Genomic DNA, 144,179 nt, shown 5'->3' with positions numbered 1-144,179 from the left:
TAGAACAATTTGGAGCGCTCCTGCATTGTGCGTTAAAAAAGGCCTCCCAGTGCCGAGAGACAAACAATAAACAAAGTCAATGAGGTAGGAAAAGCAAACAGAGCTTGCGAAGGGAAGGAACGTGCGTGTGTGTGTGTGATGTCGGTCTTCGAGCAGAAGTTTCAGTAATGATGACTTCCATCTGCTGAGATGGGCATTGCAGGAGTAATGAACAAGCCAATCTGGTCACCGACATATAATTGAGGAGCTTGATTTCATCTGCTGTTTGTGTGTTTGTTTGTTTCCCCCCTTTTTATTTGCTAAATTCTCAGCTGGTGTTAATTGCGATCAAATTACTATCAAAAGTTGGAAGAAGATCAACTGGGGGAAAATGAGCTAGGTTTCCTATAGCTTTCAGTCAGGAGGTTTTAGTCCTAATGGTAAGAAAGAGTATATCGCTCCGATAGCCAATTTCACATAATCTTAATATATCGCTTTAACTCCTCATTAAAATGTTAGGTTGTAACTGTATAAATAAAAGATGCTTCCCTCCGCCTCTTCTTCTTCTTCTTCTCCCTGTGTGGGAATGACATCACCCTCTGGCAGAAGCATCGCTGCTATTTACGCCACTAATTAAATATCGTTCAAGTTTATATGAGATCCTTCATCAGAACAGTTTCAACGAGAGCCGTAATTAAATGCAGTTTATTACAGCTATTCAGACTCTAAACTGAAGCAGGACTTGTCCATATTTGAGCAGGCATCTTTAAGATATAGCCTATAAATATACTGTATATTCAAAATAGCTGTTTTCTATTTTAATACATTTTAACATTTTTTTTATCCTGTGATGTAAAGCTGAATTTCCTTATTTCTCCAGTCTTCAGTGTCACATGATCCTTCAGAAATCATTCTAATATGATGATTTGCTGCTCAAGAAACATTTTGTACTATTATCAATGTTGACAACAGTTGTGCTGCTTAATATTTTTGTGGAAACAGTGATACTTTCTTTCAAGATTGTTTGATGTTTTCAACAGTGATAATAATAAATGTTTCTTGAGCATCAAATCATCATATTAGTCTGATTTCTGAAGGATCATGCGACACTGAAGACTGGAGTAGTGATGCTGAAAAGGCAGCTTTGATCACAGGAATAAATTACATTTGACAATATATATAGCGGCTATTTTGAATAGTAATAATATTTCAGAATTGTATGTTTGGTCAAATAAACGCAGTTTTGGAGAGCAGACGAGACTTCTTTCAAAAACGTTAAAAAGGCTGTCAATTAGCACTGCATTATTCATATACTTCATTGTCAATAAATCCCTTGAGATGGCTTGAAAAACACACATAAACCATATATTGTCGCAATCGTGTGTTTATTGCCTTCACGTTTCATCAGTCAAAGCGTTTCTGCTTTTTACTCAGCTGCTGCTACAGCGAATAGCTGGATGCCTTTGTCCATATGAAGGATTTCCTGGAACGTCATAAGTTATCACTTCTACGAATCCGTTTTGGACTTTCTGAGAGAGAGCGCCCTCCGGCTTCGAGTATCGCCTCATTTTGGATAAGAATAAAATGACGGGTCATGCATAGACTATTGTCTCTTTGAATTTAAACCTAGATTTATTCACATTGGCCTCAACGTGAACACATTTGCCCGAAAAAAGAAATAACCCACACTACCTAGAAGTATTTGGCCGGGATTTGCATTTGATGCTCGTCTGCTCTCACATCCATACACTGTAAAAAATGATCGTGATTTTAACGGTAAAAGACTGTAAAAATGCTACAGTGCAAAACTGTTAATTGGTTAACAGAAAGTTTCCTTACTATATACGGTAAATAAATGTGATAGATCTAACGGTACATTTAATGTAATTTTACTGTAAAATACCGTTAAATTTACAGTTTTTGAAAGTGAAAAGAACAACTCATTGTATAATTTACAGTGAAAAAACGTAAATTGACATTCCCACAATTCCCTGCATGACACTTAACATTTAATTTATTTTTGTTTGTTGAAATAACAATGTTTTCTTCTTAGTTTTCTTAGTTCTTTTCTAATCATTTATGTACATTAGGGTTTTATGTTACATTTAATGTTGTTAAATTAATGTTTATTGCATTTTTAAAATGTCATGTGTGTTACCATGATGGTGTTTAATGTTAGTGCGAATAACACTGTGCAGCTTCAATATAATAGTATTAACTTTCTTGTGGAAGATTGCTTGTGATGAGCTTTGATTTATCTTGTGACTCTCATCACTGTTGTGTTGGTTGTCAGTGTATTACAATGGTACAAAACAGATATTAATACTTCAATAGGTTGGTAAATTATCATTATATCAGATAATGAATTACGGTTTATTACTGTAAATTTTAAGTTAAGTCTGTAAAACCAAAAACGTTGATACCGTATTTTTGACGGTAAAGTTCTGGTAACCACAGCTGCCAGTTTTTTTTCCGTAAAAACAACGGGATTTTTTTTTACAGTGTACTGTAACTTTTATCACCTGCACCAGCACTCTTGAGAGCCTAATGTCCAGTGTTACTCATACGTGATGTCTAACGTGACTTGTATTACAACATGTCACATCACTCATACAACTAAACCCTGAAGACAGGCGTTTGGATCTTCTGATCATTGGTGGCCGGCAGTGATAATGAGTTTGTAGAGACACAGCTGCTTAAGGAGGAGTCATATTAAATGAATATCTGTGGCTGGTATGAAGCAGAACATGACAGTGGAGATGACAGGATCTTGTGGTCAGAAGGCCTCCACCCTACATTTATCAGGTGCTCTTCTGCACTCTACAGCACACGGAGAAACAAGACCAAGTCTTGTAGGCTGAAGTACGGTCAGCCCGGCTTTAATGGACGTGTCTGACAGCTTATCCTTCTCTACATGATGATTGATTCATGTAGACAGTGTTGAATGACACTTTTGTTAATTTGTCGGCTCAGACAAGAAACGGTGCGAATTTAAGCATTATTTTCAAACCACTGATTTTGCTTTCCAGTTTGTGAACATTTTGATTGTTGTTTAGCCGAGGAAAAGTAGGGCAAAGAATGTGATGTAGCTGTAGTTTTCACTAAATGTTGTTTCCAACAGTTAATGCCAGCACTTATAAAACATCTTACTTGCCGAACTAGGTTGCTTTTTGTACAACTTCCTTCGAGCATTATTAAAGGCAATAGTGCAGAATGAGAATTTAATCCTACAACTAATATTACAATTATATATAGAAAATTGAGTGGGTTTACAGTCACCTCGACACATGTAAAATGTTTTGGACAATAACCACTGTGCATATAAAACCAAATCATTTGGCAAAAATGTTGGATTCGAAAATTTGAGATCTTCGTAATATACAAGGTGTTTTAGAACAAATAAAAGATCATTTAAGTCTAATAAATTGATGTGCCTAATGGACTTATTGTATTTATTTAAAGCTGCAGTCCGTAACTTTTTTTGTGTTGAAAATTTACAAAAATTATATAATGAGCGAGTACATCATGAATCCATTTTTCCAAAGCATGTTTTTGTCTAATCCTGACGCCTATAATAAGTGTTTATATTATATATCAGTCAATCTTTTATATTTAATTAATTTCCTCTTCATTTAGAATACCATTTCTGTCATGAAGCTTACAAACAACTTACTCTCAAGTAAATGTCATTTTAGCAAATCTCAGAACAAAAATCTATTTTTTTATTCTATACATATTATAATATTGCGATGTCTAACTTGTATCATTAAAATATATATATATATATATATATATTTTATTTAGACAAAAATACAGAATTTTGATATCGGACATTTATTGGCTACTTGCTAAAAATGAATTATAATATTTATCAGCTTATAAAAGCGATATGATATCTGTATCAGTCAGAATTTGAATAATCACTGCACCCATAAAATACACTAAACACAGGTATTGTTATTGTTAACTAAAAAAACGGAAACCAAACTAAAATGAATTTAAATAAATCTGAAATAAAATTAAATATCAATGTTAGTTGAAAAACAAACACAATTGTAAACATAACAAAATTACAAGAAAATATAAAATTAAAAGATGCTAAAGATATAATAAATGCTATATAAATAATACTGAACTAATCAAAACCAACATGGATTTTAGTTTGATGTTGCTTTTAAAACCGAAGACATTTAGTGTCTGGGTCTGAAAGGGTTAAAGTCGAATCCCATTCAATACTTTTCTGCAGTACATGAATGATCTGCCATCTGCAACAGCAATGAAACACTCGCAAAGGGCCCTGACATGATATCATCTTCATATGCATGCGAGTAAATGATATTTCATGCCGAAGCCTTTGCTTTCATGGGTAACGGCACACTGCACTGTCACCATATGGGGAGAAGCAAGCCAAAAGCTCAATCCCAGTTCACCCATGCAATGTTCCAGCCCAGCCACAGCAGCGGGATATAATTAGATTGGAAATTACAGAAAGTTACAGGGAGCTAAATCCCCCATGGATTGCATGACTATAAATGTCTTGCAAAAGCCAGTGGATGTATCACCATAGCAACAACCCTCTTCTGTATGCTATTTTGAGGGAAGGAGGAGAATGGTGGAGTGGAGGGGGAAAAACGCAAACATAGCTTTTTCAGCGTTGAAAATGATACATTTTTCAAATGCCAAAAAAAAAAAAACTAAAAAAAAACTTTTCAAAGGAGACCCACTGCGAAATTCTTATGCATGGTTTGACTTGGCTTCACAAGGACAACATAAGGTCAAAGCAATACGGTTGTTTATCTCATTTCATATTTGAAGTAATACTGGTAATGAATGTCACCATGAGTCTTTGAATTTTGAATGATGTTGTGAATTAAACTCAACTGGATATTCCAGCCATTCAAAGGTCAATAATGTTGTTGCAATATAATGTTCCATTCCAGTTGCAATCAACCGCTTTTTTTTTCCGCTCTGATTTTGTGTTTTGTTTCAGTTACTATAATGAATAATAAAAAATGTGTGCATAAACTCACCGCCATGATATTATGGGGTACTGGATGGTTTCCATGGGAAAGAAAAATAGCCAAAAGATTTAAGGTGACATTAATTTGTGTAACTCCTACCAGAATTTTTTTTTTTTTCTGTTTTTGTTCAAATCATAAGAATGAGCAACAGCAATACTCTTGCTGACCTCAGAAAGAAAAAAAAAATAGTATATCTTTCTCTCAGATTATCCCAATAAGGATCCGCCATCTTAACGGCCACCTAAACAACAAAAAGTAGCATAGGCCTATGTACTGTATGACAGAGAACATCAGATAACACTGTCCAGATCAAACTGAGCAAAGGACAGGCATAGTAGAGCACACGGTCTGGTCATCTGAGGACCTGCACATCCTGACTGAGCGTGAGTGCGATCTGTGCGATCTGATCTTATATTACAATAATAAGGAGGCAGAAGCTCCCATAATCCTTTACACAGTATTAAAATTTACTTTTGCTAGGCTGTGTCACTAGTGCAAAAATATTTTATAGAATATTTTAATATAACACTTAGAGTTAGTTGAGTGGCTGGCTTGGCTAAAATTTTTCCAACTTTGGTAGGCTATATACACTCCACTAAAAAAAAAAGAAGAAAAAAAAAGTCACTAACTTAAATGCACTATGTAACTTTTGGCCCTCTAGAGGTTAAAAAACAAAACTGCATGCATTTTGCGGAAGAACTTTGTTTTGTTTGTGCTTCGGCTCTGCGTGGCTGTGTGGATGAATATGGTTATCCTACTGCTCATAAAACACTCACAACTAGGCTTAATTAAGAGATATAACCAGTTTAGATGGAAAGGATCTGACTAGCTAAAGACGTTACTAGTTTTACCCATTAACAGACACAGTACTTCCTTTCCAGCACAGCGCTCCAGCAACCCATAATGAAATGACCCTTCACAATAGATAATGCTTTACAATGAACTCTGTTAGAGAGCTACTACCAATGCCAATTTATCTGTTCAATAAAATACCTTACTTACCTGTTGAGAAAACGTCATCTCCACATCGTTTTTTACACCATTCAAACCCGTCAGTTCTCATCATCTCTACAGCCAAGCCACTGATGATTCTCATTTTATTAGGAGCTCTGTCAAGTTCTCTTTATGCCAGCAGACTCTCTTCTGTTTTTTTGTTGTTTTTTTAAACGTGTGATTCCCTGGAGTTTGGAGATTTAGCTGCTCAATGTCAACCTTACTAGTTGTAACAACTAACATATGCCACTCCCACCATACACACGTCAAAGTATCCGGAGCAACTTTTCTCTATTTACGGATCTGACGAGACACACATGGGCGAGTGACGCAGGTACACAATTCCCCTCAAAAACCACCCTGCAAGGTCTAAAATATAAACACTTATAATAATAAGTTATTAATATTAAATATTATATACAAATGATACGTATATTAATAATTATGTAAATGTTAAAATATATACAATTTAATAATTGCACATATTACACCCCATACACAAATGTATCAAGTCTATAGTGTGATGATAATGCAGAAAATGCACATTAATAATTAATAATAATTAATAATGCCCATTATTAATCATTATCACATTCATCAGAGTATTGTTCGTGTACAAATGGTTATAGATTTGGTTATAGGTTATAGATGTGCTGTGTAAAATTTGAAAGGTCATTTATTTTCCCTCCTCTGGTCTTTGCGCAGCAATAATTATCAATAATTGAAGTTGAAGTAAGAGAAAAAAAAATTCAAAACTATAATGATGTGACTAGCGTGTGACATAAGAGCTGTTGGGTCATGAAGAACCTGGTTTGAGTCTTCTCCTTATCCCATCCCCCCCCCCCTCTCTCCCTCCTTCAAGTGTCCTGTCACTTCAAATAAGAGCATTGTTTGCCTTTTAGTGCAAATAACGATTCATTTCAAGATGAGTCAGTCAAAAGACATCACGAGAGACTCCATTATAGTAGAATGAAAGTCTTTCCATAAATTTGACAAATAGAAAAGAGAAGAGTTTCCAGTAAATTCTGAACATGAATCATGCAGGAAAATGAATCTACACAAAATGAGAGCTAGAGGCCAACAAGAAAAAGAGGAAGGAGATGTCAGATAGAATATAGAGCAATGGTTTTTACTGGTTAGTTAATTAGCTCCTTTCAGCTCTTTTCTATCTACTGCAGCGTCCTGTGAGGTTTATCACTGTCCTTCTTAATGCTCTACAGAAGAGCCCAAGTAAGATCTCCATTCATTGGCGACAGGGCAGTTCATTTGCAGTTGTAATTCCATAATTATGGCAATTAAACTGCTGGGGTACACGGGAGACACAGCCGGCCTCAGTTCGCTACAAATTATCATCTCTCAGAAAGCAGACAATTGTGGTTCAATTGGTTCAGTGAAAACAGTAATTGGTGAAATGGGCCATTGAGAAGCACCGCTGTGGGAACTGCTCTGTGGAGGAGGGAGGATGGAAAGGCCAGTCGCTTACGGATGGTACGGGGCCGGCCTGCGTTTAACAGGGGATACAGCTGTTTGGTGGACTGAAGATGCCATACCAGTACAGTTAATGGGAATGCAGATGGAGGCATGCGGGGGTGTTTCTCCTTCATTCCTGAGAGAGCTGACAAAAATATATATCAGTCAGATGGCCTGTGGTGATGACATCATCACTCACTTGGGACTTTGATGGATCGGCCACCCTAACTGATGCCTCAAGGTCTCTAGGAGAAACTATGCTGATTTAAATGGATAGATGGATGTCCAGGCCTTTGAGCTGCATTATTATGGACAGCAACGGGCACTCTGGACATCTAAATGCATGCATACACAGAGCGTGAAGGACGTCGACGTAGATGGTCACCATCACTGTTTTCTTCAATATATAAAGCACTATATTTTAGTAAACCCACATTAGAGGTGCAATGAGGGATTTATGCTTTAGAGACGGAGCGCAGCGCGTCATAACCTGAAGACCACGCCCACCGGGGGGTTTGGGTTAGGACAATCCAGCCGTCTCCATTGACTTTGCATTGCGAGAGGGTGCCTCCTTGTCATTTATGACTTATAACAAAAAACAGAAAAATGCCTAAAAGCTGCTGTGTGACAAGGTGTACAGCAAACAAGCTAAAAAACCCAGATATACATTTTTATAAGCTTCCGAACTGTAAAAGCCAGCCTTTAAGGAGACAAAAGTGGATGCAAGCAATAAGACGTGAAGCATCAGCAGGAAGAATGGGTAAATTGTGGGATCCTGACACTCGGTATGTCTAAAAATACATTTAATGTCATACACTTCCTTTCTTTTTACAACAAACCATCGTTCAAAATAATAGCATTTATCTGACAGAAAGCTTTTGGACGAATACCAATTGGCCCAAGCTGCTATGCACACATAGCTAATATATATAGCTAATATAGCTTTCTAATAGCTAACTTGTCCCATTATTTTAGTAACAGTGTGTGTTTTGATCGTAGGTGAAATGATGCTGTTACCTTGTGATTCGATCAAATAGTTGTAGATATCAGGGTATTTCACGGTGGGCCAATCAGTCGGATCATTTTTCCAAAAAAAAGGAAGGTAAGGAAAGATGCACTGACATAGACCAAAAAAATGTAACTTAATTTATCTCCTCCTCTCAGGACAGGTTCACATTGGGTGGTGAAATAAGCAATCGAAATGGTTAAAATTATGAATGTTTTTTTTTTTTTCAATATCATGTCGCGTTCCAGTGGGCGTAGTTCTCAATTGATCCACTTTTATGTCCTGAACCATTTTTTTGGGGTCGACAGCTTATAAAAAAATGATTTCTCGTAAAAAGTTATTTAGCTTGTTTGCTGTACACCTTGTCACATAGCAGCTATTAGACATTGTTTTGTTTTTTGTTATTGAGGCAGCCTCTCGCAATGCAAAGTCAATGGAGACGGTTGGATTCCCTCATTTTCCCGAATTCAGTGTTGCAGTTTCTGCTTATAATGATGTAAAAATCGTCATTTTGCGTCATTCTAAGCAGGAAGTCCCATATCTTGGTAGAGGGGTTGAGACTAAAAACACTCGTTCCTCATTTTTCCAGAGGGTGGGACCCACTCACGCTACAGACCTATTACAGATCAGTGGGTAGGACTTCACTTTCTGAAAGTAAAAACAATATCCTCCATCTTGTTTGGAAGCTAAGCTAACAGGCGCTGTGGAGCCAGATGTGAAGTTATGACAATGGCGAAATGTAGCAACTCAATATGATATGGAAGAAGAGGATATGAAAGTCTGATGCTCGAATCAGATGTGTGTGGCTACTTTTACGAGCCACAATATAGTGAAGAGCAGCTGAGGCTGATGGAGGAACAGGAGGCAGAAGACCTGCCTGTCGCGGACGAGGAGCCCGGACTCGCTCGAGCTGGGCGGACTGGTGGTGCCTGTGCTCTCACTGTGGGCCTACGGACACAGAGATAGAGTCCGTCTGCGGCAAAGAATTTAAACTATGCCGATTTCTCCTGGACGAAATCGCTGAATCAGACGAGGACACAGACGTTTGTGTTGTGAAGCATCCTAGTTTCGCACCGCATATGTTCTGACTGAACATCCCGGTATCATGCAAGAATTCACCATTTCGAAAGAAATACAAACGAGGAGTAATTCACTAATGAGTTTGCCAACTAACTAGAAATTTTGTGTGAGATGAATTTCAAGCTCTGGTGGTAGCTAGCCTTGTAGACGGAAGAGTGATTTCTCTGATAGGCGGATACCTCATAGGCGCTGTTCTGGATTAGTGGGAGTGGCTTGCGGAGCTTTGCAATGTGGTGCATACAAGTTGTTGTCTTTCATAACAATGCGCCCTAAAGTTACTTTCTGTCTTTCCTCGGTCAAGAAGGCACCGAATTCGAAATTTATTTAACATTTCGACTACATATATGACCCACTTTCAATAAAGATTAATGTTCCCACGGGTGAAATGCTCCTTTAAGCAGTTAGTAATGGAAGTATATTTCTGAGTAAAAAATTGTCACGGTTCACGGATCAACGTGTTCATTCCTGCTCTTTGTGTTGTGTTCTGCAGCTGGTCTGATTTTCTGATCAGATCAGCGGCACCTGTCGCTCTGCTATTCATGTCTCATTGTTTCATCAGTTTCCAGCTCTCTGTTCCTGTTTGCTTCCTGGTGTGTTTGGATTGCCGTCTGGTTGTGTGTGAACTATTACGGCGCTGGTGGCCTTGCCAGTTTGGACTCTTCATTCCTCTGCTCTCCAGTCCATTGCAGTTCCCTCACTACTAAGGCCTGCCCAGGACTTCTCCTGTGTCAGAAACATTGGACAGCTCTGCTTGCTGTAGTTTTCTGTTTAGTTTAATAAACTGTTATTTCACTCGCATTTGGATCCTTGCCTCTTTTGTTCCTCCTGACATAACGATCTGACCATACATGGATCCAGCGAGCATCTAAGGGTGTATTCACACCAGGAAAGTCCGATAGTTCACTTGCTTTGGTCCGTACCAAAAAAAAAAAAAATTTTTTTGGTACGGTTCGCTTTCACACTGCTCTTTTTGCAAGTGAACCAAAATTTGTAAACAAAACCACACGTGTGCTAAGGTCGTCCATTCATTGGACAAGGATTCTCAAGTAGGGAAATCAGGAAGTGCAAAAAAGGCTTAACGTAAATTAACGCAGCATCATCCTTGTATTGTAACTATCGTTACATTATATGAACTGCAAATGTTGTTTTTTGCATCTATGCGCGATTAGACTAAAGAGAACGCTCTGTATGTGAATGTCCTGATGCACACACTCCATTCATTCCATTCCAATGATGCACACACGACGCGCAGAAAGACGCGCAACAGATGTAATGTAGTAGGCTACAACAGATCACTTTCCCATAACGCAACTCCGACTACGGAAGCCTGTTAACTCAAAGGCGCAGTGCTTTCTTGCAATTGGGTCGGTTCATGTTCACACCGTAAACGAACCGTACCAGAGTTCGTTTGGAACCGTACCGAGACCACCTCTTCAGCTGGGTCTCGGTTCGGTTGTTTGGTCCGCACCCGAGTTCGATTGCTGTATTCACACCTGCCCAAAAGGTCCGCACCAAGGGGGGAAACGAACTAGAGTTCGATTCAATCGAACCAAACAAGGCAGGTGTGAATACACCCTAAGAGTTAAGAGACATTTTATCAAGCAGTAATGCACGGATGGAACATCGAAATGAACAGATCCTGGCTATGGGTCACGGTGTCCCGGCCTTGATAGTGCAGGTATTGGAATAAACATCCCGTGTTGTTCCACCCCAGAACCCTGCAGCTCGCGTCAGCGAAACCCGACTGCCATTCATTCTAGCCAAGTGTTCCCTGTACATCGCCCTTCAGCCATCATCTTTTCCCACGGAGGAATCCAGAGTGGCCTTTGTGATTACTCTGTTGTCTGGTCGGGCTGCGCTCTGGGGCACTGCATTGTGGGAGCAGAAACACCTGTGCTGCTCATTGTTTCAGTCATTTAGTGATGAACTCAAGAAGGTATTTGATCGGGCGGTTTCCGCAGAGAAGCGGTGCTGATCTGGCGGACCTGATCTAACAGATCTAACAGACCTAACAGATCAGTTGCTGATTACTCTATCGAATTTCGCACACTAACGGCGGAATTTAACTGGAACGTTGAGGCACAGTGGGACATGTTGAACGAGATCTACGCACTGGAATTACCCACAGCTCTTGATTCTCTGATTGATTTGCTCGGCTGTGGCTTCTAGACAAACGCGCGTTACAAGCCTTGGTTCCTGAGATGATGTCAATCTGCAGCTACTTCCAGCGATACGGTCGGCCCCTCACTCGATCCTGAGGCCATGCAGGTGGACAGAGCTCGTCAGTCCCGGGGGGAGGAGACGGATTCACGGAACCTATATTGTGGAGGGGCGGGAAGCATCGCCGCTCAATGCCCTGTAAAAGCCAAAGCCCGTCAGTAAGGAAGAGGTTACTGATGGGCAGTCTCGCTTTTGGAAATACCTCCCTTGTCGCCACTCTCCTCCTGGTTAGATTGCAATGGGCTGGATCATATCATGCTTGTCAAGTATTAGAGGACTCAGGAGCTGAGGGGAATTTTTTTTACCTCAATCTTGCCCGCAATCTCAAGACACCAGTGGTCTCACTCCCCCACCCAATCTCCGTCAGCATCCTGGGCGGTGTCTCATCACTTCGGGTAATCACATGCAGGAGATTTGTTTCCTCATAATAGATTCTCCTATGGCTCCTGTTGTCCTTGGTTATCCCTGGCTCTCGCTTCACAACCCTCACATAAACTGGTGTCAGAATAGTGTATTGTCATGGAGTCAATACTGTCATGCCTCTTGTTTGTCTGCATGCTCTTCTGTGTCTTGTTCTGTGTTGCAGGATGAGCAGGCGCATCTGTCAAACGTGCCCAGTGAGTACCTGGACCTGAACAAAGTATTCAGTAAGTCTCGAGCTGCTTCGCTTCCTCCGCATCGTCCCTACGACTGTGTATTTCAAGACTTATTCAATCTTCGAACGACTGCAGGGTTCTTCTTTTTTCACAAAGTTGGACCTTTGCTTATCATTTGGTCCGCATAAAAGAGGGGGATGAGTGGAAGACCGCCTTTAATACCACCAGGGGTAAAAATGCGTTTTTCATGCACAGTGCGTTCCCTTTTTGAGGTGCGTTGTGTCATCCGAGGGAGTTCGCATGGATCCCGCCAAAATTCAGAATGTGGTAAATTGGCAAAAGCCAGATTCCTGCAAGGCCCTGCAGAGGTATCTGGGCTTTGCCAATTTTTACCGCTGTTTTACAGCCAGCTAGCCGCTTATTTGACAGCCTTGACCTCCACCAAAATGGCTTTTAGGTGGTCCAACGCAGCTGACGCTTTCCAAACTCAAGAGCCGCTTCGTTTCATCTCCCATTCTTGTTGCCCCTGACCCTTCTCGTCAGTTTGTGGTAGAAGGTCGACACATCAGAGGTGAGGGTTGGCGCGGTTCTTTCCTAGAGTTCTTCCACGGACGACAAGATGCATCCTTGCGTGTATTTTTCTCATCAATTGTCTCCCGCCAAAAACAATTATGACATTGGTAATAGAGAGTTTCTGGCAGTCAAGCTTTCCTTGGATGAATGGCATCATTGGTTGGAGGGTTCAGGGAGTACCCTTTATTGTCTGGACCGACTACAAGATTCTTGAATACATCCAATCCACCAAAAGGTTAAACTCTAGGCAGGCTCGGTAGGCTTTATTTTTCGGTCTTTTAGATTTTTCCATCTGTTACCGTCCGGGTTCCAAGAACATCAAACCTGATGCCTTATCTCATGTTTTTGACCAATCTGAGCACCCGCACTCTCCCTAGCCCATTCCTGCCACAGAGTATGATGGTTTCGATGGTGACTTGGGAGATCGAGTCGAAGGTCGGTACAGCCTTACAAGAGGTAACGCCTCCACCCGGATGCCCATTGAATCGTTTATTCGTGCCTGAGAGTTTGCGGTCCTACGTCTTTCGATGGGGACATTGCTCCAAGGTGGCCTGTCATCCGGAGCCTGGTAATACCAAACTCTGCTACTTCGCTTTGCTTCATAGACAGAGTCTGGCATGTCATCATTGAAAAGTGTTTTCTTTCTCACGGGGGGGGGGGGGGGGGGGGGGGGGGGGGCGGGGGTAAGGCGCTTGTCTGAAGTATAAAATCATTGGTTACCCGTAAGCCAATCACATAACATTTGGTTATGACGTGTGTTATTCGCCAGCTCAGCCGCATCGAACTTCCACTGTAAACACATGTATGATGCGAAAATGAAACCATCGAGCGAAATACCGGAGTGAACATGGCTGACCGAGTTTTGCTGCCTCCTTAACCTGATCCTCCATGAGTGCAACCAAGGAGGACACAATCACAACTATCGCCTTGTCGATCTTTGGCCTCCCCAGTTTCTCGCTGACGATCGGTAATATTTGATAAATTAAACTTTTACCAAAACCTGTCGGGAGTAGGGCCACGACATCACCTCCATTCAAAATGTTTAACAAACACTTTTCTTGTTCGGGCTTCAGTTTGGAAATGCCGGGAATATTCTCCACAACAGGGCGAATTGTATCCTGTGTCTCCATATCCGCGGTCGTTTTCGATTTCCCCAATCTTAAACTCGGCACTTAGCGTCTACGTCACGACTCTCAGCCCGCCCTCTGTTCGTTGATTGGCCGGCTGTTTTCAGGCCGGAGGAAAACTGAGAGACATGTCGATGTCTCAGACTAAGTACAGAAGCGAAATGAAATTGAGCGGAAGTACGAAGTCTGACGTAGTCAGGCTATGTCATCCGGGGATCAATCGAACTTTGTTTCTCGTTAAGCAACGGTTTTGGTGGCCATCTATGGCTCGTGACATGCGGCGTTTTGTATTAGCCTGCTCGGTCTGCGCCAGTTGTAAGACTTTCAATCGACCCCCTGCGGGACCCCTTCAACTGCTGTCGGTTCCTTCAAGACCCTGGTTCTACATTGCACTAGATTTGTTACGGCCCGGTACACAGTAGTTTTGACTTTGGTGGATCGGATCTCGAAGGAGCTCATTTTATTCCTCTGCCAGAGAGACAGCAGTTGCAGTCATTGACCATGTTTTTCGCAGGCCCCAGCTCATCTCCAAATTCTGGAAAGAGCTTTTTTCATTTATTCCGGGTGAATGTTAGTCTTTCCTCTGGTTTCCATTCTCAGAGTAAGCCAACAATGATTTGGAGACACAATAACAAGAAAAAAAATGTAATGGTAGTAAATAAAGTCAGCGAGTGTATGTTACACTTAGGAGAAATAAAGTAACAATTTTGAAATATGAAGTTATAATTACAAGAAATAGTCATAATTAGTTATAATTACAAGAAATATTCACAATTATAAAAAAGATTATTTGCAATTGTTAGAAAAAAAAATAAAGTTGCAGTTACAAGAAACAATGTATCAATTGTGAGAATGCTGCAACTACAAAAAAGTTGAAATAAAGAGAAATATAAAGACATTAATTACAAGAAGAGAATTCTAAGAAATCAATTTGTTATTATGGAAAATTAAGCAGGTTTCATTTGAAAAACTGCCATTAAGATGAATGGGAAGGCTAACTGAGAGCTCTCTCTCCAGTTAGCAAAATGGTATGTTAGCAAAACAGCTGTAATTACTTTACTGAAATTACTACAGTTATATGGATTTAAAAGCTTACATCTCAAAGCAGCATTGCAAATTCTATTAGTGTTGGCTGACAGAGACCGTCCGCTGTTGGTGTTCATGTGTAAATCATCTGAGAAGTTTAAAGTCTGTACAAACAGAGATTCTTCATTCACCAACAAAAGCAAGCTTGTAAGATCCACTGGCAAACTTAACCATAGATGAAAGTGCTTGCGTGTGTATACGAGCGTGATGAACACATACCTTTGCACCCATATACCCTGTCAAAAACATTACACGTGGCTACCATGGCAACTGGGTTAGCAATGGAGAAGGTCACGAGTGAGACAATTAGATATTCATCTACCCATTAGAGCCGTCAGTCATGTGAGCCGGTGTCCTCTGCTTCAGTTATCTGATGGATAGTTAATACAGTTTGCATGAGTACAATTACAATAATATTACAAACAGATCTTTTTTATTTAGACTCAATTAATTCAGTTCAATGAATACATTTTAAAGGAAAAGTTCACTCAAAAATTCTGTACTTACTTTTGTCATTTATAGTCAACCTTTTACTCACTAAATGTTTTTGTTACATGAAAGTTGAAAGTTGACACCCTTCACTACAGACTTGCTTTCTGCTCACTGATCTCTATAGATTGCAGATACATCATATTGTCTATAATCAGGCCCGCATTAATGCACGGGCTTACTGGGGCTGAAGCCCCAGGGCCTATGAAGACAAGGGGCCTATCATAAGCCAAAAAAAAAATCACATTGTTTTGTAATTTGTCGAATTTTCTGTCAATCACTTGATATTCATGTTTTTGGCTGCTGATTGATCCAATTTACAAGTGACCCACGTGGGAAGCATGATATGACAGCCTATCAGAATGTAGAGAAACAGTTGCGTCATCTTCTATAGTAGTCTATTCAAATTTATGCTAGTCACAGAGGCTGATGATAGCTATCAAAATGTTGAGGAAGAAAAAGTTTGAGAGTGGTGCTCATAAACGAAAAATATCGCGACAGAAAGAAAACAGTGAGAAGGAATTGTTAAAAAAGATTCCAAAGCTAACAGGATTTTTTAAACCTGCAAATGAAGGTGAGTCGAGCTCATTAAGCGGAGCACCGATCGATGAACAGTGGAGAGGACAAGCAAACAGGCGGGCAGTGTTAATTTCGTTGACGAATAATTTGCGTAATTATTTTCGTCAACAAAAATGTTTCACAGACGAAAACGAGACGATATGGTCCCGACCCGAAGCGTGCAGCCCTGGCCTGCACAAGGGGGTAATCCATCGACCGGAAGTTGAAGTCGGCCGGGTGCCGCCATCTTGTAGCAGAACTTCACTTGCGTTAGCATTTCCATTGACTCCCATTCATTTTGGCGTCACTTTGACAGCGAATAACTTTACATCTGAGGCGTTTAAAGACTCCATTTGTCCATTATTTATTTCTAAAGAAACACGACAATGTATAAAAGGCTCCATTACCTTCTATGTTACGTTATGGCCCCGTAGAAACAGATTTAGTAAAAATAGGCTAACGATTGCGTCATAACCACTCGACTCTCTGTCGCGCTGTGCAGAAATTACCGTATAGACCGAAGTAGAAACTCGCGCGCAATCGGGGGGACGTCGAGGCATAAAGTCAAGGGAGAAGCCCATAGAGAGTTGTAAAGCTGCTCCTGCTGCGAGCTCATGGACAGCTAATACTCACGATCTCCAGATCTGCAAGTTTCGGAAGGGAATGATTCAGATTCCTCTTGGCACAGCTACTAGAAGATTAACGTCTGTCAGACAGGTTGCTCACGTCATCAAGCTTAGTTTGAGTCGGTTTGAGTCTGCGCGTCAGGAACGGAAGTGCTCAAAAATCGCTAAAAATGGGCTTCAACTGTCTCAACTGAGTTCCAATGAGATGGCTCTGTCCATTTCTTTTACTGTCTATGGGCCTGCACATATAGACAGACAGTGCGCGAGGACTGAATTGAGCTCTCTTTCGCGTCTGAATGGACAAATACACACAACATTATGTCTAAATGTCCGTTTTAGAGAGTATTCACGTAAACACAGTCGGTTATGTTTTACAGAATGAATGTACAGTTGTGAGAATATTGGATGTGCATCAGTGTAATTGGATCTGCGCACTCGGTCTTAAAGTGACAGTGCGTAATAAACCTAATGCCGTCTGTACACTTAATATTAATCAAACAACAAAATAAAAAGAGAAAAGCATTCACTGCTCTTTAATAGCTTTAATATGGATTAATTATACTTAAATTATACAAATAAATATGTCTGCTTGAAAGAATAAAGAATGATGTATGTAAGTTAAAGACTGCATAATCATTAATTGAAGAAAAAAAGACTGTTCTACTTTTGGAGAAGAAGTGTTTTTATTTAATTTTAAGATATTATGTTATGTCACCGCTCTAAATCTGCGTCTGTACAGTATTGCATGTTCAAACTTTAAAAATTATTCATATTAACAGGTTAATAGATGTTTTCTACGGGAATATATAATGGGTTTGGAAATTTTAGAGAAATTCTAAATGAATGCATAGAATTTCACTAAACCCATTCGATTTTAGTCGACTAAATCTACTTTAAATTTAGTCGACTAAAATCTTATTGTATTTCGTCGACTAAAACTAGACTATTTACTGCTTTCCAGTAGCCTGTGCTGTGGAGGTTTTACATTGCTGTTGTTGTGGATTTTTTTATGGAATACTGTTTTCGTTAGGAAATAAGTTTCTCTCGGGGAGAGAAACTTATTTCTGCTTTTGTTGTATAGACAAACGTGATCATTAGACTTTTTTTTTTTATTGTGGGCCTACAAAACCTCTCAGCCCCAGGGCCTAACGGCAGGTTAATGCGGGCCTGTCTATAATATAGATAAATAATTCCTTCATGTCTCAAATCATCACACCCCTTTAAATGTCACAACTTGGCAACTTGTGTATCATAAAATACTAAGTTTCCCACTTGTAAACAACTTTTCTTGAACATTTATGTACTCAGAACTTGTAATTACGATATTTCCGACTTTACATAGCTGCTGTTGTTTAATAAATGATGACAAATTTTTTTATAACTTTTCCTTGTTTCTGGCTTTAAATATTATGCACAAATTGTTTGGACTACTTTTATGATCATTTTAAGCTTAGGGCTCGACAATAATGACTGCCTTATGGCCTGGGGCCAGCGTAAATGTGGCTCGGGACAGTTGACGTAACTGTCACTAGCCCGATCGGGCCAGTGCTGCATTACGAACGTTTATCTTTTGCACATTTTTTTAAGCCTTGCCCATTTAAATATTCAAGCGCAAGACTGAAAGAAAATTCAATTCAATAGTGTGAGAAGTTTTGTGTGCGCACACATCCAAAGCTCTCGCCCATAAAGCCGCTTCTCAGCGTGTGGATGCTGAATTGAGCTCCCTTTCATGTCTTCTTTCACTCGAACTGACATATTCACACAAAACAGTAACAGTATGTTGGATCCGTGCAGCTCTTAAAGTGACAGCAGCCTAATAAACCTGCTGCTTTCTTTGTTTTACTGTTAATCAAACAAAAATCCCTCGCTGCTCTTGACTGAATAACCTATGTAAATGTATTTAATTTATCTTTAATTTATACACAGTGAAGACTGCAGTGCTATTTTACATTTGATTATTAAATTTCTCTACCTGAAAATTATTGTTAGACTTACCTGAAAAAACATGAAAAGCAATGTTTATTTTATTTGTATGTTTGTTCTATTGCTATTTGTGCTATAGCTCGTAATTTGATTATTTGTTCTTATTTTATTACTGACAGTTTACTTGTCTTTAACAATATTTAAATTTTATATGAGTTATGGTGTGTTCACACCGAACGCGAATAGAGCGTCAAATACGCGTCTATCGCGTCTAGTTAGACGCTTGAACATTCGCTCGAGTTCAAATTTTTCAACTTGCGCGGAAGACATTTGCGGCTAACGCGTCGCCCAATTCGCGTCATTCGCAACGCCCGGCGCGAATGATGCGTCTATTCGCGTCTTTGCATTGCCTTTGTATGTAATCTACTCGCGCAAATAATTAAATTCGCGTTCGGTGTGAACACACCATTAGGCTAGTAGTTTTTGGTGTCACAACCTTATTTATTAAGGTTATGGATAAAAAACAATGAACAAAATAACTAGGCCTATTTTATTTATTTATTTATTTTTGTTTTTTTTGGTGTGGCCAGTAGAAAAAATCCCTAGCGTTGAGCCCTGAAGGGTTTTGGTAGATTTTTGTCCTCCACTGAAAGTCCATTCCAGACATTATAAAATAAATCCAAACCCACAAAAGATGATCCAAATATCTTCTTTTGTGTTTTAAGATGAACGAAAGTCTTGTGGGTTTGGAATAACATGATGAGGTTGAGGAAATGACAGAATTTTCACTTTTTAGATGAACTATCCCTTTAAGAGAAAACTATGGTTTCTATCACTCCAGGGTTACAGATGGAAACTTAGCTCCTGAGATTCCCTCATTAAGTTATTAATTGGGTCGAGCTGTATTCCTTTCCCAAAGTATCTAAAGCAAGAAGAAACAAAGCAGCACAATAACAATCACAGTGGTCTGAAAATCTAAAAGCGTTCCTGAGACGCTGTGTTATGGATTCATAATCACATCATTAAACCTACGGAAAACAATCCTGTTCGGTGACCACTGGTGTCACGCTGTATTTGAGTGACTGTGATTAAGCTTTGAACTAAGACATGGAAAACACACATCATTAGCACTAGAAGGCACGTAATTGCAGAGGTTTGCTGACGGTAGACGTTTCAGCACGTTCATCAAAAGCGTGTGATCTTACGCATCCAGCTCTCCCTTCCATGTCACTGAGCTGGTGAGATCTGGAGGCAAATTAGCAGATGTTATTGATTTCTCTCAGACCAATTAACCCAGACTCCACAGAACTGACACAGATCCTCACGGATGGAGAGGGTTCATTCACTCTGGGGCTCGCACCGCGATCTCTCTTCTGTCTCGCTTTGGTTATTCACACACTGTCTCCAACATAGTATTGATTCTACACTAATCAAAAACTTCTAGAGCTTTCAGGAGAACGACACCAGACCAATGAATTCTTCATAAAGAGAGATTGATTTTATGACACAGCAATCTTATTTTTCCTCCTGCGTTGAAAGCATTAGCGGTATTAATGGCGTCCTCCCAACGAACTCAATAATTATAAATCCTGGGACTGAAGCTCAAGCATGAGAGTCTGTGAGAACCTTTCTTGCTTCACTCACCCGGCCCAAACTAAGAGCTACCGGTTAGTACGGCGTTTTAAAAAGAAATGAATACTTTTATTCAGCAAGGATGCATTAAATTGATCAAAAGTGAAAATAAAGACTTTTACATTGTTGCAAAAAAAAGAAGAAGTTATTTTGAGCTTTCTATTCATTAAAGAATTCTCTCTCAAAACGAATCACAATTGTTACAAAAATATAAGCAGCACAACTGTTTTGAAAATTGATAATAATAAGAATAGTTTCTTGAGCAGCAAATCATCATATCAGAATGATTTCTGAAGGATCATGTGACACTGAAGACTGGAGTAATGATGATGAAAATACAGCTTTGATCACAGGAATAAATTACATTTTAAAATATTTAAATTATATTTAAATTTTAAATATTTAAAACATTGTAATAGTATTTCACAATACCACTGTTTTTATTGTATTTGAATCAATAACCCTAACCTCAATTTTGAACTGTAGAGTAAAAGCATCATAATTCTTCCATTAACCACCTGAAGAAAGTTTAACCCTTCATATCTCAGTCTGCTCTACTACAGGGTGAAATTGTTTAAATGTCTTTGTTAGCTCAAGCAGGCCTAATTACAGATGGAAGCAACCACTTTCGAACATTTTCTCAGATGTATATTGTATATTCATACTTTCATGTTCTGCTTCTAATTTGTTTTCAGATGTTTCAGTGGGCTCCCCTCAGGCAAGATAAAGCTTAATAACAGTAAAGATAAATATTAGGACCTAAAGAGTGGCTAATTTGGCATGGTGTTCATTTTGCTTGTGCGTGATATACATTAAAATGTACATATTAACAATGTTTTTTTTGTTATATAGGCCTATTTACAGTATAAAATATTTCACTGCTGTTCACAAAAAGATGATCATCATGCAGGAGCCATGTATGGAAAGCCAGCTCATGATCCACCATTAGCAACAACAAAATTAAATTGCTCACTGTTTGGTTTGCTGTGTTCAGTCTCATTGTTCTGACAGACTTTTGGCCGGGGGGTGATTAGTGTGATTTGATTTTATCCATTGGGAATTGGCTGGATTGTGAAACATGGGCGTTCCATTCCATACCAGCACGGACCAGATCTCCTGAACCACCGCCAGCATCCATTGGTCGAAACTTAAGTGGCCTTGGAAACATTTTGAGACAAAACAGATTGAGACAAAACAAATTGTATTCGTTTCTATGATGATTGAGTTGCATGATATTGTAAAAAAATGTCTAAAACAATGTAGCAAATATCATTGTATATTATAATCATTTTATCATAATATATATTGCACATCACCTAATTTTTAGTCTGAAAAGTTTGTTCAAAGATCCAGTCTCTCTGAACCCCTCTTTTCTGACAGCCTGCTCTGCTCTGATTGGATGGCACAGTCTGTTGTGATTGGGCTACTCTGCTCTGATTGGATGGAACAGTCTGTTGTGATTGGGCTACTCTGCTCTGATTGGATGGCACAGTCTGTTGTGATTGGGCTACTCTGCTCTGATTGGATGGCACAGTCTGTTGTGATTGGGCTACTCTGCTCTGATTGGATGGCACAGTCAGTTGTGATTGGGCTACGCTGCTCTGATTGGATGGCACAGTGTGTTGTGATTGGGCTACTCTGCTCTGATTGGATGGCACAGTCTGTTGTGATTGGGCTACTCTGCTCTGATTGGATGGCACAGTGTGTTGGGATTGGGCTACTCTGCTCTGATTGGATGGCACAGTCTGTTGGGATTGGGCTACTCTGCTCTGATTGGATGGCACAGTCTGTTGTGATTGGGCTACTCTGCTCTGATTGGATGGCACAGTCTGTTGTGATTGGGCTACTCTGCTCTGATTGGATGGCACAGTCTGTTGTGATTGGGCTACTCTGCTCTGATTGGATGGCACAGTCTGTTATGATTGGGCTACTCTGCTCTGATTGGATGGCACAGTCCGTTGTGATTGGGCTACTCTGCTCTCATTGGATGGCACAGTCCGTTGTGATTGGGCTACTCTGCTCTGATTGGATGGCACAGTCCGTTGTGATTGGGCTACTCTGCTCTGATTGGATGGCACAGTCTGTTGTGATTGGGCTACTCTGCTCTGATTGGATGGCACAGTCTGTTGTGATTGGGCTACTCTGCTCTGATTGGATGGCACAGTCTGTTGTGATTGGGCTACTCTGCTCTGATTGGATGGCACAGTCAGTTGTGATTGGGCTACTCTGCTCTGATTGGATGGCACAGTCTGTTGTGATTGGGCTACTCTGCTCTGATTGGATGGCACAGTCTGTTGTGATTGGGCTACTCTGCTCTGATTGGATGGCACAGTCAGTTGTGATTGGGCTACGCTGCTCTGATTGGATGGCACAGTGTGTTGTGATTGGGCTACTCTGATCAGATGGCACAGTCTGTTGTGATTGGGCTACTCTGCTCTGATTGGATGGCACAGTCTGTTGTGATTGGGCTACTCTGCTCTGATTGGATGGCACAGTCTGTTGTGATTGGGCTACTCTGCTCCCATTGGATGGCACAGTCCGTTATGATTGGGCTACTCTGCTCTGATTGGATGGCACAGTCTGTTGTGATTGGGCTAATCTGCTCTGATTGGATGGCACAGTCTGTTGTGATTGGGCTACTCTGCTCTGATTAGATGGCACAGTCCGTTGTGATTGGGCTACTCTGCTCTGATTGGATGGCACAGTCTGTTGTGATTGGGCTACTCTGCTCTGATTGGATGGCACAGTCTGTTGTGATTGGGCTACTCTGCTCCCATTGGATGGCACAGTCCGTTATGATTGGGCTACTCTGCTCTGATTGGATGGCACAGTCTGTTGTGATTGGGCTAATCTGCTCTGATTGGATGGCACAGTGTGTTGTGATTGGGCTACTCTGATCAGATGGCACAGTCTGTTGTGATTGGGCTACTCTGCTCTGATTAGATGGCACAGTCCGTTGTGATTGGGCTACTCTGCTCTGATTGGATGGCACAGTCTGTTGTGATTGGGCTACTCTGCTCTGATTGGATGGCACAGTCCGTTGTGATTGGGCTACTCTGCTCATATTGGATTGCACAGTCCGTTATGATTGGGCTACTCTGCTCTTATTGGATAGCACAGTCTGTTGTGATTGGGCTACTCTGCTCTGATTGGATGGCACAGTCCGTTGTGATTGGGCTACTGCTTGAAGCGCGTGTCAAATAGAAACACCTAAATCTCAATTTCATCTGCGGAAGCTTCCTCAGAACTTGAAACACAGTGATATGAACAGTAACAATGGCGTCGATTTTACAGTATCATTTCAAGCTATAGAGTCTTCATCCTTTGGAACTGGAAGTGTATGCAAAGTAGATTTGCATTCACAGCACAGAAAACAGCGTCTTCTTGACAGGTTTTTTTTTTTTTCAGACTTTTTACATTCACAAACAGCTATATTACACACTACATGAAAATTAATATTTGAAAAAGCATAATGGGGCACTTTAAATTTGGTCTGTCCAACTGAGTAGTATCTGCAACACCCCTGCCATCATCTTCATCTGACTGTCTATGTCTCCTGCTGGTATTGGCTTCTTCTTTGGGCTTTACAGCCAGGCATCAACTACAGGGAGTTAAAGGGATAGTTCACCCAAAAATGAAAATTCTGTCATTATTTACTCACTCTCATTTATTTTGTGTTTCCTATTAATTTTTACAAACAGAAGGACACGTTGAAATAATGGTCTGTGGTAAATTACTACATGCCATATACATTACCGGTCAAATTAATGTTTTTAATGTTTTTGGAAGAAGTCTCTGGAGTAGTGATGGTGAAAATTCAGCTTTACCATCACAGGAATAAATTACATTTTAAAATATATTCAAATAGAAAACAGCTACTTTATAACAATATTTCAATTTTTCATATTAAATAGACTTAAAACAAATCTAAATTATTTAAAACATTTGACTCTAAGTGTACATCATGTTGAAAATAATCTGTAATATTCCCTGAAGGGCAAAGTTATTTGCCCCCAGATCACTGTAGACTTTGATTTCGGTTTATGTTGCCGCATTAATATTTAGGCTGTCATTTGTCTTCATGAAGGATGTCCACTGTCTGTTGAAGTATTCATTAAGGTTCTTATCTTTCAACTGATATATACTGAACTGGCACCTGTCTATAGTTTTATTGATTCTTGTGTTTTTAAGAGTGAAGGTAACCGGTTCATGATCAGAGATGAGAACTGGGTGAAATGCAATACATGAAATATCTGACATAACAGTTTATTGATAGAATAAAATCAATAAAGAAGTGTGATTGATGGATAGTACAAAATTAATTCTCCAGCAGCGATTCTCCAATTCTTTACCCGTGAAAGCCTGTCATGTGTTATGATCTCAACCAATAGCTAAAAATCGCAAAAAAAACCCATATTGCTAATGGAAGTATTATTAATATTCTGCTTGTCTGTCAGGCAATGTATTTCGAAGACCTGTTTGAAAAGTGCACAGAAATTACACATCAGATTTAAATTATTTTTGCCTATATCATTTAATTTTTGCACTTTTTTTTTTCATTTTAATGATAGTTTATTTAAATTAATTCTAGCATGGAAAAACTTTTTATTATTATTTATTACTATTTATGTTTAATCAGGTTTTTTTTTTTTTTTTTTTAAGTCACCATGAAATCAAAATAGACAATTCTTTTTTTCAATGGAATTTTGCAGTATTTATTATAAATGATTTATCCATGTACATCATTGCATTTTTTTTATTTTTTTTTTATTGCATCATAATTCACGTGCCCTTATAATCTTTAATCAAAAAAACTTCCAGTGACATATTGGCTGCGTCTGAAATCGCATACTCTCGAGTAGGTACTAAATTTGAACAAGTATTTACTTCACGACCACTAAAAAAGTACGTTCTATATAGTATGAAAGTGTGTAGCATGAATATAATCTGGACGTACTACATTCACCATACTGTCACTATCATGTGACCAGCGTCAGTTGTGTCGCTTTACTGTCATTCACAAATCTCAAATGGCCTCATGGGATGGTAAAGTGTCCATCGTATGCACACTTCAGAACCTCACCAGAAGTAGTAGATCATCCAGGTACTTTTTGCCTACACTTTTATGACTACTGTGAATTCTGACATACTTCTTTTGTCACGTACTGTTTTTCGCCTACTATATAGTAGGGAAGAATGCAATTTCGGATGCAGCCCCACTTCTCTTCTCTGATGAAGTGTTTATTAAAGCGAGGGCAGGACACTTCCCAAGTACATATTTCTGTTTCATGCCAACTTTAATATCAGCTCCCCTGCACATACTGTAATCTCACCTCTGCTAAGTTTGAGCAAAAACATTACATCTGACGTCCAAAAACTGTCCTCTAGAAAACTGGTCTAAGACAAGAGTGCTATAGCAGTTAAAGCAGTTCAGTCTCATCCACTATAAACCAGGTGAGGCAGAGCGAAGGCAAACGTGTTCTCAATAATCTATGACTCTGTCTCTGCCCTCAGGGTTAATCCATCACTCACAGGGAGGTTAATGAAAGATGGCACATCATGGAAGTCCGTCATAATGTGGATGGCTGATCAGGGTGGCAAGGACACTGGCAGGCTGGGATATTTTTGAAGGCAGGCCACATCCTGGCTGACTCATCGTTTTCCCAGCGAATCCTAAGACATAGAAACCCTTTACACTGTGAGGCCATCTGCTTGGCCGTGTAGCCGAAAAGAGTGGGTGCAGACGCCCACCGGAGTGACCTTACGGAGCAACGCGGGCAGATGGATCTCAGGGGAGGCATACTGAGACCGGCGTACCATCAGATTGCTGTGGTAAATTCATTTGCAGAGGCTTGTCATTGCCTGCTGTCACAATTGACCTTTGTGTCTTTCACTCATAAGGTCAAAACAAATCTTCAGTTTCAGATGTAATGCCATCAGCTTTTGTCCCTTGATGGTCGGCATGAAAAGGAAGTTACGTTAGTCTTTTCTTCCTCATTGTGTATAATCGAGTGTATCGGGTTTGACTTTATTTTGTTCATCGGGAATTGATTGGATGGTTTGCTGTTGCTGCTATCTCATGTGAGTGACAGATTATGTTTTTTTTTTATAGTTTAATAAATAGCCATGCCAGCTACCCCGGCTATATTCATGGCGAGAAATAGATTTAAAAGGAATGATTGAAATAGGCTTTTAAAGCTTTTTTCATGGGAGTCAACTGAAAAATAAAGAATTCCGACAGGTTGATTATAAATTATTTATTTGTGCACAAAATAAAGCATTTAGAATAAGAATCGTCCATTTTGATCTCATGGTGACTTTAAACAACTTGTTTTTGACCTCTTGATCTCAGATCAGAAAATCTCTCTGTCTATATCTTTTATTTTCTGATGTCTATATCTTTTATTTTCTGATTTCTTGACTCTTTTATGGTCTTAAAAAATTCAGAAAATAGCCTTTGGGTATTCAAAAGCAATCACAGGTTTTAAAATGTGCTTTTTGAAACAAGCAAACAAACATAAATAAATAAATAAAACGAATCTAAAAAAAACCTGCCCTTATTTATGATTATGAAAGATATGCAACGTTCATGCTGGGATTCATAAATAAGCATAGCCATAAACAGAAAAAAAAAAACATGAACAAGTAGCATATATTAGCATACATTAAGTGAAGAACACACACTTCCAAAGAAATATAGGCCTAATTATATTCAAAAACAAAAAAGAGTGTGTCTCATAAAGAATATACATACACATTTCAGAGGCATTAGGCCTACTAGCCTTTTAATTACTCGAGTAAAGTGATGGTATCAGATGGAAGAACATGACCAAAAGAAACATGGTGCCATGGTACTGAGTTTTGTGGAACTATTTTTGTTTTGATGAACGTTTGGCTATTACCTGCAGCAGATCGTTCGGATGATGCACGTATGTGAAAATCTTCTTTATCGCTGACAAACGATAGGGCGCTTTTGCATGTTGTTTCTGTTGAAGTAGCTAAACGTCCACTTCATCCGGCGCTTTTTTGTTAGGCCTATCTGTTTTCTAAAGTGCCACATGTATGGAACGAGAAATCAACCATTCCCAACAATTCAGTGCGTGAGTGAGCTCAGAACGATTCTAAATCGCGAACCGATTCAGAACATTTGAGCCCACGGCCACTTCCCTCACGAAAAAGAACCGACTCAAAAGAGTCATTCATCCGATGTTGTTAGAGTCGGTCAGAATACTGTCTTTACCCTTGTCATTTGTCGTTGTCAAATGATAGAACATTTTGCAAGCTTTTTGCACGAATGATTCATGAATTGAGAACCGATTCAGACCGTTTTGTTAACCACTTGAACAATTTCTGGAAAAGAACCGACTCAAAAGAATGTCCGATGTTGGTCAGAAAAATGTGAACGTGATGACAATGCAAATCTTCACTGGATAAAATGTTGATTGCAATTGATTAGGTAAATATTAATTTCACCCAGTGCTCATTTTGTTCCTGTGTTGTGAAGTAGCCGAGAATCCGCTATTACGATTGTGAGCTCTGTCTGAATGATTCATTAATCTCGATCCGATTTACAAAGTTTCCCATTTAACCAGCTGCGTCCCAATTCAGAGGCTTCATCCTTCGAAGGCTGGATGCTTCAGAGTGTCCTTCGTTTCCCGTGCAATGAAGGATACAACAGATGGATCCTTCACTTGCCTACCCCAAATGAGGGAAATTTTTGAGGGAAATTCCCAAATTACACTTTTAAACACAAGTATTGAGTTTCAGCTTACTAAAATATCTAATGATACATGTAAAACAAAAAAACTAGCGGTTCAAATGTTGACTTTTATCTATATAGATGTGATAATATATAGTTCCCCTTTATTATTTACAGAAATGGACCAAGGCGAACATATTTAGACAGTATGTGAACCCTTTCAGACAGTTTAATGTAACTTTTAAAAAAGTCCAGTACAATTGTTACCGGCAGCTGATCAGACCCGAATTAATGGAGTGATACATTCACAAATCGAGCACCGCTGCTGTTGGTTGTAAGGTATCAACATAAAATAATACAGACATAATTGCTGAAATATTGTGAGGGTCTGGTCGGTACTTTTTTCTCCAGACTTTTTTATTTTGACAAATTTTTAATAATTTTGGTTTAGGCAATCCTATAGTCCCACTCTTTTTACACTTTGCCCTGAAAAGGCTAAGATGGATCTTTCTGGTGTCCACCCAAATCCACAACAGATTGATCCTTTATCCTCCTGGATCTAACGGTCTTGTTTATCACTCTATCACTCGTCTTTAAGTTCCATCTCCAGCTTTAAAGATGATCCTTTAAAGATTCCCCAGCTATGACCTTGGATTCTTACATTATCTGAAATTCGACCAAATGTTGTGCATTATGCATCATATACATAATAGAGCAATTGTAGTAGCAAACATGGTGTTACTGGCACCTGAATCATTCATAAGGGGAGATTGAGCTGAAGTTTCCATGTACCACCACCAGTATTTAGGTTTGCATATTTGCTTTTCTGTTCCTCTTTTTTCAAGAGTCAGTGGAAATTGTTGATTGAATAGCTTCTCACCAACAGTTCTTGTTTTATTAGCATACTTCTTTCAGGCCCTGACAGCATCCAGGCCCCTTGCTGTCTGTTTGTGTCTCTCTTGGCCAAGCAGCTTATGGTGTCTCCAGCTACAAGCGGTTGATTAATCATGGTGGTTTAGCATTTCAATATCTCCTGCTGAGAAAGCAGAAAAGTTGTGAGGAAAAGAGGAGACGACAGTGTTTCCATGCTGGATTGTTTTGCATGCTTCACTGCAGCTCTGCAAGAGGCGTGCAAGATCTCAGACTGGTTTGGAAAAGTCCGATTTCCAGACCCTGTTCATGTTCCCTTCTCTGAACCAGGTGAGCAACTTCAGACCACTCTCAAGACCTAACTAGCTCCTTTGCCCTTTCGTTGCATGTATCCATAAAACTAGATTTCAGCCGTCTCTATCATTATAAATGATTTGTTCCTGTGAGCATGCAAAACACTGTAAAGAGGATCTTGATGAGCTTTAAATTCAATTAAATTAGGTGTCATTCAAAAGCTTAAAAACTCAAAATTCATCCCGTGAAAACCGTTTTGAAATTATACATCGCATTACCATGGAAATGGTAACTTTAACTTTAAAACCTTTTAGCGGACTCCGCGCAAGTTGGCGGTGTCATGTTTCATATTACAACATTTATTTTAACTATCAAAATCAAAGTTTTCTAATCTTGACAAGACGTATATCGTCAGTCTGAGAGTCTGGCACCTGTTTTGTGATAGAACTGATATTGTGACAGAAATGTATTAATTTGTTACAGGAGAATGCATAAAAAAATAAATCAATGGAATGTGGGTGACAATGGATGGCTATTTTTGGTACAGTGCCCTAAACAAAATATCATGGGAACTTACATTTTTTTGCGATATCAACTTCAAATTTGGAACACAACTTGGCTAGGATTATGGCTTTGATTTTCTAGCAATTTTAGAGTAACAATTATTTTGTAAAATATATATTTTGTATAAGATAAAAAAAAAAAGTGAGATTCCAAAGTCAAGTGTGCATCTGATGGACACTTTACTTTCCCATAAGGCCACGGGAGAGGATTGAAGCGACCCAACTGACTACCATTCATACTAAACACATTCTTATAGAACATACTTTTTGAACTGTCACAAAATAAGGACTTAATCAAAAGAAATACCTACTCAGAGACTGCATTTTCGAATGCAGCCTTTGACTTTCTACAGGTTGCATGTTAAGGTGGTGACTGACTGTCTTTATGAATGAGTCAATGAATCATTCGTTCAACTGATTTGTTCAAGCACTGGTTCATTCAGGAGCGAAACACCATAAAGTTTAAATAGCGTATGTACATTAAGCAGCTCGAGAAGAAAAAAAAAATTATGAGGAATATTAATACAGTGCTGCCTTGAAATATGTGACTGGTCAAGATACCTTCACTTGCAATAATTTTGAAATATGAACGAAATGTAAAAGCATTAAGAGTTGATTCTTTATAAGACATGGGGACATAAGTAGCCTACTTTATTTGAGTCACTTTGAAGGACATATTCCATAAGGAATCCCCTTCTTTTTATTTAACTTTACCACTACTTTATTCAACTGATTTCTTTTACGTTAACGCAGTGTGTCCAATTTCTCAAAATATCAAAACAACAGAATAATTTTTCCATAATGTAATTTTACACTCACACTGATTTTTCAGCTTAGGCTAAACACCCTTGCGGCAGCCATAAGATACTTCACTGAAAGATACACCACCAGGGAACCAAACAGGATTTTCCACATGGGAACTAAAAGAGATTATTTTAGCATCTAGCTTATTCAGCATTCTGAAAATCGTTTTTTAACCCTTAACTGCACAGAGGCGATCAATACGATATAGGCCTTCGTTTAAAGTAGGCATGAAATGGAAGTTGCTTGCGATAGTCTTTCCTTCCCCATTGTGACGGTCACAGGAACTTATACTTTGAAGATTAAAGATGTTTTTTTTAAATAATGATATGCATGGATAAATCATTTATAAGGAGAATAGAAAGGAGATGATATAGCTGGAATCATTTGCATTGATGTTGGTGAGTGTCAGTTTCACACACATAAAAAAATGACACTGTCCTAGGATTTCGGCAAAGCATGCGTCTTGAGGCTGTCAACAGCAAAGCTGAACAAGACGGCTAAATGACCCAAAAGGTTGGAGGGTGGCACACTAGATAAATCCCAGCCAAGTTTGCTCAGTAATGTGAGGAGCTGACTGCTAGTACGCCAGTTCAGGAACGGGCAGAGCTGACAGTGTATAAAAGTCGGCCAACTTTTTGGGACTGAGCATGCAATCAAAGAACAACAAAAGTGAAGCTCAGAAAAAAAAAGGGACCTTAGGGATGAAGTAAGCAGAAGCAAGTTGTGAAAAGAGAGTGGAGGACAAAGATAAAGAAATCACAAAGTCAGAGAAGTGGAAGTTATGGGATAAAAAGAATCAGAGTTGTGAGCAGAAATGATAGGCTGACAAACTATAAAAGAGCATAAGACCTTGAAAAATATATTGGGATTTTTAAGGCGAGCAAGTCTGGAGGTCTACACCTGCATGATAAGGAACTTGGAACTTTGAATGGAAAAAAGGTTTGGCATAAACACAGCTTTGATAAAATACTGCGAGTTTAGTCCCCACTCCTGTTATTGAGAGAACCTGTTCCTGCTTTAAAGTCGTTGCTTTGGTCTCCTGCTCCATCTTGTGGTTCAAATGGTGCACCTTCTAAATGCTGACCCACATAGTCTACAGAAAATGCCAAATAGTTTATTTTCTTTAAAAATATATATTGTAGTATTATATATAATATTAGAATATATACCCCAATGAGCCAAAACATTATGACCACCTGTCTAATATGCTGTTGGTCCTCTGCATGCTTCTAAAACAGCGCAAACCCGCCAAGGCATGGACTCTACAAAACCACTGAAGGTGTCCTGTAGTGTATCTGTCACCAATACATTAGATCCTTCAAGTCCTGTGGGTTGTGAGGTGGATCAAACTTAATCCCACAGATTCTCAATTGGATTAAGATCTGGAGGCTTGGTTACACCTTGAACTCTACATCATGTTCCTCAAACCATTCCTGAACAATGTGAACAGTGTGTCAGGGTATCCTGCTGAAACAGGCCACTTCCACCAGGGAACACCAGTGTCATGAAGGGCTGTACCTGGTCTGCAACAATGTTTAGGTAGGTGGCACTTGTCAAATATACATCCACATGAATGGCTGGCTGGACTCAGGGTGTCCCAGCAGAACATCACACTTCAGACACATTCAATTCTGAAGCTCATGTTATAGATGCCGAACAGGGGTCAACATAGGCACTCTGATTGGTCTGTAGCTACGCAGCCCCATATGCCAAGTATAGTGTGAATCACTGTGTTTTGTGACACATTCCTCCCATAACCATCATTAAAATTGTGTGCGACTTGTGCCACAGTAGACCTTCTGTTGGCTCGGACCAGACTGGATAGCATTCGTTGCCCTCATGCATCGATGAGCCTTGGGCACCCAACACCCTGTTGCCGGTTTGTGGTTTGTCCCTCCTCAGACCCCTGTTGGAGCATTCTCACCAATGCTGACTGGGATTAACCCACAAGCCTTGCCGTTTCAGAGACACTCTGACCCAGTCGCCTTGCCATAACAATTTGGCTCTTGTCAAAGTCGATCTTTATTGCTGCCCATTTCTCCTGCATCCAACACATTGATTATTAGAAATGATGGTTTGCTTACCATCTAATCTATGTGGCCTTGTTAGGAGATGATCATATTCGCATTTTTATATAATTTATAGAAATTCCACACATAAATGTTACACAATAGGGGCATTTAGAGACGAATAGCATATCTAAATGTCGCTACTACTGTGAAAATGATGTGCAGAATTTCTGATATAAAATTATAAAACATATTATACATTTAGTAAAATGTGTATTTAAAAGAGAGAGAAACACATGTGGTTGTGAACATTGCATGCAGGAAAAAAGAGATTTATTACACCATAGAATAATGCCATAATGGCCATTATCAACACTTAAAAAAAATCTGTATATTTGCTTTACATTTGTACAGAGCCTGCGGCATTTCTTAAACTAATTAGTTTGAAATATATTTAGATTTTCTAAAACATTTTGACCTCCTTTTTTTAAATAAAACAGTAATAATAAAGGCATATGTAACAATTGGTTCGTTATAAAAGTATATATATTAGGGCTGTCAAACGATTAATCGCGATTAATCGCATCCAAAATAAAAGTTTGTGTTTACATAATATACACTCACCGGCCACTTTATTAGGTACCCCATGCTAGTAACGGGTTGGACCCCCTTTTGCCTTCAGAACTGCCTCAATTCTTCGTGGCATAGATTCAACAAGGTGCTGGAAGCATTCCTCAGGGAGTTTGGTCCATATTGACATGATGGCATCACACAGTTGCCGCAGATTTGTCGGCTGCACATCCATGATGCGAATCTCCCGTTCCACCACATCCCAAAGATGCTCTATTGGGTTGAGATCTGGTGACTGTGGAGGCCATTTTAGTACAGTGAACTCATTGTCATGTTCAAGAAACCAATTTGAAATGATTAGAGCTTTGTGACATGGTGGAAGTAGCCATCAGAGGATGGGTAAATGGTGGCCATAAAGGGATGGACATGGTCAGAAACAATGCTCAGGTCAACATGACATCATGACTTTGCGTAAACATACACGCCACTTTCAATTCAAGTGGCGTGTTATCTATACGCATTTTGAGCTATCCGCGTGTATGTCCACGCCGAAATCTTTTGCGTGTATGTCTACGCCATTAAATGTCCGAGTGATTCCGCGTGTATGTGTACGCCGTTAAATGTCCGAGCGAAACGAAGCAAAATCTATATCTACATCTGTGGAGCGATATTTCTTTTCCTAGGATGGTAGGAGAAGACTCATAAATGGTATTAACCCCAGTGACGGGTAGGTTTAGGGACGGGGTTGGGGTAGGTCATATATTTATATATACATAATACAGTAATATAACGTTAAGTCAAAGGCGTTGATAAACACGCTGAAAAGCGATTATGCGTGTTGATAGCACGCCAAAAATGGAAATACGAATTGGCGTGTCATACATACGCCATTTCATGAGATCAGTCTGCTCAGGTAGGCCGTGGCATTTAAACGATGCCCAATTGGCACTAAGGGGCCTAAAGTGTGCCAGGAAAACATCCCCCACACCATTACACCACCACCACCAGCCTGCACAGTGGTAACAAGGCATAATGGTTCCATGTTCTCATTCTGTTTACGCCAAATTCTGACTCTAACATCTGAATGTCTCAACAGAAATCGAGACTCATCAGACCAGGCAACATTTTTCCAGTCTTCAACTGTTCAATTTTGGTGAGCTCTTGCAAATTGTAGCCTCTTTTTCCTATTTGTAGTGGAGATGAGTGGTACCCGGTGGGGTCTTCTGCTGTTGTAGCCCATCCGCCTCAAGGTTGTGCGTGTTGTGGCTTCACAAATGCTTTGCTGCATACCTCGGTTGTAACGAGTGGTTATTTCAGTCACTGTTGCCCTTCTATCAGCTCGAACCAGTCTGGCCATTCTCCTCTGACCTCTGGCATCAACAAGGCATTTCCGCCCACAGAACTGCCGCTCACTGGATGTTTTTTCTTTTTCGGACCATTCTCTGTAAACCCTAGAGATGGTTGTGCGTGAAAATCCCAGTAGATTAGCAGTTTCTGAAATACTCAGACCAGCCCTTCTGGCACCAACAATCATGCCACGTTCAAAGTCACTCAAATCAACTTTCTTCCCCATACTGATGCTCGGTTTGAACTGCAGGAGATTGTCTTGACCATGTCTACATGCCTAAATGCACTGAGTTGCCGCCATGTGATTGGCTGCTTAGAAATTAAGTGTTAACGAGCAGTTGGACAGGTGTACCTAATAAAGTGGCCGGTGAGTGTATGTGTGTGTAGTGTGTATAATTATTTTGTATATATAAATACACACACATGCATGTATATATTTAAGAAAAATGTGTTATTAATATATAAAATATTTATATTTATATCTAATATTAATTATGTATAAATATATATAAAATATATACATGCAAATATTTCTTAAATATATACATGCATGTGTGTGTATTTATATATACAAAATTATTATACACACTACACACACATATATTATGTAAACACAAACTTTTATTTTGGATGCGATTAATCGCGATTAATCATTTGACAGCCCTAATATATATATAACATTCTAATACTATTTCTTTTTAATTAGCTGCTAAGGTTTCTGTGTGGTGGTGTCATGTGGTATGACGCCTGACAAATGTCTGATTCATTTGAACGAATCGGTTCGGTTCAGTAAACCATTTTAAAAAACTGATTCACCAATTCCTTTGAATCATCACGTTCATCAGTAACAGGTTCACTGTAAAAAGTGTTTAGTTGACTTAACTTAAAAAAAGTGAGGAAACCCGTTGCCTTAAAATGATTAATTAATAAACTTCATGCGTACTAATTGAAAAAAAAAAAAAGTTTTGTGAACTCGACAACTCCACATAACTTAATTTTTTCAATTACAAGGCAATGAGTTTCTTCACTTTTTTAAGTTGTCAACTGATCACTTTTTACAGTGTATTCAGGGCTGAACATTTTTACGTAGCCTACATGAAATCTTCGAGGTTTGATTTGATTTCTTGTAAACGCTGTCTAATAATGATTTCTAGCAGAGACATTTATTGAGCTGTATTTGATCTGAAAATGTGTAATTAAAGGTGCTCTATGTAACCTTTCTACTAAAATGAATCCTTTTTTTATTGCCTGTGTGTGAAGGGGTTGTAATCACACATTAAAATGATCCACTTGTCGAGTTTTGCTATTACCTCTGAAGGCCAGTATTCCTATTTCTATGTGAAGTCTCCGGGTCGGATTTACTGCGAAATCCAACGGATGTGACGTGCATGCGCGCTCCCGAGCCTCTCTCCTTATATACAGTCTATTGTAAACGGTCAGGGAGTTACGTCCGGTTAAAGGCGCATGTTTTTCGGCTTATATCTCAGTCAATCTTTGATCAATATTCCCAAGACTCTAATCGTTCGTAGTGCTGGACGGGGCCTTTCGAACGAGCCCACCCCCGAGGTCCAACTCGCCCGGCTCCCCGAGTTATAGCCGTTCGAAATCGGGGGTCCCAGCGAGCGGCGATCCGGTAGGGGGCATCCCCGAGGCCCGCCACTCTAGCGTTCGGGCAAGGGTTCCCCTGGGACCTCCTCCCCCGAATTTGAGCTCTCTGGGTCTTTGCGTTCCAGAGATACGAGCGATTTTCTTCTGAGATCGTAACGTCACCGGCGTCCGCAATTTTGCAGCGCGCCCGATGGTTTTCTGCTAATATCTACGCGAAAACACCACCAAAAACTATGGAACTTATATGGTTCTTTTCAGCTCGACTAGATGGTCCCAACGAGCTCGGTGCTCGCCGAATCCGTCTAGTATTCGCCGAGATATTTGCGTAATAGACGGTATTGTCTATGAGTTCGAGCACGAGCGCTCTTCTAAAATTTGGTTGCAATCTGAAACATCACCACTAGAGGCCGCTAAAAGTTACATAGAGCACCTTTAAATATTAACCAAAATCTACTTTTTGTTTTGACATTTTTTTTGTTCATTTATTTGTTCTTCACCTGTTGTTAATAAACATTTTATTATCTGTCCCAAATAAATCCAATTGATTTTATGGCTGACTTGACAGTCTAAACACAGAATTAAAAAAAGTAATATTATGTTGTAAATATTTTTAAAATGATTGAGATTACATAGGCTGCATGTAATAATTGAGCTTAATTGATTAACATGTTAACTGTTAACATATTTATTTAGTAAAATCTTTTTCTCACTCAATGGAACCTTTTCTCAGACTGTGATGACTTGTTTTAAACCACTTGTTTCATCAGCGTTGTAAATCCTGCAAAGTTATATGTACATTTATAACACTATATTGCCTTTGCATCAAATTACAAAAAACTAAAATAATTGAACGTTTTTCTTTTGCTATTTGAGCACATTGGTACACAACAATATATTTAATGTAGTCTCTCATTCACCGCTAGAGAAATTGCTGTCTTAAATTAAGTACAATTCAAACTAACAAAACTCTGACACTAATTACTAATGATGACTCAATAATTCAAATCAACTGATTCGCAAATCAGTTCAACTGAATTAAATGAACCGGATCATATTCATGATTCGCGAATCACACTAGCTGTCACTTCCTGTAGCACCGCCTCAAACAAAACAAGCAACTTAGTTTCCCATACAACCTGGAGAGAAGGCCGCAGTGGACATATAAAACACTTTTATAATAATTGCGTGTCTATAATCGAGGAATCGTGTGTTTTAACACAAATACTGGAGCTGTGAGCTGGTAATTACGGCTATTATGGCGTCCAGCTACAACGCGAAAGAGGAAGACGGTCATCTCTCCGGATCCGCGGGGCTCGGCGGAACCGCCATCCGGACCAGAAAGCCCGACAACACCGCCTTCAAACAGCAGCGCTTGCCGGCCTGGCAGCCCATCTTGACCGCGGGGACCGTGTTGCCCGCTTTCTTCGTCATCGGCCTCATCTTCATTCCCATAGGAATCGGCCTCTTCGTGACGTCCAACAACATCAGAGAGATCGAGGTTTGAGCCTGTTGCAGTGTGTTTAGTGTAATTTTACTAACAAACACACAGCTAATAGACGTGTACTGTTCACTCGGACGTCATGAGGTCTATGTAACCGCGTGTTAAGCATGTTTCTCTGGTTTACAGATTGAATATACTGGGACTGACATGTCCAGCCCGTGTTTTAACTGCTCTCAAAGCTTCAGCTGGAACAGCACGACTCCATGCAAATGTGTCCTGTCCTTTTCTCTCGACCAGCCTTTCGAGGTGAGTGAGTGTTTATGACCTGCCCATTATGCGGCATTCCTTTTCAAGGGATGGTTTAGCCAAAGTAAACGTTTTGCCATTTACTCACTCTCAATGTTACTCCAACTCCATGTGACTTAACCCCTTAAAGCCTGACATATGAAACAACAGTCAGAAAAAACCCAGAGGTGTAAACATTACCTGAAAACTGAAAATAACTCATAAACCAACCCCTGACTGGGACATAAACGTGCATTAAAGTTGAAGAAGGGCCTATGCTAATTTTTTCCCCACACAATAAAACTTTTTAGTGGCCATTTAATGTCGAAGTGTTAAAAGGACAAACAAACACATGATGATTTGTGCACTATATTCGTGTTCTGAAGCCTTCTGCCATCTTCTACCTCTCATGTCTCAAATCATTTGAGCTTTTGCATAATCAAACTTGGCTATTTTTAACTTGTGTGTACAATGTTTCTGGTGTCAGCTGCTTCCAGTGTTTTTTAGCTGCACAAAAACAGTTTGTTATGCTACTTGATATTGCAAACTGTTATTTATTACCATTTGATTTATTATAGTAATCATAAACACTCTGGTTTTTAGCGCAAATAGTTAAACCGTTGACTACACTGTTATTCTTTTAGTTATTTACTTATTGCAGCTAATAAATTGGAGGTCTCTCACACTTTGATAGGTATTGAATTATCATATACATTGCTACATGGTATTGTTTATTATGTAGAAACATGATAGTACCATAGTACTTTTTGTTAGTAGTTTCATCATTCACTTTTAGCTGTACTATGAGGAAACGAAAGGCCTTGGTTTTCCTGACTGATAACATCTGACATGCATAAGGTTCTCAGTTTAGTTATTTATGGTCAGACAGAAGATGTTATATATAGAAGATGTTTTCCTGGTGGGTTAATTGATGAGCTTTCACAACAATGCCAGTTCACGACTGTAACTTTCTGTCCTCAGAGTAATGTCTTCATGTACTATGGCCTCTCAAATTTCTACCAAAACCATAGACGGTATGTGAAGTCCAGAGATGACAGCCAACTCAATGGGGACCTTAACTCACTTAAGGTATTGCATCTATCTGTCTATCTGTCTATCTATCTATCTATCTGTCTGTCTGTCTGTCTGATTATCACTCTCACTGCATGAATGTATCTTACGAAACTGATTTCGGACATACTGGCAGCGTAGAGCTTTGGTGATAGCAAATATTTAGTTGCTACGATACTAAGTTCTAGGGGTGCAACGATATTTGAACCGAACCGAAAAACCGCGATACACCACCCACGATACGTATCGCGATACTCTCATGGCGAACCGAACACGCCCGCCCCCTGCTGCCCCGCCCAGCCCCGGCTCATTGCACCTCATGTGTTATGTGTACACAACGAATACAGGGCTGTTGCCTAACCACCATTAACCACATATAATCGCGATAAGCTCAGTGTTTTGTTACTTTTGACAATAAGCAAGGTGTAATCTTTCAAATTATGTCTATTTGATCACGAAATGCAAACAATAAATGCCGTTTTGGCGCTCTTAGATGTGGCGTGACAGATATCACTGTATGTATGCGGCAGCGCGGAGCGCGATCATCTCTTCCTCAGTTACAGAATAAACATGAATGGACACCCGAAGGTATGTTGAAAGATACAGTATACTTACTGAAAGGCATCATAACTCGTGTAAACACTCAATCAGTGTTTCAACAGCGGAAATACGTCAATAAAACGCTTAGTTTTTCACATAGCTTTATATTTACCTCAGGCAAGTCATTCATAGCTTTATATTTACCTCAGGCAAGTCATTCAGTGTCCACAGCTTGCTGGTTTGCTAACTCTTTCACTAAATAAATGCTATATATTAGCCTATATATTATATTTTACTTAACCTGTTTATGATATCTTGATTATTTAATGTATGTTTAAAATAGTTGTCATGAAAATAACAGCAACTGTGTAAATTATTGTATAACAATAACAAATTAGAGTAAAAACATGTTAATGCAAAAATTGCCTTATGTGCAGTTTACATGTTTTCATACAATTTGTTATTTGAGTGTTGATTATTATTATATCATGTTAAGCTTTAATGTTATAGTAATGTGCAAGTAAGGGCTGTAGTTTACAGCATTAGCAGATCATTTTGTTATCCTTGAGAAACGTTTACTTTTAATTGAATTAATTTAAAGACAAGGACACAATTTGTTCATTAAAGCACTGTTTAATAAAAAATAAAAGCAATTTTAGCTTTCTAAACCCCCCCACCCCACCGAAATGAACCGAACCGAGACCTCAAAACCGTGGGACGAACCGAACCGTCAGGTTTGTGTATCGTTACACCCCTACTAAGTTCTCACTAGAAATGATATCAAAAGCGGAAAAAGTTAGCCAAAAATGTTTTCGTTCCTATTTTGTTTTAGTTGTTCTTGTTGCTTTTCTGCAACAGATGAATAAAAATCAATTAGTTTTTATGTTTTATTCATAGATATTTATAGTTTGCGGGAGTCCCGCAAATCGTTTTATTCTCCCGCAACGCGGACACACAGAGTGAGTGCATTATACCGCCTGCGCCCGCACTCGCACTCGGCCATCTAGTCCCACGCTGCACTCTATTGCGTTGGGAGTGCACGTCTCTAGATCAAGGGCCCGGCCCGAGGATAGTGTCGGGAAATATCGTCTGTATGTATCTACTTATACTGAGCAATGGTGCAAACTGCCCTCTTCACATATGACTGGGTACTTTCTGCCACGGACTTGCAGTAAAAGGCATTTTGGTTGACTACCTTATATGCCTGCCAACACCTCTATCTATGTGTGTGTCTATCAGTCTATAAATAGCCCTGAAAGACAGACCGAGTATCTTATATATATATATATATATATATATATATATATATATATATATATATATATATATATATATAGACAGCCCTAGTTTTAATGACGAAGCAAATAGAAACTAAATAGTTCACCTAATTTTGAGCTCAGCTGTCTGACGTGTTTGACAGCATAGTATGCTTCGCCAGCGCTAACAGGTGTCAACACTGTCAACAAGCGCTGCATGAGAGCAGGGTTTGACATCATGGGTTTAAAACATCTCCACACCTATTATAGCCCTGTCAATCACCGACAGACCTTGTCGCTTTTAATGAACTTTAAACTGCGTGACATTGGAAAAGCTGTCACCTGTTACAACAAGTTTACTGCTTCCTGTATAAAAGACGTACTTGATTGTATGTTATATATGAAGCTCAAAGCGTATCTTTATATTTCAGGATCCAAGCAAAGAATGTGAGCCGTACCGCGTTAATGAAAAGCCAATAGCCCCGTGTGGAGCCATTGCTAACAGCATGTTTAATGGTAAGACCTGGATCTGAATACTTGCCATCGTGCGAGACTATTTCCTCAAGAGTTTTAATATCGATTGTCTCTTACACTCTTTGCTTCAGACACACTGGACTTGTTTTACATTGATCCCAATGGAACAAAAACCCAAATTCCACTGATCAAAAAAGGGATCGCATGGTGGACGGACAAACATGTGAAGTTCAGAAATCCTGCTGGCAGTAATCTTACTGCTGTTTTTATTGGTATAATTCTATATATAGACTTGCATGTATACTGGGATGAATTGGCATATGTGTTGTCCATATCTCGAACTAAAACTCTCCTCATCTTCCAGACACAGCGAAGCCGGTCAACTGGCGCAAGCCTGTTTATGAGCTAGACACTGACTCAGAAAACAACGGCTTCATAAATGAGGATTTCATTGTATGGATGCGTACGGCTGCTCTGCCCACCTTCAGAAAGCTCTACCGCATCATCCAGAAGAAGAACAACATGACACCCACACTGCCCAGAGGAAACTACACCCTGGAAGTCACCTACAGTATCCTTGCATTGCTTGCCTTTAAAACGTGAAGCTCTGCTGTGGTGTGTGTGTGTGTGTGTGTGTGTGTGTGTGTATGTGTGTGTGTGAGAGATATATAGACTTACACGTATAGAGAGAGAGAGAGAGAGAGAGAGAGAGAGAGAGAGAGAGAGAGAGAGAGAGAGAGAGAGAGAGAGAGAGAGAGAGAGAGAGAGAGAGAGAGAGAGAGAGAGAGAGAGAGAGAGAGAGAGAGAGAGAGAGAGAGAGAGAGAGAGAGAGAGAGAGAGAGAGAGAGAGAGAGAGAGAGAGAGAGAGAGAGAGAGAGAGAGAGAGAGAGAGAGAGAGAGAGAGAGAGAGAGAGAGAGAGAGAGAGAGAGAGAGAGAGAGAGAGAGTGTATAGTAAAATGAACAAGAAATCTTTCCGATTCTGCACAAGATCAACAATATCAAATCATACTCTGATAGCTTTTCATTGAAATTGCTATGCTAATCATATTATTTGTAATTAAAATTAAGCATTTTCACTATCGGTCTTTGACTTTGGTAAGTATACACTACCGTTCAAAAGTTTGGGGTTAGAAAGATTTTTCTTTTGAATTAAATTAATACTTTTATTCAGCAAGGATCCATTAAATTGATAAAAAATGACAGAAAATATATATATTTTTTATAAGTATTATGTATTTTCTCCCTTGCAGTCAATAATTGTACCCCTTAAAGGGGGGGTGAAATGCTATTTCATGCATAGTGAGTTTTTTTACACTGTTAAAGAGTTGGATTCCCATGCTAAACATGGACAAAGTTTCAAAAATTAAGTTGTACGTTTGATTGAGTATTTCTGTTCTCAAAATACTCCTTCCTGGTTGTCACAAGTTTCGGAAAGTTTTTTTCAAGTGTGACGTCAGATGCGCCGGAATTTCCTTATACGGTCCTAAGGGCACTTCTCTCGGAAGGGCGCGTGCGCAGCTGTAGAGCGATAGCCGTTACCGTAACCTATGCCCATCAAAGCGCTGTGTATCGGCTGCACTCAAGTATGTCACCAAAGAAGTGTGTTTTCGGTTGCCAAGGCAAGACAACACTGCACAGATTCCCAAAGAATCAAGCGTTAAGGGACCAGTGGATGGAGTTTGTTTTTCCAGAACATCAACACAGTTGTGCAAGTGTTCTTGTTTGTTCCATGCATTTCGAGGATGATTTTTTTTATAAACAAGGCCCAGTTCGAAGCCGGATTTGCTAATCGTTTAGTTCTCAAGGATAGAGCAGTCCCAACACTAAAGGTTAACGGTCTTGCGTTGGAACCGCAGGCGGTGAGTAGAACTGCTTCAAATATCTGTGTGTGTATCGGCGTCTAAGCTCCGCCCACACGGCACGCCTCCACCCGCTCGGCTTTTTCCGGAAAGACTCGGTACAGCCTATCTTTCTTTTATAAATAATAAAACTAAAGACTTTTTGGAGATATGATGGATGCAATATTACTCTATAGTAGGGGTGTAACGATATTTGAACCGAACCGAAAAACCGCGATACACCACCCACGATACGTATCGCGATACTCTCATGGCGAACCGAACACGCCCCGCCCCCTGCTGCCCCGCCCAGCCCCGGCTCATTGCACCTCATGTGTTATGTGTACACAACGAATACAGGGCTGTTGCCTAACCACCATTAACCACATATAATCGCGATAAGCTCAGTGTTTTGTTACTTTTGACAATAAGCAAGGTGTAATCTTTCAAATTATGTCTATTTGATCACGAAATGCAAACAATAAATGCCGTTTTGGCGCTCTTAGATGTGGCGTGACAGATATCACTGTATGCATGCGGCAGCGCGGAGCGCGATCATCTCTTCCTCAGTTACAGAATAAACATGAATGGACACCCGAAGGTATGTTGAAAGATACAGTATACTTACTGAAAGGCATCATAACTCGTGTAAACACTCAATCAGTGTTTCAACAGCGGAAATACGTCAATAAAACGCTTAGTTTTTCACATAGCTTTATATTTACCTCAGGCAAGTCATTCAGTGTCCACAGCTTGCTGGTTTGCTAACTCTTTCACTAAATAAATGCTATATATTAGCCTATATATTATATTTTACTTAACCTGTTTATGATGTCTTGATTATTTAATGTATGTTTAAAATAGTTGTCAAGAAAATAACAGCAACTGTGTAAATTATTATATGACAATAACAAATTAGAGTAAAAACATGTTAATGCAAAAATTGCCTTATGTGCAGTTTACATGTTTTCATACAATTTGTTATTTGAGTGTTGATTATTATTATTATTATATAATTTAGGTTAAAAGTCTAGGCTCTGTTGTTAAGCTTTAATGTTATAGTAATGTGCAAGTAAGGGCTGTAGTTTACAGCATTAGCAGATAATTTTGTTATCCTTGAGAAACGTTTACTTGTAATTGAATTAATTTAAAGACAAGGACACAATTTGTTCATTAAAGCACTGTTTAATAAAAAATAAAAGCAATTTTAGCTTTCTAAACCCCCCCACCCCACCGAAATGAACCGAACCGAACCGAGACCTCAAAACCGTGGGACGAACCGAACCGTCAGGTTTGTGTATCGTTACACCCCTACTCTATAGGTACTCAAGATTAACATGAGATTGACCCCCCCCCCCCCCTTTAAACTCATCTTTGATAATCAAAATTACATACTGAAATGTTTTTTTCCTGTGAAAATATTTTCTTCATGCCTTAAAATAACTTGAATGTAACTTTACACCCTTGCTTCATTTAGTATTCGTGGATCCATGAATATGCACATTAGCCATCTCACTCCCTCCAGCTCAGAATAGCTACCTGATCCACTCGGTCAACTGTAGTAAACGCTACGGCTACACAGTGGCAAGAGGAAATATTGGTTTAGTTCAGCCAAAATGATTTGGGAGAATCCTTTGACCGGATTGGTTACAGGTTTGTGACGTTAGGAAACTTGGGCGGTTTTAAACTGCGTTTTTGTCTTTGGTACCAATGGTGTTGGTTGACTGTTTTAAGAACACCACATAGACAATAAAAAACTTGATTTTCACCACAGGGGGTCTTTAATAACTTCTGAATTGACATTGTTTCCTCAACCACTTGCCCCTCAGACTACCCCGTCCGCAGCTTTGAGGGCCGGAAGCGTATGATCCTCAGCACCATCTCCTGGATGGGAGGGAAAAACCCCTTCTTGGGCATCGCCTACATAACGGTGGGCTCCATCTGCTTCTTCCTCGGCGTGGTGCTCCTCTTCATTCATCACAAATACGGAAACCGCAATAACAGCTCTGATATTCCCAATTAAGCGTGTGGAGTGCATGCGTTCTGTCAGGCGTTTAAATGGCATGCTTCGATTCTAGTTTATCATTTTAATGGTGCAAGACAGCATTTGACCACTTGATGTTCAGCTTATTTATTTCTGTCCACTTCAAAGTTTTATTTTTTAATTTTTATTCTTTCTGATGATGGTTGATGGTTCATTTCAAGCATGATTTGACCGTCGATTTGCACATGTCTAAGCCTGAGGTTAGCGTGATATTTATGGAAGCTTGTTTCCACCACGTAATAAAAACGGTTATTGCAATTTTTATCTCATAATTCTGACTACTTTTTTACTGCGAATTAGAGATATAAACTCGAAAAAATGTCGCAATTACCTATTTCATTTCCTGGTGGAAACGAGCTTCCGTACATATTCCAAGATAGATCCGATACAAAGTCAAAGTTGTATAAATTGAAATGAATGTATGTTTGTATTTCATAGAAATGGCTTTTACTTTTAGCCAAAAGTGATGTTTAAACAGGGCATTTGTAATATGACTACTTTATTTTTTAAGTTTAATATAAAAAGAATAGTTTTACTTTTCCTCTGAGGTTCATAAAGTCAAATACTGAATCAGTGTTTACTTCCAAACTTCTATGTAGTGCCAGATTATGGTAGGGATCATTGACAACTATATCTAATTTTTGAGGACTGTTACATTCTTATTGTTTTCTGGAGATGCTTGTGCTCTTTGCTGTGTGTACTTCAAGGCTTGCAACAAGGACCAAATGTTTGATTCTGTGTCTATTTAATTGAAACAGTCTTGGGCTCATTTTGGATGTCGTGTCTTTTTTAAGTGTTGTTCTGTTTTAAGCATGTCTGCCTCTAACAAATAAGCACTTTAATGTGACAAGCCATACATTTTTGGTCAGTTTTTAGGAGTGTGTGCTGCGTTGTTGGGCGAATAAAATGTCTAATTACTGAACTTCCTGAGAATTTCTCATTATTATGTGTTAAAGTAAACATTGCATTCTTTATCTGCTGGACTGGAGGCATTGCCAAATGAAGATAAGCTGAAGACTGAATTAACAAGTTAACATGTTAAATCAATACAGGCAAAAATCACTTTTTAATCCTCTTGTAAGTTTGGATGAGAGTCAGCTTTTATTTTATTTCTAAGCAATTGACAGTCTAACCCATACTGTAAACATTGATCAGTTGACGACTTCAAGTAAATAAACTTCGTAAAATGCGTAATTGAAAAAATTAAGTTATGTGGAATTTTTTTAAGTTGTCAACTGATAGCTTTTTACAGTGCAACACTACAATAAAACAATTTTGAAAGTTTAGTTCAACCTAGAAAAGAAAAAAATACTGTATATATAATTTTTTTTATGACAAATATTTAAATATTGCCATAAAATAAAAATAAAAGCATACAGGTTTGGAATGACATGGTGGTGAATAAACAATAATATTTTCTAAACCCTATTTAGTTTTTAAAATGCATTCAGTCCATATGGAGATCAATTAATCCTTTGCAAATGATGAAAATAGTTTGCAACTCGTACAGTAAAAACAGGTTATCTTGAGTGTTATTTTAAAGGACGCTTCATTGTTCTCTAATTAAATGTTTTTTTTTTTAGACATTCCCCAGTACATGATAATGTTGTTTTTTTTAGACATTTGTGAGGCTAGCTGATTGTCAAAAAGTCACTGTTAAGAAAGCATGTGATGAATAAATTAAAATAGCTCTGCTTTATACGTCTTTCTATCAAAAAGTAGAACTAGTTCCTCTTCTTTTGTGATAGATGAGACTCTGAATAAGGTGAATAGATATACAACTTAAGCAGCACTGAAAGAGCTATTTTTCATTCATTCGTTTCCTTTATTAGTCTTCAAAACGAAAACATTAAACCCAAAGTGGATCAGTAAAAAGGACCAGCAGTCGAGGTATCTAAAGCTGTGAATAATCTGATAGCCTCTGGCTTCTTCATTACACCAGAAGCAACATCTGTTCTCTCCTGCTGTTGGGATGTTGGACTGCCTGAAAGACCGGCGCTCGAATAGGCCCAGAGGAAAAGTGCTGGAGTAACAAACTGCTTCCCAACCCCAGAGCGCTCTTTCACTCCCTCTCACACCACCAGACCACGGCTGTCCTCACACACAACATGAGGACCGATTGAGATGTTCTGCTGTGAGATAATGATGAGCACCACAGCTCATGTGACTTGAACGCTGTGTTCCTGTTTCTCTGTTCTGTCAATTAGCGACAGACTTTTTTAAAAGAAAGTTCAGTTGATGATCTTGGGTGTCAGAGAGAGTGAGACTTCCCAGAAGATGTATAGGTAGTCTGTTTTGAAAATGTACATAAGTCTGTGCTGTGCCTCTATGGGTCCTATTATACAGGCGCGACGCATTGTTTTTTTGCTAGTTTCAGCCTGACGCTATTATCATTTTCACGTCCTGCGCCACATTGTTTAAATAGCAAATGCATTTGCGCCCATTTGTGCGCCCATGTTCGTGCTGGTCTGGAAACGAGGTGTGTTCGGGCGCTTTGATGGCGCGTTGCTATTTTGAGGAAACTGGAACCTGGTCTAAAGTCAATGGAGCAGTATTTTTTTTTTGTTATTTAAAGGGCGCATTAGTAATATGCCTTTAGGCGGGTGCACAATGCATGTACACTCTGCTTATTACACACACAGGGACACAGCAGCACACAAACATGCCAAAAATAAAAGGATTACAATGTAAAAGATTATTATTGTGTACATAAAGATATGGTGGAATCCAGCTTGTCCCGTGTAGATGGTCTGCTTGCGAGCTTTAATGTCCCCATGAATTCAAAATTGACCATACTTACTTTGTTTGCCTAAATTGATCGTTTTGTGGTGAACAATTCATCCATGCAAGTCAATCCACACAAAAAAAATTTTGGGCTTCGTAATCTTTAATCAAAATCTGAAATTTCCCCTCCCCTCTGCATTGGAGGACCTTCCTTGATGACGTAGGTTTGACGGTTTGGGCGTCTGCTTAACATCCGTAACCACGCCCCTCCAGACAGGCTGAATGACAACACCTACTTTTCTAGATCCAATCAGGTGCTAGTTGGAAAAAAAGCCACGCCCACTATTTTGCCTCATTTAGTATTCCGTTTCTCTCGGAAATACGTCACAACACTGGAGAAAAGTCGTTTGCAACTTCCGGTTCACGGGGACTTTAACCTCGCGCACGAGCAGATCCATTTCCTCTCTAAAGATGTGTCTTTCCGCTTGCAAACTCTGCCATGTAAATAGTGAATCTGCACGGCGCGAGCGCAACGGGCTTTTAAAGGGAATGGGAGATGAGACTCTGATTGGTTTATTGCACGTTACGCCCAAAACACACCCATTACTCATTAAGAGAATAGGGACAACCCTTTTAGACTATGCGCCGCGCGCGCCGACCATTTTTACCGTTGTTAAACTAGCAAAAGTGGATTCGGACACTCCCTAAATTCACTTGCGCCGTGCCGCTTAGATCAATAAATAGGGCCCTATGTCTGTCAGATCTTCCATCTGCTGATGTTACCTACACCGCTCTGAAAATTGCCTACCCTTCCTTTAAGGATGTTTATTGTGTAATTCACGCTAAGTGCATTGACATCATGAGCGTGCTGGAGTGTTGCTAGAGTTACATGGGACGGCCCTGTCTAAATGATTCCTGACGGATAAGGTTAACTCGCTGTAGGAAAACACTGCTCACCTGACTGGGACGCCTTTGCTGCCTTTAGACCTGTCACGCAATGAGGATTAATTGCAGAAGGGCTTTGTTAGCTGTTTCTCCAAACTCATCCATGTGAATGTGTAATCAATGTTGCCCAGAGCAACGCTGGGAGGTTGCCAGAGGGCTCGCCTCCTCACGGGGTAATCCCCTGTTCAGTGAAGGACATGTGTAGAGTACATATGTCTGAACATACAGTGAAGTTCAAAGACAGCACTGAAAATCTGGGATGCCAAATCTAATTTATTCTGTCATTCCAAATCTGTATGCTTTTCTTTCTTCCGTGGAGTACAAAAGAAGATATATTGAAAAACGTTTGTGTTGTGTTTTTGTGTGGTTGTTTTACGTTTTTTTTTTTTTTTTTTTTTTTTTGCTTTGTTATTTGTTTTGGTTTTGTTTTTGTTTTTTTTTGCAAGAAGATGTTTTGAGAAATTTCTCCATGTTTTTTTTTTTTTTTTTTTTTGCAAGAAGATATTTGGAGAAATGTCTCAAGGTTTTTTATTTTGTTTTTGCAAGAAGTTATTTTGAGAAATGTCCCAATGTTTTTTGTTTGTTTTGTTTTGTTTATATAATGCAAGTCAATGGGGTCCAATGTTGTCTGGACCCCACTGACTTTCAAATTATTTTCTTATAATTACAGATTTTTAACCCTAAGCCTACCGTATCATATTTGCCATGCACATTTCTAAGGCCTCTAAGTTATTAACATAATCAAAACTTTGCTGAATATCCTGTCGAAAATCTACTACATGCCTTCTTCGTGATAGCAAAACATTTTTTTTAATTAAACATAATAACTTTTATATTGTTAAAATGAACACTTACTGGACGGAAGCAATTAAGGTTTACTTGATTATCCATACACAATTTTTTTAGAACAATCATGTTAAAATGTGAGTATCAAATATGATACACAGGCGTTTGAGGAACAGTTTTTTGTACATCTCTCAATCATCATTGTAGTGCATTGCGATATATGTTTTACTCCCACAATAAAATTACAGAGCTTTGATCATAAACCCAAGAATGTAAATATTATCTTACTGAGACATTATTTAGGGGTATAGAGTAGTAGTCTACACTGTTATAAGATTTCATTGATTTACATTACAAGATATCAGAATTTAATTTGACTTTTTGCCCATATAAATATCAGCATCTGCACAAAATTATACATATGTTGGGCCTCTAAATAAAATTGAGGTGTTTTTTCCCCTCCTCGAGTATATGCGCACCATACGAGCAATAAAAACCTGATGTGTCAATGGGGGAAAAAAAACATATGCAAACTTTTTTTTAATAATTTGTCTTAAGGCTTAAGGCTGTTCCATAAATTTTTTTTTTTTTTTTTTTTTTTACTATTATTTCATATGTTAGCCCTAGCAACCACCCACAACATCCTAGAGGAATCATTTGGGGGATTACATAATATTATCATAATTCAACTCATTTCATCATGGTAATATAAAATAAACATCCTTTAATCTTTTATCCTGAAACCAACTCCCTTACAAAGATCCATGTTTTTCTATCCATCCAATCAATTGTTCCCCCAAATGCTCCTGGTTCTCATGTCTGTGTTTTAATGAAGAGGAAACAGATTGTGACTTGTGCGAATCCATGCTTTCTTAATGAGAGAGGCATCAGAATTCAGCTCCAGCGGGGCCTGATTTTTGCATACAGACCATCTGATACAGATCATGTCCGCTGCTATCTCTCTTGTGAACACATCCTCCTTTCATTTGGATTTACTGCTACAGGCTTTCTCACATTGAGTCTCAGTACAATATCGGCAAGCAGTCTCTATTGTCTGTCCTATTTTCTGCTCCAACAGATAGAGTAGCTGTGGGTAAACAAGCTGTTCAGTTACTGTAATACTGCTCTAATCTATTGTGACGTATATGCTTGTTTCCGCCAGAGAATGAAAAATAAAAAAGGTAATAGCGACTTTTTATCTCATAATTCTGACTTTTTATCTCACAATTGCGATTTTACATCTTACAGAATTGCGTGATATAAAGTCACAAATTGTGTGTTATAAAGTCAGAATTGCGTGATATAAAGTCGAAATTGTGTGTTATAAAGTGCAGAATTGTATGATATAAAGTCGCAATTGTGTGTTAAAAAGTCAGAATTGTGAGATATAAACTCACAATTGTGAGATAAAATGTCGCAATTATCTTTTAAAATGTTTTATTCGGTGGTGGAAACAAGCTTCCATATATATCTAAGTGAAACAGCTTCTTGAACAAGAAAAAAATATTGGGTTGGACTTGATTTTGACCATCAGCAATTAATTAGATGGTTGTGGTTTGCTATTGCTGTGATGTCATGTGAGTGACAGGTTGCCCCGCCCTCATGCCAGTAAACACATCATCAGAGAAAAGATGAGCTGCAGGAGAGAGGGGAAGTTGTTTTGGTTAAAGATGTGCACCGATAAATCATTTAAAAAAAAAATACTGCAGTTTTCAATGAGAAAAAATTGTCCATTTGATTTCATGGTGACCTTTAAGCCTTTGAGATTGTGTGTGATGTGTGCAGTGCTGTTTGTGTCTTGACCTTGGAGGCTTAATGACAGTGTCCCGCTGAAAAACAGACCGCAGCAGGAGAAGAAGAGCAGGGACTAATGGCCCTGTCCAGGTCTGTAATCACAGCACCCATTTGATCTATCTTCAGAAGAAGGAAGGTCAGCCTTTCACTGTAATGGGAGAAAGATTTCTCTTGCCTGTCGGACCGTTTCTTAGAAGCTTTGCTATGTATAAATGCACTACTGATGGTCAATCATGGCATTAAAAACTTCATATATTCTGTGTTTATGAGTAATTTTATAATGTCTATTCAACACACACACACACACACACACACACACACACACACACACACACACACACACACACACACACACACCTTTCGCCTTCAGAACTGCCTTAATTCTACATGGCATTGATTCAACAAGGTGCTGGAAGCATTCTTTAGAAATGTTGGCCCATATTGATAGGATAGCATCTTGCAGTTGATGGAGATTTGTGGGATGCACATCCAGGGCACGAAGCTCCCATTCCACCACATCCCAAAGATGCTCTATTGGGTTGAGATCTGGTGACTGTGGGGGCCATTTTAGTACAGTGAACTCATTGTCATGTTCAAGAAACCAATTTGAAATGATTCCAGCTTTGTGACATGGTGCATTATCCTGCTGGAAGTAGCCATCAGAGGATGGGTACATGGTGGCCATAAAGGGATGGACATGGTCAGAAACAATGCTCAGGTAGGCCGTGGCATTTAAACGATGCCCAATTGGCACTAAAGGGCCTAACGAGTGCCAAGAAAACATCCCCTACACCATTACACCACCACCACCAGCCTGCACAGCGGTAACAAGGCATGATGGATCCATGTTCTCATTCCGTTTACGCCAAATTCTGACTCTACCATCTGAATGTCTCAACAGAAATCGAGACTCATCAGACCAGGCAAGATTTTTCCAGTCTTCAACTGTCCAATTTTGGTGAGCTCTTGCAAATTGTAGCCTCTTTTTCCTATTTGTAGTGGAGATGAGTGGTACCCGGTGGGGTCTTCTGCTGTTGTAGCCCATCCGCCTCAAGGTTGTGCGTGTTGTGGCTTCACAAATGCTTTGCTGCATACCTCGGTTGTAACGAGTGGTTATTTCAGTCAAAGTTGCTCTTCTATCAGCTTGAATCAGTCGGCCCATTCTCCTCTGACCTCTAGCATCAACAAGGCATTTTCGCCCACAGGACTGCCGCATACTGGATGTTTTTCCCTTTTCACACCATTCTTTGTAAACCCTAGAAATGGTTGTCCGTGAAAATGCCAGTAACTGAGCAGATTGTGAAATACTCAGACCGGCCCGTCTGGCACCAACAACCATGCCACGCTCAAAATTGCTTAAATCACCTTTCTTTCCCATTCTGACATTCAGTTTGGAGTTCAGGAGATTGTCTTGACCAGGACCACACCCCTAAATGCATTGAAGCAACTGCCATGTGATTGGTTGATTAGATAATTGCATTAATGAGAAATTGAACAGGTGTTCCTAATAATCCTTTAGGTGAGTGTATATATATATATATATATCAATCATTCAAAAGTTTTGGGGTCAGTAAGATTTTTTTTCAAAGAAACATACTTTTTTTCAGCAAGGATACATTAAATTGATCAAAAGTGACAGTAATGACATTATAAAAAAAAAAAATCCTATTTGAAATAAATGCTGTTCTTTTGCATTTGTATTCATCAAAGAACCCCCCCAAAAAAAACTGTATCATGGTTTCCACAAAATATTAAGATGCAGAACTGTTTTCAGCATTGATAGTAATAAGAAAATTGTACAAACAACAAATTGAAGAAATCATTATTTGTGATTTTATTTGATTAATAAACCCGTATACTATGTTTTTATGAATTGACAGACCTAATTTAAGAGTCTTTAGCCTCATGCTGTTTCACTTAATCCACCCATCCATTATTCATGCTTTTATTGAACTGTTTACCAAAATCACAGCTTTTGGTTGTTTGAGAATCGTGATATTTATTTCAAAACAAGTGACCTAAAAATCTAAATCTGTCTCTCTGGGTTACAAGCTAAATAAGGCATCAAACTTTTTGGAAAGACTAATCAGGCAACATGGTCGTCCACTTCAGCCTCGACCCACATGCATGTCAATTCATTTTGAATGTCCGAAATTAAGCCTATATCATATCAAAGCATGCTATCTTAGGCATATCAACAGTATAGTGTAAAAATACATGTGACCAGCAGAAATGTACTCTTTGTAAATGTTAGTTATGGCTTTAAAAAAACATTTATACCATTTTCAAAAAAGGTTTAATTTAATAACATGTGAACCATCAAGTAAACACTAATATCATATTTTCCTTACACCTTGAATACATGTGAGTGAACATGTCTTAATCATTGTTTTCAAAAATAAAAATGAAGGGTTTTTAAACATATTTTCCAAGGTAAACATTATTATTAAAAAAAGGTTGCTTGCCTCATAAAAAGATCAAACCTGAATTTCGTCATTTAATAAAGCTTTTATCTTCATAGTGATATCAGGACAGTTGCACCGCCATGACATTTTTGACTTCATGCACTCAGAAAATATCAAAAAATATTTTAATTCATAAATTAAAAACATGTTCATCATTGAAGATTGTATTCTAGTCATTTTGCATTTTTGATGTATTTTTGAATCAAATTATATTGCTTTGAATCAAATACATATTCTAAGAACGTTTTGCTAATGTTCCTATTAAGTTATGAAAAAGTTATGTCTGAAAGTTATTTGAAAGTTCAAAACGTCCAGTTTTAACTTTTTTTTTTTTTGGGCTATGTGAACATTGAGGACACATTTCAAACATTAGAGGAGTGTTACTTTGAATGTGAATGTTCTAAAACAAGTAGCAACATTTAACAAACATTAGACGAAGCATCCAACTAAAATGTTTCAGAAAAAAAGTCCCACAAAGATGTATAAATAATGTTTTTGTGCTACATTTTGAGAACATTATTAAAGACCAGATAACTGAAAGAACATTCTAATAATGTCACTGTTCATAACATTGAGAGAACCTTGACAGAACGTTAGCCGAAGATCTGAGAACGTTCCCTGCTAGGTGACAACCATTAGTGTAAAGTAACTGATGTAAAGTAAAGTCATGATGTTAAGTAGCTATTAAAACAATAGCAAAAGTCAGTTCATCATTCCAGTGAGGTGGTTTCCTCTGTGGGCTGCATATTTTCCCTTCATTTTGATCTAAAATCTATTCACTCCCTCTCTGTTCCAGTGGAGTGGCTAAACTTCAAAGCTTTGAAGGGAACAGACTGATGTTCCTCTCTCTGTGGATAAAAGGTGCTTCGATTTGTTCTGCAGAGTGACATTGCCTACAGAGTTTCAACTGTGTGCATATGAAACTATTTAATCATTATTTTCACCTTCATTCAAGAGACGCTTGTCATTAACAGTTTCCTGGTGTGGGACTAATGATTAGGAAGCAGATGCGAAAATTTAAGGAAGTCACATTACAGCAAAAGAGAAGTGACCTCATTTACAACATCGTTATCAATGGTTGCAACTTGCAATTCTAACGGTTTTTACTCAGTGTTGGTGTTTTTACGCCCCTCCTCTTCCTCCATGCAGTTGTTTTGATGTCTGTCCCACCAATAGCACCCATCGCCCTCCGGGGAGTTTTGAGGTCTCCCTGACTTCAGATGGAATTCTACAGTGCTGCTGCCCAGAGGACAGAGCTGCACACAAATGTTGCTTACAAACAAAAAGAGTCATCTGAACTTGGAATTTCGAGTGCGTCACATAGACCTTTATGAAAATGGTAGTTGCGTCCGAAATCAAATACTTCCCTACTATATAGTATGCAAAACAGTCCGCCAAAAGAGTAGTATGTCCGAAAGTAGTATTTGAAAAACAGTAGGTAGAAAGTCCCCAGATGACCTACTACTTCCGGCGGGATTATGAAGTGTGCAGTTGATGGACAGTTTACTTTCCCATGAGGCCACGGGAGGGGATTTATGAATGGAAGTAAAGCGACGCAACAGACGCCGGTAGGTCACATGATGATAGGTAGGTCAGATTTCTAGGCTGGATTACTGCAATGCTCTTCTGGCTGGACTTCCATCATGTGGAAATAAACCTCTACAAAAGATGTAGTACGTCCGGATATGGGAATACCGCCCATATTCATAGTTTATACAGGGGACTTTTTTAACAGTCGAGAAGTAAAATCAAATTCAAATGTAGTGCCCATTCTCAGACAGTATGTCTGAGAATTTCGGACGCAGTGATAGTATTACAGTAGTCAAGCCAAAAAACCTTTCCTGACATTTTTCTAAAGAGCTCTGCAACTCTATTGAAGCCAAAATAACATTTATTTTTCCTTTTGGGCCATAAGCAGGTACATTAACAAAAGTAAAGATTATATTTTGAGATTATATGTGGAGCATTGCTGTCTAAGGCCCTGTTTACACCTGGTATTAAGATGCGTTTAGGTAGATCGGATAACAAGTGGACGACACTAAATACAGGTGTAAATGGGGTCTAAAAACGGTTTGAGGTTGTCCACTTTCGAACAGTTCCAGAGGAAGTCGAAAACGTATTTGACCGGATTGCTTTCATAGTGTAAACTCTCATGTGGTCTAACAGCCACAAGAGACCGCCTACTCTCCGCCTACTGACCTAATGCATAAACATTATGGGAAGCGCTAGTAAGACGGGATTTAAACTTTGTTGGCTGAAGACTCAAGTTTGGTTTGAAGATGAAAAACGTACCAAGCACGATGTTCTCTTGCCCTTCCTGATTTCTAACACACATTCACAGCGTTCGGCGTGGTCTTGCGGCTGTCAGAGCAGAAACTAAAGCTGCTGCTCTCCACATCCCAGACAGCAACAGTGCCGGCCCAGATCCGGCCCACATTTAGTAAGCGTCGAATTCACATGTACCAGATGTGGCACGGATCTGGGCCGACACTATGTTGCTGTCTGGTAAGTTTTTGCGTCATCGCCGGACGCGTTCATATGTAAATTGCGCTTATTTTGTACATTAGATCGAAAGATCTGAAAAGGTTCATACATTTATCCACCCGTACACCCTCCCCTTGAAGAAATCAGGACAGAAGTGACGGATTAAAACATCAGGTGTAAACGGGAATCACATCCTCATAGAGCTTGTAATTAAAACTTGTAAACTAGGAATTTTCTGAGAGCTCCTAGTTGTACCACCTGACCGCTGCAGATTCGTTTAGGCGTTGATAGTGTTGCCATTGAAACTCATAAGTAACGTGTTTTCATCTCGAAATTACGGTAATCACGACATGGCATGAAAGGGGAGGGGTGGGGATACAGGTCTTCACATTTCTAACAATTGAAAATACTCAACTCACTCTTCTCTATGCAATAACAATTCCTTTGAATACCACCAATGCCTTGCCTTGCCTTTGAATACCATGCTATTACACTTACAACTCCCATTAAGAATTTGAATTGAATTGAATTGAAGATCCATATTGTACTTATTTATTGCCCCCCAGGTCAACTGGGAACCTTTGTTGAGGAACTGGATGTGCTGCTGTCTTCATTCCCCGAGGATGGCACCCCACTTGTAGTATTTGGCGACTTCAGCATTCATCTAGAAAAGCCTTATGCAACAGACTTCATCTCTCTCCTAGCCTCATTCGATCTCAAACGGCTCATCACCACAGGTACTCACAAATCAGGCAACCAACTTGACCTTATTTACACACGCAACTGCATCACAGACAACATTTTGGTGAAACCTCTGCACATTTCCAATCATTTCTTCATTACTGTACATCTTCAACTTACTACTTGTGCACCACCAACCCCTCTACCAGTTACTTTCAGACGAAACCTGCGGTCACTTTCTCCCTCCCATCTTTCATCTGCTGTGTCATCTTCTCTTCCCTCACCCTCACAATTCTCCTCTCTGGATGTGAATACGGCAACGGATACTTTAAAATCCACTTTAACTTCTACTCTAGACAATATTTGCCATCTCTTCTCCAGGCCAGCATGTGCTACTCCCTCTGACCCCTGGTTATCTGATGTTCTTCGTGAACATAAGATCAACACCGCTTCTAACACACGAACACCTTTCAAAACATTCAACTCTCTCCTCTGTCCCCCTCCACCACCACCCGCCTCCTCTTTAACTGCTAATGATTTTGCTAATTTCTTCACTGACAAAACAGCAACCATCAGCAGTCAGTTCTCACACACACACAAACCCAGACCAACCACACCCTCAGCCAGAAATCTTCTCTCCTCCTTCTGTCCACTAATGGAGGCAGAATTATCTAAACTCCTCTCCAGTCATCCTACCACCTGCCCTAGACCCCATTCTCTCACACCTTCTACAAGCCATCTCTCCCACACTTCTACCAGCACTCACACACATTATCAACTCTTCTCTCCATTCTAGCATTTTCCCTGCTGCATTCAAGCAGGCTCGGGGAACCCCACTGCTTACAAAAAACACATTAAACATCACTTGTAGAGAGTTACAGACCTATCTCTCTCCTACCATTCATAGCGAAAACACTTGAACGAGTTGCTTTCAACCAAGTATCATCTTTCCTCTCTCAGAATAACCAGCTGGACGCCAACCAATCTGGTTTCAAGAAAGGCCATTCAATCGAGACTGCATTATTGTCTGTCACTGAAGCCGTGTGGATTGCAAAAGCTGCTTCCAAATCTTCAGTTCTTATTCTCCTGGATCCGTCTGCTGCCTTCGACATCAAAATCCTTCTCTCCACCCTCTCATTACTGGGCATCACAGGAACTCCACTCCACTGGTTTAAGTCCTATCTCACAAGTAGGTCTTTCAGGGTTGCCTGGAGAGTGGAGGCATCCAAAGCACATCAACTGATCACAGGCGTTCCCCAGGGTTCAGTGCTTGGACCGATCCTCTTCTCCATTTACACTACATCACAGGACCCATCATACAGGCACATGGTTTCTCTTACCATTGCTATGCTGATGACACACAGCTCTACCTCTCATTTCAACATATGATCCCACAGTAGCTGCACGTATCTCAAGCTCGTATCTCAACATGGATGAAACAACATCACCTGCAGCTCAACCTGGCAAAGACTGAGCTTCTCGCCTTCCCTGCCAATCCGACTCTACAGCACGATTTCACCATCCAAATAGGTTCATCATCAATCACCCCATCAAGGTCAGTCAGAAATCTTGGAGTAATATTTGATGACCAGCTGACCTTCAAAGACCACATCACAAAGACAGCTCGATCATGCAGGTTTGCACTGACTGCACAACATCAGGACGATCAGGCCTTTCCTAACTGAGCATGCAACACAACTTATTATCCAGGCCCTGGTCATTTCTAGGCTGGATTACTGCAATGCTCTTCTGGCTGGACTTCCATCATGTGGAAATAATGATGGAAATAAACCTCTACATGATTCAGAACGCTGCAGCTCGTCTCCTCTTCAACGAGCCCAAAAGGGCCCATGTCACACCTCTCTTCATCTCTCTGCACTGGCTACCACTCGCTGCTCGCATCAAGTTCAAGGCATTGACGCTTGCTTACAGATCTACCACAGGCTCAGCTCCCTCCTACTTTCACTCGCTCCTACGAGTCTGCATCCCTACCAGAAGCCTACGATCGGTCAATGAGCGACGGCTCGTGGTACCATCACAGAGAGGCACAAAGTCACTCTCCAGAACATTCTCATTCACGGTTCCTTGCTGGTGGAATGATCTCCCCTCATCCGGAATGCAGAATCCCTTACAACATTCAAAAGACAGCTGAAAACTTTGAAAACAGCTGAAAACCTTGAATCCCTCCCTTGTCTGGCTTGTGCTACTCTAAACAATGTCTGAAACTTTGTATTTTGGGCCCCATTTGGGTTGTTTGCCTTTTCATGATGACTCGCTTGCTGCATTCCTCATTTGCAAGTCGCTTTGGATAAAGGCGCTAAATGTAAATGTAAAGTAGTATTATATTTACTTCTATCCTCAATCTGTAGGCCAATTCACACTTCTGTGTGTTAACATGACTTTGACAGTTTGACATTAAAATCCTATTATTTGATACAAATAACTGTACGATGACAATAAAGGGTGGTTGTCAGGCTGAACTCCTTATTGGGTGAACCAGTTCCCCCTCTGCCGCCCCTGTGGAGCCGGGCCAGATTTGAACGTCATCCTAATCACCAAGGTCCTGAAAATTTTTAAGGACAAGCGCATTTTTGAGCTCTAAAAATAACGCAATGCATCATGCTTCAAAGCTCTGTGCAATGTCTAAACTAATCGATCGGACAGTTTAGGACCGAATCTATAAATACATTGTGTCTGTCTGTCTTAAATGCATAATGGATTTTCGTTTCCCTGTCCGAGCTGTGACATTTACAGAAGTTGCCTCTGGACGTCCAAGAGTAAATGCTGAAAATTTCCCAACCAGATTCAAAAGGTCATACACTATTGATCACAATGAAGTATTCCCACCGCACAGTCTAATCTAATAACGTGCATAATGTTACATGACTATCTACAAGACTTTTGTGCATGTCAATGATGTGATGTCTTTTATCTGTATTAAGTTATTCAAAAACACATCAAAAGTTTCTTTCTATTACTTCAATAATACACTACAGTTCTTCTTGTATGATATAACATGTTGCCGTTACTAAATTACAAATTAATTTGGAACTTTTCACAAAAATATGATGCAGCACAACTGTTTTCAACATTGATAATAATAAGAAATGTTTCTTGAGCAGCAAATCATCACATTAGAATGATTTCTGAAGGATTGTTCTGATTTCTGTCTTGTGTTCCCCTGGTCTAATGTGGGCTGGGCTTTCCTGATTTGCACCATGTTTTGTAGTCCTTTGTAGTTTTTCTTGTTGATTAGTTCCTGATTGTTCCCAGGTGTGTCTTGTTTGTTTCATGTTTCTTTGTCTGGTGTTGTCCTTCTATGGATGTTATGTGTGCGCTTGTTGTCAGTTTTGTTTGCCTTGCTTGCCGGTGTCTGCATTTATCAGTTTTGCCTGGATTTTCTTTTATTATGTTTGTTTGAATAAATGTTTTCTGCACCTACTTTTGTTCCTCTGGAACAGCCACCATTACAAGGATCATGTGACACTGAAGACTGGAGTAATGGTGCTGAAAATACAGCTTTAAATCACATAAATTACATTTTTAAATATTCAAATAGAAAACACTTATTTTAAATTGTAATAATTCATAATATTACTGTTTTTACTGTATTTTTGATCAAATAAATGTCTTGGTGAGCAGATGTGACTTCTTTCAAAATGTATTATGTAAACTATTAATATCTGAAAAACTTTTGTTGACAAGCAGAAAGCAATTTTGTTATTATGTGACCATAAATCAAAAATAGACCTCATGATTGTGTTTCAATGTCATTGAGTTAAAAAAAAACAAATATCAAATTTATCATACTTATGATAACTTTTTGTGAAAAGGCACATTTGAGTCTAATGGAGTAGCGGCAGCCCTAAAAATGTGATATTAATAACCCTAAAAAATCTCCCTGAAAGGTATACCTGATCAATTAAGATTATGTGATTAATAAAAGTTTTTTTTTTTTTAAATGGTTCTACCATATTTTCATAGTCATTAAATAAACAGGCTATCAAAAAAAAAAAAAATGAAACCAACATGAATGATGTTTTCAACAACTTGGCATAGTATATGTGTTTTAAATTAGATGTTTAAAAAGATTTCTCCTTTTTGTCATATCGGGCACCCAATAGTCATGAACCCACCCGTGTGTGTGTGTGTGTGTGTGTGTGTGTGTGTGTGTGTGTGTGTGTGTGTGTGTGTGCGTTGGTGCGACCGGATTATGAGGACAAAAACCATGGATACATACCGACTCTATGAGGACATACCGTAACTACGAGGACAGCACTAGTGTCCTCATAAGTCGAGCAGTGTAGAAAGGCTTATCAGGCTGCGGCTAACCACCTCCCGCTTTTTCTCAATATGTCCTTATAAATCCGTTGTACCCGTTTTTCAGTGTGTGCCAGAGTATGCTCAGAGTGTATAATCTCCCTCTATGTGAAATTCGACGCTACTGCAGTATCATACACATTTCATACACCCAGACCACGCCCAAGCGCGATTCATTGGTGGAACGCTGGAATCCTCGTCAGTGATTGGCTGCTGGAATCCTCGTCAGTGATTGGCTGCATTTCACATCCGTCAAAGTCAGCGCGCCTGCGCCTCTGATCTTCTATCGCAGACGTGTGGTGTGACCGTGTGATTAATCAGAAGATTAATCATCATCATGAAAGATTAATTAGCAGAATTCGAGCGAAGTTGACGAGCTATAGTGGGAGATTTTCACTTTATCACGAGGAAGGTAAGTGCGTTTATTTATATATTCTACCTTTATGGAGTTAAGTGTCATGAGTCAGACAGTTTTTAATAACGTTAGTTACATTACTTTAAACGTGGCCACTAAACGTAGCTAATATAAATCCATAAGCAGTTGGATACTAGTATTAGTATTAGTTGATGAAAGATACATCTCCATGGATGCTTGAGAGAATTAATTTACATTTTGAAATAAATCAAATCTATGTTGTCATCATGATGACTGGTAAAGTTGAGTGGATGAATTTACAGTTTAATACAGTAAGATACAGAAATATATTAAATAAACAGAAACGAGACTAATGTAAAAGTATACTTTCATTAATGTAACGTTACTGTCATTAGAATGACTTGCCAAAATTATCTGGTTGATTCATTTTAGGGCTGGATATTAGCAGACATTTTATGATTCCATTCAATTTTAATTCACGTGCTTTCGATTCTATTTCCAATTCGATTTTACATTTATTATTTTAATGTAAATCAGGTGTAATACATGTAACATTTTCTAAAACTTTCTCTCTCTAGTTAATTTTTCTAAGTAACGAGTTTAGCTTCATTTGATCTGAGGCGCCACATTAAAGAGTGATAAAATGGTATTAAAATGGACTGAATTTGAAATCGGAGACTGTTTCTTATCAAAAGTAACAAGCCTCAAAACCTCACTGATCAACTATTTCTGTGTAAAATGTTGTATTTATTGATATAGTCTACAGTCTGACAATAATGTACTGTATATAAAGCATATCTATCTATCTATCTATCTATCTATCTATCTATATATATATATATATATATATATATATATCTATATCTATATTTATATATATTTATATATTTATAAATACATACTAATTATGTTGTCTGGAATGTTTTCAGTCAACATGTTAAGAAAGAAGAGAATAAAACCTGAGCAGGATGCAAAAGAACACATATTGTCGGGCAAAGACAAAGCCTTCATTGAGGGACGACAAACACCACAAGGCAATTTGACTATGTTCAGACTGCAGGCAAATCAAATCATAAAGTAGGCATGCACTTGTAAGAATGAAAAGTAGGCCTATTGCTGGCAGTCTGGACATGATCTTTCACATTCACACATTTTACCCTTGGGTAAGCCGCTCATTTTCATAAAGGTTAAGAGATGAAAAAAAAAACTTTAAACAATTTTTTTATAATTATTATTTTAAAATAAATACATAAAACTATGTATACAGAGAATAGTGTAACCAAAATCAACTAGTAGGCTATATCGCAGTGAAAACCAATGCTTGATTATTTTTTTTATTTCCTGCACCTCATATTACATTACACAGTTTTACAGGATTTAACTCTTTAAAAGGATAGGTTGGTTAGCTGTGTAACATATAGGTGCACTTGGATTCATGTTTTATTTGTATTATTATATATTATTTTGCCCTTTCAGGGAGAGGTGTGTTTGCACTTGAGCACATTGAACCATCCACCTTTGTTGTTGAATACCGTGGGATTCTCTCTCAAAGTAAACATGTTAAAGATGTTCAAGGCAACTACTTGTTTGACTTCACATGGAATGGAACACGTTATTGGTAAGCTGGCTGTTTCTTTTTTGGTTTATTTATTTTTGGTTCATATTCAGAGCAAACTAGTTGCATGTCATTCTAATAAAAACAGTTATAATTATGATTTATTATTATTACTATTATTATTACAATATAGGGCTGCACGATTTGGGGAAAATGTCATTGTGATTATTGAGGTCAATATTGCAATTGGAATATGCGATTGCGATATAATAAACAAATGGTTTCATGAGTCAACTTGCTTGGTTCTAAAGCAAAATGCACACACAGATTAGTGATAATTCTGAAATGTGTATTTCTCAACTCAAACTAGCAACAACAACTAAATGATTGATAACATCTAAGCCATTGATGTCTGGATAAAAATTAATCCACCCCCATTTAAAACATTAATTATAGCCATCCAACATTACAGTGATTCCATCATTACAATTGAAAGCTATAATTTTTTAAAAAACATTTATTAGACGTCAAAAAATATAACAGCTTTTAATTTAAGTGACCTTCAAATAATCCTCACATAAACCCATTATAAATGACATGTCATATTTACCTGTGCCCTTCCTGTCTAACAGGTATGCAGAAATTTAATAAAGTTATCAAACAGTCTGCGACTCTGCGCTGCATAAATAATAAATAGACTAATCCTTATTAAAGCTACATAAGTTCTTTAGTCAAGAGCAGTGAGTAATTTTCTCTGTCCCCTTTGTTCTTTGATTAACTTTACTGACAGAAAGCTTTGGCTGCCGGCCCTTTAAGAGCAGCCGCTGCTGACAGAGACACGGATCTCACATGCGCCTCATCCTCTCACAACTCTATACGTCCATCATAAGACTGCTCTTATGTTATGAAGATACTCGACAAACGACATTTTGGCATAATTGTGTGTGTTGTTGTTCGTTCAAGAGCGAAAGAGAACTGTATTCTGGCGCGTGTCTTTCTGTGAGTCACAGTCGGACATTCAGCGCGCTCTCTTTTGACTTGTCTCGCATGAATGGTTTTAAGCAATCGCATGAGAGCATTATCATGTAACACTAGCCAAAGGATGACAAATAATAACAGATGCTGCGTTAATTGCGTTAACAGCCCATTGTTTATTTTACATAAAATCGCAGCATTTTGCGCCATATAATCGCACAGGCTTGACATCGCGATTACGATTGCGATAAGATTAATCGTGCCGCACTATTACAATAGCAGATTTGCTAGGGTTCTCATAACATTAGGAACTTATTAGTTAGTGATAATCAATAACATGGTTATTGTTCAACTGGGGTATTATTTTTTTTACCTTAAGTGGATCATCTGACCTATTAAATTCTTAGGAAGTCAAGTTAACTTTCACAATGTGTATTTGAATATAGGTTAAATAGGCCAAGGTTAGCCTAACCCAAATGTTCAGTTAGAACCGTATGTTTCAGTGTGTGTCTATGTTTTAAGTTTCTTACTGCACTATTTTTATCACAGCATAGATGCAACAAAAGAGGACGGTGGAGGAATGATGATGACAAAAATCCAAATTGCAAAGTCAAGACAATCATTGTTGACGGAAGGCCACACCTGTGTCTGTTTAGTATAAGACATATCTTTCCAGATGAGGAGGTCACATACAACTATGGGGATTCCTCTTGGCCTTCGCGTTTAAGGGTGAGTCTCTTAAAGACTTTATCACTGAAAGTCAACCATGTTCTGTATTTCATGAATGTTAGTTTTTTATATGATGCAGATTATTAAAAAAAATTCTGCACGTCTGCTTTGTGCATGACGGAGCCATGAAAGGGACACTAGATATTTAGTCTTTGGTTGATACTAGAATTAGTTGCGGTGACCGATTGGCAAGCATCCTTGCCTCAGTGTTGTACCTGTCTTTCTCATAATTACAGGAATTGTGTGACGAGACATCAGTGGCTGTGACTGAATGCAGTGTGAATCCATCCTCATCAGTGAAACAGAAAGTAAGTGAGCGCATGTTCCTTCATTGTTTTCTTCTCTTTGACACAGGCAATGTTAAGTGTAGGATGGTTGGGCATCATGCTAGACTGGTTGACGTGGACTGTCGTCTTAAAGACGCTGTTGTGACGTCTCAAATTCGAGTAAAATGTACATTGCTCGGTTCATACATTTTCATAACTCGTGCGTTGGGGGATGGGCATGACACTGACCTGAAATATAAGGACAGTTCTCCACTACGAGGACCATCATGTCAGGGTTAGGGTTTGTGGAAAAGATGTTGCTTTGGGTACAGTTGGTACTCAAGAATAATACTTGGTAAAATTCGGATGTGTATTTGCTGCCTTTTACCGCTAAGAGGCGCTACAATCAAGGTGTCAGTTTATTCTCTCTATTGCGTAATCTACCGCCGCGCCGCGACTCATTCAGAGCGATTGAAAGCTGGTAACAGATGAATTCAAGTGAAACATTGTAGTTAAACGAATTCATAATCGCAATACTGAAATTAAATTGAATAAATAGTGAAAACATTATAACAGAAATAAAACATTGCAACAGAAATATATTAGGCTATCAATGAGGGTCTGGAAGAGCATAAGACGTAATTTAATAGCGTTCAGACGGTAGCTCAGTGGTTAACGCAACAACATGAGCCTCACGGAGCTTCAAGCGATCCGAGATCGAATCTCAATGTAGCCAACTCATCTCAATGTTGGCCGACTTTATGTTTTACCGTTCTTGATGCCTAAATAGGTAACTGTTTATTAGCGAGTTCATTAACTGTTTATTTATTTAATGTCAAGCGTTTTGTTTAATTATCAATGCCACATTAACGTAAATTTGCTACATTCCATGTCCGCTGCACGACAAAGCTGATGAGGGAAATGAAAATAAATAAAAAAAGAAAGCTGATCGCGTCAGAAAATGAAAATAATGAAGCTCGTCTTTAATCTGCTAAATTATTGTTTTGTGAATCATTCACGAAATTGAGTTGACTGACAGTGATACCTGGCCATAGCAACGGGAGAAATTTTTCAAAACAGATCCATACATTGAACAAATCAGAAAAGACTGATTTTGTTGACTTGACAGACTAACTAAATAGTATTACTTTCAATATAAAAACAAATGAAAATGTAAAAGAACACTACAATTAATTAAGTTTGAAACCCATCGCAAATTTTGAAGAATGTAAGAAACACAGAATCTTATTCTTGCAACATTTTAAATTTGTATTGTCAAAGGAATTTCAGCTAAATTAAACAATTAAAACAGTACAAAACGAAAATAGTCCAAAGCCACATAAATTAAGAACATGCGTTTTTCTTTGCCTGTCTCTCGCGCTGGATCTCTTTTTAGCAAGTTTATTTTGTCTCCCTCCCTCCCTCCAAAAAAAAAAACTGTAACAAATTATTTAGCCTTTGTTGCTTCAAAGACAAAGCATGCCTTGTTGAATTCACCTTACAATAAAACGAGGCTGATCGCGAATTAAAGAGCTCTGTATCTGCTGTGGCATGAATGTGTTTAGTCAACAATTAATGTTTAGATAATGCCAGATTGTTGACAATCATACACAGTGCTCAAACATTCTAAAACTCTAAAACTCTACAAAACCAGTTGAAACAACTGGATTGAACACTTTAATTGAAATTTTGTGTGAAAACTTTAAATACAAAAAATAAACTACAATATTTATAATTTAATAAGATATAGGGCCTACATTTGGACACACCGAGAGATTTATAAGAATTTAGCCTTTGCCTGCAGGCTGGCTATCCGACATCTCCATATGAAAGAGGAACATTAACACCTATTGTGCCGATAAAGCCACTGTCCCTCCAACCCCCCCACAGGCTCTCTGAGACTGACTTACAACAAAAAGAAGTCGCAATTCACACTTAAACCGCTATTCTAGCATTAGACTATTAAAGTGTTGATAATGAAGGAATTAAATAATGTAAGCTACATGTAGTGATATTTCTGTCATGAAACATAATTACTAAATATTTCATTTCAATAATTCATTCAATTTCAATAAGTTGTTCTTTTTTATTCAAATAAACCTCAAACCACAGTGCTTCGTTGTGCTGCTGTTAAACTAAATAACATTTATAGAATAATTATGAACTTAAATGAAACAATATAGCAACATTTCGACAAAAATTATTTGATCTGCTTTTACATTTTAATTCAGGGCGATTTAGCCTACATTTAATTAGAGCGAGATTTTCCCCCTTGTCCTTTCCTCGTTGGGAAGCGCTCACATCATAGCTAAACATGTTTGAGTAGATCATCTGTACCTCTCAGTTTCAGATGGATTACATAATCAGATAACATTTATTAAATATTTAGACAATTAAAGGCTTTAGACATAGCCGATTTCTTATCGTGACTGAGCTGAGGCAAGTGGTTTTCGGTTCATTTTTGTGACGCGCAGTTCCCGGAGACAGAGACGAGACGACAGCTAAAATGTTGTTAGCCTAATATGAATAGAAGTTTACAGTTTTGAACGATGTAGGCAAAAAATACGGAGTAGCCTATTAAGCTATTTTAGCTGTTATGAGAAAAATAAATCCAAATGAACGCGCCGCCGCGTTTGTCGAACTCTAATTCAACATGCCAGAATAAAACCCGACTTTAGAACAATAGCGCCACTCGGCGTGGTGTGCCAAAACACTTAATTATAAACTTCAATATTTCATTCAAAATAATCTCAAAACGCTTTGTGACCTTTTGGAAAAGCCGTGCATAGGGCCTACATTAAGGCCACTGGAACTAATGAACAACTGAAACGCTGGTTTTGATTTTATTGTTTGTCGTTTAAACGTGCCTGTTGCATATCTCTATTTTATATATTGTATATGGTATATTGGTGAAGTAGCCTATAACCTATAGGGAATCCCAAAAATTTATATAGGCTATAGCTATTTATAAATTACGATTGGTATTATTATACAGATGTAAAGTCATTCTGTTGGATACTATTTGTTCCAGTGTAAAATGGAAATGCTTGGCAATTTTATTTTATAAATATAAGCAAAAACTATATGGTGTAACAGAGTTTTAGAACTAGACAAATCTCTCTGCATTAATAATCGGATATAAAATGCATTAATAGGCTAATATAAAATTTACAAAAGTACCAAGTTTGTTCGGGATTTGAACCCGTGTCATCTAAATGATCGAACCGTAAGTTCTTCCACTCGGCCATGATTTTACTCTTTGTGAAATGACCAAACGTTTGTTTCTCCAGTGTGTTCGTTCACATGAGCGAGAAAACGTTTTATCGTTAGCATATTATAGACCTTTTACAGTTTAAAAAAAGATGATATCTTATCTGTATGACCAAAAATTACGGAGTAGGCTAGCCTTTTAAGTTCTTTTAGCTGTAATGAGAAAAAAATTAATTCAAGTGAAAGTGCCGCCGCGTTTGTCGAACTCTAGTTCAACATGCCAGAATAAAACCCAATTTTAGAACAATGCGTAGCGCCACTCGGTGTGCCAAAACACTTAATTATAAACAATCAATATTTCGTTCAAAAACATCTCAAAACGCTTTGTGACATTCTGAAAAGCCGTGAATGTATTAAGGCCACTGGAACCAGGATCGTAGCTGAAACGCGCTGCATGTTATCTCTCAATACAGGAGCAGAAGCGCCGGTTCAGATTGTATCGTTTGTTGTTTAAACGTGCGTGTTGCATATTTTTAAAAATATACAATATATGTGATATGGTCTATTGGTAAATTAGGCTATAGCATTGATTACTGTGGAGGGGGGAAATCCCCCACCAGCAAATCGCACCTTGTTACACAACCATGTTTTTAAAAACTCTTTCTGTAGCCTATATGGAACCCCATGAAGTTTTTTTCTCTATTTTTTTTAACATAACTGCTTTTGAAATTACGATTGGAATTATTATACAGATTGATATAAATTAAGTCAATCTGTTGGATAATATTTGTTCCTTTGTGTAAAATGGAATCGGTTCATTCATTTTCATAACTCGTGCGTTGGGGGATGGGCATGACACTGACCTGAAATATAAGGACAGTTCTCCACTACGAGGACCATCATGTCAGGGTTAGGGTTTGTGGAAAAGATGTTGCTTTGGGTATGTGTCGGCTGCTTCTTTATTGTGGGTAAGCTGTAGACCCAATATGCACACTTTTCAATCTGGATATGCTTTGTGACTTTCAGTCACAGAGACGTAAACTGTTAAGGCCCATTCACACCACACTCTGGAATGAAAGTTGTGCTATGTTCAATATATGTTGATTTAATAAATAATTTTTGTTATAGTGCCACCATGAAGTTCACAGTGCTGTTATCTCCAGTTTGGATTCTTGTGAAGATTGCAGTGGACCTGTGTCAAGTCGAAAATGGCTTGGCCTTACATGCAAATGTCAGTATCTGCATCATTGTTAGAAACCCAGTCATACTATTGAATGGTCGTGCAACACTCTCTCATTTTCCCCTGAGACGAGAGAAATCCGCTATTTACCCTTTTCACTTCCTCCTAAAATCGTCATTTTACGTCATTGTAGGAGGAAGTGTAAGAGGGGGGGATTTCTGTAAAGACTACAAGCTCTAGTTCCCACCCTTTCAAACCCGCCCATAGGGGGTTGGACCTAATGCGCTAACAGACACATCACTGATCAGTGCCGTGCGTTTGATTTCACCGGCAGAAACTTTTTCATTCCAGCGGTGCCAATTTCTACTGTACGATATCGAGATAAAAGCCGGAAGGAGGAAACTTTCACGGTGAAACTAAGTCGTAGCTTTCCTTGCTGTGCTGTGGATCGTTAATCGAAACCTAGAGGACTATGGCGCGCGCCGCTGTGTGAGAAATAAATAAATAAAAGTGGAACGCAGTGTGTGTGTGTTAAGCTCACCCTACGGTTTTGATATTTGCACTAATAAAGTGTGTAAACATTCGCTCGTTATGGATGAACAAGATAGTGAAAAACGGACGGTAAAAATGACTGAGAAAGCTGTGGAAGAACACTAGTCCAGACAACTTCATGCACGCAGGTATAAGCTATCTCAGCTAACGAGCATGATAAAGCAAATAATTAGTTCACAAAGTAACTCTTCACTAGAAATTGTGTGAAATGATTTCCAGGCAGTAGGTAGTGGGAGTGGCCTGCGGAGCTGAGCATTGCAATGCACTATGGGGATTGTTGTCTACAATCCACAAGCACTAAAAAGTCATTTTCTGCCTTTTATCGGCCAAGAAGGACCCAAATTAGAAATGTATGCTACTATTCTACTACATATATGACCCACTTTCAATACATATTCATGTCTCAACCGGTGGAATTACCCTTTAAACAGAAAAAAGAAGAAAAAAAACACCATTATTAACCAGTTAATGGTCATTTCAAGTAATCGTTTCTGGTTTTTCCCCAGTTTTTGTTTTCATTCTTTGAACTGGTTCAGAGCCCTCATATTTACATAATAATAATAATAATAATAATTATATATATATTATATATACCTGTTTGCTGTGTAGAGAAGATGAATAGTGTGTTGCTTTTTTTCCCTTAGAAAAAAACAAAAATGGGCCTGGGTGAGGCTGACAGCTCCACAGGTATGTGTGTGCGCATATATTTTAGATATTTATTTGAGAAAAAGGATACATGTTGATTTTATTTTTTATCTTCCACAGTAATTCAGTGTAAAGTGGTCCTTTTCATGTTACACAGGACCAGAGACTAGTTTTCCCTGTGTGCTTATCTGCTGATATTTCACATGGTCCGAAACTGTTTGGATCGTAGGGCTGGAATACATTTTAATTCTTGCTTTTTACCCCTCAGGAAAAAGCCAAATGAATCAGGATGAAACTGAGAACTCCAGAGGTATTTAAACATTTGGTTATATTAAAGTTATTCCATGTATATACATATAGGTGTATAGGTATACATATCTGTATGTATATGTTTGTTTGTTTGTTTGTTTTACAGGGACCAAATTGAGGAGAATTGCGAAAAGGCCATGGAGCCCAAATGAAGTGAATGCTGTCATGAAACATTTCAGAGTCCATATTTCAAAGGGACACCTTGCAACAAAGGCAGAGTGTGAGCAGTGCAAGACTGCAGAGGACCCTGTTCTGAGAGAAAGAACGGCCCAAAATATAAGGGATTTCGTGAGGAACCGAGGTTTGATGTTGAAAAAGAAATCTTCTTAGAGTTCTTCGAGAGATCAGTGTCGCCTTCCATTAAAGGTTGTATCAGCGATTTCAGGCCCAAATATAAATGATCACATTCATCTAATTTTTCCTAACGATCCGCTAGCTGCCCGCTCCATAAGCATGCCGTCCAAAAACCGTGTCTCTGTAGGCAGCCTAGGCTCTGAGATCTGCACACAAAAGGTGGGGGTGTTGTGGTTTGAGATTTTGCGGTGATTGGTTGGAACTGTCGGTGATTGGTTGGAACACTGTTTATTTTGGTTTTGAGTGGTTGGTGAAACCCATTGTTTTTGTGTGCAGATCTCAGAGCCTAGGCTGCCTACAGAGACGCGGTTTTTGGACGGCATGCTTATGGAGCGGGCAGCTAGCGGATCGTTAGGAAAAATTAGATGAATGTGATCATTTATATTTGGGCCTGAAATCGCTGATACAACCTTTAATGTCTGTGGGTTTTGTTCTCTAAACTGTTGTTGGGCCAGAAGAGTGTTCAAGACATCCTTTTATTTACTTTTATTAAAACACTGTTTTGAAAGAAATGTACAAATACATGCATTTACTGGAAGGCAATTTAATTTGGTTTTATTTCCAGTGTGTTGCTGAGGTCATTTTGAGGCACACTCCCTCATGCACTTTAGTCCCATAATGGTTAGAGATGCACCGATTACAATTTTCTAGGCCGATTCCGATTTTTCCGAGTTTGACCTGCCGATACCGATTTTAGCCGATTCCGATTTCATTTTTTCTAACCACTTTACAGCACACACAAATATTTATTTTCTATTTTTTTATTTTTATAAAACACCATATACTTCTACCCAAACTGAATAATAAAAACAAGTTTAAATGGGTGAATTTTCTATAAATATTTTTGAGTCTTCTTCATTTTCTTTTCTGACATAGCCTACTCCAGTTCTTGTTAAAACACACTAGACATGCAAATTCTGTGCATTTTGGGCACTTTTTGTGTGAAATCATATTTATTTTGCCCATCAAAAAAAGTGTGCTTTCACTTTAATTGAGTGTGAGCAGCGCAGCAAAAATAGACTCTGTGCCGAAACCGCTTCACTGCTGCTCACGCGACGCTCCTGCTTGACGCTCTGCTCCCGCTCCCGGTGTGATGCATGTTAATCAGTGAATGCACGCCGAAAAAAATACGCGCCTCTCACGCTTGCGGTGTGAAACGGCCGTAATTCACGAGGTTTTCTACATGTGCGTTCCGTGTGCACGTGTGATGCTGATGTTAATCATGCGGCGCCCGAGTGCGTTTGACCGGTATAAAATCGGCATATGTCAGACTGACCGGCCGATCACGTGAAAATCGGCCAATTCCGGTCCCAAGCCGATCAATCTGTGCATCTCTAATAATGGCCTTATTAGATCTCAGTTGTTGAGCCTTTTTTTACCATTTGCAAAATAAAAATTGCCCTTTCAGTTTAATTTTGTTAGTTTTTATTGGCTGTCTAGTTGCATTTCTTCATCTAATTGCCCTTTAACTAGTCTTCTATGAAGTGTAAAACTTGCTGATCTTTGATCACTGAATTTTCTCCAACCAGGTTCATTTTGCACCACATGTGTATATGTTGGTTGATATAGCAACAGCACATTGTAGCACTATTTCCTTAGGTGTGCGTATTACTTTTACAGGTTTAGTGGCAGCAAAAAGATGCACAATAATTTGTGAATTCACTCTTTAATGTAGAATAGTTGATTTGGTTTAGTATGGTTAACTCTAATACAGGTACTCCTGCTATGTGTGGAGTTAATAGTGATGTCCATTTAAACCCAGTTTGTCCTCATAATCAAGGGTTAGTTAGGTGTTTGTGTGTGTTTGAGAGTGTGTGAGTGAGGTCCAGTTAAACCCAGTTTGTCCTCATAATCAAGGGTTAGTCAGGTGTTTGTGTGTGTTTGTGAGGTCCAGTTAAACCCAAAATGTCCTCATAATCAAGGGTTAGTTAGGTGTTTGTGTGTGTTTGAGAGTGTGTGTGAGTGAGGTCCAGTTAAACCCAAAATGTCCTCATAATCAAGGGTTAGTTAGGTGTTTGTGTGTGTTTGAGAGTGTGTGAGTGAGGTCCAGTTAAACCCAAAATGTCCTCATAATCAAGGGTTAGTTAGGTGTTTGTGTGTGTTTGAGAGTGTGTGTGAGTGAGGTCCAGTTAAACCCAAAATGTCCCCATAATCAAGGGTTAGTTAGGGTTGTGTGTGTGTGTGTGTGAGTGAGGTCCAGTTAAACCCAAAATGTCCTCATAATCCAGGGTTAGTTAGGTGTTTGTGTGTGTTTGAGAGTGTGTGTGAGTGAGGTCCAGTTAAACCCAAAATGTCCTCATAATCCAGGGTTAGTTAGGTGTTTGTGTGTGTTTGAGAGTGTGTGTGAGTGAGGTCCAGTTAAACCCAAAATGTCCTCATAATCCAGGGTTAGTTAGGTGTTTGTGTGTGTTTGAGAGTGTGTGTTTGAGTGAGGTCCAGTTAAACCCAAAATGTCCTCATAATCCAGGGTTAGTTAGGTGTTTGTGTTTGTTTGAGAGTGTGTGTGAGTGAGGTCCAGTTAAACCCAAAATGTCCCCATAATCAAGGGTTAGTTAGGGTTGTGTGTGTTTGAGAGTGTGTGTGAGTGAGGTCCAGTTAAACCCAAAATGTCCCCATAATCAAGGGTTAGTTAGGGTTGTGTGTGTGTATGCATGATTCATATGGTTACTGATGTATTGAACAATCTTCTCTTTTTACATTAAAGGTGCCCTTGAATGTTTTTTATTATTATTTTATAATGTTTCCTGGGTTACCCTTATAATGTTAGTATGTTTTTTAGATAAAAAATATTCATAATTTAGAAATAAATGGCATTTTTCCTAGCCTGCTTTTAGCCTCTGATTTGAACACTCTGTTTGAAGGGGCGTGTCTGCTGTGGGATTCAGTGTAGCCAGCCACTGCTGTGATTGGCTGACATGCTTGCATATGAAATAGCTACGCATTACATGTGAAACTCTCTCCCGAATACTTTTACTACTGCTATTATACGTTTTTACTATAACAGCTATAGAGATTAACGAATCGTGAGATGTTTTTAAAGTATTTAGATCTATTCCCATCACATAAAATGTTGCCTTGATGAGCATTGAGCAGATGACGGTGTGTTGATCGCGAGAATGAAGATCTTATCATTGCAAAGCAGTTTCTGCACTCTCTCTGCTTTCACCAATGCAAACACGATGATGTAAATACAGTAAGAGCTTCGTTGTGCAGTAACGTGCGTCATTGATTTCATAACGAGTTTGGCAAGTGTCCAGATAAACTCGCGCTGTGTGGAAAGATTGTTCTTTCTGTATATAATTTGTTCACAATTTAAATACGATTATTTTCATCCTACTAAAAGAAACGATGTGAAGCTGATATTTTAGTCACTGGCTTGACTTACTGATGCATAAACAGTATTGAACGATTTTGAGAGAAAGATTACCTGTCTGAACTTGAACAATTACACATCAGAAAGTGTTGCTTGGTAGCTCGATCCGAGGCCAGCTCTGTATTGGCCCAAGTTGAGGAAACAGTCGGTGAAATGTTTGGAAATTTCCAGAGAAAATAAAATTAACCCATTGTTTCTTCAGAGGCTCAGATGAAGGAACTAAAAAATACTTTTGTGTTCATGTGTACATCCAAACACTGAGCAACTGCCATGCTTCGGCTGCGCAGTTCCGCCTGGCATTGAGGGCTGGCATTATGCAAATATTTGGAGGCGTACATATTAATGATCCCGACTATTGCGTCACAGTCGGTATTGTGTGGAGAACCGACCGTTTTTCAGGGGTGTTTTTCATAAACGTGAATTAAATGAGAACGCGAAAACAGTCCAGTTTGAGATTCACTCTATGTCATGTCCATGCACTGAACTCTTGTTATTTGACTATACCAAGGTAAATTCAATTTTGAATTATAGGTCACCTTTAACAAAACCCAAACCCAATCAACTGGAAATATTTAGCTTTATTCAAAACTATCTTTAGACAAAACTTCTTAATCTAATGAATAAATTAAGACTGACATTCAAGGTTCAATTATGAAAAATATTTGTGGGTGAATGCATTTGTCAGTGATGGTTAAATAGTAAACTCTCCTTTTGGTTTTTTAATTTCTTAATTTTTAAAGCTAAAATATTTCCGTATTTCACTTTCCTTCTTCTCTCTTTGCTCTTCACTCACTTCACACCTGCTAAATCTCACATTACAAACTCAGGTTAGTTTTCTGAAATCTCTCTTAAAGTTTAAGCCAGGTTGAACAATTGCTGATAATTTCTTGTTTTGTTTTTCTATATGCTGGTATTGAAACAAACTTAAGTGATGTGGCACTCTCATGGGTAAAGTTAGTCCAGGTTATACCAGGTTAGTCCTCATAATTAAGGGTTAGGTGTGTGTGTGTATGTGTGAGATGTCCAGATAAACCGGGGTTGTCCTCATAATTAAGGGTCAGGTGTGTGTGTGTGTATGTATGTGAGTGATGTCCAGATAAACCAGGGTAGTCCTCATAAATCATAATTAAATCAGGAAACGCCCACTCCTGCCCTGTCCTTACAGTGCTTTAGTTTGTCAGGTCTTCATATTACCAGACTGTTTCATTAGAATTAAATTCTGAGCAGTCAGATTTTTACCCCATGCCATAAGGAGCAGTTTAATATTTATTATTAATCTCTATGACAAAGGGAAAGGTGGGTCCCCATAAACCAGGATGGAACTTTTTAGGGGAAAAAGTCTTTATAAACCACCCGTACCAGTATGTGTGTGTGTGTGTGTGTGTGTGTGTGTGTGTGTGTGTGTGTGTGTGTGTGACCTCGTCTGACGCCACTGAGCGGATCCACGCGCGCTCTTGGAGAGGTTGGGGTCACACAGTCTATCACTGCGCTGGAGACAAAGCGCATCATGCTGGCAGATCGGTTCCGACAGAAACTGGACATTTCGAGCAGAATAACGCTCGAAGATCCCTGAAACATTTGGACGCAGACCTCTGAACAGAAAAAAATGCATGATCCATGATGAACTGGGATGTGGTGGTTCATCTGTTCCAATAATATTGCTATAAAATAATGGCTTGCCGCGCTGGATGCTGCTGCAACAGCATCGGTACCCTAAATGAAGACAATGCGAGATTTCTAATGCTGGCTTTGTTAATCATCATCTACCTGTTATGTGGGGCAGCGGTGTTTTCATCTCTGGAGCATCCGAAGGAGAAGCTCGCCAAGGAGAAATGGGCTCAGAGGATCGAGCAGTTCACACACAAGTACAACCTGAGTCAAGACGACCTGAAGAACTTCCTGAGGAACTATGAGGAGGCCAATGTGGCGGGAATCCGTGTGGACGCGACCAGACCGCGATGGGATTTTGCGGGAGCTTTTTATTTCGTCGGAACTGTGGTTTCAACTATTGGTGAGCTGTCAAGTCCACCTTAAACTGCATGATAGTTAGACAAAAATGTCAGACTACAAGATTTCAAAGTCTGTTTTAATCTAGTTTTGTGATTTTAGCCAGCACAAGTAACCTATCAAAGTAACATGTGCAACAGGTCCTTTTACCATTTGGTGCGCATTCAGACGGCGAAACGATATAATTTTCTTTCAGTGGCACTATAGGCTAAATATTGATGTTTAAGACTATATGGATTTTCTTAGTGGTTTAATTAACTATTTTAATCAGATTTAATGGTTTTTAAAACATCTCATTCTTGAGACATGCACTGTAAAGAATTGTTTTCATAATTTGTTATCACAACCTTTTTTCTTTTGTCAAATCAAATTTTGATAATTGATGTGGTTCTTCAGATAACATAATATTTTGAGTTTCTGTTGATGAAACCAATCTCCTTCATGGTAGTAATTTCAATGGACTTAAAATTCTAAGGCAACCAGTTTACTTACTTTTTTAAGTTAAACCAACAATAATTGCCATTTGTTTTTACAAAAGCTATTTGCACTTTGGAACTAGAATCTGAGCTGCAGGTCACTGTGCAAACCAATTTATCTCATATTCTCTTTATATATATATATATATATATATATATATATATATATATATATATATATATATATATATGACATTATTGCACTATCTACTAACTAAATTTCACATGCAGCTATACTACTTTATCATCGCCACCTTTAGATATTTGTACAATTAATAGGCTATTCAATTCAGACTTCTTCCCAAAGATCCTCTTTAGATGTATTTCATCTGTTAACAGTTAAACACTCTGGTGAGTTTTATATATAATCAGAATTATGAAAAAAAAGTATAGATATAAAATACTTTTTCATAATTCTGATGATCTCGTAACTAAATCGCACAAATTAAACATTGTTTGCGATTTTGAGATAATTTTTTTTCATTTTCAGCAGGTCATATTACTAGCTAAAGCACCAGAAAAAGAAAACTGCATTTAATACATGTGTGCTATGCGCAACAAAGCAGTTATTTTCTCAAGTCATTTGCCAAAGATTTTCTGTCTGACTCTTGACAATTCAATAGATGGAGCTGGAAATTTGAATCCATCATCTCGTTCATTTACTCATTGAAGTGAATGCTATTGTCAACACGTCTAACACACACTTGACACATCTGATAGAGCTATATTGAGGAAAAACACACATTTCTGTGAAGAAGCAAAAGATTAAATCTAAATGTGAAAATCTTTGAACATGATAAACAGATTAACCACAAAAACAGAATTCCAATCCAATTTCGATTGGTACATATAATATAATACATAATAAACTTTTTTCAGTTGTCTGCTTTGCCTAGTATAAGTGCAACATCAATGAAAACTTTTCAGTTCAGGAGAACTTTAAATTAAGTTTCTCCATAAACCAGGTTCAATTCATTCTCAGCATGTGTCAGATTTGTCTTTGCAAAAGGGCTACAGAGAATATTAAATGCACGACTTTTTTCTATGCAGTCACATCTGGCATTTCATGCGCACAAAAATTAGACGTGGTTAAAGAAACAGGCAGAGCAGGGGAAGTTTATTTTAGCCTCATTAATATTTACTGATGCTTGTATAGACAATTAATATCCTGAACAGTGGACAGTTATCCAGGGCATAGTTGCATAATAGTGAGAGCATTTAATCTTATTTATTAGTTAATTCATGCACCTAATATCAATAGTCACACAGTGGATCTTCGTAAATGATACATCTCAGGATTAAATTGCAATGGAATCGGTAAGATGACCAATGCAAGAAAAAGAAAAAAACTATAGAGAGGTAAGGCTGCCGTCACCAATGGCAACCTATTTCTAGTGGGAAGGGAAAGTGGGGTTGTCTAGATGCTGGAGGTGATTGGAGCCCGGGGTTCACGTGGGATTTGGAGCACATGCTGCTCATTAGAGGACAATTACAGCTCAGTTTCTAATTAGCTCACAGCAGTTGCATGTGCTAATCCATTGTAGTTCTGCAGTGGCTGGAGGGTTTTTATGAGTACAGCTTCTCTGTATGTTTTGATGTTTTTAGACTTATATGGAATTACTTTGGCGAAACACAATGTACTTTTTCACACTGTATGCGGAATCTGTTTTTTTTCCCCCTCTCAAATTTGATTTTTGAGACCAACTGCAAGTTACATGCGGCCAGATCTGATCGTTTCAAACTTTCTAGCTTTGTCCAGATTGGTTGTGATGATAACAACGCAAAATTGTGAAGGTTCAACATGCATGAGAATTTAACAATGGATCTTTAGCCTTGATCATGTGTCTAAATCAACATTTGACACAGACAAAAGCATAAAAACAACACCGGATGGAATATAAAATGTTTTAATGTTGCAACACCTGATACAGGGTTATTCAATTCAATAGGCTTTATGCACAGCTTCACTACTTCCTGAACTTCAGCCAGCCCTTTGTTTCCTGTCTGTCATTATTGGACAAACTGATTAATCCAGGTGTGCCTGGCCTCAGTAACAATAATCAGGCACACCTGGATTAATCAGTTTGTCCAATAATGACAGACAGGAAACAAAGGGCTGGCTGAAGTTCAGGAAGTAGTGAAGCTGCATAAAGCCAATTCACATTTATTTGTATAGCGCCTTCCACAATACATATCGTTTCAAAGCAGCTTTAAATTCATGTTTCTATACACTCATTCAATAATTGACATTATCAGAGGTGACTGTTCAAGAAAATACAAATCATACAATTAGCTAACATGTATAATTTTAGATAGAAACAATAAGCAATTATTAAGTTGTCATCGAAATATATCAACCAATTTGTGTATGTTGATTGAGAGTTGGCATTATTATATTTACTTTAAATAAAATAAACATTAAATTAAATTAAATGTATATAAAAAACGTATGTTTTAAAACTCATTTTTTATTTCCGCTGGTTGCTTAGATCACATTTATCATTTTCATAGCTTAACCTGATGTACTAAAATAACTAAAACTAAAATAAAAATGAATAAAAATTACAAAAACACACAAAAAAGTAACTAAAACTTTAAAATTAAAATCTAAAACTAAAAATAAATTCAAAATATTAGCAAAAACTATAATAGTATTTCAATCATGAAAAAGTACTGACCTGATGTACTTTAACAACTTGTCGCAAAAAAAACCAAAAACGATTTTAATAGAATAGGTGGATTTCAAGTGTTTTTTTGTTGTTGTTTTTTTACTGTTCAGAAACTAAACTAAACAAATGGAAGGTAGGTTGATGAACCAGAACAAAATGTAACAAGCACATTATATATAATATTAAATATATATATTAGTGCTGTCAAACGATTAAAATATTTAATCGTGATTAATCGCATTAATGTCATAGTTAACTCGCGATTAATCGCAATTAATCGCACATTTTTATCTATTCTAAATGTCTCTTCATTTCTTTTTGTCCCATTATTTTTTCTCATTTTAATGCTCTTATCAACATGGAAAAGTGGATCGGCTTGCTTTGTGCAAATGTTTTTTATTGAAACAACATTGGCATATACTGTGTTCAATTTCACAATTACATTCTCACTTGGAGCAAACACAAAAAAAAAACTCTCACACACATTGTAACACTGTCCATCAATAAAAGGGTGAAAGAAATACTGACGAGGTCCTGATATTGACGATGGGGCAGAGAACTCGCATCAGCTGTATGTGTGTGTGTGTGTGTGTGTGCTTGGCCATCAAGTGGTATTTCAGACTGGACGTGCTTCGATAATGATAGCTCAGTTCACAACGACAAAACACACAGATCACTTTGGTCTCGTCAATGGAACCATTTGGCAACTTTTTAAAAGTAAACTTTCCATTCAGAATCTTATTGGCATCCATTCCGGCGTCTCGCGCTCGTCATCCACTCAAAACGTAACGTTAACCAACTATTTGGCCGGCTCGCAAGCCTAAACAAGTGTGTGCGGCGTGCCTGTTGTTCTGTTTCCGGTCTAGCTAGATCCACTTGCGCTTTGGTCGACGAAGCAACAAAATGTCCTCGCGCGGCGCAAGCCATTGAAATGAATGGGTTTCATAGCGCAGCGCCGCGCATGCCGCGTCCTGTTGCAAAAGCATGTGAAAAAAACTACAAAGTTTGCTAGGCCAAAAAGGCCGTTAATCGCGCGATACAAAAATTAACGCCGTTAAAATGGGTTTGCGTTAACGCCGTTAATAACGCGTTTAACTGACAGCCCTAATATATAAATATAGCCTATATTATATAAAAAAAAATATTATATTGACTGGCACTATAAAGAACATTTTCTTGCAGCCTGTATTATACACTGCGCTTGCTGTGATTGCATTATAATGGTTATAAACCTAACATCCTCATTTTATTTCTGTGTGTGGCGCAGGTTTTGGGATGACGACACCCGTCACTATTGCCGGAAAGATCTTCCTGATCTTTTATGGGCTTATTGGTTGCGCTGCCACCATTTTGTTCTTCAACCTCTTCCTGGAACGTGTCATCACCGTGATCGCATTTGTTCTGAAGTTCTGCCACAAGCGCAGAGAACGCCGCAAAGCCGGTCCGGCCCAAAACTGCCACCGCCCCTCCGCCGGCACCAGAGAGCGGCGCACGGACAGCTTGGCCGGCTGGAAACCCTCGGTGTACTGCGTGATGCTCATCTTAGGAGTCGCCGCCATCTTGGTTTCCTGCTGCGCGTCCGCCATGTATTCTGCGGCCGAGGGTTGGGACTACCTGGACGCCCTCTATTTCTGTTTCGTGGCTTTCAGCACCATTGGTTTTGGGGATATGGTGAGCAACCAGCGTGAGATGTACAAGGCTCAGGCGGCCTACAGGGTGGGCAACTTCCTTTTCATTCTAACCGGAGTGTGTTGCATCTACTCGCTGTTCAACGTCATTTCCATCGTGATCAAGCAAGTTCTCAACTGGCTTCTGCGGAGGCTGGAGACTCCCTGCCGCTGCCCAGGCCGAGGGAACCGCCACACTCGGAGGAACGCGGTCGTCCCGGGCCACATGAGAACCCGGCGGGAAAACTCCATCGAGACTGACGCGGTCAATGACAGCGAGGCGGATGGACGGCGGATGTCTGGAGAGATGATCTCCATGAAAGACTTTCTGGCCGCTAATAAAGTTAATCTGGCCATCATGCAGAAGCAGCTGTCAGAGATGGCTAACGGACATCCTCGCCAGTTAGGGAGCAGCTCGCGTCACAATGAGTTCTCCGGAGGGGTCGGAGCGCTGGGAATCATGAACAACCGGTTGGCAGAGACAAGTGTAGATAGATAAATCCACCATTTAGAAATGTGAAGTAACCAGAGGACCCCACAGCAAAGTGTGATCACTTTTTTTCTCTCTCTCTCGAAAGAAGCCGAGCAAATAAGGTGCAGTCACATTACTGAAATTTTGTGGGCAAAAAATGGAATATTTCCATTCCACACAAGGTTCTTTATAGTGAAAAAAGGTTCGATAGATTATTCAAATGTTCTTCACACTAAGAAAAATGGTTCTTTTTTAAACTGTTCACTCAAAGGTGGCATTGCTGCAGAAACCCCCTCTTGGAAATATCATAGAGTATGAAGCACAGCTCACACAGAAGACACTTTTCAAACCACGCAGCTCTCTGTTGGTCAACATGGTGAATTCGCATCTGTGTGGGACAATCTTTTTCGTGTGGATTCCTGTTAAAATGAGTTGATTTAGCCCATGAAAATTTGCAGAACAACAGTAAATGTGAACACACCTTCACTCTTATCCTTTGGGTCTCATTCACTAATAATAGCGTACAAATGTTCTTTGGTACAATGTTCTCATGCTAAATTTATGGTGGATTCACAAAATGTGTACACAGATTAAATGTCTTAAAACAGTCTTAAAACAGTACACAGTCTTGAAAAGGCCATATTATGCCCTTTCACAAAGTATTGATTTTGTTTTTGGGGTCTACTAAAAAAGGTTTAAACATTATTTTAGCACCTCTCTTCCCAGTCTGTCAGTAACACTGAAAAAGCCTAAGTAGATCGTAGAATCATTGCCATTGCCACCAACTTATTTCACCGTGCTTTTGAGAAACAACGCCTTGTTTAGTTACGGTCTCTATGAAGCACCTCCTCCCAAAAAGTGCAATGTGTTTTGATTGGTCGGCTGGAAAAGTGTGTTGTGATTGGTCATCCGCTTTGAGTGTTTCAGAAATGAGTTTCAACACACTACTTACTTTGCAGACCTTTTTCATGGTCAAACAGCGACGTTACACAATAAAGAAAGTTGAAAATGAAAAAAGGATAATAGGTCCTATTTATGTTGATGAATATGGATAATTCGAAATTAGGGAGCACGGGTACTAAGTTAGTGATTTGGTAATACACGCCCAAACATCTCCATAAGGGCGCATGACTTCATATGTACAGCCATTCCTCACACCCTGTAAATGCCCTACAATAATGTTTGTTTGAGTAAAGTAAAGATTAAAGAATCTCAAAACCAGTTGAAAACAATAAACATTATTGGCTGTATCTTTATGTAGAAGCTTTCACAATTTGAGCTACAATCATATTTTTACACTGCACTATTTAAAAAATGCAATTTTGTTTACATTCACTATTCATATCCTTGTACAATAAATATTTTAAGATATATATATATAATATCTAAGATAAGACATTTAAATATCTATGAATATATACACTACTGTTCAAACGTTTGGGGTTAGTTTTTAAAAGAAATTAATACTTTTATTTAGCAAGAACACAATCATTTAAAAGTGACAATAAAGAGCTTAAAGATTTACATTGTTACAAAAAATTTCTGTTTCAAATAAATGCTGTTCTTAATATTTTTATTACTGTTTTTGGGGTATTTCTGATGAAATCAATGCAGCCTTGGTGTATAAAAACTTGTTGAATGGTAGTCTAATCATCGGTTGTGGAAAGTACTGATATATATATATTCATGTTTCTGAGCTGAGGCAACCAGGAGGAAGTCTGTGGTTTTTGCATACGTGTGCTTAAATCCGAAAGAGCAAACTTTTTGATCAATAATGATTTCTGAGTGAATATGATTGTACAGTTAGTGAATGAGACCCTTTGTGAACAAAATAATGTATTGCTGCTGATTTTGGACTTGTGTACAATAGTTTTCCGGCATATTTCAGCACTGTCACAGTATGCTAATATATTCATTATGTCTAACTTTAAAGGAAAAGTGTGACATTTATGCATTGGTAGATCGATGGAGTATGTGGGAAATGAATCATTTGCTCTCATTGCATCAATTGTACTTAGAGTCTGTTTCTATGGGAACTTTTCTACGAATAGAATAGACAGTCTATGAAATCTGCATGAATAATGTCTTAATTCATTAAGGCAAAGACATTCTTGAACTTTGTGTCTTCCCCATATCGCAAGTAGAAGCAAAGTCATATCATACTTGCTGTCATATTCAATTTGCTTCACAGATTGACGCGAAAGGACATAATCAACTCCAATCAAAAACGGTTTGTGTCACGTTAACCAAATAAATAAATATTGTCCTCAGTGATGCCTTTGTTATTGTTTGTGAGTGTGCATGTGGGCGAAATACTCATATAGCTCATGGCTTTTATCATTTAGAGTAGCAGCACTCAGACATAAAGACGGAATGAAATGTGTTTTCACATTGCCAAAGCTACAATATGTTATGATGTTAGGAGGTTGCTATGGAAACTATAACTCTTTATGTGCAGGAAGAATACCTCATATCCACCAGCACCAGACTTGGATGATAAACATAGCAGGAGTCCTGTTGTTCCATTGGGTGAGATGTTTTGGCCAGTGTTGTTCTGAATCTGAACAGAGGAGCTTTACAGTAGCTCTGTGTGGAGGCTGTAAGTAGTCACGACTGACTTTGTTTCGGGCTCTCCGGCGCTGGATCTGAGAGGACCCCCTGCAAACCTGCCAAAACACATGACCGAGAAGCAATCAGAAGAAACAGTGTGGAAGGAAAAATGATGGTGGTGAAAATAGCCCATGACCTACATTTAGTAAATAAGATGACCTACAATCAGAAATACATGTGACATCAAAGACACTGAAGTTCACAAACCTATGAAAGCAGACATAAATATACATATATATGCTGATTTGATGCTCAAGAAAAAATAACCTTATTATCAATGTTAAAATCCGCGTGCTGCTTAAAGTCCCCGTGAACCGGAAGTTGCAAACGACTTTTCTCCAGTGTTGTGACGTATTTCTGAGAGAAACGGAATAGGCCTACTAAATGAGGCAAAATAGTGGGCGTGGCTTTTTTCCAACTAGCACCTGATTGGATCTAGAAAAGTAGGTGTTTTCGTTCAGCCTGTCTACTGTCAGTTGGAGGGGCGTGGTTACGGATGTTAAGCAGACACCCAAACCGTCAAACCTACGTCATCAGGGAAGGTCCTCCAGAGGGGAAATTTCAGATTTTGATTAAAGATTACGAAGCCAAAAAAAATGTTTTGTGTGGATTGACTTGCATGGATGAATTGTTCACCACAAAACGATCAATTTAGGCAAACAAAGTAAGTATGGTCAAATTTGAATTCATGGGGACTTTAAAGTACCACTGAAGTGCCTTGAAACGCACAGCATTATTCAATGTGAAACAGGAAGACAGGGCGGGACATAAAGAGCAGCTCCTCCCCTTTTTTAAAATAGCCAATAGCATTTAGTTTATATCACAGCTCAACCAAGGGCCTCTACCATGAAGCCGGTTTAGGTGCTAGCCCGATATGTTTTATTCCACAAAGAATGGCCTTCTCAGCTGCCATAGTTGCAACTCTTGCGTCATCAGAACAGTGCGTTCAACGCATCACCATTTCTGTTTAAAAAACATTGTGCAACGTTTTGTCGGCGCTGAACGCAGCCCTGGTCCGGGGCAGGTTATGTTCCAGGTAAGAGGTTGCAAACCGAAATTGGACCAATCAGCTGTGAGCAAAAGTTGTTGTCACGCCCGGCTTGGCCAGGTGTGGGCAATTAAGCCTGTATTGCCTACTGTTGATGTTCTGTGTCACTTTTAGGTGGAGCTGTTCCGGTGGGTCGTGCCATGCTAATTGGTGGACTGATGAGGGAGTTGATAAAATCATTGCCTTCCTGCTGGCTTGGTCTCTTCCTGCTATTTCGGCCTGACAATGAGAGGCTGGCGTCGGTCGGCACTCCTGGCCAGTTCTCTTTTTGTTATGCTTCCCATTTACTGTTCTTTGTAAATCATGTATTAATAAACTAGCATTTTAATTAAATATTAAGTTCAGTGTGGTCTCCCCTATGTCAACTCTACCTTGAGCCAAGTGGGCTTGACATATGGGGGCTCGTCCGGGATTGTTTGTTTGTGGTTGTTTAAGAATAATTGGAAAACCTATCCTTTAGTTTGGTTGATAGGGTACGATATTATTGAATAGTCTGTACAATGAGTGTGTTGGAGGATTTTTTTGCTGCTCCGTCGGAGAGTTTGTTAGTGGCGCAAACAAAAGAGCAATTGGTGAATGTTGCAGATTTTTATGAGATTGAACTTACACTGCCAAAAACAGCAAAGAAAGATAAATTGATAGATTTTATTCGTGATCGTTTGAAAGAAAATCAAGTGTTGCCCGAGGGTACTCTGGTAGAGCCTACCCCAGCAATGAAATTTCCAACAGACTCGTCTGTTTTAAATGTCCCAGCTAAAAGTAACGAATTAACCAATGAACAACAAAAGATACTTTTGCAGATGCAATTGGATCAAAAGAAATTGGAATTTGAGCAAAAGAAACTTGAAATAGAACAAGATTTAGAACGCAAGAGAATGGAGTCTATTGAGAGAGAAAAAGATTGTGTGTTTGAAAGGGAAAAACTGAAGCATTTGGAGTACGAACAGGAGCGGGCTCATGAACTGGAACGCACTCGGCTTAAGCTGATGGCTGAAGGTAAAGCCGGTGGACAGTCCACTCACAATTTGGGTGTGGCAAATATGATAAAGTTTCTTCCAAAGTTCAACGAACAGGATCCGGATATATTTTTCTCTTTGTTTGAAAATGTGGCTGCCGACCAGAATTGGAGTGATGAGGATAAGACTTTGCTTTTACAAACGGTATTACTTGGGCGTGCACAAGAGGCATTTTTTGGCATTGCCTTTTGTAGAAAGAAAGAGTTACAAATTGGTAAAAGAGGCTGTGTTAAAAAGCTACGAATTGATTCCTGAGGGTTATAGACAACGTTTTCGCAATTGGAGAAAGTCGGAAAAACAAACTCATGCTGATGTGGCCAGAGAGCTTAGTAGTTTTTTTAATCGCTGGCGCACAGCGGAGGGGATTGATTCGTTTAATGATTTGTGCGATTTGGTTATTTTGGAACAGTTTAAGAACATCTTGCCCGAACAGATTGCTACATATTTAAACGAACATAAGGTGAAGACAGCTGCCGAGGCTGCTGTCCTCGCTGATGGATATGTGTTGACGCATAGAAATCATATGCGGGATTTTTCTCCGCGTTACGATAATCGCAGGGAAAATCGCCCTGTCCGCGTTAATTCGGGTTCTCCTGGAAGGTTTTACCCTGCGCCTCGAAATAAAACATGGGAAAGTGAGGCCGACAGTAAGTGCCATTATTGTTTTGAATTAGGTCATTGGGAAAAGGAATGTCCACTCCAGTCTTGAGTGTCCGTAATAAGAGTAAAGTAAGCAATATCAAAGAGGTTGCCTGTGCCTCGTTGATTCCTGCTGCACAGTTGAGGAATGTTAAGTTAAATGGAACTCAAACTGACCCTGAGCATTCTAAAATGTTGTGGGAAGAACCTAAAACCACAGTGTCTGATTACGCTCCTTTTATCACCGAGGGGTTTGTTTCACTAGTGGGAGATGCTCATAGGGTACCAGTTAAAATATTGCGTGACACTGGAGCTTCGGAGAGTTTCATTTGCCAATCGGTCCTGCCTTTCTCCTATTTGTCTGATACTGGGAGTTTTGTGTTGATTCGAGGAATTGGGCTACAACCGTTTCCAGTGCCATTGCATAGAATTCAGTTGCAGTCGGGGTTTGTGAATGGAGAGGTGACTATAGCTGTACGTCCGACTCTACCAGTTGAAAATATTGACCTGATTATCGGAAATAATTTGGGAGGGGGTTGTGTGTGGCTGGAGAGGTCATGTCCGCCCCCTGTGGTTAAAACAGTGGCTACGTTATCAGTTGAGCCGGACAAATGTCTTAACGATTTTCCAGAGGTGTTCACTGCTTGCGCGGTGACGCGAGCAATGGCTCGTGCTCAGACAGTAAAACCATCTGATGTATCTAAGGCTAGTGCAGGTAAAATGTTTGTACCAGATTTACCAGCACCGTTATCTCCTAGTGAGGTAATTGAGGCGCAAAAGAATGATCGTAATCTCGAGAAGTATTTTGCTTTGGCCTCGGGTGATGATAATGTTGATCATGGTTATCTGATCCAAAATGGTTTGTTGCTGCGCAGGTGGTCACCTCGGGCGGACAATGATGTGGCAGATCAGGTGTTGCAAGTGGTGGTGGCTGTGGAATACCGGGAGTTGGTGTTAAAAGCAGTGCACGGAGAAGCGTCTGGGCATTTTGGGGTAAGGAAAACCTACAATCATGTATTGCAACATTTCTATTGCCCACGGATAAAAAGGGACATAGCGAGTTTCGTAAAAGGTTGCCATGCGTGTCAAATGGCAGGTAAACCAAATGTTTCGATTAAACCTGCGCCGCTACAACCCATTCGGTCCGTGGCCATTCCATTTGAACATCTGGTTATTGATTGTGTGGGTCCTTTGCCACAGTCAAAGTCTGGCAGTGTTTATCTTTTCACTGTGATGTGCCAAGCGACACGTTATCCTGCGGCGTATGCTTTAAGGACTATAACCACGAGGTCAATTGTGAAGGCTTTGTCTCAATTTATATCTATTTTTGGTTTACCAAAAGTAATACAGAGCGATCATGGGTCAAATTTTACGTCCAAGACATTTGCGGCGGCGTTAAAAGAACTGCGAGTAAAACATAATTTAAGTAGTGCATATCATGCCCAGAGCCAGGGGGTTCTGGAACGTTTTCATGCCACATTGAAATCGTTGTTACGTGCTTATTGTGTAGAACTTCAGAGAGATTGGGAAGAGGGCTTACCGTGGCTACTGTTGGCGGCCCGTGCGGTGGTACAGGAGAGCACGGGGTTTAGCACTAATGATTTAGTTTTTGGGCACAAAGTCCGCACCGTTTTATCGGTGTTGAGTGGGGATTTAGATGGTGGTGTGGAGATACCTGGGAATTTGGCCGATTATGTGCATGGCTTTCGCCGAAGGTTGTTCTTGGCTGGGAAGTTGGCTAATGAAAGTCTATGTGAAGCGCAAACTAAAATGAAGCGATGGTACGATCTTAAAGCAGAGGTAAGAGTATTTAGTCCTGGTGATCAAGTGGTTGCGTTGTTGCCAATTCTGGGTTCGGCATTAGAGGCTAAATATACTGATCCACATACTGTTGTGCGGAAAATATCGGAGAACAACTATGTGGTGTCCACCCCTGAGCGGAGGAGGAAAACACAACGGGTTCATGTTAATTTACTTAAACCATATTATTCCTCACCATTGCAGGTGGTGGGTGATGACAAGACTACTTATAGACCTGTTGGACTGGCTATTGGGGAGGGCGCATCCGACGCTTCTGAAGTGGCAGTTGGGGATGGGGTGCGGGATCCGGATGATGCGGTCCTGCAGGCTAGGCTAAATAATTCAGACACGTTGGTTAGCTTGGACAGCCTCTTGGGGCATTTGGATGGGGAACAACGTGATCAGTTAAAATCTTTACTTTTTGAGTTTTTGTCTTTGTTTTCCAACACACCTAGCTGCACCAGTCTTATTGAACATGACATTGATGTAGGGGATGCAAAACCCATTCGACAGAGATTTTACCGTGTTGCTCAGGACAAACGAAAAAGCTTGGATGCCAGTGTGAAATATCTGCTTGATAATGGCCTACCAAAACCATCATATTCGAGTTGGGCATCACCATGCTTACTTGTTAAAAAGTCGGATAGCACATTTAGGTTTTGTACAGACTATAGAAAGGTGAATGCGGTGACAAAGGCTGACTCCTTTCCTTTGCCACGTATCGAGGATTGTGTGGATCAGGTTGGTAGTGCTCGATATGTAAGTAAATTTGATTTATTAAAGGGGTATCATCAGGTACCGCTTACGCCTAGGGCGCAGGAAATTGCTACATTTATTACACCCAAGGGCGTAGGTTTAGGGGGGGACGCTAGGTACTAGTCCCAATCAATATTTTGAGATGACAAATTTGTCCCCACCAATATTTAGCAAGCTCATTTGAACTGCTATTTTGATATTTGCGCTGCAATTGGATCTTTGCCCATTTGGATCGATTCCAACGGCCAGGACGACGACAGTACAAGATACGCCGTAATTTGATTGGCGGCGGGGTATCTGACAGGCAGGCTACACGCGCGGGCCGGGACTACTTTTTGTGCTTGCACTCACTGGCAGCGAGCGAGCGGGTGGTGTGTGTGTGTGCGCGCGTGACGACGCCGACGGTAAGTTACCAGGGCTGTCTCTGCGTGCCATATACAAAGGCCAGAGTAAAACATTTTAATATTCCGGTTTTTTGCCCCTTTTTGTACTTTGTAGATCAGCTATGTCACCCAAGAAGAAGAAAGGGGACATACGAAGCTTTTTCATAAAGCAGAGTGTAAGTAGGCAAAAATAACTAGCAGTAGTAGTGACTGACCAGGCTTTCAAATGCAGATTAGTGGAAAATAGTATTAACTGGTGATCCTGGTTACCCAGGATATTGTTACAGTTAAACCTAGCTTGAAGCTTCTGCAATCTTTCAAGGTTATAGGAGCATTAATTAGGGGTGTGCAGCACAGAAAGACTCATGGGGGCGGGGGATGTCCCCACCAAAGCTGAGACCAAACCTACGCCCATGATTACACCTTCGGGGTTGTATTCTTACACCCGTATGAGTTTTGGACTGCGGAACGCCCCCTGCACCTTCCAACGTCTTATGAATCGTGTCATTGCGGGGTTGGAGGGGTGTGCAGTTTACATAGACAATGTGGTGTGTTACGCAGATACCTGGGAAATACACCTGGCGCGTATACGTTCCCTGTTTGAGAGGTTGGTGGCAGCAACGCTCACAGTGAATCTTGCAAAATGCGAGTTTGCCCAGGCCACCGTGGTTTTTTTGGGTAAGGTGGTGGGGCAGGGGCAAGTGCGGCCAATTAGGGCTAAAGTTTTGGCCATTGACCGGTTTCCTTCGCCGACTACCAAAAAAGAAGTAATGCGTTTTCTAGGAATGATTGGGTTTTATTGAAATTTTTGTTGTAATTTTTCAACCGTTGTGGCCCCACTTACCGATTTGTTAAAACAATCAGTCAGGTTTGTGTGGTCTGAGGATTGTAGGCGTGCATTTGAGAATGCAAAGCTTTTGTTGAGTTCTGCGCCTGTCCTGGCTGCACCAAAGTTGGATGACCCTTTCCAACTTCAAGTGGATGCAAGTCAGGTGGGGGCTGGCGCAGTGCTCATACAAAAGGATGAGCGAGATATTGAGCGACCAGTAGGTTATTTTTCACGCAAATTTAATCGCCACCAGCTTAATTATTCGACGATCGAAAAGGAGGCTCTAGCGTTGATCTGGGCGCTCCATCATTTCGAGGTATATGTGGGGGGTGGTTTACATCCCGTTGTGGTTTATTCAGACCACAATCCGCTCACATTCCTACAGTCTTTACAAAATGCTAATCAGCGTCTCATGCGGTGGGCGCTGTTTTTGCAGCCCTACATTCGTGGCGCTGACAATGTGTTAGCAGATGCGCTTTCTCGGGGCCCGGATGAGTCGATGTGATGTTTTTTTTTTTTTTTTTTGCCCTGTCCTTTTCTCATCTCTGTCCTCCCTTAATTAGTTATCCAAGGTGCCAGGATCTTGCTGGGTGGTAAGATACAGTGGAGATTTGGGGTGAGAGTGGTCAGTGTTGGTTATGGGCTGTAACAGTTGTGTTTACATGCATAAATGAGTGAATGTGCACGATTGAATGTGGGTATGGGATTTCAGTGTGATTGAGTTTAGGTTAATATTTACTTGGTATTTATTTGTTACTTTGGAGATTGGGAGTGTGTATCCGGAGTCCCTTTAATTTGGGCCTCTTTTTTTTCGGGGGGAGTGATGTCACGCCCGGCTTGGCCAGGTGTGGGCAATTAAGCCTGTATTGCCTACTGTTGATGTTCTGTGTCACTTTTAGGTGGAGCTGTTCCGGTGGGTCATGCCATGCTAATTGGTGGACTGATGAGGGAGTTGATAAAATCATTGCCTTCCTGCTGGCTTGGTCTCTTCCTGCTATTTCGGCCTGACAATGAGAGGCTGGCGTCGGTCGGCACTCCTGGCCAGTTCTCTTTTTGTTATGCTTCCCATTTACTGTTCTTTGTAAATCATGTATTAATAAACTAGCATTTTAATTAAATATTAAGTTCAGTGTGGTCTCCCCTATGTCAACTCTACCTTGAGCCAAGTGGGCTTGACAGTTGTCCTCTTTCATAGACAGCTATTTTCTTCTTGCTGTGTAAATTTAACAGTAGGCCTAAGGCTAACATATTCATACTAAAAGCCAAAAAAACTTCTATTTTGATTTCATGGGGATTTGAAAAAGAACGAAAGCGATTATTATTTTAATCAGCAAGGGTGCATTATATTGATCAAAAGTGACAGTAAATACAGTAATGTTACAAAAGATTTTTATTTCAAATGAATGCTGGTTTTCACCAAAAAATTAGGAACGCAAAAACGATTTTCAACATTGATAATAATCATGAATAAGGATCATTCTGGTTTTATTTAAAATTATAATAATACATCACAATATTACTGTTTAATTATATATTTTTGATCAAATAAATTCATCCTTGGTGAACATAAGAGACTTCTTTCCAACAAACAAACAAAAAAATCTTTGATTATTCCAAACGTTTGACCGGTAGACCCATGTCTGACTCTCCTCATGCTGCACACAATTAAGACAAAAGCAGTTGAGCCGGAGGTCGGACGCTACAGCTAATATGAGCCCCATATAATAGGGTTAATTGTGTTTATAAAACGGTTTGGCAATAATAAAATTAGAGCTCTCCTCCTAAAGGCCAGACTCCAGTCGGGAATGAACAAACGCGTTTCGGTCTTTCACATCATTTGTCCTATCAGCCTATCCGTAGTGACGTTTATTGTGAGCGTCAAACGGTGGTGAAAATGGTGAGTGAGCCAGCAGTTTATTTAGCGAATCATTGTTAAAATCGTTTCCTTCCCCCCACAATAATTCTGTTATGTGCAAATATAGTGTGTGAAAGCTGTGTATACGGGCGCGTGAATGGTAACGTTATCTCGTCGTAACTCTCTGCTAAATACCTCTTTATACATCGATGGATTAACACAACAATCATCCTCTGAAGAAACATTAATTGCTATTAAAAGCGTTACAGCCACTCTACTTACCCGCATACAACCTAAAACCTGTCAAAACGTAAATGCAATTTAAAGTTTCTCGATATTCCAAATATTTATTGTGTATTTTTGCGTATTTATTCCTGCAATCGGGTCGAAAACAACCAGTTCACCATTACAGATGTAACGTTAACGTTATATATTAAACACACGAATTAAAATCAGAGTAGGGTAATCAACTAATATTTTTTATTCTTCCATTACATGTAAAGTGCTCAGTGAAAGAGTCATTTTGGACATTATTTGTTTTTCATAATATAGGGCATCTAATTTACATAGAATTATATTTAGTCCTACTCCTTTTAAAATACAGGTACAGTACAGTAGCCATAATTCACACTTAAACATACGAATGTCACTGCATTAAATACAAAATAGCAAAAATAACTGATGATTCTAGAATTAATGCTGGTCTCAAATCAATTTTATTGGACGTATAGTCAGATCCTCTCAAGTTTACACATTATTATTATTAATATTTGTTATTAATATTATTATTATTAATAATAATACAATAAATCAATCTAACTTAAGCAAAATGCTCCAAAAAAAACACCATACAATCAAAATGTAACTGAAATCATATTATATTTCATTATATATAAACATACAGTTCTTGATATTTCTCGAATCTAAGTTTATTTTAATAATTTACTTATATTGACTGCGACATTCCCAGTTTCTGTGTTAATAATGTATTTATAATATATTTATTTGTAAGTGTATAGCCAAGAATCTTTATACGATGATTACGATTTCTACAAATATTTTGAAAAGATGTCTCTTATGCACACCACAGGCTGCATTAATTTGATATCTAAAGCAAGGATCATGTGACACTGAAGACTGAAGCAATGATGCTGAAAATGAAGCTTTGATCACAGGAATAAATCACACTCTATAATATATTCAAATAAAAAAGCAGTTATTTTAAATTGTAATAATATTTCACAACATCACTGATTTTTGATCACATACATTCAGTCTTCTTTCAAAAACATTAATAAATGTTCCTGATTGGTAGTGTACTATATGAACATTAGACATGAATCTTTCTCAACACAGGGCCAGAGTCAGAGCGGAGGACACGGACCAGGAGGTGGAAAGAAAGATGATAAGGTGACAAGAATAACATTAATATTTTAAAACGGCATCATCCAAGTGTCTATCCTTAGTAAATGACTTTATCTATCATCATTACAGGACAAGAAGAAGAAATATGAGCCGCCCATTCCATCTAGAGTGGGCAAGAGGAAGAGGAAGTCCAAGGGCCCTGATGCTGCCAGCAAACTGCCTCTAGGTACAGGCGTGACCTTTGCTGTTGAACTCAGGACTATCCTGTGGTTGGTTTTCGGCTAATGTCCGGTTGTCTCTCCGTATAGTCACCCCACACACACAGTGCAGACTGAAGCTCCTGAAGCAGGAGAGAATTAAAGATTACCTGCTGATGGAAGAGGAGTTCATCCGAAACCAGGAGCAGATGAAACCTCTAGAGGAGAAACAGGAGGTGCAGCATCCATCCTTTTCCTCTTTCTCTCTCTCGCTCTCTCTCTTTTGTTGGTCTGTACTGATGATGTTTCCGTTTGCGCTCTTCTTAGGAGGAGAGGTCAAAGGTCGATGACCTCAGGGGGACCCCTATGTCTGTGGGGACCCTGGAGGAGATCATCGATGACAATCATGCCATTGTCTCCACGTCTGTGGGCTCGGAGCATTATGTCAGCATCCTCTCGTTTGTTGACAAAGATCTGCTGGAGCCCGGCTGTTCCGTCTTACTCAATCACAAGGTCAGGATTGAATAGAATTAAATAGGATGAATCCTTCAAACTTTATTATTGACAATTATAATAATCAACTATTCCGAAGTAGTGTAGTTTAAACTGGAAAACAAGTTCCTTTAAAAATCGATTGAGACCTGAAACTAGATACATTTACTTGAGAAGCAACACTTCTTATGATATTAAGACTTGTTTTTAGAGAATGTGTCTTTAATAAGAGTTAATTTTGTCCTCCTCCTTTTCCATTTTACAAACAAGTTTAAAAACATGAAAAAATCTTCCAGTGCAGTAAGACAAAATATATTTATATTCAAGCTACGATCTATGAAAACAATTCATATATTATTCAGTGTGGCTTCATGTAAATGTATTTTGTTTTATGGATTTTTGGAAAACAAATAAAAATCTAATACTTTTTTTGTAGTTACAAGTGTTTGTGAGCCATTCCACCGAATGGGTGACATTTGCTTGTTGTAACTCTCCAAATTAAACTTGATTTTTTATCTTTTTTCAACACTGAATCTAATACTACACATATTTAACTATTCAAAATGTGTATTGGTCAATCTCAGCCAACTTTTTTTTTTTTTTTTTACAAGGTTTAAGCAGAAGATGGACACATATTTTCTCAGTCCTGTTACCGAAACTCATGTGCCATTTAAAAAGCATGTTTAAAAGCATGTCAATTAATTCCTTTGTTTTCCCCACAAGAAAGTGTTTATTTTAAAGAAATTGTTGGTTATATGTTTAAGTAATTGATATTTGTGGAAAAAAAATCACTATTTATTAAGGCAAGGTGTATTTTAATAAAAAACACAAAGCCATTTTTTTCATTTTAAAGAAGACCGAACCCTCAAGTTTACAATTGTTTTAATAATTTAATTTATTAAACTATTGTATAAATGATGGACCAAACAAAACTGATAAAAACACTGGTTTAACTTTATTTTTTTAGAAAAAAGAAAAAAAATAGTAACAGGAATGAACACATTGTAACAGGAATGAACACTTGGTAACAGGAATGAGCGTCCATATGTGTGTGTATTGGAGAGAGTCTACATGACTGTGTGTGCATAAGATTTCTGTGTTGAAGTGATGTACTATGTGCTAGAAGTACTTCACAGAGAAGGAGGTGGAAAGAGAAAGAAGGAGAGAGAGAAGAAGAGAGATGGAGGGAGAAAGAGGGAAGTTAAGACAAAAAAGGGGGAAAAGAGAGGGTTGCGGTTTCGCTCCTTCCATTGCAATATGCCATAGGTGTGTGTTTCTGGCACCTGCATAGTATGGGTTTTCTCCATTTTCTACAAAATATAAGAAAGACAAAGACACAACGTTTAAGTTACCTCGTGGTGGACTGGCTTCCTGGAAGTATGGTGTTCACATTATAAAACTAATGCTAATGTCTACAATATAAGTAATTGCAACCTTAAAACTCATAATTCAGGTGAATAGTATTATATAAACTAATATTTACAGTATTAAATCAACAAAACAGAGGACTCTACTCACTCCTGTTACTTTAACTCACTCCTGTTATTTATTCATATAAGCAACAGGACTGAAAGTAACAGGATTGAGTTTTTAAGCAAAAAGTTATCAAATACATGCCATATGGTCACATAGCATACATGCTAACAGCATGAGGACACTGAGCAATTTCTAGTGACTTACCAAAAGTTCATATTTTTAAAATAAACAAATAAAATCTAAGAAATAATTTAGGTAACAGGACAGTATGTTGAGATTTACCTTCTCAGTCATAGTTACAATTTCATCAAATATACAGAAATTAAAATGAGAGGACTTACTTATGGTCTTCCCATTGCCTTCAGAAGATCCAGATGATCCAACTTCCTGTTGAAAATGTGTCTTGTGGAATATTCCAAATTTTTCAGAGGGGGGGGATGTGTTAGGATAACAGGACTGAGTGAAAACCCGGGGACAGGACTAAAAATTGTATTTTATCTAAAATATTAGATAAAATATTTTTTTCTCATGAAAAAAAAACATTTTAAAGCATAGATTGGATATAAAGTCACACAACAATGCAAACAAATTAAGATTTCTGAAGGATTTTAATCATCATATTTCATGGTAAATTTTAGAGATAAAGAGTGGGGACATGCAGAAAATGCTATTTTTTAGTGTTCCATGTAGTTTTTATTAATGTTTTTAATTATACATTTTAAATTTGTAGTTAGCTTAATGTGCAGGACATTTTGCTTAATAATAAAATGTCTTTTAGAGTTAAATTTCATGCAATTTTAAACATTTAATGTCCTGAGGACAGAAATGTCACCCTTTCGGTAGAATGGCTCTTGTATGCTTTCCTGTATATTCTGGGTGCCGAAGATTGGTAGATTGACCTATTAAATGTGATGATGTTGTTTATAGGTCCATGCTGTCATCGGGGTGCTGATGGACGACACTGACCCTCTTGTGACAGTCATGAAGGTGGAGAAGGCTCCGCAAGAGACATACGCAGACATCGGTGGACTGGACGCCCAGATACAAGAAATTAAGGCAAGATAAAGACATCTGTATTGGATTGAAAGACCAGATGTGTTTACTAGTGGGAAATCACCATACAAAATTGTATTAAAGGGACACTATGTAACTTTTGGCCCTCTAGTGGTTAAAAACCAAAACCGCATGCATTTTGCAGAAGAACATTGTTTTGTTTGTCCATCGGTTCTGCGTGACTTCTGATGAATATGACCCTTCACAATACATATTGCTTTACAATGAATTCTGTTAGAGCTACATAAGGCAATTTATCTGTTCAATAAAATACCTTTCTCACCGGTTGAGTAATAAAAACGCAATTTCTGCATCGGTTTTACAACATTTCAAATCCCTCAGCTCTCGGTAAGCATGTGACGGTATCGAATTGCAATAATTGCTGAAGCTTTTATCATAGCTGGGTGACAGTGGCAAGGAAAAACTAAAAAAAATTCTTAAAACAAAATAAACTATATTTAGTGCTATTAAAATACATTTGAATCGTGTTGAAAATGCTGTCTCAGGGTTTATACACTACAGTTAAAAAGTTTTTTTCAAAGTAAGAAATTACTATTATTTAGCAAGAGCACGTTAAATTGATCAAAAGTTACAGTAAAGACATTTATAATGTTATAAAACATTTCTATTTCAAATAAATGTTTTTTATCACTAAAGAATCATTAAACTTTTTGAACAATAGTATGACATTATATAACATTTTTATTAATGCTCAAACAAGTATTTTATAAATATTTTCTAAGTAAATATTGCTTAAGGCATTTTTTCATTTCTTTTGGTTTTAGTACAATGATAATATAGAAGCTGATTATTCGATTTTATCATTTTGAAAACAACTAGTTTTTTAAATCTAGTCTTTATAGATGGAAATATAGAATAGTTCAAAAAGAAACTGCAGGTATTTGGTGATGTTTAATCAGATAAAGATGATTCTATGCTGCTTAACATATGTTTTGTCCTGCAGGAGTCTGTGGAGCTGCCGCTGACCCATCCAGAGTATTATGAGGAAATGGGGATAAAGCCTCCCAAAGGGGTCATTCTCTACGGCGCCCCTGGAACAGGTGAGTCCAACACCACTGTTTGTTTACAGAATTCACAGAAAGAAATACATTATCATGGGCATGTGGTGACGTCACAAATCTTGATCTGTCATATAATCAGGTAAAACCCTCCTTGCCAAAGCGGTGGCCAATCAGACGTCTGCAACGTTTTTGCGCGTTGTTGGTTCAGAGCTGATTCAGAAGTATCTCGGCGACGGCCCTAAATTAGTGCGCGAGCTCTTCAGGGTGGCCGAGGAACACGCACCCTCCATCGTCTTCATCGATGAGATTGACGCCATTGGAACTAAGAGGTAGAGCAATATTATGAAATAATCCAAATATGCTCATATCCATTGCAATGCATACACATTTTTGGTCTTTATTAAAGTGCCCCTATAATGCTATTTTAAAGGTTTCTAATGTTGTTTTGGAGGTCTCTTACAAAAGGTTTATATGCATCCAAGGACAAAACACACTTTCATTTTCTTACAATATATTTGCAACATCAAATCTTTTCTCACAGTGTCTGAAATGGTTCAATAAAGAATTCAGTCTCTCTAAACCCCTTGTTTCTGAGAGTCTACTCTGCTCTGATTGGTCAGATGGCCCAGTCTGTTGTGATTGGTCTACTCTGCTCTGATTGGTGAGATGGCCCAGTCTGTTGTGATTGGTCTACTCTGCTCTGATTGGTCAGATGGCCCAGTCTGTTGTGATTGGTCTACTCTGCTCTGATTGGTCAGATGGCCCAGTCTGTTGTGATTGGTCTACTCTGCTCTGATTGGTGAGATGGCCCAGTCTGTTGTGATTGGTCTACTCTGCTCTGATTGGTCAGATGGCCCAGTCTGTTGTGATTGGTCTACTCTGCTCTGATTGGTCAGATGGCCCAGTCTGTTTTGATTGGTCTACTCTGCTCTGATTGGTCAGATGGCCCAGTCTGTTGTGATTGGTGTAAGACGAATCACTGACAAAGCATTTTCGGCTGGAGACCATTTATCATGCACTTTGAAACTTTGCAGACCTTTTACACATACAAACAGCTATATTACACACTACATGAAATGTAATATCTGGAAAAGCATAATATGGGTATTTTAAAAGATACTGTGTCATGGTGTACCCTGAATAACTCTGTGCAGATACGACTCAAACTCAGGAGGTGAACGTGAAATTCAGAGAACCATGTTGGAACTGCTCAACCAGCTGGATGGCTTTGATTCGCGTGGAGATGTGAAGGTCATTATGGCTACCAACAGAATAGAAACCCTTGACCCTGCTCTTATTAGACCGGGTAAGATGCTACTGCAAACTGATACTATGATATTCTAAGTCTGTGTGTACTTTAGGTGCAACTTCAAGCAGAGGTGTGATGAAGTAACGGATTACAAATGAGTCTGACCCATGGCGTTATACTGCATCTCTGTCAGCACGTGATGTGATAAAACGACAGCTCGTTAATAAAAAAACATTAGTTTGATCCGTTTCATACAATCCGCCTTCATGTAGCATGTGCACTTGCGCAAAAACATTTTTCAAGCTAAACAGTTTTGTTCCAGTCAGTTGTGGACGCTGCCGATAGAGCAGCCTATTCGCCGTGGCCCCGCAGAGAGACGTGCGTTTGTGTGTGATTTTAAAAATTATATTTATTATCTGTATAACTATTTGAGTAAATGTAGCTTTGTAAAAGGTAGGGGATGATGCCCCCCACACCCCCCTTTTTAGAACAATGTGTATTTATGTTTAAATAGTAACATATTCAATTGTGTTAGCTCACTATATTTGCCTATTTCAATGTGTAAGGCGAGGTAAACTGTTTGATAATATTAGTGAATCCCATTTCTTTATCACAGAACGCTAAAACTAGAACTGTTATGGAGGAGAGAAATGGCTCTTTTTAATCTTTTGTGATTCTGAACTCTCAAATGAGTTTCCAATAGTTTTTGTATTCTTTGCACTGTTCTGAACATTGATATTTTATGTGCAACAATTGCTCGCTCGGTGTTTATTAAGGACTTTCAACTTTTTTTCATAGATTATGATTTAAATGGTGAAGAGTGTACTTAAAATGACAACATTTTGAGTTGGCAGTCAAAATTTAAACCGTAGGATGATAGATGTTCCTCATTCTCCCTTGCAAACAGTAAAAGATAATGTGAATAACAGTATGTACACTCACTGTTTTCTACATTTTTAAATTGCAGTGCACAGTGTTTATTAGGGGTAGAATCCGCAGCTCAGTACTCACTACTCATGAGTACTTTTGGTCACACTTTAGTTTAGGGTCCAATTCTCACTATTAACTAACTACTAACTACGACTTTTGCCTCAATGAACTCCTAATTACTGTTTATTAATAGTTAGTAAAAGAGTTGTTAAGTTTAGCTATTGAGGATTAAGGGATGTGGAGTATGGTCATGCAGAATAAGGCATCATTATGTGCTTTATAAGTACTAATAAAGAGCTAATATCCTCGTAATATGCATGCAAATAAGCAACTAGTTAATAGTGAGAATTGGACCCCAAACTAAAGTGTTACTGTACTTTTAAATACGCTACTCAAGTAAAAAACTCGTGTCTGTCTTCCTCTCCAGGTCGTATCGACCGTAAGATTGAGTTCCCGTTACCAGATGAGAAAACCAAAAGAAGGATCTTCCAGATTCACACCAGCAGAATGACTGTGGCCACGGATGTGAACCTGGACGACCTCATCCTGGCTAAAGACGACCTTTCAGGAGCCGATATTAAGGTATGTTGATGTGTTTGTCAGGGGTTTAGTTCATCTTAAAGTGTTGCAGAACGCTCTGCTGCCCTCTTGTGTTGTTTTTCATCTTTTCAGGATGCAGATGACTTGTTCATTATATCTCATCTCTTGATTTCCTGTCTCCTCAGGCCATCTGTACAGAAGCAGGGCTCATGGCCCTCAGAGAACGCAGGATGAAGGTCACCAACGAGGACTTCAAGAAGTCTAAAGAAAATGTGTTGTATAAGAAGCAGGAGGGCACCCCCGAAGGGCTCTATCTCTAATCTTCCTCCAGTTTTTATTGAATCTATGTGAATATGTGAGTGTGACACATTTGGCTATAATATGCGCATGTTTTTGACTGACGATTTGTTATTCGGTCATGTGATCAGAAAATAAATGCTAGAGCTGTATGAGAGAGTTGATTGGTTTGTTTCTTCTCCTTAGCTCACATAAGGTGATAATGGGATATGTGCTTGTGCTTACCAAGGCTGCATTTATTTGATAAAAAAATACTGCAAAATTTATTTCAGAATTTACAATAACTGTTTTCTATGTAAATATATCGTAATTCCTGTGATGTCAAAGCTGAATTTTCAGCTTCATTACTCCAGTCTTCAGTGTCACATGATCTTTCAGAAATCATTCTAATATGCTGATTTGACGCTCAAATATGATCAATTATTATTGGTTCTCAATTATTAATAATAGGTATTATTATTGTTAATAATAATGTTGAAAGCCATTTTTGTTTAATATATTTATACTTTTGCTTAAAATTTTAAACCGTAACATTTGATCAATTGCATCCATGTTGAATAAATTGATTTTTTTTTTTTAAATCTTACTTACCCCAAACTTTGAATGTTAGTGTATCACGGTTTCCACAAAAATATGAATCAGCACAACTGTTTTCAACATTGATAATAATCAGAAATGTTTCTTGAGCAGCAAATCATCATATTAGAATGATTTCTGAAGGATCATGTGACTCTGAAGACTGGAGTAATGATGCTGAAAATACAGCTTTACTCACAGGAATAAATGGCATTTTAAAAAATATATTAAAACAGTTATTGTAAATTGCATTAATATGGCACAGTATTACTGTTATGTTTTTTTCTAAGTATCAGGTTAACCCTATGTCATGGGCACAAAATGTCCCCACAAAGATGGCAATATCTGAAATCCTTGTCCTTGTGGGAACATTTTTTGGTCCCCACGAGGAAAACGGCTTATAAATCACACCGCGTGAAAATGTAAAAATGCAGAAAGTTTTCTGTGATGAGTGGTTAGTGTAAAGGGATAGAATATACAGTTTGTACAGTTTAAAAACCATTATGGCTTCGGAAAGAAACTGTCAATCTGTTGCTTTTTAATGTCCTAGTTTTTCATTCATTTGAATGTTCTTAGGTTTCGATTTCAAGGAATTTTACTGAAAATCTGTTCTCCTGAACTTCATTATCTTAATCAGAAAGTCATAGTAAGAGCCTGCAGAGAAAGCATATCCTCAGAGAGAGGAACGATTAATTTCCCTTCCGCAGAGGTTCTGCTAATTATTAGACGAAAGGACCAGCGTCTTTTCTCCAGCTTGACTCTGCAGAGACTGCCATAATTAATGCAGCGTTTTTAGATTGTTCTCGTCTCAATCTCAGTTCTCCGTTCCCCTTAATTATTTAAAACAACCTCAACAACACTTACTGGGTGTGCTGCAGCTCTTATTTGTGCACGTTATTTCTAAATACATTATTATTAAATATTATGGCAGACATTCACCTTATTAGGAGTGCTACTGTATATAAAATGCTTTAAATCCACTAGGAAGAAAGTTTTCCTCTTTTCAGTCCTGTCTTGAAGACGTCATTCGTATCGACTTCTGCAAAGCAGCGTGAAGAGTGTGATGGAAATGCTTCCCTTGATGTAAAGGAGCGTCTAATGAAAGTGTCCAGTCAGCAGAAAGCAGTCAGTCTGCGGCCCTTCACGGGATCAGTGCTGCATTCTCCTTAAATCATTCGAGACTAGCTCACGTGGACCGAAAGCTGCATGCAGGACCCTTGGATGTGTGTGTCACAGGGGCAAAGCTTCTACAACTCGAGCCCGGTTCATCAGTGATCCTCCACACTAAGGACACTAGGTGTCGTGTTTGCCCATTTTAATAGAACATACTCTTCTTGGCAAGAGGTAACACAACAAGGCCATGTATATAGATATATACATATATATATACACTCACCGGCCACTTTATTAGGTACACCTGTCCAACTGCTCGTTAACACTTAATTTCTAAGCAGCCAATCACATGGCGGCAACTCAGTGCATTTAGGCATGTAGACATGGTCAAGACAATCTCCTGCAGTTCAAACCGAGCATCAGTATGGGGAAGAAAGTTGATTTGAGTGACTTTGAACGTGGCATGATTGTTGGTGCCAGAAGGGCTGGTCTGAGTATTTCAGAAACTGCTAATCTACTGGGATTTTCACGCACAACCATCTCTAGGGTTTACAGAGAATGGTCCGAAAAAGAAAAAACATCCAGTGAGCGGCAGTTCTGTGGGCGGAAATGCCTTGTTGATGCCAGAGGTCAGAGGAGAATGGCCAGACTGGTTCGAGCTGATAGAAGGGCAACAGTGACTGAAATAACCACTCGTTACAACCGAGGTATGCAGCAAAGCATTTGTGAAGCCACAACACGCACAACCTTGAGGCGGATGGGCTACAACAGCAGAAGACTCCACCGGGTACCACTCATCTCCACTACAAATAGGAAAAAGAGGCTACAATTTGCAAGAGCTCACCAAAATTGAACAGTTGAAGACTGGAAAAATGTGGCCTGGTCTGATGAGTCTCGATTTCTGTTGAGACATTCAGATGTTAGAGTCAGAATTTGGCGTAAACAGAATGAGAACATGGAACCATCATGCCTTGTTACCACTGTGCAGGCTGGTGGTGGTGGTGTAATGGTGTGGGGGATGTTTTCCTGGCACACTTTAGGCCCCTTAGTGCCAATTGGGCATCGTTTAAATGCCACGGCCTACCTGAGCATTGTTTCTGACCATGTCCATCCCTTTATGGCCACCATGTACCCATCCTCTGATGGCTACTTCCAGCATGTCACAAAGCTCTAATCATTTCAAATTGGTTTCTTGAACATGACAATGAGTTCACTGTACTAAAATGGCCTCCACAGTCACCAGATCTCAACCCAATAGAGCATCTTTGGGATGTGGTGGAACGGGAGATTCGCATCATGGATGTGCAGCCGACAAATCTGCGGCAACTGTGTGATGCCATCATGTCAATATGGACCAAACTCCCTGAGGAATGCTTCCAGCACCTTGTTGAATCTATGCCACGAAGAATTGAGGCAGTTCTGAAGGCAAAAGGGGGTCCAACCCGTTACTAGCATGGGGTACCTAATAAAGTGGCCGGTGAGTGTATATATATATCATTTTTGGCAATGTTGTAAGTATTTGTTACTTTCTTGTAAAATATATTTTTCTCAAAAAATGCAAGATACTTTATTAAAAAAAAATATTAGTCCGAACTCACCCCTGTCACACAAACCATTCTCCGCCTATAATCATTTAAACTCCACCCTTATGTGACATCATTTACTAGAAATGACATCATTCAGGTCTCTTTAACAGTGATTCAGAAGATGATAATTGGTACCCTACTTTTTCATACATATTTTTGATGCGTATTATTGTCGGGGAAGGTAGTGTCAAGGTTAACAACTCAACCCCATCACATTAAATTAAGATGGACAATTTTTTTTTTTTTTTTTTTTAAATCCATAAGTATATACAATGTACTTGTTTTATTGCTGCCATATATGGTCTACTCTCCTGCACTACACGAGGAGCAGTGGTCATTTTGAGCAAAAAACACCAACATCTCTGTGTATTTCTCATTGTTTCGGGGTTGAAAACTTTTAATAAAATATGTCAATAACATAAAATAGTCATTGTTTCAGTAAATATATACTTACCAAAATCATGACAACTCATAATTTTGTTATAAATAGAATATTTGATGTTAATGTGTCCCTTTAAACTTTGACGCGCATCCTATGTCAGAGATGGAAGCCACATCAGCAGCAGAAAGAGTTGTTATTTTTTGGGGGGAAAAAATAGGAAAGACTATTAAAAATAAAGGCATTTCTTGCTGATTACCACCTGACATGTTAAGGACTAACACAGGAAAATAAAAGTTATTTAATGCCTGAGGTGGGAAAATATGATTTTGTGTAGGTTTGATATTTGCCAAATGATGTGGGGTATTAAGAAAATGAATATGTCGTTTTAAAAAAAATCCAAGTTGAAATATTACCGATTCCCAGGAATGACCCATATATTAGGATGTGGTTACTGTGTGGTAGAGAGCATAACTACCTATAAAACAGTGTGTGTGCTTTTTGCTGCTAAATATTTAGTGAAAACTGTGACACAGTTTCTTTAGGATTATTTTATAAATTTAAAGTTTAAAAGAACAGCATTTATTGAAATGGTCTAACATTATAAATTAAACTGTCCCTTTTGATAAATGTATTGTGTCCTTGCTGAATAAAAACATTTTATTTTACTAATCTACGATATCCAAGTAGCCTACTACAAGATTAATAGGCCTGATTTTCAGTTCTACTGAGGTAGAAAATACTCTTTAAAATCGAAATATGGTTAAATACAGCGCACAGGTTTATGCACTGCATTATAATTTATAATTTACGTATTTAATTAAAAAAAAATGTCATATCATTTTATATTTACAAAACTGTTGATTGGAGTTCTACATGTGATTCGCTCATGTAGCCAATAGAAAGTGTTGAACATTCAATGTGAGTAAAACCTGATGCACTTCCCCTTTTTCTTCCTCTTTTTTAAAGAGAATGTACTGCAATGTGGTGCAATAAAAGCAAACGTAGACAAATACTAATAAAATCTCCTTCAATAATAATAATAAACAAAATTCTAAGAAGTTCTGGATGGGATTTCTATTATACACCGTTGCCTGGTGCATTGCAGGTCCAGGGCGGCCAATAATGCCCCCCTTAACAATGTGTATAATATTGCAGGTCCGCGTCAACCAATCAGGTGCTCCGTAACAAACTGACACCGTAAATACTCGAGCGGAGGGAAATCCACGCTGTCCTTCCGCCTGGAGAAACTAGTGCCACACATCACTTGAGCCTGTCCTTCATAAAAGCAGCCAGATTAGCGTTTATTTAATAATTATCTAACAATGGCATTCAGTTTAATAAGATTCTCCAAACAACAGAATCTTCTATTCTATTACATACACATAAGCATGAATTAACTTTGATGCTACTACAGTTCTTGTGTGTTATTAATAACCTTATAGATAATTAGTTCTAGGACAATGATCGGAATAAAATAAGCAATTTTAGTCAGTAGAAAAGGTTTCAACAGTTATGAACATCCTTCAACATTTTAAACAAGGAGCAGTATTGATTTATGTAATACTATGCAGCATTCTTTTGTTAAAATACTTTTGTAATCATAATAATTCATTCATTTATAGTCCATATTTGAGACCTGTGTCCTGGAGGGTAAAAAGCCCCATCTTAAACCAGCCTATGATGGTCCTAGCTGAGTTAAGTTGGTCTTCTAAGCCAGCTGAAATGCCCAAAAACGCTTTTCATTAGGGAAATAACAGCACACATCTCTTTTGGTGACAAATGTATAATATATCAGGAGACCTACATGAATTATTAGTGCCTCAAACTGGACCATGGACAATTCATTCATCTAGTAAATCACAAAATGAGCAAGTTCTTGTCAATCAGTATGATTGAGTGGGAATTCTTCAACAGTTATTCATTTACTCACATTCTTTAAAACAGGGAGCTGGACTTTTTAATACTCTCCACAGACTTGAAAGAATCCATCACTCTAATGCTGAAATATTTCAGCAGGACAGAAAGAAAACGCTGTTCACTGCATCATCTGCGTGCTTCGGTCGGTCCGCCTGCGCTGTAACGGCGCGTGTCATTGGCTGAGCGGTAAAGGCAGGGCCGCTCCGCGCGCACTGAGTCAGGAAGTGAGTGGCGGATGAATACATGTGCGCTTCTTCGTTCTCGCCGAGTGAGTGAGTCCACACAGCAGCCGGAGCCGCAGCAGTGCACGCGCATCCCGGAGAGAGAACGAGAGATAGAGAGAGATAGATAGTGAGAGAGACCTGCTGCGTTTAGTTTAGTCTGGAGATTATCATCATCACCAATTCCCTACAAACATGGTACGTGATCTTTAATGCCATATACTATTTGATGCAGTAACTCTAACTGTCTGCCCGCACCAAATTAACCTCAAAACAAGCTTTTAATTAAAGCATTAGTTTGTAGACTATGCAACTTTCCGAGATAATTTACTATAACGACGAGCTCATTTTAAGCATTGCGCGTTATTTTATCAGTTTAGTGATGGATCGGTCAGTGAAGCCCGAATCTACAACTGCGCAATTCTTACAATCCTTTATCTTACATACGGGTTATACACATCAAATGATGCGGAATACATGTCATGTATTATAATTGTTGTATTATATCCTAAAAATAAGATGATTTAGATCAACACGACAGCACATTGGAAACCTGTAGTTGTGATATATTTATTTTAGACAGACTGGTCAGTGTTTTAGGGGTCGAGGGTCAGTAGGTTGGGTTGATAATGATGTTTATGCTGATATGCTTATGTGAAATATGATGGATGGGACATGATGAAGATGATTGTAGATGTGTCTCAGATGAGGATGTGTAGGACGTTGCATCATCTATCTCCCTGTATACCCCCTCTAAAGACTGAATTACAACAGCCTGGTCAGTATTTCCCATCTAAAACCACTTTACTGACATTTAAAGGCCTCACTAATGACAGGCAGTTGTATTTTAACCAAACCTCAGTGTTGCGTGGACTAAAAGGGTGTAACTTAGGCTTATGGTCATTGGCGCCCAGTTTCCTGTATTTTCTCACTGTAGCTTATGCAAATAAAAGGTGTGTCGATGTGAAATGTCTGTCTTGTACCTCTTTTTGTTTGTTTGTTGAATCTGAGAAGTATTGCTTGATATTTCACGTGTGATGTAATTGTGGTGCATCCTAGTAACCAGAACCTGTTGGTGCTTTTTTTATTATTATTATTTTTATATATATAAATGTGCTTCCCTTTAGAAATCCGAATTAAAAAAATATCATTAATTGGTAGTTCGTGTTAGCTCAGGTCCATTAAAAATACTGGTACAACTTAGTAATGTATTAGTAAATGTTAAATTAACTTTAAGATGCCTAATGAATGCTTTAAAAGTCTAACTAATGTTAGCCAAATTGAACCTAATAACCGATTTTTTTAATCTAAACTATGCTATCTGCATTTATTTTATACTCGTACTGTATGTCAACAATTGTGTACGTTTTATCAATTTTTATTTCTTCTTTAGCAGAACCTTAACTGAGAGCTTAAGTCTTTAGTAAGCTGTGACAGATCAAACTCTTGAGCAATAACGTTTCCCCCCTGGGGTTTTGTTCGTATGGCTAGATAGATAACCAAAAATGAAAATTGTTAGTTGTAGTTGAGTTTCTTTCTTCTGCTGAACAAAAAGATATTTTAAGAATGATAGTAACCAAACAGTTGGCGTAGCCTTTGACTTCCATAGTTGAAACAAAAATGGAAGTGAGTCAATGGGTGTGTTCGACTGTTTGATTACCAACAGTCTTCAAAATATCTTCTTCTGTTCGGCGGAAGAAAGAAATTCATACAGGTTTGGAACAACTTGAGGGTGAGTAAATGATGACAACATTTTCCTTTTTGGGTGAACTAGGCAGGCTATCCCTTCAAGTGTTTCTGGACTGGTTTGGTTTATTGTAGGGGGTTTGATCCCTGTATTGGTTTTGTGTGTGTTCTAATAAAGAGGAACAGCATCTGGTAGGAGACAGCTGTCCTGGGTGAAGATATGATGTAATGTTTCCTGAAACTCATGCTTTAGCCTATGTGTTGGGACTCTTGAGGATTATGCTGTGTATACTGACCTACATTCATTTGCCTGAACATTTTTAATAAGCGATAGAGCAGCGTTTTAGACAAACACATCTCCGCGCAGATGGGTGACAGTAGTGTCAAGCACAGTAAGTACAGCCGACGGGATTCATCCGTGCGGTTTCTGGAGTTCTAGAGATGTAGTTGTAGAGAGCCTTCAGGTGTGAGATTGAAAATAGAGGAGAAACAGGTCAAATTTAACAGGCTTTGATTTCCATCTTGGTTTTGTGGTCACATTTTCTGTAAACGCTTCGCTATTAGGAAAATGTAGGCTAAAACTGAGAAGTGATATTTTGATACTGACCCTATTGAAAAAAAATGTATTTTTCAAAAAGCCAACTTGACCTCATTCTTTTACTAAAATTACAGACAACAATTTTGACAAACTTGAAAATATAACAAAAAATGTCACATACCAAATAAGTAACATATATAAAGTTATATATATGAAAGCTTGTTTCTGCCACTGAATTAAATATAAATACCTATCTTCCTGATAGGTCTGCCGATAAGTGTTGAAAAGGGAACTACCGGTTCTATTAAATCACACAACTGTTGGTGACTAAAATGGCCAAACATTGGTCGAATGTTGACCTGGTCTGTGACAAACAGTTGAGTAGTTTCAGCCAAAGATCATCATGGCAACTATTAGAAAAGTACGATCAATTCGACTCTTAACTGTCTATTAGCTGTGACTGATACACGATTACCATGTTGTTGGACGTTTTGGGAATTGTCGGGTCCTAGAGCACCTGCTTAAATATGCATGTTTGCGATGTCTTCATCGACCTAGAACCACTACTTTCCATTTATTGCCCATTATAAAAGAGAAACGTTTCAGACAGCAGGACAGACAGTCTTCAGAGTCCCGGAGCAGCTGCGTCTCTTCCTCTACGGTCCCCGTCCCCCAGGAGGAGGCTGATGGAGGTGTACTGGGCACATGGGGCATGAGGAATGAAATGAGCCATACAGCTGGCAGCAGAAAGACCCAGATATCCAGCAAACCAGCACTCTGTCTCAATGTATCTGCCAGTGACTCATGTGTGGCTCTTAAGCCAGTGCATGTTATATGTCATATCATGTGAGAGGATGGCTGCTTAATGCATCAAGGAAGTGGAATAATTAGTGTGATTGAAGGGATGGCTGCGTGTTCCTCTTTCTTTGGTCCATTAGCCCCACTCCACCCCTTCATAATGTGGGTTATTTGTTTTCCTAGCAGCTCTCATCCACTTTAGCAAGCTCTTGAGGCTTTTCCCTCCTCACTGTTCACCAAAGGCCTGGGTTGTTGGTCAATGTCCTGTAATCTGATGCTACTGTATAAAGTGTTTTTGTTTGGATGTCACATCTAAAATCTAAAAATGCATTTGCAACCTTTTCATGCCACAAGTGTCACATTATCAGTTCAGTTTTTGTATAATGGCAAACAATAGGACTCTTCTTGGTGTATTAAAGATGTATTTAAACCAGAAATGTTTTTTTTCTTCTGTGTCTACCACTTAGTAACCAGTATCTCTTTTCTTGTAGGCTGACCAGTTAACAGAGGAGCAGATCGCAGGTGAGAGTTCATGCTCATCATCGGATCACTTTATGTGTGTTTCGAAGCATACATTATATACAACCGCTGTTGTCTTATCTCAGAGTTCAAGGAGGCTTTCTCCTTATTCGACAAGGATGGTGACGGCACCATCACGACCAAAGAGCTGGGCACAGTCATGCGGTCGCTGGGCCAGAACCCCACGGAGGCAGAGCTGCAGGACATGATCAATGAGGTGGACGCTGACGGTGAGTGCATTTGAAAGGAAACTATGAATCAACGTTGAATCCAATTGATCACCTGTTTCTTAATATCTCCAAATGAATGGGTTAGTTCACCCACAAATTCTGTCAGCATTTACTCACCCTCAAGATGTTCCAAACCTGTATGCATTCCTTCTTCTGATGAACACAGAAGATATTTTGAAAAATGTGGGTAACCAAACAGTTGACGGCACTCATTGACTTCCACAAAATACAATGGAAGTCAATGGCTATCGTCAAAGGTTTGTTACCCACATTCTTCAAAATATCTTCTGTGTTCATCAGAAGAAGGAATGCATACAGGTTTGGAACATCTTGAGGGTGAGTAAATGACATAATTTTTGGGTGAACTAACCCATGTGTCTGACTGCTCAGTCAAACAGAGCATGTTTGTTCAGGAAATCAGCCTTCAAATTTCAAATGGCTCACTTATAATTGGGTCAGTGACTCAACACTTTTTTTTTTAAATCCTTTTAATTTATTTAAAGAGATTACATTATAAAGATTACATTATAAATACAATTTATAAAGTGGCATCAAGTCAAGTTCAACCTTATTAAATAGTTAGGCAAAATATTGTATTATTATTTCTTAGAAATGAAATATATCATTAAAACAGCTTATTATAAAAAAAATAAAAAAAATGTCTGCCAAATAAGTCATTTGGTTTTACCAACCTGCAGAAGCATGCAGGGGGAAAAATCATAGTGAGGAAATCATAAAGAAGCTCACTGCAAACCAATTGAAATGTCACAAAAGCTCTACAAAAACCTATTCATGTATTAAAGGGATCATCAGATGCCCATTTTCCACAAGTTGGTGTGATTCTTTAGGGTCTTCATGTAAAGTTTGTAACATACTTTGGTTAAAATTCCCTTAATGGTTGTGTAAAACAACACACTTTTTACCTCCTCAAAAACAGCTCTGTTCACAGCGACCCGTTTCGGTGCATGTCTCTTTAAATGATAATGAGCAACTGCTCACCCCACCCCTCTCTTCCATGGGGCGCGTCGACACAAGACACGTAAAGTGATGCCTTGGCGGACAGTATACAAATGGCTGAGGGCGGAAATATAGGACAGTCCGTCATCGGTCGTTGGCAGAGCATGAGCAATATGACATCATATTGCTCAGAAAGTCCAAACGGCTTGATTATTGAGAGTGTTTAGGTTTTTTGAGGATAAAAAAAAAAGGAGTGAATGGATTTTTTTTCATTATATGGTGGTTGTGTCCACACACTGCAAACACATTTATATGCAAACACTATGTAAAAGTGAATTTTGCATCCGATGACCCCTTTAAGGGAGTAGTTCACTTTCAAATGAAAATTAGCCCATGATTTACCCACCCTGGCCTCAAGCCATCCTAGGTGTATATGACCTTCTTCTTTCAGACGAATACAATTGGAGTTATATAAATAAACATCCTGGCTCTTCTAAGTTTTATAATGGCAGTGGATTGCAACCAACAGATTGAAGCTCAAAAACGTGCATCCATCCATCGTAAACGAATTCCAAACGGCTCCTGTGGGTTAATAAAGGCCTTCTGACCTTCAACGTATGTGAGTAATGCGACGTACTGCTGATATTTACGCTACGCCATGATGCACTACACTACTTCTGACATCATAAATCTCGTAAGTTGCGCATTAGGGGCAAGTAGAGACTGCGTATGACCGTTTGGCCGGAAGCTAGAATTTTACTTTGTAACGTGTTAAATATGAATATTTTTCTTATTCAAACTCATCGTTTTGCTTCAGAAGGCCTTTATTAACCCCCCGGAGCCGTTTGGAGTTAGTTAACGATGGATTGATGCACATTTTTGAGCTTCAATCTGTTGGTTGTAATCCACTGCAATCCCTTTTTCTTTATCATAGACCTTCTTATTCGTCATTATTTACCCAGTTGTCTTTGCATATTAAACTGGCATAGCAATTAAAAAAAACCAACACCCTTCATCCTTAAAGGATTAGTTCACTTTAAAAAAAACTTTTGCTGATAATTTCCTCACCCCCATGTCATCCAAGATGTCCATGTCTTTCTTTCTTCAGTCGAAAAGAAATTAAGGTTTTTGATGAAAACATTCCAGGATTTTTCTCCATATAATAGACTTTGCTGGGCACCAAATGGTTCAAGGTCCAAAAGACAGTTTCAGTGCAAACTGCAAACTGTTCAAAGGGCTTTAAACGATTCCAGACGATGAATAATGGTCTTATCAAGCGAAACGATCGCTCATTTCAAAAATAAATAACAAAGTTTAAGTTTAATAATGTCAAATGCTCGCCTTGCTCTGTTCTGTGATGCACGTTCGTGACTCTCCTGTTCGAACTCGTTCATCAAAATGAACAAATCTTTTTTCGAGTCATTTGGTTCATTTAACGAACGAAATGAACGAATTGACTCGGAAAAAGATTTGTTCATTTTGATGAACGAGTTCGAACAGGAGAGTCACACAGAACAGAGCAAGGCGAGCATTTGACATTATTAAACTTAAACTTTGTTATTTCTTTTTTAAATGAGCTATCGTTTCGCTTGATAAGACCCTTATTCATCGTCTGGTGTCGTTTAAAGCCATTTGAACAGTTTGCAGTTTGCACTGAAACTGTCTTTTGGACCTTGAACCGTTTGGTGCCCAGCAAAGTGCATTATATGGAGAAAAATCCTGGAATGTTTTCATCAAAAACCTTAATTTCTTTTCGACTGAAGAAAGAAAGACATGGACATCTTGGATGACATGGGGGTGAGTAAATTATCAGCAAAAGTTTTTTTTAAAAGTGAACTAATCCTTTAATTTAAAGGTACCGTTCAAATGACTTTTTTCACATCTGTTATTGGAGTAAGTACAGCCATTTAATCTCATCCACTCGTCGTTGTGACTCACTCAGCAAGGAGTGACACCAGAAAACTCTTCTATCAGCCTCCTGTCACAGACCTCTCAGACAGACAGACAGACGAGATGGTGTGGGAGGATCAGGAGACTGCAAGACTTCTAAAGCTGGTCAGATTCGCGAGTCCTCTTCGATCAGCGAATCAATGGGCCTGTGGGATGCAGCCTGCCTCTCTCCTGCCGTGACATGATCTAGGTCAGACGGCAATAATGCGAGTAGTGGAAAATAAAAGTAATTGCATAATCCACTCTTTGCGTTCGTCATCTCGTTCCCACACACTCATGCAACTCAGTTGCCGGGAAACCGTGGAAGAACTTATTTTGAGAATCGACACTGGAAGTGACCTGGAAATGGCTGATTTCAGCACAATCGTGTTGCCGAGTGGTTCTTCTAGTAATGAATTGCGTCCCCCTCCGGTACCTTTGAAAGACTGTGCTAATATGACTCAACATCCTGTGGCAATCAAAGGTCTTCCATTTTTATCCGCCACGCTAAGAATGTGGCTTGTTGCACACGTTTTCATTGAATACGAGTTTCACTCGTGGCTATATTACGCCTCAGACCATTAAATCGCCATCTGCTGCAACCAACAGGACCATAGGTTTCAATCCAGAGTCAAAGTTCAATGTCTCTTTTAGGATGGCTAATCCTTGACCAGTGGTTTCACACATCCAGTCAGTAATCCAGCCTGGTCTTTATTACCGCACACTTGACCTATTTCAGACCTCGATGAACGTTAGACATGGTTTAACTCCTTTACTGTCAAGCTGCGGCTAGTCCGTGCCAGCTGTAGGGATCTAGCCACGTCTCTTATATCACAGTAACCCTCTCAGCTTTTATTATTCACCGCAGCCCCTCGAGGACTATCATCTCCTGCTAATCCAGAGTGAGTCACATGGTTTTTGATCTCTCTTAGCGAATCCCCACCTCCCAGTACTCTCATCTCTTTGATGGCTTGCTTGTAAACTGTGAGTGACCACTGCGTGACACGGCTACGGTTTGCGTTCTAAGAGCTTTCCAAGCAAATGACCCTAAGATGGGGTGAAGGCGTCATCACCCAAAACAAAGATCTTTAACTGCAATTTTACTAGGCTTTAACTGTTGTGACACTTCAATATGGAAGCCTGAGAGACAAAAATAAAAGGGGTATTTGTGAGATGAATTTTAAAATAAGAAATAAAGTTGTAATTATGAGAAAAAGCCACATTGCATGAAATAGCAATCAAGAGAAATGGTCAAGTTTATGAGAAACAAGTTTATTCAGAGTTGTTTTTCTTCTAATTTTAAGATTTAAAGTAACAACAGGTAGTTTTTTGCTCTCGGGCTCCCCCTACAGTTGAGAAACAGTATTGTCCTCTACTACTGTCGTAAACTCTGTCATCCTACATGCACGTGCAATTGTTGACAACCAGGATAGCCCTGAACACAGTAGGAGGAGGTCACATGCAGGTGTTCTGCTTGCGTCGCGTGTGAAATGTCTTCATCCCAGGTACAGTGGCATATATTTCAGCATGTCATATGAATATAATTTCATGGGTTTTATTTTTTTTCTAACGACAAATGATCGCGATGCTCACGTTTACAAGCCAGCGTCATTATAGTAGCCTAGTCTATTGGTTACCGTTTTACTGGATCTATATGATACTTCAATGCAATGTTTGAGTGGTTGATAATAACCATATATCGTCAATATTATAATATCAAGCTACCATAAATGAATCTGCAAATTTTACAAATCGATTTGCATTATAGCTTGAGGCAAGACAAATAAACAAATATCACAGACATGTTAGGTATCCTAAAATATGATTTTATTAATAATCTTCCTCCTTTCTTTGTACATGTTGAGTAGACTACACTTTTTAGGTCAAACATTTGCTATTTGCATTTCATCGATTGCAAAGTTCAAATCAGAACGAGAATACTAGCGATAGCTAACCATCAAAAACTAGAATATCGTTTACTAGCTACCAGATTGATAATTCGCTACTACTCTAGCGAATTAGAGAGGTTAGAGAGAGGCATTCTTTTTTCGATGGGGGGTTCGATGCTCCCTGCACACGCAAGGTCTCTCGCTCGCTTTCTCTCTCTGCCGTCCACGCGCGTTGGAGCACAGTCTCTGTCTCGCGTGCGCGCTCGCTCTAGATTCCGGGAGATTTGAACTAATTTGCGGTATAACTTGTCGATCACGAGTGGCTCAACAGGTAGAGATCTATAGATAAACTCATCTTTCAGGGATTTGACCGACCGGGTTGACAATTTAGCATGAGAAACCGGGGGTGTGGCGTACGTGTGAGCGTGTGAAACCAATCAAATGCGGGTGTCTCACGGCCAATGCGTGAGAGTTGGCAGCTCTGCAATGTTGATCCTCGTTCTGCCTTTAACGCGATCACTTTCTCTTTTTCTCTTTTTGCTTTGCTCCGATAAAACCTTTGCTTTCTTGTTTTTCTGTGCTGCTTCGGCCATGACTATAACATTTGGCTCGCACGTCCGATTTTAAGGAAGTGGTGGAAGTGACGTATATGCCGTAAAGCAGTCGAATTTTGTAGTTCTCTTTGTTCGCCGGTTACTACCCGAAACCCGAAGTTTAAAAGTACGATTAAAAACGCTACAGACCCCGTCAGGCTATGGCAGACGTGTCATTCAACCTATTGTAAGTCGATGTACCATCACAAGAGACTTGGAAATATATTATGAAGGTTGAAAAGTTACCTGTTGTTACTTTAAAAGTCGCAATTGCCTTATTTTGTTAAGGCCTGTTCACACCAAGGACGATAACGATATAGTTCTCAAAATCGTTCTAAATCTAACGACACAGAGGAAGGATATCGTTGGAATCACTTTCAGAATGATTTTCCCAGCTGATGAACGCTAAAAACATTGCGAGCCAATCAGAATCCACCAGACTTTAATGAGCTTGAGCATTTAAAGAGGCAGATGACAAAACTGCAGCACACGCTTGGAATAAACAGAACGTGGACGCCAATACAGTTATCGTTATCTTTATAGTTATTGTTCTTGGTGTGAACGGGCCTTTACTCTGAGGCGGAAATAGTTTATTATACCTCTCAGAGTATTTGAGGTGAACATTCCTGTCAATACTTCTGTTTTCACTCAAATTTCACTTCCCTTTTTCTTAGGAAATGGAACCATAGATTTCCCAGAGTTCTTGACGATGATGGCCAGGAAAATGAAGGACACAGACAGCGAGGAAGAGATTCGCGAGGCGTTTCGGGTATTTGACAAGGTATGTTTGAGCTGTAACTACTTTAGTTTGTTTATTACAGCCAAAATCGACTCGAATCTCAGATGTCACGGCAGTGAGGCCAGAGTTTTCCCGCCCTTTCTGTGACTTCTAATGTCTTATTCCTTCCAGGACGGTAATGGCTACATCAGTGCTGCAGAGTTGCGTCATGTCATGACAAACCTCGGCGAGAAGCTGACAGATGAAGAGGTGGATGAGATGATCAGAGAAGCCGACATAGATGGTGATGGTCAGGTGAACTATGAAGGTATGTTGCTTACCTCTCAACGCTCACTGTGTTTCCTACAACATTCCTTTGTTTAGTCATATGTTTGTTTGACTATTAAAAAGGGCAGTTTTGTAATACGGATAGTCCCGGTCCTTGATTCCAATTGATTGAGCCACTTTCGAAACCGTTGTAAATTACTCTACATTCAACTGTGATCTCATTACCTCATGATTTCTTAATGATTCATTCAGAGAACTTAAAATTCCTTTAAAATCTCATCTGTGATGTTTGCTCATTCCAACATGGAGATGAATAAAACACAGTATCTTTTACTTTAAGTTATCTGCGTCGAAAATGGCTCATATTTCCCAGAATGCACCATAATCGTACAGAGCACATGTGAAAGGGCCTCTTTTTGTCTTGCTGAAAGCGGAGCCTCTTGATTAGACTCGTATGAAAGCTATTTGGAAATGGGACGCTAATTACCGTGTGAATTCTACCTTCACCTCTTGATTAAAAAATTAATAAGCCATCGAACAATTTAGCAGCTGGGTGCGCAGCGTGGCATTCGGCCAAAAGCAACTGCCTAATCTCATTTTCTCTCCATCTCTCCTCTCAGAATTTGTACAGATGATGACCGCAAAGTGAAGCCGCCTCCTTCTGCCGTGCCCTCTTAGAAGAGAAAAAAAAATCAGTCAAATGTTTTACGTACCTCTTGGGAAAAAAATGTTTATTTATTCATAATGTTTCTGTTTAAAAATAATAATAATAATTGAATGTTAAAATAAAGTATCCTTTTGTCCACACAGAAAATAATGGAAAAAAAGTCAAATATCTGCATGAAATGGTTAGTGATCATGTCCCCAAAGATCAGTCTAGCATCAGTTATTCAAGAGAAAAATATCCTGTAACTACCTTCAAACTGAAGAAAAACAGCATTTGGTGAACTCCTTAAGTTCCGTCTGCTCTTGATAATGTTTGGGCTGGCCATCCTCCTTTTGTTCTCTTGTTTTTTTTCTGTTTTTTTCTTCTGTTCTTCATGCATGCAGCTTGAGCCCGGAGCTCATTCTCCAGCCAATCAGAGCGTGCTGAGTCCACTGAAGTGTTGTATTGTGTTTTTTTTAGTTTTTTGTTTTTATTTAAGAGGAACCACAAGTAGAGAGAAAGCTTGTAAATTCAAGTTCCGAGTGGAATGGGGCTTTAAGGTATTGCGGGGGATAACAAGCAAAAAAAAAAAAAAACATTTCGAAATTTTTTGGCATGATTTTACTTTTTGTTTAGTTTTTTTTTTTTTTTGTCAATCATTTGTTTTTGTTTCAATGACTTTCTTTTACTGGACGGCCGTCTCTGTGGTGTCTCACCATGATGGAGATGATGGAGGGATGTTCGAGATGGTTGGAGGACTGTCTGAGCCTTCACTTTTCTGTCCTCTGTTTCTTTACTCCTGAACGGTGAATTCTCCCCTGCATCTCTTCTGCGGCGGGAGTTTGCACTCCACTCTTCAGTTTGCATTCATTCCAAGTTGTACATGCTACTGTTTTAATATTTTCTTCGAATAAAGTGACCATGTACTTTACGACTCCTGCTCTGCTCTATGCTGTTCCTTATGAAAGTGTCCTGTGTCCGTTTGAGCTCAAATAGATCAGTGACCGCAGTAGACCACCTGTGTTCCAGCTAAATTACAGCTTCCTGTTGAGACGAAGCCATCAAACATTCAATAACCCGATCATCTAGCTTCCCTTCCAGTTTTCACCTTTTCTCAAGTGTCATTTTACACCTCAGTTTTCTCAACTTCACATATGTATGCATACATAGACACAATTCTCTTTAGAATTGACCTGTATAACGCAAAGCTCCTAATCTTAACTGCCGCCCACCCAAGAAGCAGGAGACAGTCTCACTCGCCAAACCCACACATTTTGACATCTGAGCTGCCCTGGGGTTAAATTAGGAGTATCAATATTTCACGTGAAAACGAGGCAGGATGTTGCCGTACCAGTAAGAAGAGAGCAGGATTTACCACCCTTCCCCCCCTCCTCCACACCTCCTCTCAACCATCAACAACACAGGCTAAAACCCTATCGTATTACACAACACAATGCAGAGACTGTCTCCTGCATGTTACAAATAAAAAAATAATTATTACAATTTTACAGGACAACTGTCAAATTAAATGAAAAAATAGCACAAGAAATTAATTGTATTTTATTTGCATAACTACATTTTTCAATTCGAAGTAGTGTGCACGTTTGGGCAGGTGCTCGGTCAAAAAAGTCTGAAAAAATCATTTTAAAAAAACAGCACACTCCTTTATCTGCTCCCATTAAACTGAAATAAATGTCCTTTTTTGATTCATAATATTTGTTCTTACATGAGGCACCACAAGCCTGTCGCAGATCACACGTTTCCTGCAGCGGTGTGTCCAGATCAGACGGCACTTGGCAACACTTGTTTGTGCAATTTATGTGCAACATCACTTGATGAAATATCACTGTAACATTTATCAGCTGTTTTTGTGGATATGGCTTCCTCCTGTATTTCTGAAGGTTTCTATTGCAAAACTGGCCCTTTTTTTCTCTCTGTATTATGACACCAGTCCGCATGTGAAAAAGTATATAAATCAAGTCCTTTGAATTTGACATGGAGTTCTCATATAAACTGTAAACCTGAATAAGTTGGCAAAACTCAGAACACATTTAGACAATCAGTTACATCAAATTGTTTATGTTAAGAAATTCAGAGTTTAAGTAAGCAGAACCTTATATAAAATTAGATTTTAGCATTTACCCTCCCTTTGAGTGTCATGGCAAAGCATGCTGGGAAATAGAAATCCCAGCCCAGTTTCAGTTAAAATTAAGGTAGTCTAAATTAAAAGAATCAAGTTAATAAGATGAAAACAATGAAACAATTCAGATTACTTAAAATGTGCAGCTTTGTGAACTCAAAAGAAAAATAAGGTTCTAAATACTCATTAAAGTAAATTTGCTTGAACTATTTTGTTTAATTTAAATTGGCTCTACTCAATCCAATTAATTATTTTGAGTGTTAGGGCTTACAGTGTGCTGTGTTTGAGTATTTGAACACTTAAAGGGCTAATTCACCAATGGCAAAATTTCCTTTCAATAAAACATGTGGTAACACTTTATTTCAAAAGTCCACTTAGACATTCTACTAACTATAAGTAACTTTGCAGCTACATGTCAACTAATAGTCATTAGAGTATTAGTAGACTGTCTGCTTAATATCTGCTAACACTTTATTTTATTTCTCCCCAACTGACATTCTACTGACTATAAGTAACTTTCCAACTGCATGTCAACTTATTCTACTAACCCGAACCCTAACCTAACAGTCTACCAATACTATATACACTCACCTAAAGGATTATTAGGAACACCATACTAATACTGTGTTTGACCCCCTTTCGCCTTCAGAATTGCCTTAATTCTACATGGCATTGATTCAACAAGGTGCTGAAAGCATTCTTTAGAAATGTTGGCCCATATTGATAGGATAGCATCTTGCAGTTGATGGAGATTTGTGGGATGCACATCGAGGGCAGGAAGCTCCCGTTCCACCACATCCCAAAGATGATCTATTGGGTTGAGATCTGGTGACTGTGGGGGCCATTTTAGTACAGTGAACTCATTGTCATGTTCAAGAAACCAATTTGAAATCATTCCAGCTTTGTGACATGGTGCATTATCCTGCTGGAAGTAGCCATCAGAGGATGGGTACATGGTGGCCATAAAGGGATGGACATGGTCAGAAACAATGCTCAGGTCGGCCGTGGCATTTATCCGATGCCCAATTGGCACTAAGGGGCCTAAAGTGTGCCAAGAAAACATCCCCCACACCATTACACCCCCACCACCAGCCTGCACAGCGGTAACAAGGCATGATGGATCCATGTTCTCATTCTGTTTACGCCAAATTCTGACTCTACCATCTGAATGTCTCAACAGAAATCGAGACTCATCAGACCAGGCAAGATTTTTCCAGTCTTCAACTGTCCAATTTTGGTGAGCTCTTGCAAATTGTAGCCTCTTTTTCCTATTTGTAGTGGAGATGAGTGGTACCCGGTGGGGTCTTCTGCTGTTGTAGCCCATCCGCCTCAAGGTTGTGCGTGTTGTGGCTTCACAAATGCTTTGCTGCATACCTCGGTTGTAACGAGTGGTTATTTCAGTCAAAGTTGCTCTTCTATCAGCTTGAATCAGTCGGCCCATTCTCCTCTGACCTCTAGCATCAACAAGGCATTTTCGCCCACAGGACTGCCGCATACTGGATGTTTTTCCCTTTTCACACCATTCTTTTTAAACGGTTGTGGGTGAAAATCCCAGTAACTGAGCAGATTGTAAAATACTCAGACGGGCCGTCTGGCACCAACAACCATGCCACGCTCAAAATTGCTTAAATCACCTTTCTTTCCCATTCTGACATTCAGTTTGGAGTTCAGGAGATTGTCTTGACCAGGACCACACCCCTAAATGCATTGAAGCAACTGCCATGTGATTGGTTGATTAGACAATTGCATTAATGAGAAATTGAACAGGTGTTCCTAATAATCCTTTAGGTGAGTGTATAATGAGAGTTAGTTGATGCTATACCTGACTTGAGAAAACAGAGAAAAAGGGCTGTTGTCTTCCATTTTGCCCAATAGGAAAACTTCAACACCCATAATGCACTGGGCATGTTGCCAGCAAACTTTAATTTTAAATGGTATCGACTTGTTTTGTTTCAGGAGTGAGCCGTAAAGAAGACCGCTATTACCATAATGCTATTTAAAGAGTAGAGTCTAATTACCAGTTAGAAACCTATTGTGCAATAACTGTTTTGTTCTGTCTCTGTGGACAGGGATACAAAAATGCGTAATTATAATCTGTAGTTTTCACAAAAGCTCCAAAACTGTCAAAAGTCCGCCGGATTTTTTTGCTGACAAATAAATAGGAATTTCTCAGAGCTGGACTGTTCATTTGTTCATTTACATTGTAACAATACAAAGTAGGTTGAAAATCAGCAAACTTGCACTTTAAGTCACTCTTAGAAATGTGTGAATTTCATTCAAATTGATCCAAACATCAAACTAAGAGTAAACTAAGTACAATCAACTTGGAAGTTAAGTCATTTTAACTTAAATTATTAAGTATAAAAGGTGAAAATTGCTTAACTTATTTTGATGAGTTAAAGCAATGTAAAACATATGTTGTTATAACTTATCATATAATCTTTTACAGTGTATCTTCATCTTTTATTCATGTATTGTTGAATCTGTGGCTCTGAGCAGGAAGCTGCAGAAACTGTCAGGCAAGAGAGAAACCGCAGACACACTGAGACTAACATCAACATACAGGATTACGAAGCCTGAAGACAGTTTGTTACATAACACTGCTGACAGCAGTTTCTTTCTGTGTGTGTGTGTGTGTGTGTGTGTGTGTGTGTGTGTGTGTGTGTGTGTGTGTGTGTGAGTGTGTGTGTGTGTGACCATGTCTCTGTGTGTATTGGAATACAGTATGGCAGAGTGCAACACAGTGAACCCGCCATGAAAAGTCACGCACAAAGCCCTGAAACACATAAAGCATAAAACCCCCTTTCAGACAGATTTTGTAATAAATTGCTTCATAAAAAACGTTTTTTCATGCGTCTTCCCACCGAGGGTTCACTGAGGAGGGGTTTCCCCTCAACCACATGTTGAACACTGTTGGCGAAAGTTACTTTTATGTGTTACAATGTTATGTTACTCGCAAAAAAAGTAATTTTTTTATGAAAAGTAGTGTTACATTACGTAACTTTTTCTCACCTGGCTGAGGCTCACTCTTTTCCAGGCCTTGCAGTTGGTTTTTTTTTGCAATTGTTTAACACAGTAATGCATTCAACAACATCGCCTATATATACCTTCATTTTCTTTTAAAACACAGTTCGAATATTATTATATTCTGAACACTTATAATATTTCCTGACCCCTATGCTATGCCATACAAAAGATCTCAGAGCATTACAGGTTATATTTCCTACCGTACAACTGTTTATTGAAATTTTGTACTTTTTGTCTCTTCCAGCGGACAAGAAAGATAATTTTATTGCAGCAAAAGTATTTAAGCAAATGAATTAAAACTGAATTTTAAAAAGTAACTCAATTAATGTATACATTTATAAAGTAATGTACATTTATAAAGTAATTTATAAAGTAATGTGTTACTTTCAGAAATGTGTCAAAAAAAGTAATCTGACTATGTAACTTGGAATGCATTACTCCCAATCGTCTCTCTCTCTCTCTCTCTCTCTCTCTCTCTCTCTCTCTTCTCTCTCTCTCTCTCTCTCTCTCTCTCTCTCTCTCTCTCTCTCTCTCTCTCTCTCTCTCTCTCTCTCTCTCTCTCTCTCTCTCTCTCTCTCTCTCTCTATCTCTCTCTCTCTCACTCAATTTCAAATAAGCTTTATTAGCATGACTGTGTATCGATGTTGCCAAAGCTTTAACATATTATATAAATAATTAAAGTCCCTCTATTGTCAATAATTGTATCCTTAAAAATCTTCTTTAATCACCAAAATTACGTAAAGACCCTCAGCTGTGCGGGACAGCAGGACCGATCATCCGCGTACATCTGACCTCTGGCCTCTGTGTAGATTGAGGCCGGGGACAGTAGAGCGTTCCAGCGCTGATGCCAGATTACTGATGTAGATGTTAAATAGAGTCGGACTCAGACTGCAGCCCTGCCTCACTCCACTTCCCTGCCGGAAAAACGCTGTTCTGTGATTATTGATTCTCTCTCTCTCTCTCTCTCTCTCTCTCTCTCTCTCTCTCTCTCTCTCTCTCTCTCTCTCTCTCTCTCTCTCTCTATATATATATATACACTCACCTAAAGGATAATTAGGAACACCATACTAATACTGTGTTTGACCCCTTTCGCCTTCAGAACTGCCTTAATTCTACGTGGCATTGATTCAACAAGGTGCTGAAAGCATTCTTTAGAAATGTTGGCCCATATTGATAGGATAGCATCTTGCAGTTGATGGAGATTTGTGGGATGCACATCCAGGGCACGAAGCTCCCATTCCACCACATCCCAAAGATGGTCTATTGGGTTGAGATCTGGTGACTGTGGGGGCCATTTTAGTACAGTGAACTCATTGTCATGTTCAAGAAACCAATTTGAAATGATTCGAGCTTTGTGACATGGAGCATTATCCTGCTGGAAGTAGCCATCAGAGGATGGGTACATGGTGGCCATAAAGGGATGGACATGGTCAGAAACAATGCTCAGGTAGGCCGTGGCATTTAAACGATGCCCGATTGGCACTTAGGGGCTAAAGTGTGCCAAGAAAACATCCCCCACACCATTACACCACCACCACCAGCCTGCACAGTGGTAACAAGGCATGATAGATCCATGTTCTCATTCTGTTTACGCCAAATTCTGACTCTACCATCTGAATGTCTCAACAGAAATCGAGACTCATCAGACCAGGCAACATTTTTCCAGTCTTCAACTGTCCAATTTTGGTGAGCTCTTGCAAATTGTAGCCTCTTTTTCCTATTTGTAGTGGAGATGAGTAGTACCCCGTGGGGTCTTCTGCTGTTGTAGCCCATCCGCCTCAAGGTTGTGCGTGTTGTGGCTTCACAAATGCTTTGCTGCATACCTCGGTTGTAACGAGTGGTTATTTCAGTCAAAGTTGCTCTTCTATCAGCTTGAATCAGTCGGGCCTCTGACCTCTAGCATCAACAAGGCATTTTCGCCCACAGGACTGCCGCATACTGGATGTTTTTCCCTCTTCACACCATTCTTTGTAAACCCTAGAAATGGTTGTGCGTGAAAATCCCAGTAACTGAGCAGATTGTGAAATACTCAGACCGGCCCGTCTGGCACCAACAACCATGCCACGCTCAAAATTGCTTAAATCACCTTTCTTTCCCATTCTGACATTCAGTTTGGAGTTCAGGAGATTGTCTTGACCAGGACCACACCCCTAAATGCATTGAAGCAACTGCCATGTGATTGGTTGATTAGATAATTGCATTAATGAGAAATTAATGAGAAAATGGACTAGGGTCCAATTCTCACTATTAACTATGACTTTTGCCTTAATAAATTCCTAATTACTGCTTATTAATAGTTAAGGCAGTTTTTAAGTTTAGGTATTGAGGATTAAGGGATGTAGAATATGGTCATGCAGAAGGCATTCATATGCTTTATAAGTACTAATAAACAGTCAATATCCTAGTAAATGGCATGCTAAAAAGCAACTAGTTAGAGAATTAGACCCCAAACTAAACTGTTGCTATACACTCTTAAAACAAAGGTTCTTGATTGGCATTGACGGTTCCATCGTTGCAAAACCTGACTTTGTGAACCTTTATTTTTTATGAGTGTATAATAATGTAGATGTAATGTTTATTATTTTTTATAGGACATATTTAACACAACTACTTCTCAAACCAAAATTGCTCATTAATATTTAAAAAACTGTTATCCCTAAAATCAGTCATGGTGTGACTTAACCCATAATATATTAAACATGTTATTAATATATGAAAATATATTAAATTCTTTTTTTTTGTTGAAAATAACGATTTAGATGTGGACACCATTGTCACGTTCATGTTCAGTCAGTGTAACCTTCATGGACTTTTAGTTTGTTTGTCCTCAGTCAAATGTTTCCTTTGTTCTATATTCCCGCCACTCATCAGTCACCATGGACACTAATCCTCCACAACAGCTGCTCATCATTTAGTTCGTTTTCTCTGTGTATTTAGTTCCTCTGTTTTCTGTTGTCTGTCGATGTTTGTGTAAGCGTGTGTTTAGCTACATACTGTTACGCCTGTTTACCCTTTTGTTTTTATTAAACTATTTTGATCCTGTCTTCAGTCCTTTATCCTCATCTTTCTCTGCTAACAACCTTACAGGTGTTAGGAAAATATTAACACACTTGACTTAATGTCTTCACATTTGAGTCATTGCATTTAAAATGAACTCTATGAAATACCAACATGACAACAAAAGTTAATATTTCTTAATAAATATGTTTTAATACCCCCCCACCCCAACCCAACTATTTACATACACAGCAAGTTGTATTCACCGTCAAGAAGCATATTTATTTATGTAATTTTTTCCAAATCTACCTGACTCAGAAGTCTGAGGAAATGCTAAATGTGCCTGATAATTGTGAGCGTTTGTGTTTGTGTGAAGATGACTGCAGCATCAGCTCTCTGACCTACATTTCTCAAACAGCCTTGGTGCGACAAACAGACCTTTAAATTACAGAAGCCGTGAAAACATCCCTCAAGCGCTTTAGATCGGACATTCTATTAATAATTCATTCATTTATCACAGTGTGAAAAGAAAAAAAATGGCTGAAGACAGCAGAACATAAAATGAACTGGGATATCCCAGCTTTTGTTTTGCTGCATGAATCCTCTGCAGTGTTTCCATGTGTGTGTGTGTGTGTGTGTGTGACGCTCTGGAGCTCTGCTCAGTGAAGAAGAACATCCTTTCCTATCATTTATGACACAGAGCCTAAGTTCAGGAAAGCTTCCCCGGGAAAACTGCAGATGGGGAGGGTGACTGTCAGCTTAACAAAGAGGGAAGAAAATAAAAGACGAGAGCAGTTTGCAGTGGGATCCCAGGGCTTTTCCACATCAGGAGGAAACCCTCAGGCTCATCTTTCATTCTTTCCTCCTTTTACTGTATCCCTGTCTCTCTTCCTTTTTCTCAAACAGAAATGTACACTGCGGAGCAATCTAATCTAGTATTCTCAAACTCGTCTTCAAAGAGATCATTTTTGACAGATTTCAGAAATATTAAAGGCATAAAAAAACTGCAATTATGTAAGAAGACTGCGGGTTGGGGTTGGTAAGATTTCTTAATGTTTCTGAAAGAAGTCCTTCATGCTCATCAATACTGGATTTAAAAAAAGAAAAATCAAAAATACAGTAAAACCAGCTATAATTTAAAATACTTGCTTTTGATTATAATATATTTTAAAATGAAATTTATTCCTGTGATGTCAAAGCTGAATTTTCAGCATCCTTACTCCAGTTTTTAGTGTCACATTATCCTTCAGAAATCATATGATGATTTGATGCTTACAGTTTTTTCCAACTGCTTACACACGTTTCCCACGTCTCCTTTTTTTTTCAAAACTCTACACACAATTCCCAAAACTGCACACATGCAAAATGCATCAGATCTCCTTCAAAATGTAACAGTGCATTCAAAATACACAGTCACCAGTTCTACGCTACGCTTTATCTCTTCTCCGGGCTGGGTCTGGCCACAATACTTCGTCCACATCACAAGATACGTTTTCTCTTGCCAAACATCGAGGGAAGTATCTCCTAGCATGGCGTATCCAACCATTGGACAGAGGCAACCTCTATGTCCCCACATGCGTCCTCCATTGCCTGGAGAAGCGTCATGCGGGCATGGGGTTGGTGATCATACACTTTCCAGCGCCAGGCTGAGAAGAATTCCTCTATGGGATTTAGAAAAGGTGAATATGGGGGTAGGTACAAAACTACAAATTGTGGATGGGTGGCAAACCAGTTGGACCAGAACAGCCCGGTGAAAACTAACATTGTCCCATATAACCACAAATCTAGCAGGCTCCTGATCTGGATCAGGGACAAGCATTGTGTAAATTGCGTCCAGAAAAGTGAGCATGTGGCCGGTGTTGTACTGACCCAGTGTGGCATTGTGATGGAGGACCCCGCTTTGAGTGATGGCAGCACACAGTTATATTACCCCCACTCTGTCCAGGGACATTGGTAATTGCCCTCTGTCCTATTACATTTCTTCTGCGGCGCCTGGTTCATAAATAATGACATGAATAATAAATTCATGGCGAATTACATGAGCATCCATCTCCAATACTCTCTGTAACAGACAAAAGGATATACAGATGAGTAAATATGGTATGTCTGAAGTACTGGAAGTAGTGTTGCATACTCTACAAAGTCATGTCGCAGATTCTTGATTCTCTCAAATGACACTTTGTAAAGTTGTTTCATCATCACTTGGTGCCGTTGGAGGATGTGTTGTATGGTCGACAGGCTTACAGCATTGATGTTGTTAAATATAGTGTCATTATTGAAGATATGCTCTCTTATCTCTCGAATCCTAATTGCATTGTTGGCCAAAACCATATTTGTAATTGCAGTCTCTTGTACATCTTTAAACAAGCGTTCTCATCCTCCATGATGTCTTTGCCTTTCCACTCTGTACAGAATTCAAACACAGTAGCCTATGTGTAAACAACTCACAAAAACAGCATGATAACCAACCTCATTCTTTCAATGCAGTGCAGTGAATGGATGGCTTAGAGTTACACATGTTTATGCAATGCTATGCAGTCATACGTATTTTACAGTACATTACTGTAATGCTAAAATAGTCATTAGATAGTTGCATACCTGTTCTCATTTCTGAAGGTTCGAATTATGGACGCTACTGTAAATCGACTCAAGTTGGGCTGGACTCTCAGTCCAGCCTCTCTCATGGTCAAACCGTGGTTTGGTGTGTTTTGCACTTTGAGTGAGAGGTTTCAAAAATCGTGTGAGATGAAAAGATTTAGTGTAAACAGTTGGAAAAAACTGTAATACATTTATTATTATTATCAATGCTCAAAACAGTTGTGCTGCTTAATATTTTTGTGGAAACAGTGATTTTTTCAGGATTCTTTGATGAACAGAAAGTGAACAGAATGTATTTATTTAAAGTAGAAATTTAATTTAAATGTCTTTACTGTCACTTTCACTGTAAAATGTGATCGGTTGACTTGACTTAAAAAAAGTGAGGAAACCCGTTGAGTAAAAAGTGAGTAAACAAACCTCATGAAATCAGACTTCTGATTCCAATTGAAAAAAAAAAAAGTTATTGTCGAGTTCACATAACTTATTTTTTTCAATTAAGCATCAAGTTTATTAATAATTTTAAGGCAACGGGATTCCTCACCTTTTTAAGTTGAATCAGTTTTTACAAGTGTTTGATCAATTTAATGCGTCCTTGCTGATTATTTGTTTTTAATTTCAGTATTTATAAGTATTAATTCATTCCTATAAAAAAAATCTTACTGACCTAAAACTTTTGAGTGGTATAGTGTTTATTCATTCAATTAATATCAGTGGGGTGTTGTTTTGTATGGCCAAAGAATCAGTAAAAGATGACAGAATTTTCACATATATGAAACATGTGAACTATCCCTTTAAAGCTGGGAAAGAAATTAAAAAATAAAAAAGCTACACTTTATTACACTGGGGGGGAAAAATGGTGTAGGATCTACCTTAAAACAATTTTCACTCAGAAACTGCTAGGGAATTTCACAGACACACTGTTGTAAGCATTTAAGACATACTAATAGCAAATCTATACAGGTGGAGCTGGGGAAGGAGGAACTTTGAAAGCTCGCTACAAGCTGAAACAGCAAACACTGACCAACTATTTGAATGTTGAGCAGCAAGCTCATTGGCTGCAGATGCAACAGAACCAATCAGCTTGTGCCATGTAGTTAACGATGTAATTGACCAGCCTGCCCCATTTCATGACAGAACTTGATATTTCACTGTTATACGTGTGGTTTATTCAGTGTGAGGTTGCGGATGTAACATGGCCTTCACGGCTCAAAGAGGAAGTCTGAGTGAGATGACAGTTACGGCTACTGTTGAGACGAGGCAAAAAAGTACACTGGACAGAAAAGAGACATTGCTGACACTGTGGACGGAGAACACCATAGGTTTAACTCACAAGTCATGGTGCAGTGACCACTGTGGAGGTGAGAATGAGGGATTGCAGCAGCGTCAGCACGCTCAAGAGAAAAGGTGCTGAGCTGGGATCCTCCTGCCAGGGATTTCCTCACTCTGATGTACATCCCCCCCGTCCCACACTGTAATCTTGGATTTATGCCACCTGAGCCGGGGAATGCTGGGACACAAAGCTACGGCCTGCATAACTGCCTGCAGAATGAGCATTTGGCTATTAGTGGGAGTGACGGCCAGAGCGGTGAATGCTTTAGAGTTGCGATAAAATGCTAATGTTAAGCAGCGCTCACGTGACATTGTGAGTGAAATGGAGCAGCAAGAGATTGCTGTTTATGATGGGGGAGACGGCCAGATGCAATTTCCTACATGTATGGTTATAAACCTGCGGAAACGCAATCAAACCCGAGGGGAATGAAGTATATCAATTTATGTTCACGTCCTGCAGTATAATTAAACTGAGCGGATTGTGTGAGTCTTTCCAAGAGCTCTTTTATAGGCTTCACAAGAGATTGTCCCATTTTCCTGCCAGTTTCTCTGGTATTGATGGCGTCTGCAGATCTCTGGAGCACTGAGGCATACGGAGCTGACGCTGCCTTTTGATGGAGAGACGACCTGACGCATTTTCTGCAGTGTGAAAGGGAGGAGAAGGTCTTAATGACTAAAGGGGATATTTAGAAAATGAGTAAACAATGCTGAATGTTCTAATATTTACTGTTGAGAGATTAAGTTACTTGTTTAAGCTCAGTGGGGAGGTGACCCTACAATTGCATCCCATGACTTTTTAAGCATTTGTGGTTTAAATCCCAATGTTGTTGTTGGAACTATTGGATGTGTCAGATAAACTATTACCGAGTTAACCTAGCATGAAAAGTAACTTTTACCACTTTGAATTCATTGTAGAATTGAATTAACTGTATAAACTCATTTTAATTATTAACCCTGCACTTGTAGTGTACATCAAAAAACCACTTGAAACATTTGTTGTGTTGAGGTATTTCAATTACTTTTGTTTGATTTGTTCATTGCAAACAGCTGAAAGTCTGTAAATGTTGCCAATAAATCTGATTTGCAACGGGGGTTGAATATTTTTGACTACGACTGTAAATAGCATGCACATATGTCTCGAGTTTGTTCTGTTTTGTTCAGTTTCCCTGGTCTGTTCTATTTTGTCTTTTGCCTCTAGTTTGTTAATTGGTTAATTGTTAGTTTGTTAATTGCCATGGTTACATATTAATTAGAGTCCTCAGTTCAGGTGTGTCTAGTTAGTTTCTCTCTTTTTTGCTCTGTGTATTTAAGCACTCTATCTCAGCCAGTTCCCTGTCCTGCATTGTTTATCGTCTATGTGTTAAGTGGATGTAAATTCTCCTAGTTTTGCCTGTGTGATGCGTTGAGTATTGGATTAAAAGTTTGTCCGAGTATCTCCTTTGTTGGTCGCTTCATTACAGCCATCTACCCGTGACCGCGTAAGTGTCCCAAAACATTAGTTCCCAATGATCTTTATGTCCCCAAGTATATTCTTTTAATTATTTGTGGACATATTTTTCATATAAGTGGACATATTTTTCTCTATTTAATTTGATGTTTATTTAATATTTATTGCTAGAAATGTACAAAACCATATATCAGCATTTTAGTCTATTTAGCCTCGCCCCAAATTTTGCCAACAGAGTTGCAACGCAAGCTCAATAATAATAAAGACTGGAAAATTCTACAGCTCACATATTTTGATCTCCCGAGGCTAACAATTTTCTTTTTCTGAAGGTTAAGCAGCTCCATGACCAATTGTAAAGCAAAAAATATTATTTTTCTAAATCTTTTCTGAGTTTCAGGCCCTATTTTGAGACCCATTCATGGAAAATACCTTTGACATTATATTCCATTGTGGAAACAATGAGGACACAAACTTTGAAAGGCAAATTCTTCTGCATGGCTAAGGCAAATGTAATGGCTTAATTCCCACATAAAATAGTGGAAACTAAAACTAAGTTGGAGGATTATATTGCAGGAAGCCTTCACCTAAAGTGTGCTGAAACTGGCAAGTTATTAGACAATTTAAGGCCTATTCGGACGGGACTAGTTTTCTAAACGACGTTTGAGTTATAGTTTTTATCACTCGACGTCTGTGATTTCATGTACAGATTCGGACGGGACTAACATCTCGGTGTTTATTACAGAGGTCGAGTGTGTGTTTTCTAGACGTGGGTGTTACAGAAGGTCATGTGCTGGGCTTGCGTGCATCACGTATGACGTATGTGTCCCAAGAGTGAAAGTGATTTCACCAAGTACCACATGTTCCTGGATCAACATCTTTGTTGATCCTGAATCAACTTTCCAATCAACCAATCAGATTTGAGGGCCAAGTTTACAGTTTATGTCACGTTTAGGCTTAGAACCAGGGTGAAGTACTTAAACATTAGTGTTATTCACCTTTCATTACCCTCTGATTTTAGGGAAAAGTTATGGGTAGGGTTGGGTTTAGGGGTGGGGATTGGGTAAGGACTACATTTTGGGACAGGAATGTTGATCCAGGATCAACAAAATATGTTGATCCAGGACCATATCTTACTTGGCAAAATCACGGTGACCGTGTCTCAAGTTTATATTTATTGATATAATTTTTATATATTAACCCTATTTAAGTAAACTTCACATGTTTATAGAAGTGACTCTTTATAATACACCCACATAAGTGAGCAGTGAAATCTAGACAAGCATCTTACTCTTACCTGACACTGATATTAAAATGGATGGTTTCTTCACTGTAAGTTGACTGAAATTTGAACCAAACATGCCTTGGATGAACAAAATCCTCCATTGCGATAAGCAAACGCTTTAATTTCTCTTTCCGAGAATTTGACTTTCCATTACTACAGCATTTATATTCTCTAACATCACAAATACAGTGCGATTCAGAGCCGAAGTGTTGCTACTAAATCTCTCCAGCATCCTGATAACTTGCAAAGTAGTAGCAAAGCTATTTGACTTTCAGACAAAGTGGAATGGAAATGTAAAGCAACCCTTTTTGTTCTAGACCTTTGTTTTCGTGCTCAGCTCCTTATTTCAGTAGCTTTGAAACCCCTCTGTTCTCGAAAGCACCTGAACATGGTCTCCGGCTTATAAATAAAAGAAGCCGATGTAGCGGTGGGGCAAGCAACCGAGGGAAAACCCGAGCTAGCAGACTGTAACATACACCACAGTCTAATATTTCTGCTAGTCAGATTTCCTTTAGCCATTCGTCTTTCAAAGTTTACGAGCTACAAATAGATAAGTGACACTGTTCCGTACTAGAATTGGGGCTAATAACTGAATGGCCTCATCAACTAATGAGTCATTGGATCCTAAAAGATAAGTTAATAGGTTGCCGGTTGATGCAATCTACTCAATAATGCAGAATTCGGACCTTTAAACTACAGACATGTAAATTTGAAGAGCTATATTTACAGTGAGTGTACGCTGTATCCCACCTGAGACCACTGAGATGGAAATGAGTGACTCATCTGCTGCTCTTTGACTCTCCGTGTAACATTCACTTGATCTGGAGGCTGCATGTTTAGTATGGAAATAGAGAAGCTAAAATTAATATGTTCAACTGCGTCTAGCAATGTGTCATTTTAGAGCAGTGGTCGAGCTTGTGTTTTCAACCTGAGTGCGGTGCAGGTGAGAAAGTCTCTGCATTTGGTGCTCAAGAAACTGAATAAAGAATATGCTATATGTGCAAGTCATATTTCATATCAACACATTTCTTGGTGTGTAAAAATTTGTATGGCATTTTCAAGAAATGGTTTTGTGCTGTAACCAAGAAAGAATTACATACTTTCCTTACACTTCGAATACATGTGAGGGTGCTTTTTCTCTCGCAATGTATTTTATATTATTAATTCATAAATATCATGATGTTTAGGGGGGAAAGGGAGTGCCCTTCTATGATGCCCCTCAAAATGATATCAAAATGAATTTTAATGAATTGCAGTAATGCTGGTCTGGTGTTGGTCTTTACTCGGTCTTGCCCAACCTTGGTCTTGTCTTGGTCTCAACCCCTCAAAGTCTTGGTCTTGGTACACTGGTCTTGACTCGGTTTCGCCCTGCCTTGGTCTTTGTCTAAGTCTCAACACCTTCTCCTGGTCTGAATAAACACTGGTTTCAGTCTTGACTCAGTCTCGCTCTGCCTTGGTCTTTGTCTTGGTTTCAACACCTTAAAGTTTTTATCTTGTTTTGGTCTTAACCCCTCAAAGTCTTGGTCTCACAACAAACTGTAGTCATATTCTCTCAACACCTTAAAGTCTTGTTCTTGTCTTGGTCTCAACCCTCAAAGTCTTGGTCTCAACACACACTGATCTTGGTTTTGACTCAGTCTCGTCTCGTCTTGGTCTCAACCCTCAAAGTCTTGGTCTCAAAACAAAATGTAGTCATGGTTTTTCAACACCTTAAAGTCTTGGTCTCAACACACACTGGTCTTGACTCGGTCTCGTCTCGTCTTGGTCTCAACCCTCAAAGTCTTGGTCTCAACACACACTGGTCTTGGTCTTGACTCGGTCTCGTCTCGTCTGGGTCTCAACCCTCAAAGTCTTGGTCTCCAAACAAACTGTAGTCATGGTCTCTCAACACCTCAAAGTCTTGGTCTCAACACACACTGGTCTTGGTCTTGACTCTGTCTCGTCTCGTCTTGGTCTCAACCCTCAAAGTCTTGGTCTCAAAACAAACTGTAGTCATGGTCTCTCAACACCTCAAAGTCTTGGTCTCAACACACACTGGTCTTGGTCTTGACTCGGTCTCGTCTTGGTCTCAACCCTCAAAGTCTTGGTCACAACACACACTGGTCTTGGTCTTGACTCGGTCTCGTCTCGTCTGGGTCTCAACCCTCAAAGTCTTGGTCTCCAAACAAACTGTAGTCATGGTCTCTCAACACCTCAAAGTCTTGGTCTCAACACACACTGGTCTTGGTCTTGACTCGGTCTCGTCTCGTCTGGGTCTCAACCCTCAAAGTCTTGGTCTCCAAACAAACTGTAGTCATGGTCTCTCAACACCTCAAAGTCTTGGTCACAACACACACTGGTCTTGGTCTTGACTCGGTCTCGTCTCGTCTGGGTCTCAACCCTCAAAGTCTTGGTCTCCAAACAAACTGTAGTCATGGTCTCTCAACACCTCAAAGTCTTGGTCTCAACACACACTGGTCTTGGTCTTGACTCTGTCTCGTCTCGTCTTGGTCTCAACCCTCAAAGTCTTGGTCTCAAAACAAACTGTAGTCATGGTCTCTCAACACCTCAAAGTCTTGGTCTCAACACACACTGGTCTTGGTCTTGACTCGGTCTCGTCTTGGTCTCAACCCTCAAAGTCTTGGTCTCAAAACAAACTGTAGTCATGGTCTCTCAACACCTCAAAGTCTTGGTCTCAAAACAAACTGTAGTCATGGTCTCTCAACACCTTTAAAGTCTTGGTCTCAACACACACTGGTCTTGGTCTTGACTCGGTCTCGTCTCGTCTTGGTCTCAACACCTCAAAGTCTTGGTCTCAAAACAAACTGTAGTCATGGTCTCTCAACACCTCAAAGTCTTGTAATAATCCTAATAATCATAATCCTAAACTACTTCTATATAAACCAGCGCAAAATAAACAGAAAAATGCATCCTTAAGTCATATTAGAGCCCACAAATAGCCTTTCCAAACTATAAGGCATGCATTAAGTTCCTGGAATATAGAGATCTTTTATTCCATTCAATTCAGCGTTATGCTTTTACACGACAATATGTGTCTTCCTGTGAGCCTAACATGGCCTACAAATGGAATCCGTAAGCATTGCTGCATTCACACCAGTTTCACTCTCTCTAAGCATTTCCCATTCAAAAAAGGGATGTGAAGTTCTTCCTCTATTCAACTGCAGGTTTGAGTAAACACAAAGCTCTGATCCAGCCTGTCTTTGAGCGTGTGCTTCTCGGCGGCAGACTATGGGCTTCCTCCTGCCCCGGAGGCCAGCCAACACTCAAACAACCAGGTGAAGAAGGAGTTAGCGAGGGATGAGTTTTCTTTATTTCTTGCTTCTCTTCTGTCAGGGTTACGTAAGAGTCTGAGGCACATGCAGGAATGTGCTGATGCTGCCGGAGGCTTCAGTGGGCTGTATGGGATGGGGGTGGGTGCTGGAACAGTAGAAACAGTTAAACCCCCAGGTTTTTTTTTCTTTTCTGTAGAGATAAACAGAAATGATAAGGCAGAATAAAAATATATTTTAAAAATGTTAGACCTATACAGTGGGGTCCAAAAGTCATGCTGAATATTTGGGATATATAATCAAAAGTTAACCTTATAAACAGAATCTTTTAGGATTAACCAAAAAAGTTATGACATAAAGTGAATAATAAATATTTAAGATGCTGCACTAATTCTAGGTCACTAATCAAACATATTAAAGTAGAGAAAATCTAAATGAAAGTATTTTACCATATTTTTTGTAAGATTCATTCTGTCAAGCTGTAAAAACTTAATTACACTTTATTTTAAGGTGTAGTTGTTACAGTATAAATATACATTTAAGTACTGAGAAATAACATGTACTTACTATAGGGTCAGTGATTGGTTCACGGTTAGTTGCATGTAATTATGCATAATTTACTATATAATTTATTACTATAGTAAGTACATACACTGTAACCCTAACCCTAACAGGACAAGTAAGGACACTATAAAATAAAGTGTTACCAAAATGTATTCTGATTAATAAACACAAACTATAAACATCATCGTTTTTTACGTGTACGCTCAGCTCGCACAACCTTGAGTTTTTTTTGTTGTTGTTGCACTAATTAGTTTGCCCACAAGGAAGCAACACTTTAAGGGCCAGTTGTTTCATAGTCAAAAAGAAACGACTAAGACTTAACAACAACAACAAACTACCGGAGACGGCAACAGCAATAGATGCCCTGGTCACATTTACCGTTGCACAGTTTTAGGCTGAATACGTTAGGTCAGCCGGAACCGGGAACACTTCCTATAACACCCGATGTACTCGCTACATCATAAGAAGAATGGCATCTACGCTAATGTTATTCTGCTTATTCCGAAGTTTACTGTAGTCAGCCGGATCCAGGCCATATCCAGACCAGATGGAGGACCTGCACCTAGACACCCACAACGCATGATGTAGTCAGCCGGATCTTTTTTTTGCAATATTTTCCTGTTATCTCTGTAAAGCTCTGTAAAAATACAGAAACAATCTGTATTGTAAAAAGCGCTATATGTGACTTGACTTGACAGTGAGATTTTGCGAGCGAATTCCAGCCATTTCAATAGGAAACTGTGTGATCAGGAGTTTCGCGTGAGGCCGAAGAAGTTTCCCATGCAGAGTTCGCTGTGCCGACCAACAGAAAGTTGCTTGGTTATGAAAGTGACTTCTGTTTGAGCAGTGCTTTATACATCTGAATGGAAAAATAACCTTTTTGCCTGTACAATTTTGGCTACATTTCGTGAATGTGACCGCACCTTTAGAGATACTAACGTATAGTTTAGACAGAGTTTACTTGCAACTCTAACTTAAATCAGAACAAAAAAATATTATATCACACATAACTTCTGGAAAGAAGTGCAGACAGTGAAAAAGGATACATTTTTCAAGTGCACTTTTGTGTTGAGTGCCCGTGTTTGCGCACACTATCAAACGAAGTATACTTTGAAGAGCTGTGCGATTGGCTGTACGCATAATATGGTAAGTACTTTGGGTACATTTTTTTTGTGTGTGTGTGTTTGTTTACTTCCCTGGTTTGCTCTCCGTTCCAAAAGGTTTGTCAGCAGTATATCTTTATCAGCAGACTGGGGGACTGTCCAAGCGCCGTGGGGTGTACTGTGCCTTCCCTCCGGCAAGATACAGTTTCAACTTTTTCAACAAGTTTTATATTGTTCACGGGCCATGGCTCAGCTTATCCGGCCTGTCTGTTTGACCCAGGGTTGAACTGGAGATTAAATGTTAATTAACTCTCTATTTTGGTATCCCAATGCGGCCTGGCTGAACAATTCAAGCCTTTTGGAACAGACAAGGCAGTTTATGAATATTCAATGCGCTGTGCCAGTAAGGGGCAAAGTGGGAATGTCTGAAATCATCTTGAACTTTCAGTCTTTTTTTGCCAGAGAAACCAACCCAGCAGGATAGGAAAATGCTAACCGTTTGACTGGCAGGTTTTTTCAGACATAAACAATTTGATACATAAATAACCTTTGTGGGAACTCCCAACATGCATTGTTTTTAATATAAGGTACCATTTCCTAACCTTGGGGTGTTCAATCCCGAGCTGTGTTACGACTGACAGGGTCCCTATACGCTCCGAGCACGTGATATACGTTGAAGACAAAATGCGTTCAGTTGGAACAATCAGCAACATGTTCGCTCCCTTCAGATTGGAATCTCTGGAATCTTAAGATGGCAGTTTAAGAAGTCCAGTTTTTCAGGGCAGCTTATGGTCGAATGTAACGTATCTTTGAGATCTACATTCTTGGCATTAGGTTCCAAAACACTTTCCTGTATCTTCTTGTGACTTGAAGACCTTGATTAGCAGGTTCAGGTTAGAGTGGAACTTCAGGAAGGAAAGTTGAATAGTCTGACTTTACAATAAACCTTTTGAGATGCTATCATGTCTATTTAAAAAAAATTTTTTTACGAGGTGGCTAATTCGTAATTCGTACTAATTCATCACGACCTCACTCGAACAAATTCGTACGATTTTTGCTAATTCGTACATTTTACGAGTTACCAAATTCGTATGAATTCGTACGAATGACCTACCCCTGACCCCGCCCCTAAACCTACCCATCACGTGGGTTTAGACAAATTCGTACGAGTGAGGTCGTATGAATTAGTACGAATTAGCCACCTTTTAATCACTCGAATTGGTCGTGAGATAGCGTTGACTATACACACACACACACACACACACACACACACGCCCTCTCTGCATTTTTTTTCACATTTGTCAATGAGGATGTGACTTCAGTGCAGATTGTCATCTTTATTTTAAGTCTGGTTAAAATTTCTCATAAAAGATTCTCATCCAGTGTACATTTCCCTCCTGGATTGTTTGCTTTGCATTTGCCCTTGAAGATGTGATGTGTTTAAATGCAGCTGGAACAGACACAAATGATCTCACTGAGGTCAGTATTAGCAAGGACAGCAACTTTTTTTTTTTTTTACAGTGAAGAGTGGACAAGCCAGAAGTCTGACAAATGAATCTATTCCTGGAGCATCTGAACAAATGATTGGAATGTTAGTAATGTGACATAATTTCCTCTCGCAAACACGTTCCTGATTAAACCAAAGAAAGGTGCCTAGAGCAATCTACACTTTTGAGGAGCTCTACAACAGGTTGGCCGTTGATGATTTCAATATCATTTCCATATCAATTTCTCTAAACGGCATGACAGCAGCGACACCTCCACGTCCCTGGCCTGCTTTGAGTCTGATGGATATCAGGTGCGAGGACAGGTGTCGCTTTACATACCTCAGTCAACTCGCTGAGAAAACGCCTGCCTCATTTGTGTGGGGAAACTTGACAACAAACCTCAAGTGTCTGCCAAACTTTTTGTCATATTGGTTTGGAGCACTGCCTAATATGATAATATTGTAACCTAATGATATTATATTAGACAATGTTCAGTGATAGGCTACTGATACATTTCTTCCAAGTGCTGTTAATTTTCCCATCTTTTTTAGAACCCTTTAATCCGAGAGTGTAAACTCGAGTTGAGTGAGTTGATATTGCAGTTACATTATTATTATTATTATTATTTAATTATTATTTGAAGAGTGTAGTTTTTTCGATGTTAAATTATTTGCCTTCTAACTTAATGTAGCTACAGAGACTGAAACCATAGGTTTGTGCAACACTTTGACTCAGTACGGCAACATTTACTCAACCAATGTCGTTCGTTTGGGGGCGTGGCTACCTGTTTTTCCGACCAATAAAACCCTGGGGGAGTGTTGTGGGAAACCTGTGCGTTACGTTAGCAGTTCTTTAGTTATGAGTTATGCTAGTGGAGCAGAAAGCGCACACTTCAGCTTTAATGATTTTTGTTGCGTTTGCAGGAAGTCGGTTCTACTCTTGGCTATGGACACTTTGCTGCTGTAGTGTTTTTAAAAATGTTTTGACCACATCAGTAGGTTGTTGCATCAGTTCAGGCAGGTTTTTTAAGCTACCGTTTCATAGTGTTTCTTTGTCTTTTGCTCGAGCTCATTAGTCCTCTGGCCCTCGTGAAGGAGTGTCAGGTTCTTTTGACTTATAAACAATTCATTATGAGTACTACCATTAGTCACCTGCTGACTGAAGAGAATGTGCAGGCTTTAAAACGATTAAATATCAGTCGAGAAATATTACAAGGACATTTCAGCAGCCACAGATAACAACAACAACAAAAAAAAAACATGTTTCACAGATGAGTGAATGAGGATGAGGTTTTTGAAGAGAGACAGCAGCTGTGGTGCAGCAGTACATGCAGAGACAGAGAGAGACAGAATAAACAACTGTAAGTTTGCACTGCCCCTACATGGTCATAGAGAGACACTGCATTTAAAACTGGTTAAGAGGCAATCATGTCTTAAAATATTAGGGCTGTTAAAAATTACTAATCATGATTAATTGCGTGATTTTCAGTTGCTTTTTTAGGGAAATAATGGGCCTAATTGATGAAACTTGAGCAGCAGGATCAAATATCAATAAATCTATGTGTGCATAACAGGCTTGTGCACAATTCAGAATTGAATTGAGAATCGATTCCTGAATTTCAATTCAATTCTTGAATTTGAATTGATGTCAAAAACATATATATATATATATATACATATTTAGAACAAAATGTATGCAGGGTTGAGGAGTGACTGGTTACATGTAATGAAATGATGTTATTAAATTACAAAATGAATGTAATTGTAGGCCTACTTAGTTGTATTACTGAGGTAAAATGTGTAATTCAATTACTAATGAAATTAAAAGGAAATTGCTTTACATTGATAAAGTAATCCAAACCACATCTATAATGAGTACCTTAACAGTAAGCAATTATACATTTCTAAAGTAACCTTCCTAACACTGAATGTATGTGAGATTCAACACATTCTTTCTGTTGTGTGACTGTATGGAATTTCTGTGAATTGCCATGAATTTAATTCCACTTCCTCTCATTCCAATTCAACTTCCTGTGGGGCGGAGTCAATTCAATTCAAATTCATGAATTAAATGTATATATACACAAATATATTTTTTCCTACCATGGAAGTCAATGGATACCGTCAACTGTTTGATTAGAAAGAGACTCATTGGTTTGGAACATTGACAACAAGGACGAGTCACGACAAAAATTTTTATTTTAGGGTGAACTATTCCTTTAAAAGGAACCCGATTGTGATTTGGTGTCGACGAATGGTCAGCCGTTTTTATGGGAGTAGCAGCTACAAAAATAACCAAGGAAGGTTGGTATTTGGGAAACAAATACAAAATACAAAAAACAACACAATACCATGCAAAAGCAGCTTTATATGAGAACATTACATTTCCACTGTAAACTTCTGAACAAAAACTCAGTGTAGAGTACAGCAATATTACTTTGTTCACTCACAGTCCTGTCAGAGCTGCTTCTGAACATTCTGTAGCATTTATCTGCTACAAAAATCATGTTTTCATGGGTCACACTCAGATATTTACCAATATGAGATTTATTTGAAAGCTGTAAATTGCATTAAGGATGTGTTGGACCTCTGTGACTTCAGGAAGACATGGTTATTTTGACAGGATCGGTGTAGTGTTTGGTTTTGCATCAATTAAAGCATTTTATATCAGTTGTTAATAAAATTAATAAAAGCACTCAGACAATTTCAAATCATGTAACTCGGTACACAATTACAAACCACTCAAGTGCTAAAACACTGTTTCACAAGTTCACATTAACATATAATCAGATAAAGATTATGCCAAATATGATAATTATATGTAAGTGTGAAAATATATGTAACCCCCCAAACAGAGGTACATCTGCTGTATATATACCTCTTATCCTATTAATTGAGCTCCTCCCAAACTTTGCTAATGTAAAATCATAAAATGAATGTGAACATGTGATAAATACAACAGGCAGCATTCAGTACAACTGTATGAACTGTAATAATTTCATAGTAGCTGATGATTGGGCTCTAAAAATCCAATATGTAACAGAAATAGTTTTTATATAGCCAGACACAAATCACAAATTTGATCAAAAACTAAGAATATGCTACATTCAGTTGGCTTTGTTGAAAATACTAATGGCTACAAAACAAGAATATGACTCGCACAAGGCCTGTTACATTAATACACCTTTTATAACCTTTAAGAGTGGCAAGTTATTGTGTATTATGCTTTAAACACGTACAAAAATAACACTAGCCCAGCAGAGCTTAGTGAACCGTTCTCTTGTTTCAAACATTATGCATCTCACAGGCACAGAACAGGATACATGTCACTAACTTGTTTCAGAACACAGACATGCTCCATAAATCTACAAATAAAAATACTGACTCTGTATTTAATAAAAAGCATGGAAACTGTCATGTGTTCAGTATCAGCAATACCAATAAGTTGAGCTTCATTGCTCTTCTGCTTTGAACAAGGCTTTACTGGTTTATCCTAGTCATCAAGGCACACACACACACACACACACACACACCACACACACACCACCCACACACACACCACCCACACACACACCACCCACACACCACCCACACACACACACACACACACACACACACACACACACACACACACACACACCTTGGCAACCAGGTGTTTGTTTAGCAGCTCTAACTTAGGAAGTGCAAACATGTGGTACATGCATGTAAGACCCGAGTCCCTCCATCATGAACGAGCAGTCATGGTGACAAACGGAGAACAGAGTTGAACCAGCGAAGGTTTGGTTTCCACACTGGAAACGGGGAGCAGGGGGAAGATAAGAACACTATTTATGAGTGTTTCATGGTGTATTTGCCTTTCTGGAGCTGAGAGATGTAAAGCTTTGATTTGCTGCCATCCAGACGTTTGTACCAAACCTCGTCTTGATTAACATTGATTATTGTGGCACTGGAGGAAAAAAAAAAAAAATTCAAGCATTAGACATGAAAGACTTACGTAAAGTAAGTTAGTGTAATGTTGCAGATCTTAAAATGATTGACCTATTTGATCTTCAAGCTGTCATTGTGCTTCCCTGTGACCAAATATTCACTTGTTCTGATTAACTTGATTAATGTGTTCATTTTCTAACATGATCTACTGATTATTTGTTATTTTTAATACTTTATAGTGTTTTTGTTACACATATTACACGTTACTATACGAATATCAAGAACTGCGTAATTACAAGTAGCTCGAAAAAGGTAACACTTTTTTAGTGTCCTTCTATAGTAATTACTATAAATTATGCAGAATTACATGCAATTAACCCTAAACCAAACATAATCAAAAGTGTTTATGTAATTACTTAGCAACATACCACTGTAAAGTGTGACTAAATGATAAATTAATTGAATATATAATTTTTTTAATAAAAAAAATGTACATAGTGGAAAACAATCTTAAAATTAGAAAAATTTAATTAGAGGCAATAAAAAGTATTAGGCTAATATAATAATAGTATAAAATAGAATTAATTATAGTATATAATTAATATAATAATATTATATAAGATTTTTTTTAATGAGTCTTATCACAAAGGCTATTTGATGTAAAATACAGTAATATTGTGAACTATTATTACTATTTCAATTTCAATATATTTTTAAATGTCATTTATTCCTGTGATCAAAGCTGCATTTTCAGCATCAT

General features: G+C 38.9%; 5 protein-coding genes across 5 annotated transcripts in view; 4 read left to right on the top strand and 1 right to left on the bottom strand.

Annotated features, from left to right (window-relative positions):
* Window positions 1-37,296: 37,296 nt before the first annotated feature.
* Window positions 37,297-45,182, top strand: tmem30ab (transmembrane protein 30Ab). The gene is made up of 7 exons (XM_056262727.1): window positions 37,297-37,641; window positions 37,771-37,890; window positions 38,851-38,958; window positions 41,168-41,252; window positions 41,342-41,482; window positions 41,575-41,781; window positions 44,879-45,182. Exons 1-7 carry the CDS (start codon window positions 37,399-37,401, stop codon window positions 45,070-45,072), a joined length of 1,098 nt encoding a protein of 365 aa, XP_056118702.1. The 5' UTR covers window positions 37,297-37,398; the 3' UTR covers window positions 45,073-45,182.
* A 31,088-nt stretch (window positions 45,183-76,270) lies between these two features.
* Window positions 76,271-82,189, top strand: kcnk13b (potassium channel, subfamily K, member 13b). Its single transcript, XM_056262726.1, has 2 exons — window positions 76,271-76,827; window positions 81,236-82,189. Exons 1-2 carry the CDS (start codon window positions 76,488-76,490, stop codon window positions 82,132-82,134), a joined length of 1,239 nt encoding a protein of 412 aa, XP_056118701.1. The 5' UTR covers window positions 76,271-76,487; the 3' UTR covers window positions 82,135-82,189.
* A 10,828-nt stretch (window positions 82,190-93,017) lies between these two features.
* Window positions 93,018-101,819, top strand: psmc1b (proteasome 26S subunit, ATPase 1b). Its single transcript, XM_056262736.1, has 11 exons — window positions 93,018-93,085; window positions 94,400-94,453; window positions 94,538-94,634; window positions 94,717-94,841; window positions 94,933-95,118; window positions 97,501-97,629; window positions 98,591-98,687; window positions 98,788-98,977; window positions 99,803-99,954; window positions 101,255-101,409; window positions 101,553-101,819. The coding sequence occupies exons 1-11, from the start codon at window positions 93,083-93,085 to the stop codon at window positions 101,685-101,687; spliced, it is 1,323 nt and encodes a 440-aa protein (XP_056118711.1). The 5' UTR covers window positions 93,018-93,082; the 3' UTR covers window positions 101,688-101,819.
* Window positions 101,820-107,498: 5,679 nt separating this feature from the next.
* calm1b (calmodulin 1b) lies at window positions 107,499-119,181 on the top strand. Its single transcript, XM_056262733.1, has 6 exons — window positions 107,499-107,657; window positions 110,973-111,003; window positions 111,087-111,230; window positions 117,273-117,379; window positions 117,509-117,644; window positions 118,225-119,181. Exons 1-6 carry the CDS (start codon window positions 107,655-107,657, stop codon window positions 118,251-118,253), a joined length of 450 nt encoding a protein of 149 aa, XP_056118708.1. The 5' UTR covers window positions 107,499-107,654; the 3' UTR covers window positions 118,254-119,181.
* Window positions 119,182-143,087: 23,906 nt separating this feature from the next.
* Window positions 143,088-144,179, bottom strand: part of brms1lb (BRMS1 like transcriptional repressor b) — a 6,373-nt gene continuing 5,281 nt past the window's right edge. Inside the window, exon 10 of the mRNA XM_056262729.1 lies at window positions 143,088-143,438. Within this exon, the coding sequence (XP_056118704.1) occupies window positions 143,321-143,438 (118 nt within the window). The 3' untranslated portion in view covers window positions 143,088-143,320. The remainder of the gene's footprint in view (window positions 143,439-144,179) is intronic.

The sequence above is a fragment of the Rhinichthys klamathensis genome, unplaced genomic scaffold (genome assembly GCF_029890125.1).
Source record: "Rhinichthys klamathensis goyatoka isolate OS25496 unplaced genomic scaffold, OSU_Roscu_1.1 h1tg000196l_1, whole genome shotgun sequence".
NCBI lineage: Eukaryota > Metazoa > Chordata > Actinopteri > Cypriniformes > Leuciscidae > Rhinichthys > Rhinichthys klamathensis.
The sequence above is the reverse complement of the archived record's forward strand: the minus strand, read 5'-3'. Positions and strand labels throughout refer to the sequence as shown.

Bases quoted from the DNA above. Each gene is read 5' to 3' on its own strand.
- tmem30ab (XM_056262727.1), top strand. From the start codon at position 37,399: ATGGCGTCCAGCTACAACGCGAAAGAGGAAGACGGTCATCTCTCCGGA. The intron at 41,253-41,341 runs GTAAGACCTGGA...TCTTTGCTTCAG, and splicing joins TGCTAACAGCATGTTTAATG to ACACACTGGACTTGTTTTAC. The intron at 41,782-44,878 runs GTATCCTTGCAT...CTTGCCCCTCAG, and splicing joins CACCCTGGAAGTCACCTACA to ACTACCCCGTCCGCAGCTTT.
- kcnk13b (XM_056262726.1), top strand. From the start codon at position 76,488: ATGGCTTGCCGCGCTGGATGCTGCTGCAACAGCATCGGTACCCTAAAT. The intron at 76,828-81,235 runs GTGAGCTGTCAA...TGTGTGGCGCAG, and splicing joins AACTGTGGTTTCAACTATTG to GTTTTGGGATGACGACACCC.
- psmc1b (XM_056262736.1), top strand. The intron at 94,842-94,932 runs GTGCAGCATCCA...CGCTCTTCTTAG, and splicing joins CTCTAGAGGAGAAACAGGAG to GAGGAGAGGTCAAAGGTCGA. The intron at 98,978-99,802 runs GTAGAGCAATAT...AACTCTGTGCAG, and splicing joins GACGCCATTGGAACTAAGAG to ATACGACTCAAACTCAGGAG.
- calm1b (XM_056262733.1), top strand. The intron at 111,004-111,086 runs GTGAGAGTTCAT...GTCTTATCTCAG, and splicing joins AACAGAGGAGCAGATCGCAG to AGTTCAAGGAGGCTTTCTCC. The intron at 117,645-118,224 runs GTATGTTGCTTA...CTCTCCTCTCAG, and splicing joins TGGTCAGGTGAACTATGAAG to AATTTGTACAGATGATGACC.